Genomic DNA, 109696 nt, shown 5'->3' on the forward strand with positions numbered 1-109696 from the left:
CATTTTTCAGGTGCCAGTCTCCAAATTACAAGATTTATTAAATTCTCTTTCATAACTTGGAACTCTCAACCTCTGGATTGCTGCTCCACTTCCATAACCTGCCATACCAATAAGTGACAAGAACCTAGCTCGTGACGCTCCTGAAATCAAACAATATTGTTTAATACTAGATGGTCTCCTCTGGCTCTGCTCAGGTGTAGTCTCTGGTCTGGTATGGGATTGTGTTATGTGGTCCTTTCTTTGCTGGAGCGTGAAGACTAGCTGGAAGGGAAGATGTGGCGTATATTACACAACTTTAAACTGCAAACCATTGCAGCTCAAGAGAAGCCGGTTAAGATTTTCTTCAGATAACTATTTAAAACGGATTCAGCTAACTTGCCAAAGCAGCTTAAATAAAATTTGGTTGTTTGCAACAGCTGTGAATAAACTATCATCTTTTGAAGTTATTTCCCAAAATATTCTTAACACTTTTAGGTCCCACTGCTTGTTGAGAAGCTAAATGCTGCTTGCTAGTCCATTTTACCACAAGACCTGCCTCCAGACTATGCTAATGCATTCATGACTGGTCTCTGTTCTTCACCCTTTGTAAACTTCAGTTCATCTAAATTTCTGATGTCCATTTCCTATCCAACACTTTGTCCCACTCACCCATTATCTGACCTTGCTGACCTGTATTGGCTCCCAATGCCCAAATGCCTCAAATTAAAAATTCTTAGCCTTGTGTTTGAATCCTTTAATGGCTTATCCATCTCTACATTCATCTCCAGCATTACAATCCACCCCACTCGGCCCGTCCCAGAACTCTCTGTTTCTCTACCTCGCCTTTTGTACAACACTGCATCGCTTCACCCCACCATCAGAGGCGCTGTACCTTAAGCTATTTGAACACCACACTGTGGAATTCCCTCCCGAAACACCCCTGCCTCTCCTCCTTTTAGGTTCCTCCTTAAAACCAACCCTTTGACCAACTTCTTTGTAATCACTGTAAATATCTCCTTTTTCTCTTTCAATTTTTGTCTGATCACACTGGTGCAAAGTGCCTTGGGACATCCTTATAAGTTAAAGGCACAATGTAACCATAAGTTGGCATTTAAATGTTGAAGTAAACATTGGAAACTATGGGAGCTGCTATTTGAAGGAGTTGTTTTTTCCCTGGACTTGATTGGAAATCAGAAGGCTGTAGCTAGTTTGATCATGCAGAAAATCAGACTGTGTTTTTAAAACACCAGAATTGTTTTTTTATATGCTAATTGCAGGATTGGCCACTTGTACAGTTTGCCACATCTTCCTGCATGTAACCCCTGCTGTGTTGATCCTTTTTTTATTAATTCATGGGTTGTGGGCATTGTTCACAAGGCCGGCATTTATTGCCTACCCAGTTGCCTTTGACGCGGTGGTGGTCAGCTGTCTTCTTGAACTGCTACAGTCCCCATGTGAAGGTTTTCCTACAGTGCTGTCAGGGAGGGAGTTCCTGGCTTTTGATACAGCAATGATGAAGGAACAACTGATATGTTGCCAAGTCAATGGTATGTGATTTGGAGGTGGCTTCCCATGCGCTTTCTGTCCTGATGGACTTCATCCTAGGGTGTTAAAGGACGTGACTAGTGAGATAGTTGATGCGTTGGTTTTGAATTTCCAAAATTCAGTAGATTCAGGGAAAGTTCCATTGGATTTGAAAATAGCAAATGTAACTCCTTTATTCAAAGAGGAAGGGAGACAGAATGCAGGAAACTACAAGCCAGTTAGCTTAACATCATTATTAAAGACGTTACAGCAGGGCACTTGGAAAAATTCTAGGTAATCAAGCAGAGTCAACATTGTTTTGTGAAAGGAAAATCATGTTTAACTAATTTATTGGAGCTCCTTAAGAAGTAACATGTGCTGTGGATAAAGGGGAACCGGTGGATGTACTGTACTTAGATTTCCAGAGGTATTTGATAAGGTGCCACATCAAAGGTTAATGTGGAAAATAAAAGCTCATGGTTTGGGGGTAACATATTGGCATGGATAGAAGATTGGCTAGCTAAAAGAAAACAGAGTAGGCATAAATGGGTCGTTTACTAGTTAGCAAGATGTGGTGATCCACAGGGATCAGTGCTGGGGCCTCAACTTTTTACAATTTATATAAATGACTTGGATGAAGGAACCAAAGGTATGGTTACTAAATTTGCTGATAACACAAAGATAAGTAGGAAAGTAAGTTATGAAGAGGACATATGGAGGCTACAAAGGGATATAGATAGGTTAGGTGAGTGGGCAAAGATCTGGCAAATGGAGTATAATGTGGGGAAAAATATGAAATTGTCCATTTTGGTAGGAAGGTGGCATAGTGGTATTGTCACTGGACTAGAAACCCCGAGACCCAGGGTATTGCACTGGGGACATGGGTGTGAATCCCACCACAGCAGACGGTGGAATTTGAATTCAATTAATAAATCTGGAATTAAAAGCTAGTCTAATGATAGCCATGAAACCATTGTCGATTGTTGTAAAAACCCATCTGGTTCACTAATGTCTTTTAGGGAAGGAAGTCTGCTGTCCTTACCTGGTCAGGCCTACATGTGACTCCAGACCCACAGCAATGTGGTTGACTCTTACATGCCGAGCAAGCCACTCAGTTGTATCTAACCGTTATGAAGTCAATAAAAAGGAATGAAACCGGACGGACCACCTGACATCGACCTAGGCACCAGAAACGACAACGGCAAACTGAGCCCTGTCGACCTTGCAATGTCCTCCTTACTAACATCTGGGGGCTTGTGCCAAAGATGGGAGAGCTGTTCCACAGACTAGTCAAGCAACAGCCTGACATAGTCATACTGACGGAATCATACCTTACATACAATCTCCCAGACACTGGCAGGACAGACCCAGCAGAAGTGGCGGGTATACAGTAGGGAGGGAGTTGCCCTGGGAGTCCTCAACATTGACTCCGGACCCCATGAAGTCTCATGGCATCAGGTTAAATATGGGCAAGGAAACCTCCTGCTGATTACCACCTACCGCCCTCCCTCAGATGATGAGTCAGTACTCCTCCATGTTGAACATCACTAGGAGGAAGCACTGAGGGTGGCAAGGGCGCAGAATGTACTCTGGGTGAGGGACTTCAATGTCCATCACCAAGAGTGGCTCGGTATGACCACTACTGCGAGCTGGCAGAGTCCTCAAAGGACATAGCTGCTAGACTGGGTCTGCAGCAGGTGGTGGGGGAACCAACAAGAGGGAATAACATATATTTGAGCTCGTCCTCACCAATCTGCCTGCCGCAGATGCATCTGTCCATGACAGTATTGGTAGGAGTGACCACCGCACAGTCCTTGTGGAGATGAAGTCCCACCTTCACATTGAGGATACAGTCCATTGTGTTGTGTGGCACTATCACCATGCTAAATGGGATAGATTTCGAACAGATTTAGCAATGCAAAACTGGGCATCCATGAGGCGCTGTGGGCCATCAGCAGCAGCAGCAGAATTGTACTCGACCCCAATCTGTAATCTCATGGCCCGGCATATCCCCCACTCTACCATTACCATCAAGCTAGGAGACCAACCATGGTTCAATGAGAAAGTGCAGGAGGGCATGCCAGGAGCAGCACCAGGCATACCTAAAAATAAAAATGAGGTATCAACCTGGTGAAGCTATAACAGAGGACTACTTGAGTGCCAAACTGCGGAAGCAGCATGCAATAGACAGAGCTAAGCTATCCCATAACCAACGGATCAGATCTAAGCTGTGCAGTCCTGCCACATCCAGCCATGAATGGTGGTGGACAATTAAACAACTAACTGGAGGAGGTGGCTCCACAAATATCCCTATCCTCAATGATGGGGGAGCCCGGTACATAAGGGCGGCACAGTGGCGCAGTGGTTAGCACCGCAGCCTCACAGCTCCAGGGACCCGGGTTCGATTCCGGGCACTGCCTGTATGGAGTTTGCAAGTTCTCCCTGTGTCTGCGTGGGTTTTCTCCGGGTGCTCTGGTTTCCTCCCACAAGCCAAAAGACTTGCAGGTTGATAGGTAAATTGGCCATTATAAATTGTCACTAGTATAGGTCTTTGGGCCTCCTTATCTCGAGAGACAATGGATACGCGCCTGGAGGTGGTCAGTGGTTTGTGAAGCAGCGCCTGGAGTGGCTATAAAGGCCAATTCTGGAGTGACAGGCTCTTCCACAGGTGCTGCAGAGAAATTTGTTTGTTGGGGCTGTTGCACAGTTGGCTGTTGGTATGGAAGTATAGGTAGGTGGTAGGGAAATATAGGGACAGGTGGGGATGTTTGGTAGGATGGAAGTATAGGTAGGTGGTAGGGAAATATAGGGACAGGTGGGGATGTTTGGTAGGAATATGGGATTAGTGTAGGATTAGTATAAATGGGTGGTTGATGTTCGGCACAGACTCGGTGGGCCGAAGGGCCTGTTTCAGTGCTGTATCTCTAATCTAATCTAATCTAATAAGTGCGAAAGATAAGGCTGAAGCATTTGCAACAATCTTCAGCCAGAAGTGCTGAGTTGATGATCCATCTCGGCCTCCTCCTGAAGTCCCCAGCATCACAGATGCCAGACTTCAGCCAATTCGATTCACCCCACGTGATATCAAGAAACGACTGAAGGCACTGGATACTGCAAAGGCTATGGGCCCTGACAGTATTCCGGCAATAGTACTGAAGACCTGTGCTCCAAAACTTGCCATGCCCCTAACCAAGCTGTTCCAGTACAGCTACAATACTGGCATCTACCTGGCAATGTGGAAAATTGCCCAGGTATGTCCTGTACACAAAAAGCAAGACAAGTCCAACCCGGCCAATTACCACCCCATCAGTCTACTCTCAATCATCAGTAAAGTAATGGAAGGTGTCATCAACAGTGCCATCAAGCAACACTTGCTTAGTAATAACCTGCTCAGTGACGCTCAGTTTGTGTTCTGCCAGGGCCACTCAGCTCCTGACCTCATCACAGCCTTGGTTCAAACATGGACAAAAGAGCAGAACTCAAGAGGTGAGGTGAGAGTGACTGCCCTTGACATCAAGGCAGCATTTGACCGAGTATGGCATCAAGGAGCCCTAGCAAAACTGTAGTCTGTGGGAAACGGGGGAACACTCTCCGCTGGTTGGAGCTGTCCCTAACGCAAAGGAAGATGGTTGTGGATGTTGGAGATCAATCATCTGTCTCCAGGACATCACTGCAGGAGTTCCTCAGGCCCAACCATCTTCAGCTGCTTCATCAATAACCTTCCTTCAATCATAAGGTCAGAAATGGGGATGTTCGCTGATGGTTGCACAATGTTCTGCACCATTTGCGACCCCTCAGATACTGAAGAAGTCCGTGTAGAAATGCAGCAAGACCTGGACAATATCCAGTCTTGGGCTGATAAGTGGCAAGTAACATTTGCGCCACACAAGTGCCAGGCAATGACCATCTCCAACAAGAGAGATTCTAACCATCTCCCCTTGACATTCAATGTTATTACCATCGCTAAATCCCCCACTATCAACATCCTAGGGGCTGCCATTGACCAGAAACTGAACTGGAATAGCCATATAAATACTGTGGCTACAACAGCAGGTCAGAGGCTAGCAATCCCACGGCAATAACTCATCTCCTGACTCCCCAAAGCCTGTCCACCATCTACAAAGCACAAGTCAGGAGTGTGATGGCATACTCTCCACTTGCCTGGATGGGTGCAGCTCCAACAAAACTCAAGAAGTTCGACACCATCCAGGATAAAGCAGCCCGCTTGATTGGCACCCCATCCTCAAACATTCACTCCACCACCGACGCACACTGGCAGCAGTGTGTACCATCTTCAAGGTGCACTGCAGCAACGCACTAAGGCTCCTTAGACAGCACCTTCCAAACCTGTGACCTGTACCAACTGGGGGGACAAGGGCAGCAAATGCTTGGCAACACTACCACCTGCAAGTTCCCCTCCAAGTCACACACCATCCTGACTTGGAACTATTTCGCCGTTCTTTCATTGTCGCTGGGTCAAAATCCTGGAACTCCCTTCCTAACAGCACTGTGGGTGTACCTACCCCACATGGACTGCAGCGATTCAAGAAGGCAGCTCACCACCACCTTCTCAAGGGCAATTAGGGATGGGCAATAAATGCTGGCCTAGTCAGCGACACCCACATCCCATGAATGAATTAAAGAAAAGCATATTATCTAAACGGTGAGAGATTGCCGAGCTCTGAGACGCAGAGGGATCTGGGTGTACTAGTGAATGAATTGCAAAAGGTTCGTATGCAGGTACATCAAGTAATTAGAAAAGCTAATAGAATGTTATAATTTTTGCCAGGGGAAAGGTTATCGGAAGTAGGCTGGAATGTGGAGCTGAGGTTACAATCAGATCAGCCATGATCTTGTTGAATGGCGGGACAGGCTCAAGGGGCTGAGTGGGCCTACTCCTGCTCCTAATTTGTATGTTCGTATGTATGTCCTTGTTCTGCTAGATGGTAGAGGTTATGGATTTAGGAAGTGTTGTCGAGGAATCCTTGCCCAGTTGTTGCATTGCATCTTGTAGATGGTACACACTGCAGTCAAGGTAGGCCACTGGTAGAGGAAATGCATGTTTAAGCTCGTGGGTGGGGTGCCAATCAAGTAGGCTGCTTTGTCTTGGATGGTGTTGAGCTTCTTGAGTTCTTGTGGGAGCTGCAAGTGGAGAATATTCTATCACACTCCTGAAATAGAGGAAAGGCTTTGGGGAGTCAGGAAGGGAGTCATTCACTGCAGATCACCCAGCCTCTGACCTGCTCCTGTAGCCACAGTGTTTATGTGGTTGGTCCAATTAAGTTTCTGGTCACTGCTGAGCTCCCAGGCTGTTGATGGTGGATGATTTGGCAAATGTGGGGGTGCTGTTGAATGTCAAGGGAGGTGGTTAGACTGTCACTTGTTGGAAATGGTTATTGCTTGGCACTTGGGTGCTAAAGGTGTTATGTAAATGTAAGTTGTTGTTGTGTGGTGCGAATGTTACTTGCCACTTATCAGGCCAAGCCTGAATGATGTCCTAGTCCAGCTGAATGCAGGCATGGACTGCTTCATTATTGGAGGAATGGCGAATGGAACTGCACAATGTGCAATCAGTGAACATACCCATTTCTGACCTTGTGATGGAGGGAAGGGTATTGATGAAGTGGCTGAAAATTGCTGGGTCTAGGAGACTGCCCCAAGAAACTCCTGCAACAATATCTTGGGCTGAAACAATTGGCCTTCGACAAACACAGCTATCTTCATTTTTGTGCTAGTTATGACTCCAGCCAGTGAGGAGTCTTCCCCTGGTTCCCATTGACTTTCAGTTCTGAGGATTCTCTGATGCCACACTCAGTCAAATGATACGTTGTCGTCAAGGGCAGTCACTCTCACCTCACCTCTGAAATTCAACTCTTTTGTCCATGTATTGACCAAGGATGAAATGAGTTCTGGAGCTGAGTGGTCCTGGCAGAACTACTCTAGTAGAAGTAGCAGACATAAGCTGAATTCTGGGAGTAACACTTCATCGAAGTGAAATGATCAGAGTGGCAATGGTGTGATCTGGGAGTCTGCTACACAATGGAAGCTGTTGAATACAGAAGAATTTGAGGTCCAGTCTTCAGAGAGAGAGACAGGCCTGTATGGGGCAAATTTTGGAGCATTTCTAACAAAGCTACTGACTTTGATAGAATCACTAGCACAGAGGAGGCATTTGGCCCTGCGGTGGCTCGTTGAAAGACCTATCCAATCAGTCCCATTCCCCTGCTCTTACTCCATAGTTTTGCACGTTTTTCCTTTTGGAGTATGTATCTGTCATGCTGGGCCCCTACCTGCCAAGAATGAGGCATATTAATTTCACCATATGGACATTAAATTTCAAATTGTTGCTGGGAAGAGGAGAAGGCCTGTTACAAGGGCTGCCAGACTTGGATGAAAAACATTTGCATACTAACAGACATTGCTTGGAGGGACAAAGGGGCTATTCCCTGCTGCAATTTAACCCACAATGGACTTTGAGCTCCAGGCATTGTGTGTAGAGGAGACATTCCAAGGTCTGCTAAGACAAGAGAATCCACAAACAGACATGGTCCGAAGAAGGTTCACTGACCCGAAACGTTAACTCTGCTTCTCTTTCCACAGATGCTGCCAGACCTGCTGAGTGAATCCAGCATTTCTTGTTTTTGGTCAGACCAGTAGTCACATGACTAACCGGCTTGGCAACCTGGGTTGTTCTTAATTGGACAAAGAGTTTAAACTGAAAAAAAGAGGCTGCTCCTGGAGTGAGGAGACCTCTCCTGTCTTCTCCCATCTCTTTCTCAAAAGCCTCTGGACCCACTGTGGACACATGAACTTCAAGAGAGAAAAGGCTCCTACATCGACCAAGGTTTAAGAAGAATACTTGGCCCCAACGAAAAGCAAGACCTACCTACAATCAAGGACTTTACAGTGAGCCCAAAGAACAGTAACCAAAACCATCTTCAGATATTGCCTCAAACCTTTCCACTTTATTTCTTCTGCTCTTTTCTGTCTCTATCTTCACATGTGTATCACGTATGCATGCTAGCATGGGCGCGTCGTGTGTCCATAGGCATTAAGTGAATTAGAGTTTAAGTTTAATAAATTTCAATTTCTTTAAACCTAAGAAAACCTGTTTGGCTAGTTTCTTTGCCTTATAATTGGAAGTTAGTGAACAAGGATTCACCAAAGGGGAGCTAAAAACACGGTGTGTTTAGAATTAAACCCTGTTACGGTAAGACCAGGTGAAGGCTGAGAGGGAACCGTAGACCCTTTTCTCACCTGGTTGTAACAGAAATTTGGGGGCTACCGTCCTGGATTTTACCCACGGACAAATGAGAGAAATTGGATGTGGCAAGCCAAATTGTTCCCAATCAAAAAAAAAGCAAGATTTCAATACAGATTTTCTTGTGGTTCTGTGTGCTTGAATACTAACATGTCTGCAACTGAAGCTAGTAGATCCCCAAAATAGGGTGATGTAACTTGGGATAAGTTAACAGCACTGTCTATGGAGGAGTTGAGGAAAATGGCTGATCAGTGTGGGTTCACTGTACGTGGCAAAGCTAGGAATTCTGAACTAGTTGGCTAGTAGCCAACCATTTTTCTCTTGAATTTGAAGAAGCAGAAACAGGATTAGAAGCAGACTCTGACAGGGTATTGTTAGCAAAGACACAATTGGAACAAAGGAAACTTGAATTTGAGGAAAAGGAACGAGAGAGAGAGAGAGAGAGAGGGAGAGAATATACCGGAAGGAACCCCAGTGAAAGCCTGGCCAATATGGAGGTGCGTAATTCAGGGGTGGGTGCAAAATTGTTAAAACTATCTCAACTAATCCCAAAATTCAATGAGGAAAATGTAGAAACATTTTTCGTGTCTTTTGAGAAACTGGCAAGGCAGCTAAAATGGCCAACTGAGACTTGACCTGTTTTATTACAAAGCAAGCTAACCGGAAAAGCCCATGAGGTTTATCCCCTGTTGCTAGATGAGAGTTCATCAAATTATGAACTGACCAAAAATGCTATCCTCGGGCATTTGAATTAGTACCCGAGGCCTATCGCCAAAAGTTTAGAACCCTCAAGAAGCAAGCTAACCAAACTTATCTGGAATTTGAAAGAAGTAAGCAGCTGGCTTTTGACCAGTGGCTGAGGGCTCTTAAAAAATACAGCTCAGCTATGAGAATCTCAGAGAAGTAATTCTGTTAGAGGAATGTAAACACACTCTCCCACTCTCCATAGACACCCATGTAGAGGAGCAGTGGGACCAGAGAGCCAGGCAAGCAGCCGTTCTGGCTGATGAGTTTGCTTTAATTCATAAGTCGGTTTCCCAGGGGAAAACGGTTCCTAGAAACCCCCACAAATCCAAAGGTGAGAAGGTGATAGGAGCCTAGGCAGTCCTGGGAGAGGAAGAAAAGCAGGATACACGGGGTTCTCCTCTAGCCAAAAATAAAGGTGCTGTGAGCAGGAGTGAGACCCAGAGACAAGTGTGCTTCCACTGTAATAAGGCAGATCATCTAAAAGCTGTCTGTTAGAAACTAAAGGGAAAATCTGTAGGGTTAATCAGGGTACACCCGCTCAGTGAAGAAGTGACTCTGATGGAAAGCACCGCAAAACAAGCTGTGGCTTTAACTGCAGTAAGAGTGAAACCCAGGAGGCTTACTATTACAGGAAAAGTTAATAAGATTCCTGAAGGCTATCAGGGTTTTGTGTTTGAAGGGAAAGTAACCCCATACCCTTCAAGTGGGGCAAGCAAGCCCATAGTAATTCTCAAGGACACAGGGGCCACTAAATCCCTTTTTTTAATTCATTCATGGGATGTGGGTGTCGCTGGCTAGGCCAGCATTTATTGCCCATCCCTAATTGCCCTTGAGAAGGTGGTGGTGAGCTGCCTTATTGAACTGCTGCAGTCCATGTGAGGTAGGTACACCCACAGTGCTGTTAGGAAGGGAGTTCCAGGGTTTTGACCCAGCGACATTACTGGGAAAATGCCTGACCTTGCCCGCTGAGAGTGCAGTGAACACTAGAATGGTGGTGAATGGTATTGGAGGGCATTGTATGCCTGTACCTGTACACCGAGTGCACTTTGAGTACAACCTAGTTTTGGGACCGGTGACCGTAGGGATTGTCCCTAGTATGCCTGTGGACGGGGTTGACCTGCTCCGAGGTAATGATCTGGCGGGGGTGAAGGTGATAGCTCCCACCAACCCCCACCCCCCCCCCCTCCCCGTAGTAGTGAAAGAAAGACTGCAGGAGTTCAGAGAGACAGTGCAGTGGCAGGAGACAGTCCCCTGCAGTTTCCCTGAATGTGTAATGAATCAGGCCATGATCGAACCAGCTCCCCCAAAGGAGACTGAATTTGCACTGCAGGCAGATGTCTATCTGAGACTTCCTTTGGAAAGTTAGGAGACCCAGGGAATGAATTAAATAAATTTTCCCTAGCTGAGGCTCAGCGAGCCAACCCAGTATTGCGAGAGTTAGCACTGGCTGCCCAGTCTGAAAGTGAAGCAGAGGGAGTCCCTGATTGCTACTATTTAAAGAATGAGGTACTGATGGGAAAGTGAAGTTCTCCTCACAGACCTGAGAGCAGGGAGTGGACAGTCGTTCACCAGTTAGTGGTGCCACAGAGGTACCGGAGAGAAATATTAAGAAGGGCCCACAAGACTACAGTAGATGTCCATGCCAGTATACAAAAGATCAAAGCCCGCATAAGACAGCAGTTTGACTGGCCAAAACTCTACAAAGATGTGGTGGAGTACTGCAGGAGTTGCCACATGTACCAGGTTGAGGGCAACCTACAGTGAAATCTGCAACACTAAGTCCTGTACCGGTGTTAGGAGGACCCTCCAGCAGAGGGCTGGTGAAGTGTAAGGGACCCCTGGCGAAAACAAAAGGGGACAGGCAGGCACAACACTGGCAAAAGGTTAGAAGGGGAGGGGAAAAAGCGACCAAGAGAGCAGGTTTACGGAAGTCCGAGAGGAATCCTGGATGAAAACCCCTACTGTCCGGTCAGCCAACCCCAAAAAATTTGAAAAGTTAGACCCCACATCTTTCTGTGTAAATGGAGATACTGGAAGCACCCCACCAGAGTTGCTCACTGCATTTACAGGAACATGCAGAGACATAAAGACCCCTAGGGGGCAGAGAAACCATGAGAGTGATGCCTCGCCTAGTTGAAGTGCCACAGGGAAGTGCAGTAGAGTCTGCAGAAATACCTGCAGGCAGGAGCGTCCCAGAGGACAAAGGGTAGATTAGCAAAGAATCCTCCCGAACAGTCAGAAAAAAAGCGAACCACCCATCCCCTGAAGTCAAAAGCCTTTGCATGACTCAGCAAAGCACTGAAAGAGAGTTCAGGATAGACCCGCCCACTACTGACTCTCCTGAGAAAAAGAAATTCCAATTTAGGGCTAAATAAAACTCACCACCCCCCCCCCCCCCCGCCACCCCGACTTGCAGGCCTGAACAGGAACAAAGACCCTCGGCAGTCATGGAAATGGACAAACTGAAGCAAAACTTCCCCAAACAACAACGTTTATTGGGATACTAAAAAGGGGTTCGTTAAAATAGCACTGGCAGCAAGAAATGAAAGGCTGTAATAAGTTTGAGGATTTGTGAATGACTAAGAGAGAGAGAGAGACGCATACTTTTTCCTGTATCTTGTATTTTTCTCTCTCAACCCTTTTCAATGAAATGCACTTTTTTACAAATCGCATTTCATTCCACTGGGTGTGGAGATGTCATGCTGGGCCCCCTCCCGCCAAGAATGAGGCATATTAATTTTGCCATACGGACATTAAATTTCAAATTGTTGCTGGGGAGAAGACGTGTTACAAGGGCTGCCAGACTTGGATGAAAAACATTTGCATACTAACAGACATTGCTTGGAGGGACAAAGGGGCTAATCCCTGCTCCAATTTAACCCACAATGAACTTTGAGCACCAGGTATTGTGTGTAAGAAGAGACATGCCAGGGTCCGCTAAGACAAGAGAATCCACAAACAGACGTGGTCAGACCAGCTAGTCACAAGACTAACCTGCTTGGCAACCTGGGATTTTCTGAATTGTAGAAAGAGATTGAACTGAAAAAAAAAGACTGTTTGCTCCTGGAGTGAGAGGACCTCTCCTGTCTGCTCCCATCTCTTTCTGACAAGCCTCTGGACCCACTGTGGACACATGAATTTCAAGAGAGAAAAGTCTCCTACATCGAACAAGGTTTAAGAAGAATACTGGGCCACAACAAAAAGCAAGATTTACCCCCCTACAATCAAGGACTTTACAGCGGGCTCGAAGAACAGTAACCAAAACCATCTTCAGATATTGCCTCAAACCTTTCCACTTTATTTATTCTGTTCTTTTCTGTCTCTATCTGCACATGTGAATCACATATGCATGCTAGTGTGGGCACGTCACGTATCCATAGGTGTTAACCGAATTAGAGTTTAAGTTCAATAAAGTTCAACCTTTGTTCTTTAAACCTAAGAAAGCCTGTTTGGCTAGTTTCTTTGCCTTATAATTGGAAGTTAGATTAGAGATACAGCACTGAAACAGGCCCTTCGGCCCACCGAGTCTGTGCCGAACATCAACCACCCATTTATACTAATCCTACGCTAATCCCATATTCCTACCAAACATCCCCACCTGTCCCTATATTTCCCTACCACCTACCTACACTAGTGACAATTTATAATGGCCAATTTACCTATCAACCTGCAAGTCTTTTGGCTTGTGGGAGGAAACCGGAGCACCCGGAGAAAACCCACGCAGACACAGGGAGAACTTGCAAACTCCACACAGGCAGTACCTGGAATCGAACCCGGGTCCCTGGAGCTGTGAGGCTGCGGTGCTAACCACTGCGCCACTGTGCCACTGTTAGTGAACAAGGATTCACCAAAGGGGAGCTAAAAACACGGTGTGTTTAAAATTAAACCCTGTTACAGTAAGACCAGGTGAAGGCTGAGAGGGAACACTAGACCCCTTTCTCACCTGGTCATAATAGTATCCAAAATCCTTTCGTGAGTTCGTATTGAAACTGCTTCCACCACCCTTTCAGGCAGTGCATTCTGGATCATGGTAACTCACTGCATTTAGAAAATAGTTCTCATCTTGCCTCTGGTTCTTTTGCCAAATACCTTAAATTAGAGTTCCGAAGAAGGATCACTGACCTGAAACGTTAACTCTGCTTCTCTTTTCACAGATGCTGCCAGACCTGCTGAGTGATTCCAGCATTTCTTGTTTTTATTTCAGATTTCCAGCATCTGCAGTATTTTGCTTTTATTATATATTATATTAAATTAGTGTCCTGAGTGAGTGGATACAATTTGGAGGAACGTTGTGTGTAAGTTGAGTATTTTTTCCTGAGTTACTTAACTTTTGATTATTTAACAGTCTATATAGCTTATTTTGTAACAACTGAGTGAGCAATCAATATTGCCGAGGAATTAATTTTGAGGAATATTAACTAAACAATGTGATAGTTTCATTATGTGGTAACTGCTCATACCCAACTGATATATAAATTACTCAAATTTTTATGAGATGTTTTAATCTTGAGCAAACCCTTGCATCTGGTTGGCAGTTTTGATGTTTATATTTGATTAAGTCCAGCATGGTTAACTTAACAGATGGAAGTTTTTTAGGTGTCAGCTGTGGCTTAGTTAGTAGCACTCTCACTTCTGCGTCAGAAGGTTGTGGGTTCTAGCCCAACTCCAAAGACCTCAGCACACTGGCTGACACCCCCAGTGCAATACTGTGGGAGCAATGTACTATCAGAGGTGCCATCTTTCGAATGAGGCATTAAACTGAGACACTGTCTAACCTCTGCAGTGGACGTAAAAGATCCCACAGCATTATTTCAAAGAAGAGCAGGAGAGTTCTGCTGTCCTGACTAATATTTAGCCCTCAACCAACATCACTAAAACAGATTACCAGGTCATTATCACATTGCTGTTGGTGGGATCTTAAACACAAAATTGACTGCAGTGTTTCCTACATTACAACAGTGACTACACTTCAAAAGGACTTTGCGACATCCTGGGGCGCGATACAAATGCACAACTTTATTTAATTTGAGCCAATCAGAAAAGCATTATAGATCTTTTGTACTATAGACATATTTAAAGTATGATGTGTACTTGACGCAAGAGTTTTGTGACACTTTTATATTGGACTTAATTTACGTTGTGGTCCTTCACTACCAATATTTATAGTGCGATGTTCCGTGGCCACGGTTTTATCTGGATCTCCAAGCTTGCCACTGTTCTGCAGAAAACAGCTTCAATAACACAAATGTCAGGCGCTGGTTCATAGATAATGTACACATTGTACAGCTATTGAATTAGATTTACTATCCTAGCAGGGAGTGAGGACTTTAGTAATGGTGGCTGGTTGGGAGGCAGATCAATATATCATGGTAGCATGTTTTATCAGAAAATAAGATTTGTTTTTAAACAGGAAAGCTGCGATGTGAATATCTAAAGGCATTTGATGCCACTTCAAGAAGTTTATTGTTGGTGTTTTGTCATTTTTGAAATGATTATGATGTGAAAATCACTTAGATATGAGTGTAACTCTTAAATTCCTGGCATTGTTCCTGGGCCAACCATTTACGTTTCCAGCCCATGCACTGTGTCATTAATGCATGCTCTGGAGAAATAGATGACTTTGGACCTATGGTTCCCAAAGCACTCCACCACTGAGGGTTTTCCTCGCCTCGTATCTGGATTTGTTGTAGACTAATTGACAAGAGATTGATTGATATGATTAGTCAACAACTGCTTTATCATTATGTGACTACCAGGAAGGTAGAAGGTGATCTAAATTTCTCCTTTTCAATTATTTATCCAATTCACTTTTTGCCAGTTACTATTGAATCAGCTTCCAACACCCTTTCAGGCAGTGCATTCCAGATCGCAACAATTGACTGTGCAAACTTTCTCCTCACCTCTTCCCTGAATTTTCTGCCAATGATCTTATATTTGTATCCTTTGGTTTCTGACCCTCCTCCCAATGGAGAACAGTTTTTTTTTTAATGCTGGATTTTCCTGCTATACATGATGGCCGGTGTAACATTTGACAGACTTTTAAGTTGAGTTCTCAAAATAATGCTGGTGCCACCACTTTTAGCAAGTGTAAGGAATATCGATAGGCTGGCAGAGAATATGGCTTTGACCTGAAAGTTGCTGGTCAGTTTCAAAGTTCCTGACCACTTCTTTGTGAAACTCTCAGAAGTTAACATTTAATGAGAGGGTGGTTCAAAAAAATGGAGATGTATCTGCTGAGTACAATCAGCCTGAAAGTCTGGAGTTCTCTAAAGAAGATAATCAATTCCATTGTTACTGATTGTACATTGAAGCAGTGCCACAGGACAAATGACAATGGGCAGGAGGTACAACCCAAACAACTGCTTACACTGCTCAAAATAGCTGGGCCCCAAATACAGTTGAAGCAGCACCACTGTAATTGATTCCTACGGTGGTGGTAAATCGTCAGTGCCATTTGCCCGGGATAGTTGGCTGTCTGAGATAAACAGGGGTGGTGTAAATGGCGGGGACTATGCATAGTATTTACAGCACAAAAACAGGCTATTTGGCCCAACTGGTCTTAATGCATCATAAATGCATCATGTTTATGCTCCACACAAGCCTTTTCCCACCTTATTTCATCTTTCCCAAGAAGCTGTGGTTAGACCTCATCTGGAGTACTGCATTCAATTCTGGGCACTGCACCTCAGGAAGCGTTTATTGGCCTTGGGAGAGGATACAACGCAGATTCACCAGAGCGAAACAGGGGCTAAAAGGGTTTAATTATAAGTACAGGTTGCATAGAAGAGACTTTCATTTTATTGAGTCTAGAATATTAAGAGGTGATTTAATTGAGGTGTTAAGATGATCAAAGGATTCAGTAGGGTTCAGTGTGAGAGACTATTTCCTCTGGTGGGGGAGTCCAGAACAAAGGGGCTTAACCTTAAAATTAGAGCTAGGCTGATTAAGGGTGATGTCAGAAACAGCTCTTCACACAAGGGATAGTGGAAATCTGGAATTCTCTTCCCCAAGAAGCTGTTGAGGCTGGGGGTCAGTTGAAAAATTCAAAACTGAGATAGATTACTTAAGAAAAGATATAATTGCATCCTTACTTAAGAAAGGATATATTTGCATTAGAAGCAGTTCAGCAAAGGTCACTCGACTGATTCCTGGGATGAAGAGGTTATCTTATGAGGAAAGGTTGAGCAGCTTTGGCCTATATGCATTGGAGTTTAGAAGAATGAGAGGTGATCTTATTGAAACATAAGATCCTGAGGGGACTTGACAGGGTGGATGCTGAGAGGATGTTGTTGGGGGAGGGGGTCTAGAACTAGGGGACACTGTTTAAACATTAGGAGTCTCCCGTTTAAAACTGAGATGAGGAGAATTTTTCTCTCTGAGGGTCGTTAGTCTGTGGAATTCTCCTCCCCAGAGAGGAGTGGAGGCTGGGTCATTGAATTTATTGAAGGCTGAGTTAGATAGATTTTTAATCGACAAGTGAGTTAAGGGTTTTGGGGATTTTGGGAGCCAGGCAGGAAAGTGAAGTTGAGGCCACAATTAGATCATCCATAATCTTATCGAACAGCAGAGCAGGCGTGAGGGGCCGAATGGCCTACTCCTGTTCCTAATTCTTGTGTTCTTGTATTTTTGTTGGGCAAGGGTATTCATGGATGTGGAGCAAAGGGGGTAGATGGAGTTAAGATACAGATCAACCAGAACAGATACAGAACAGGCTAGAGGGACTGAATGACATATTTTTGTTCCAATCAACCTAACCTTCTATTCCTTTCTCCCTCATGTACCTATCCAGCTTTTCCTTCATTGTATCATGTAGTCTATGGTCGATGGAGTAAACATTCCCATAATTGCTTTTTGCAGAAATCAGAAAGCATTTGTTTGTTCACACTTCCGCCTTTTGTCATAGATGTGAGAAAAACACTGCTTGCTTTGTTATTTCTCTGTTTTTCAGGTGGTCAGAATATCAACAGTGACTCCAGCCCCCGGCAGACTATGTTGTATGAGCTCGAGCTGTCTGCTATTCAGCCTTCCATCGGCCACTGTGACCAGAACAAAGCATGAGCCCGATTCTGCCCTACCGGATTTCAGACCAGTCTTAGCCTTACTGTACAAAAAAAATTAAAACTCTGATCCATCAAATCGTTATCTCCACTCATGGATTGGGATCAAATGCACCAAAACGTAGAGGTGAACAGTACCACACGCTGCCTGTCTTTGCATCATTTTTCCTGTAATTATTCTTCCTCATGATGTCATCAAACGAAGGTTATCACGTTGGCATGGAGGGAAAGCATTTTTGCCACTTGCTGCCAAAACGTCTGTTGCAGATAGTCTATGTAAGAAATTAATACCTTTAGTTTACTGTTCTGCTGGTGAGCAGAAAGCACAGGCCAACAGTCCCAGGAACTGTCTCCGACTAACTTCCATTTATTTTCCCCTTGTGCAATGGAGGTATAATGATTACAATGCACACTTCCCAGCAGCAGCTCCAGGACCAGATTCATCCACCTGTTCTCATAGTGACACTTGATATCAGGTGTCTGAAGTAGGTTGAATTCACGAAGCATGCCAGGCTTCGATAAGGAACAGCAGTGATGCGAACCGGGACTTTTTTGTGTCGATGGACTTGATTTTCAGAAGGTTTCCAGTGATTGTGTGGTTTGACAGAGAGGGCTCTCAGGGTGAGGATAAGCAGCAGTGATGTTGAATTGATGCTGTATGTTGAATGTGCTCCCTGGAATTGACCCATTCATCCTGGGGATCTACTGGGTCCACGGGTGGCCTGTTTTACTGCCTTTGGCCCATTCTCCAATCATTTTTTGTTTGCTCTCCTTACAGTGCATCCAGAGTTTTTGGACTTGCCAGATCAGAATGATACCAGGACTTAGAGGGTTAAATTATGAGGACAGGTCACATGACCTAATTATACTGCTGTGTGAAGTGAGTAGGGTCTTTGTTTCCGGGTGAGCCAGCACTTATTTTTGACTGACATTGGACATTCGAGCTGATAGCTCCAGTACACAGAGACAGACAGAAAGAATATAAATGCTGGAAACTCTTAAAGGGTCAAGTTATGAGGACAGGTTGCACAAAAATGGCTTATATTCCCTTGAGTTTAGAAGGATAAGAGGTGATCTGATTGAGGTATTTAAAATGATATGAGGATTCAAAATGGTGGATAGAGAGAAACAATTTTCTGTGTAGAAGTATCCTGACCAAGGGAGCATAACCAAGTTAGTGCTGGGCCGTTCAGAAGTGAAATCAAGAAGCGTATTGCACTCAAAGGTCCGTTGAAATCTGGAACTCTCATCCCCCAAAAAGCTGTGGATTTTGGGTGTCAGCTGGACCTTTCAAGACTGAGATCAGTAATTTTTGTGTGGTAAGGATATTGAGGGTTATATGGAGCTACAATGGGTAAATAGAGTTGAGGTGCAGATCAGCCATGATCTGGCACAGAACCAGCTCAAAGAACTGAATGGCCTCCTGTTCCTGGGGTCATTGAAAACAGGTTCTTGTTTTTTTAAAGCTGTTGTAAGTATCGATTGGCCCCACCACTGCTCTCTGCTGTGGTTATTTCAGTAGGTTGCTGCAATGTTTCATTGAAACATTCAAACTAGGATTGCAAGGGTTACTCAGCTGATGTGGTGTTAAGAAGCTGACACTGAGGCTCCATTGATGGCTCATTTGGGAAAGGCAGTGTGAAGGTACTGGAAGCCGCAGGTTTGGTCCGCAGTCCCACTGATCTCAGTTGGGGTGACAGTAGGAGTCTATCAAATTGGCCTCATTGCTTCCTGGGTTAGGGAGGGGGAAATGAGCCAGGGGTCTCTGCTCCTAATCTCTACCCTTTGTTCCCTGTTCCTGTTCACAATCCAGGGATCCCCACTCCTGATCATTATCCATGGATTCCCTTCTGGAAAGAACACGTGTGCAGACAACAGATGAGAACAGTATCGGGCTCAGTGACCCTTGACCAAGCAGCTTACTGATACTTAATGTCTGAGTTCACTGGTGGGAAAAGTATTGGTGGTGGACTGTATGCCTTGAGAGATGGAAGCATGGGCACAATTTGGGCATAAAGAAGTTAGCAGCTTCTCTATGATATAGTGTGCACACACACACAAAGACTTGCAGGTTGATAGGTTAATTGGCCATTATAAATTGCCCCTAGTATAGGTAGGTGGTAGGGAAATATATAGGGACAGGTGGGGATGTGATAGGAATATGGGATTAGTGTAGGATTAGTATAAATGGGTGGTTGATGGTCGGCACACACTCGGTGGGCCGAACGGCCTGTTTCAGTGCTGTATCTCTAAACTAAACTAAACACGTGATTCAGTACACACCCCACCATGTGATGCAATGCATCGCCACCGTTCGATACAGCACAAACTGTATCTGATATGGCACGTAGCATAGGTACATCTGAACTTCATTTGTTCATTGGTGTCATCATCTTCCCAGAACTTGACTGGCGTGGATTTCCACCTTTCTCCTGCGCTGTCCTTACACATTCTGCATAGGTCAACTGCATCCAGTCCATTGGATGTCATCCGTTTTCTTCGCTGCTTCTCTCTCCTGTTTTCCGTCATTCCTTCCAATAATCGTCTCTACCTTCCGCTCTAATGATGTGACTGAAATATTGCATCTTTCTCTCTTTGATGTTATGCATTAATTTCCACTTTTCTCCCGCTATTTCCAGCACTTCCTCTTTAGTCTTTCTGTCTGTGTAGGATAAGTGAAACATCCTTCCATATGTCCATATCTCAAACCTGAACTTAAGCTACTTATTAAACCTGAGCAGCTTTTATTTAATTTTTTGAGTATGGAAGGAGGAGGTTTAGCAATGTAAAAAAAGAACAAAATTCGTATGCCATTGGCTCAGTGTAACTGAGAATCATGCTTATCACCTGCTGCCTGCTAACATTTAGCACTGGAGTTAACAGTAGTTATTTTTGTAGTGGATAGAAGACCTGAGCATGAAACATCTGTGCTCAGTTCATTTGATTGGATTTAGCGCCATTAAAGGTACAAAAAAGTTCCTCACCATTTATAAAAATTTCTGCACTGTTCATTATTATTTATTTATGTTTTTAATTATATATAATCTGATATTTTGATATGTTAAAAGATCAAATGCAAACCAAGGCAATTCTTCACTTTAAGTTTAAAATATTTTTTGCACTGTGTTCAGTGAATAAATATACTGCTTGGTACAGCATGGTGCAATTGGTGCAACCTTATGCATACGGGTTCAGGTTCGATACTCAGTCTGAGCTGTGTTTAACTCATCTCAGACTGGTGCCGCACTGAGCTGCACAGGTCCAGGTTCAATTTTCAGTCTGAGCGAAGTTAGCATCTCTCAGTCTGATGCAACATGGAGCTATTCAGAATATGAACATTCCTAATAAAAACAAGAAATGCTGAAATACTCAGCAGGTCTGGCAGCATCCGTGGAGAGAGAAGCAGAGTTAATGTTTCAGGTCAGTGACCCTTCATTCATTAGGAACATTCCTAACTTCAACCCCCAGTCAGTGCTGAATTATCTGATCCCAGACGCAGTGGTAGTTGGCACTCTGCAGTTGACATAAGCGATCCCATAAGCAACAAATCAGATCTAAGCTCTGCAGTCCTGCCACGTCCAGCCGTGAATGGTGGTGGACAATTAAACAACTAACTGGAGGAAGTGGCTCCACAAATATCTCCATCCTCAATGATGGGGAAGCCCAGCACATAAGTGCAAAAGATAAGGCTGAAGCATTTGTAACTATCTTCAGCCAGAAGTGCCGAGTTGCTGATCCATCTCAACCTCCTCCTGAAGTCCCCAGCATCACTGATGCCAGTCTTCAGCCAATTCGATTCACCCCGCGTGATATAAAGAAACAACTGAAGGCACAGGATACTGCAAAGGCTATGGGCCCTGACAATTTGGCCAATATTTCGGCAATAGTACTGAAGAAGACCTGTGCTCCAGAACTTGCTGTTCCCCTAGCCAAGCTGTTACAGCACATCTACAATACTGGCATCTACCCAACAATGTGGAAAATTGCCCAGGTATGTTCTGTACACAAAAAGCAGGTCAAGTCCAACCCAGCCAATTAACACCCCATCAGTCTACTTCAATCATCAGTAAAGTGATGGAAGGTGTCATCAACAGTGCCATCAAGCAGCACTTGCTTAGCAATAACCTGCTCAGGGACGCTCAGTTTGGCTTCCTACAGGGCCACTCAGCTCCTGACTTCATCACAGCCTTGGTTCAAACATGGGCAAAAGAGCTGAACTCAAGAGGTGAAGTGAGAGTGACTGCCCTTGACATTGAAGCAGCATTTGACCGAGTATGGCATCAAGGAGTCCTAGCAAAACTGGAGTCAATGGGAATCAGGGGGGAAATTCTCCGCTGGTTGGAGTCATACCTAGCACAAAGGAAGATGGTTGTGGTTGTTGGTGGTCAGTCATCTCAGCTCCAGAGCATCACTGCAGGAGTTCCTCAGGGTAGTATCCTAGGCCCAACCATCTTCAGCTGCTTCATCAATGACCTTCCTTCAATCATAAGGTCAGAAGTGGGGATGTTCGCTGATGATTGCACAATGTTCAGCACCATTCGCGATTCCTCAGATACTGAAGCAGTCCGTGTAGCAATGTAGCAAGACCTGGACAATATCCAGGCTTGGGCTGATAAGTGGCAAGTAACATTTGTGCCACACAAGTGCCAGGCAATGATCATCTCCAACAAGAGAGAATCTAACCATCTCCCATTGACATTCAATGGCATTACCATTGCTGAATCTCCCACTATTAACATTCTGGGGGTTACCATTGACCAGAAACTGAATTGGAGTAGCCATATAAATACCGTGGATACAAGAGCAGATCAGAGGCTAGGAATCCTGCCCCAAAGCCTGTCCACCATCTACAAGGCATGTCAGGAGTGTGATGGAATACTCTCCACTTTCCTGGATGGGTGCAACTCCAACAACACTCAAGAAGCTCGACACCATCCAGGACAAACCAGCCCACTTGATTGGCACACCATCCATAAACATTCACTCCCTCCACCACTGACGCACAGTGGCAGCAATGTGTACCATTTACAAGATGCATTGTAGCAACGCACCAAGGCTCCTTAGACAGCACCTTCCAAACCCACACCTCTACCACCTAGAAGGACAAGTGCAGCAAATGCTTGGGAACACCACCACCTGCAAGTTCCCCTCCAAGCCACACACTGTCCTGACTTGGAACTAGATCAGCATTCCTTCACTGTCACTGGATCAAAATCCTGAAACTCCCTTCCTAACAGCACTGTGGATGTGCCTCCCCCACATGGACTGCAGCAGTTCAAGAAGGCAGCTCACCACCACCTTCTCAAGGGCAATTAGGGATGGGCAATAAATGATGGCCTAGCTAGCGACGCCCATATCCCATGAATGAATTTTTAAAAATTCACTGGGCTGACACATGAAAAATGTTCAGGCAAGTGAGGCATGGGGGGATTGCTGGTACCAGCAGAACTGCCCCTCTCCCCACGAGTCAGCGCCATCGAAAGAGATGGGGAGAAAATTATGGGATGGGGAACACCAGCTGCTTGCATTGAGCACCTAACACAGGACAGGTATGTTCTATTATCCACAAGCCACTTGGAAAATTGAATTGTTATTTACTTTCTGGTGCAATGTGAATGAGTTTGTTATATTTATTATGGATTTAACAGAATGTAATGAGAATCTCTTGGGAGAATGACACATAGGGGCAGACAGGAAAGTGGAGTTGAAGCCATATTCAGATCAGCCATGATCTTATCAAATGGCATAGCAGGTCTGAGGGGTTGAATGGCCTACTGCTGCTCCTAATTCGTATGTTCCTATGTATCGTACCACCTTTGGTGTTCAAGAAGACACACACTTTCTGGAATTATTCATTCTGTTCTGCCCAGACATTGTCTAGGTAGCGCTGGTATTTTCTAAGAGGACTCAGGAGCTTACACTTCTTCTGTTGTGCCATGACATTCAGCCCACTGAGTCACAAAACTGAGCTTCCCCTCCCACCCTCCCCGTTCCCCATGCCAGAGAATAAATGGCTTGCAGGTGACTCATTGGCTTTTATGTGGTGAAATAGATTTTTATTTGGCTGAAACTAATGTCAAAATGTATTGTGGTTACCTTGTTGTATTGAAGGAGTTGACTAATAAATTTAAGATGTGGCTAATTATGATGAATATTTGGATATAGATGGTCCAAAATCAAGTGGGTCAAATAACCCACCTACACTTGTGAGGGAATGCAACATTGCCACCAGGACCTTATAGCATGCCACTTGGGGGAATGCTTCTTTGCTGCTCCTCCACAGACCACTAGAGATTGGACTCAATGGAAAAAAGACCTTTGATGCTGTGATTTCAATCACTGTGGTGGCTACAGCTGTTCAATGGGCCATTGGCATTGGTATGGTACTACACTGCAAGGATATGAACTGGTTCAAATTGGGGCAAATTTGAATTTTCTTAAATAAATCCAAATCAAACCAACTTGGGCTTGGCACACGTTCCTGTTGGTTCCTTTTCATTGGCTAATTTTATAATATAAATGTCCATCAGTTTTCCTAACCAGTGCCAGAATGTCTGATCATTAGCATTAGCATTCCTTCTGATTGGTATCTGTATCTTTGTCATGTGACATAAACATTTCTACAAATTAATGGTTAAGGAGCTACATAGCAACATAGGAATTGCTAGTTACTAATTTAGTTCACCTTCTGCCATCCTGATAGTCGCATGATACAATAATGGCCTTCTTGACTGATCATGGCAATCAATCTCTTATCAGTTACTCTACAACAGACCTGGACTTGAGGTGAGGAGGGCCCCCAGTGAACAAGAGGTTTGGGATCCAGAGGTCATGTCTAAAATATTATCGTTGCAGCCTCCTTTCTAAGAAAAACCAGCCATGTGTGACCAAGTCAATTCCTCTGTACTGCAAACAAAAAGCCCATTCAGCCCATCCACAGGCTCCTTTTGGGTATCGTCCAGTGAAGAAAGGTGCTGAAGATTCCCCAGAAGTTTTTAAGCTACAGCATAGACAGACTATGCATTTGTAGAAGAGAGCACTTTAATAAGAAAAATACAAACAAATCAAGGAATACATCAAGAGAGAAACACCCGAAGAGAATACCAAAAGTGGAGACTCTACAGATTATATTGGAAAGAGCAGCAACTGGGAAAATTCATGGGGACAGAATCTGTAAAGAGATATTATGAGCACAATAGGACACGTAATGAGGACAGATACTGGGTCATATGATGGCCTTGTGGGGAAAGATAGTTTCTCATGTGGTAGGAGCCATCTTACAAAGAATTTACAGCACGAAACAAGCCATTTGGCCCAAATAATCTGTGCTCCATGCAAGCCTCCTCAGGAGGAGGATGAATTCAAAACCAATAAGAGAAAAGTTGAAATTGTAGAGTAAAATAGCGATTTGGATAAAAATCAGCAGAGCGAATCAGGAAGGAACAGAGAGCTCAACAAAGGTAATGGGGCATTAACAATGGCATTAGGGTGGCATCAGGGGAAAATAGAAAAATATTAAAGTGAAAGGTACGACATTTGAATGTGCAAAGCATTCACAAGAAAACAAATGTATTAGTAATGCAGATAGAAATTCATAGATTTGATCTAATAGCCATTACAGCGACGTGGAGCTGAATTTTCCCAGCCCTGTAATAGTGGGATTGGAAGTGGGGGAGCCTCCAGGGCTGGCTCGGAATCGGATTAACTGCCCACTCCACGGAGGCGGGCAGCCTATTCTGCTGATTAAGGGCCCAATTAGAGGAGGTTTTGCGGCCTCACCAGTATTTTGCTGTTGGCAGAATGGCACCCCGCATCCATTGATGGAACCGTGAACATGAAAGACTACAATCTTGTCCGAGCTCAATCCAGCAAGTGGATTTCTCAGCCATCCCTTCTGACCAGCCGGTCCATGTCTTGTTTATTTATTTACTGCTGTGCAGGCTGGCAAGGGCGCCTCCATGTTGACATTCCCTCGCAGCTGCCGACCTGCCGCAGCAGCACCCACCTCTCCTGATGGGGTTGCCAAGGCTCCAGAGCTGCTGGCTCTCTGATTGGACCTGCAGCATCAACAGTGCCAGCAAGTGTGGGCTCACGGCCTCCATTTGTTCCTGACATTGGGGTCCCAAAGCCCATGGGAAAATTCAGCCTGTGGTTAGGTTGGGAATTAAATATTCCAGGATACCTGAACTATAGAAGAGATAGGCTAAATAGAAAAGGAGGAGGGGTTGCCCTGGTAATAAAGGATGGGATAAAGAGAGTATAGCGAAAGAATCTTAGCTCGGAAAATCAAGATGTAGAATCAGTTTATGTGGAACTACGAAACAGCAAGGGACAGAAAACAATAGTAGGAACAGTTTATAGTCCCCTTAACAGTAGTTGTAGGGTCAGGCAGATTATAAATCAGGAAATTAGAGGTGCATATAACAAGAATAATACATGTGGGACTTTAATCTTAATATAGAATTGGCAAACCAAATTTTCAGTAATAGTGTAGAAGTGGAGTTCATAGAATGCATTCAAGATAGTTTTCTAGATCAGTATGTCAAGAAATCAACCAGGGTACAGGCTATTTTAGAACTAGTTTTGTGCAATGAGGCAGAGTTAATTAATAACCTTGTAGTAAAGGAGCCTCTGGGGAAGAGTGATCTTAATATGACAGAATTTTATATTGAGTTTGAGAATGATTTAGTTAAATCTGAAACTAGGGTCTTAGATCTGAACAAATCAAACTACGTAGATATGAGGGGCGAGTTGGCTAAGGTGGATTGGGAAACTAAATTAAAAGACATGATAGTAGCTAGGTAATGGAAACATTGAAGAAACTAATTTGCAACAATTCCCTTACAAAATAAAAAAAAACCACAGGAAAAGTGGCCCAACCATGGCTAAAAGAGAAGTTATAGATAGTATTAAATTACAGGTAAAGGCTTATAATGTTGCCAAAAGGAGTAGTGCGCCCGAGGAGTGGGAGAACTTTAAAATTCAGCAAAGAATGACAAAGAAGCTGATAAAGAAAGAGAAAATAGAGGATATGAGAGTAAACTAACTAGAGACAAATAAAACTGATTGTAAAAGCTTCTATAGGTATGTAAAAAAATAAGAGGTTACTAAAAGTAAATGTAAGGCAGAAACAGGTGAAATTATAATGGAGATTAAGAAAATGGCAGAGACATTAAACAAATATTTTGTATCTGTCTTACATATTACATAGGATACACAGCACAGAAACAGGACATTTGACCTAACCAATCCATGACAGTTTTAAGCTCCACTTGAGCCTCCTCCTGTCTTCCCTGATCTAACCCTATCAGCATAACCCTCTATTTCCTCTCTCTGTCATATGCTTGTCTACTTTCCCTTAAATGCATCTAAACTATTCGCTTCAACCACTCCCTATGATAGTGACTTCCACTTTCTCACAACCTTTCTTCTGAATTCCCTGTTTGATTTCTTGGTGACTATATTATTATATGTATATTATGTATATATCTTTGTGGTAGATGACAAAATATTCAGAAATAGTGGGGAACCAAGGATCTAGTGAAAATGAGAGACTTAAATTATATTAGTATTAGTAAATTAATAGTGCTGGAGAAATTAATGGAACTAAAAGCCAACAAATCCCCAGGACCTGATGGCTTACACTGTAGGGTTTTAAAAGAAGTGGCTGCAGAGATAGTGAATGTATTGGTTTTGATCTTACGAATTCCCTAGATTCTAGAACGGTCCTCATGAATTGGAAGGTAGCAAGAAAGGATGGAGAGAGTAAACAGGGAACTATAACCAGTAAACCTGATCTTAGTTTCTAACATTTTCCCTACTACTATCATTAGGAATGTGGTAACAAGGCACTTGGAAAATCATAATATGATTGGGCAGAGTCAGTCTGGATTTATGAAAGGGAAATCTTATTTGACATTTTTTTTGAGGATATAACTAGTCGGGTGAATAAGTGGATATCAGTGCATTTGGATTTTCAAAAAGCATTCAACAAGGTGTGCACAAAAAGTTATTACACAACATCAGGTCTCATGGGGTTGGAGTTAATCTGTTAGCATGGATTGAAGATTGCTTAATGGACAGAAAGCAGAGAGTAGGAATAAATGGACCATTTTCAGGTTGGCAAGCTACAACTAGTGAGGTACCGCAAGAAACAGTGCTTGGGCCTCAGCTATTTACAATCTATATCAATCACTTGGATGAGAGGAAGGAGTGTAATATATCCAAATTTGTTGATGATACATAGTTAGGTGGGAAAATGGGCTGTGACGAGGATGCAAAGAGGCTACAAAATGATTTAAACAAGTTAAGTGAATGGGCAGGAACATGGCCGATGGAATATAATGTGGGAAAATGTGAAGTTATTCACTTTCATAGAAGAATTGGAAAAGATGGTGAGAACTGGGAATATTGGTATTCAGAGGCATCTGGATGTCCTTGTACACGGACTGAAACAGATCAAGAAAGCAGCTCACCACCACCTTCTTGGGCAATTAGGGATGGGCAATAAATGAACAAATAAAAATCACAGAAAGTTAATCCACAGTTCTTGAACTACCGACAAAGGAAAACAAAGCCTTGCATTATACGGCAATCCATAGAATCATAGAATAGTGCCAGCTCTTTCGAAGAGCAATCCAGCTAGTCCCACTTCACTGCTCTTTCCCTTTATCCCTATGCATTTTTTTCTGCTTCAAATATCTCAAAAAAAGCTCTAAACTCTTCACATATGAATGATTACAAAGCCCTTATTCCCATTACACCCAGCTGGCATGTACTTTAGATAATTAATTTCCAAGATTCTCATCCTCACTTTCCATTTTTCCATGGCCTCGTTGCAACCCTATCTCAGCCATAAAGAAAAATCTTGGATTTATATAAAGCCCTTCACAACCTCAGGATGTCGTAGAGCTTTACAGCCAATTAAGTACTTTTTGAAGGGTAGTTTCTGTTGTAATGTAGGAAACGTGGCAGCCAATTTGTGCACAGCAAGCTCCCATTAACAGTATTGAGATAAATGAACAGATAACCTGTTTTTATGATGTTGGTTAAGGGATAAATGTTGGCTAGGACGCCAAGGAGAATTGTTCTGCTCTTCTTTCGTGCAGTGGAATCTTTTACGTCCACATGAAAGGTCAGATGGGAGCCTCGGATTAACGTCTCATCTGAAAGACAGCATTTCTGACAATGCAGCACCCCCTCAGTACTGTACTGGGATTGTCAGACTGGATTATGGGACTTAAGTCTCTGGAGTGGGACTTGAACCCACAATGTGCTAACTCAGATGCAAGAGAAAGAGAGCTACCAGTAAGTCACAGCTAACACCTTTGTACATCCCTGTAATCATCTTCTCCTCCTCTGACATCAATTATGTCTTGTCCTCCCTGCTTCTTCCACTGTATCTTTGGCAATCATTATTTTCAGTCTTGTTTCCACCATCTTGTCAAAAGTCTCTACAAAACCCTTCCTCTAACCCCACACTAGCCCACTCTGTTGTCCGTTTTTACTGCTCAGTATTCCCTGTACTTGCTCAATATAAAGCACTTTCAGAGGCCTTGCCGTATGCAAGTAGCAACCCATTGATTTGCAGTGACTGTTATGTACACCAACTAAATGGAAGGGAATTAAGCCCCAGAATGTCGGTGGGAGATAGATGGTGGGGGGTGGAATCTTTAATTTCCCTGGACATTATTTGAATCATAATTTAGCTAAATTATATCAACTGTGGCTCAGTGATAATATTCTTGCCTCTGAGTCACAAGGTTGTAGGTTCAGCTCTCACTTCAGAGAAGTAAGCACATAATCCAGGTTGACACTCCAGTGCAGTACTAAGGGAGTGCTGCACTGTCGGATGTGCCGTCTTTCAGATGCGACATTAAAGCAAGGGCTAGTATGCCCTTCTCAGGTGGATGTAAAAGATCCCAAGCCTCTATTTCAAAGAAGAGCAAGGGAGTTTTCCCCAGTGTCCTGGCCAATAATTGTCCCTAGATCAACATCTAAAACAGATTACCTGATCACTATCACATTGCTATGTGTGGGAGCTTGCTGTGTGCAGATTGGCTGCTGTGTTTCCTACATGATAACAATGACTATACTTTGAGTATATTTCATTGACTGGGAAGCACTTTGGAACATCCTGAGGACATGAAAGGCACCATCCTTCTATACTGTAACCATTCTATGATTCTACGTAAATGCTAGCCTTCAAGTTGTAAACATCCAATTTAGTTCACATCTTCACCAGTTGATTGGAGCATTTTATGGCTCTGTTCTGATGGCTACGGAGGGATGTTTGAACAATTATTTTTGGTTGGTTGGTTGGTCTTTACACGTTTTCTCTTTTGTGAAATTTTCCTCTCTGCTTCGTTCATGAATTTTTCTGTTAGCCCAAAGGTGCCAACCCAGCCTGAATGTAAATCTCGGCTGTTCTGAAGATACACTGGAGGACAACCTGTTCTGGTCATTGTCAGAAACAAATGTTCATGAAGACTTTCTCTGCCTAGTGTGAACTGTTCCAAAAAGATTAGCTTGATGATTTTGCTGGAAATGGCAACCAAAACAATTTTTCTCAATCCATTTACGGTGTGTGGGTGTGGCTGGCATGGCTGCCATTTATTGCCCTGTGCCTAATTGCCCCTTGAGAAGGTGATGATGAGCCGCCACCTTGAACTGCTGCAGTCCTTGTGATGAAGGTGGTCTCACAATGCTGTTCGGTAGGGAGTTCCAGAATCTTCACAAACCCACTTACAACATCACTAAACAAGGCCATATCATGAGAACTCCTTTCCTCCAATTGTCAGAATTTGGTGTAGTGTTTAAGCATTTTGGCAAATTAAGCTTTAGTTAAATTAACTCATAGCCATTTGGCAAGTGACCTCTCTCAGGAGCTAAGTAAGCTTTTGGAGGCCTTTTATACTAGAATTCTGAAATGGCTGGTGTAGGAATTTTGTATGTCTTATACAACCACTGCTTCTCAGTTCAACAGACCTGCTCGATCTCAGTTTAACCAATCCGCTCAGTTTCAATTTAACCGACCCGCTCGGTTCCCAATTTGACCGACCCGCTTGGTCCCAATTTGACCTACCCACTCGGTTCCCAATTTGACTGACCCGCTCGGTTCCCAATTTGACCGACCCACTCAGTTCCCAATTTGAACAACCCGCTCAGTCCCAATTTAACCGACCCGCTCGGCCTCAACTTAATCGACGCATTCAGCCCCAATTTAACTGACCCCACTCAGTCCCAATATAACAGAGCCACAGTCCTCAATATTTACAGGGAGGGAGCTGGATATTCTGCTCCAGATAGCAAGACAATGAAGGATAGAATTGGAGCCTCACCTTTACACACTTCCAAGCTTTTATTTATAGAGATACAGATTACAAACATGCACCTTCTAACCCAACAACCACAGATTCAGACTGCTATTATATATAAGAGACAAAGTTAATGCCCACCATCTGAGTACAACTAAACACCCAATTAACATACAGTTAACACAGTGGGTGGGGCAGTTTAATGGTTGGGAAACCTAGAAGAACTGGATTCTGTCAGGTCCTGATTTAAGAACAGAATCTGATTACCATTTTTGGAATAAAAACAGAAATTGCTGGGAATACACAGCAGGTCTGGCAGCATTTGTGGAGAGAGAAACAGAGTTAACGTTTCAGGTCTGTGATCTTTCATCAGAACTCCATTTTTGGAATTTGTTTCTTATAAGGTCATAAGAACTAGGAGCAGGAGTAGGCAATTCAGCCCCTCGAGCCTGCTCTGCCATTTAATACGATCATGGCTGACCTCATCTCGGCCTCAACTCCACTTTCCTGCCCGTTCTTCTTAACCCTTCAACCCTTTATTAATTATAAGGTCTGTTCTTGGCCGCAGCCAGCCAGATTGAAAGGCTTGGCTGGTTGTTGAATGGGAAGCCCTGTGGCATCAGGCCAGGGAGTAGAGAAAGGGGAAGGGAGGATTGGGGTGGGGTCGGGGGGAGGGGCGCATATGGATGGGGACAGGAGGGAGAAGATCAGGCGGGGGGACAAAATCAAACCTGTGTGATTGGAGGAGGGGTAGTAGAGGACATGGGTGTGCGGAGGAAATAAGTAGGGTGATATGGCAGAGGGTGGGTTCTAATTGCTGGGGAGGTTAACAAGGTAGCTTGGTGAGCCGGGAAAGCACTCTGCTCCTCCTGGCCCACAAGCAGTGCTGGAAAGGAACTTATGCTCCTCCATGCAGCAGCCCTCACCTCCCTTCAGCTGCCAGGTTACCGAGGCTGGGAAACCCAGCTGGCCAGCTTTAAAGCTAAAAAGAAGGAATCTTAAGTACTCGTTAAAATATTTAAATAGGGTACCTGCTTCCCAAGAACTTGCCCTCCCTACCCATCCCACCTCTATTAAAACTGGAAATGGGCAGGTTTGAAATTCTTTTAATTTTAACTTCCCAGCTGATCCAAACCTACCCGATTTTGGGGGTTAAAGTTACTCCAATTTACTGCAATTTAACAAACGTAGTGAGTCAAAATGTAACAGAGCTGTTGCTTCTCTACAGATCTTGGCTACATATGTCACATAGTTTATTGTAGTGTGACCCCAGCCCCATTCACCATGTCACTCCACATCAATTAATCGATGTAAAGGCCTTCGTAACAGGTCCTTCTGTCACCTGCTGTTTCTGCAAGTATGAAAACCCTACTGTGCCTAGAGAGGTTTGGACTTATGCAGTGCGGATTAGGTACAAGAAATGGAAAATGGAAAGCAACTACTGTGTTGAATTGGACACTTGATATCCAAACTGTCCAAGAACTGGTAAATTAATATGAAATACTGTAACATATACAAACATTTTTTGGGTCTGTTTATTCTGTGGTGGAGTTGTGTAGAAAGTTGGTGACAGTTTGAACAATCAAAGCTTATACCAATGCGATAATGTAGCATAGTAGAAAAATATCAACAACATATGCTTAAACTTTTGATATATTGTATATTTCCAACACTAAGTACTGTATGTGGTGTATGTTCAGTATTATGTTTAGATAATGTCCAGTTCCAATAACAAAGGCTCAAAAGTGGATTAATTCTAAATAAATTTCCCTTTAATGGTTTTCATACAGTGTGACATTTCCTGTGTTGCTTTTCTGTTGTTTATATCAATTTTGAAATTTATCTTGAAGGCACCAACTAATAAACTGGCAAACAGCCACATCACTGCAGTCACCATCACTGCAGTCAGATCTGTTCCACAGTGACATCCTGCTGTGTTTCGGGGTCAGGAAGACATAGATTTAGATGGCTGATAGCAGCTGACTATTCCAACGCTCTCCTGGTTGACTTTCCATGCTCCATAAACTTCAGATCAGCCCGTATCCTAACTTGCACCAAGTCCCGTTCACCCATCAATCCCTGTGACAGCTGAAGTAGAGTGGGTCCTGTACGGCAACGCCTCAGTTTTAAAATGATCACCCTTGTGTTCAAATCCCTCCATGACCTTCCCCATCCCCACCCACCCCATTCTCCATAACCTCCACCAACTCTACAACCGTCCAAGATCTCTGTGCTTCTCCAATTTTGGCCTCTTACACATCCCCAATTTTCATCACTCTATCATTGGCATTTGTGCCTTCAGCTGCCAAAGCCCTAAGTTCTGGAATTCCCTCCCTAAACCTCTCAGCCTCTCCTCTGTTTGAGAACGTTTTTGGTTACCTGTCCTAATATCTCTTTGTGTGGCTTGGGGCAGGATTTTATGTTTTCAGTTGAGACTCCAACATGTGGGTCAAATGCAAGTCCTGACCCTGCATTGTGTTGGGAGCAGTCACCCAACATGGATTGGCCAATTAGCGGTCAGACGGCATGCTCCCCATCCAATTAAGGACAGCAGTTGAGCTCTCAAAGCTGAAGAGCCAATAGGAGGCCCTCCAGCAGGGAAGGAGCTGTAGCTTTCCATTACAGGTAAGGGAGAGAGAGGGCCTCCATCTTGAGGACCCCAGTCAGCAACTTTAAAAAATGTAAAATAAAAAATGGCCACAGCCACTGGACCACCAGAACCCCTCCACAGGGCAGCCTGTGACTACAACTGTGGCCAGGTAGGTGGTGGGGCGGGGGGTGGGGGGCGCTGAAAGAGGCGCTATATAAATGCAAGTTGTTGCTGTTAAATAGAAAGACCTTGGAGATTCACTGGAGACTGAAGCTAAGCAGCAACCTGCTCCCAGATCTAAACTCAGAGGCAGCAAGTCAGATCATAGCTTAAGATCTGGAGTTCTGTATGCTGCCACATTTCCAATTCTATCCTCCTGGATCAGAGCCTTATCTACTGGGGACTGCTTGCCGTTTTTAAAAAATTTTTATTTATTGAGATACAGCACTGAAACAGGCCCTTTGGCCCACCGAGTCTGTGCCGACCAACAACCACCCATTTATACTAATCCTGCATTAATCCCATATTCCCTACCACATCCCCACCATTCTCCTACCACCTACCTACACTAGGGGCAATTTGCAATGGCCAATTTACCTATCAACCTGCAAGTCTTTGGCTGTGGGAGGAAACCAGAGCACCCGGCAGAAACCCATGCGGTCACAGGGAGAACTTGCAAACTCCGCACAGGCAGTACTCAGAACTGAACGCGGGTCGCTGGAGCTGTGAGGCTGCGGTGCTAACCACTGTGCCGCCCATAGTTAGGGAATGCTTACATGCAATCTCCTCAACTTCCCATCTACTAAATAATGGATGTCCTTATTTAAATGTCCTTGGGTGTCCTGTTTGAAATTTCTAAACAAACTTGAAAATTCAGACTGTCCATTTCAACACGCAACAAGCAACCCTTTCTTTATTGGACAAATTCCTGGAAAAGTTAAGATCTGTGTGGAAGGAAGTCGGTGGGGGGGGGGGGAGGTGTGGGGGTGAACGGGGGTCACAAGGGAATACTAAGAATAAAAAAGCTTCCAATTGGGCAGGTACATTGTACCCATGCTAATACAAAAGCAAAATACTGAGATGCTGGAAATCTGAAATAAAAACAGACAATGGTTGAAATATTCAGCAGGTCAGGCAACATCTGTGGAGAGAGAGAAGCAGAGTTAATGTTTCAGGCTGATGACCTTTCATCAGATAAATAAGGATGTCCTTCTTCAGTATTTGGAAATTTGAGGAGAGCATATGTAAACACTCCCCAATGGATAAGGCTGTAATCCAGTTCTGATGAAAGATCATCAACCTGAAATGTTAACTCTGTTTCTCTCTCCACATTGCACCCATGTGTTTGTTGATGGCCCTAAATAGCCATTTTTGAGAAACCCCTGGGCCAGATTGGGCATGGTCCTGGGAACTCTAAAATGGAGAAGCGATGTGGATGGTGGAATTGTGCCCATCAACAAGGCATAAAGGAGTGCTGACAATGTTCAAACAGATGTAGCTACTTGAAGCTAAATGGACAAACATGGAGACAAAAGCAATTTCAGTCTTTCCAAAAGTTGTGCAAAGGACAAGATTAAAAAAAAAGAATGCAAAACCAATGTGAAGGAAAGAAACTGAGTCTGTGGCCAAGTAATGCGGCAACATATACATCGATTCTATGTCCCTATCTCTGTACTTCCTCCTGCCCTACAACCTTCCAAGATTCCAGCGCTCCTCCAATTCTGAACTCCTGCTCATCCCCGATTTTCATCGCTCCGTCATTGGTGGCGGTGTCGTCAACTGCCAAGCCCCTAAGCTCTGGAATTCTCACCCGAAACCTCTCAGCCTTTCTACCCCTCTCTCCTCCTTTTAAGACATACCTCAAAACCTACCTCTTTGACCAAGCTTACAGTCACTTGTTCTAAAATCTCCTTATGTTTCTCAATGCCAATTTTTGTTTCATTAGTCTCTGGTGAAGTGCTTTGGGATGTTTTACTACGTTAAAAGTGCTAGTTGTTGTAGCACCTAATCCCCTTGGTGAATTGGAGATGACCCTGCATGAGATACAGTGAGGAGGGATGTCCTGTTAGGGCATTGCCTGAGGGCAACGCATGTGACACGAATTTGCAGCCAAGGTGATCATTGCATTGATGACAAACAAGCTGGCAACAGGCACGGAAGAAGATGGCAAAATTTAAGGAGGCTCCAGAGGTAAGATAGCCTGATACATGCCCTAAGTATGCATTCACTGACTAGCTTCTTATTTCAGATTAACTTAATTTAATTTTTAATTAACTGAATTGAAATTCCCCAGCTGCTGTGATAGGAGGTGAATTCATGTCTCTGGATTATTAGCTCAGGGTCTGGGTTACTAGTCCAGTAACACAATCACTGTGTTATTGAACCCTTATGCTGTGACCTCCAGGAATGCCTCCATCTGTCTAGGAGTGTATCAACCAACAAAATTGTCCATTAAATTCTAAAGAGAACAAAATTGATTCTTGCTAGTGAAAGTATATTTGGAAAAAAAGTGTGGATTTTTGCAGCTGTTTCCTCATTATGAAATTTCACACTGCCAGTAATGGATTTTTAGCTCTGTTGCAATGAATGTAAACAAGGCTGTTAGGTCATGTGAAATGGTGTGAAACATCTGATTGAGATAATGGTGCAATAGTCAAAGTGTTGCCTTAAATTTTTAAAGGAATACTGTATGCTAAAGTAAGGTTGCCAATTCTGCTTGGATTCATTATTGGATGTTTGATCATGTGACCTCAGATCATATGACATTTGCCGACAGTTTCCAATGTTACTACATTAACCCTATAAAGGTTGGGTCTGCTGTAATTGAGTATTTTTGCTTTGGCTTTGCACCAACATCTGTTGTGTGGCAAGTTCCAAGAAACGGAGCACAGCCCATGAGCTGGCAGAGAGGGGGGGACTTGGGGCAGGGAAGCCGAAGAGCAGGGGGAAGAAGGGGAAATGGAATGGCGGAGGAAAAGATGGGAAACTGAGGGGCGGGGGACAGAGGGGAAACCGGGGGCAGGGGGAAAGAGGGGAGACTGGTGGGGGAAATCAAGGGCAGGGAAAGCCAGGTGGGGGATGTATGGTGAGGGAAAGAGGGGAGACCGAAGAGGGGAGAGAAGCAGAGGGGAGACTGGGGGAAGGGGAGGAAAGGTGAAAAGCTAGGGGCATCAAAGGGTGGAATCGGGGACGGGGGCAAGAGGGGAGACCAAGGATGTGGGGAAAGAGGGGAAATCGAGGGTAGGGGAAAGGGGGGACTCGGGTAGGGTGGAGGGGAAATCAAGGGAGGGGGTAAAGGGGAAAACTGTGGGTGGAGGAAGAGGAGAAACTGAAATTGCACTAATAAATAGTAAAGTGGTAACACACAATTCTTTTGAATTAATAGGAATACAATAACTCACATAATCTGGTAGTAATAGGTGTAAAGCCTGACATCCTATCTGTAACTATTAATAATCCTGTAACCCACTGATATTCACCCTGAAACCATAATCAGATCTCTCTGCACTGTGCAGAGTCAGGGTCAGGCTCAGGCTCCCCAGCTGATGCCACTTTTAACAGGCCAATCTCCCTCCCCGATCACCTTGGATTCTGGTCTGGACCCCAGTTCCATGTGAAAATTACGACTCCGACTGGATTTTATGCTGGAAGCGGGCTCCCAGCGCCAGGCCAAAAAGGTAGGAGAAACCCTGCCTGTGTCTTTTCGTGTCCAACCCACCGCCGGAGTGAATCTCCTGTCTTTTTAAATCAAAGTTTCAGGGGGTGGGATCCCCGTCCCTTTCAAGTCTTTAAAGACGAGGATCCCACCTATAAGAGCTGCCAGCCAATCAGAGGGCCGGCAGCTCAACAGCATCAGCAGTGCCATTGGGAGTGGTGGCCACTGTCAGACTGCAGAGGCCTCGGACCCAGGCCCAGCACTGGAACCCCGGAACAGAGGTGGGTGAGGCGGGGTTGCTGGGGCCAATCCAGAAGGCGGAGAGAGGGGCTAGGGATTGGTAGTGCAGTCCAGGGGGAGGGGTTCCCAGGGAGTAAAGTTGTTCCCAGTGGGGGTCATCCTTGGCCACAAATTACCCACGATGGGGGAACACCCCCCACCCCAAGCCCGCAGGGAGGGCACCTCATTTCCCAGATCCCAGCGGTGGTGGGAAGAGGCCCTCTATTGCCCCTGAATAGAGTTATGAAAGTACTTCCTTTTTAAAATATTTTTATGAGGACTCGTATTTTAAAATTATGGAAATGGATTCTTTTGGAGGACTGAAGTGATTCCATAGATGCTGGACTTTGTTTTTTTTTTAAAGTCTCTGGAAGTACTTTGGGCTTTTGTTTAAAAGTCACATGTCTTCAGATAAGTGAACAGCAGGTGCCTTCTGACTATGGGAGTTGTTTACAGAGAAGTGACATGTCAAGATTTATGATGGTTAAAAATTTGTTTCAGTTTGGATATTGCTTTGAGTCAGTTGGGTTTGCAGCCTGCTGAGAGAAGCACCCAGCTCACCCTTTCTCAACCATTCTGAGGAACCCTGAGGATCCCGTTTGTGATAGCTGAAACCCCTGATGCCGTATTTCTCCTGGAAATCCTGCCAGACTAATCCTTGATGTCGCCTGAAGAGAAATGCACCAAAAAGATCCCAGTGACAGCTATCGACACATATTTGGGACACTGGAGAAGGGACACCTGATATCATTCCATATCTTGTTCATTTCTTTCAAGAATTAACAAGTATTTGGCAAAAATATTTTTTGTCTTTTTTTGTAAAGCGATCTCTGCAGAGAAAACCCTTTAATTTTTTCTTTAACCAGTGTGTATGAGAGAGTGTTGGGCTAAGTTAGAAGGAACTTTTATATTTCAATCTGTGTGTTAATGTTTTGCTCTTTACTGAATATGTCTTGTTTTATAATAAATTGATAATTTTGTTGTTTATTAAAGAAACCTGGTTGGTGGATTTTATTCTGAAGTAAAAATAATGTATATAATTGGCTGTATCGGTAACTTGGTAAACATTTAAATATATGTTGTGACCTATGGAAAAGTGGAACTGGAGAAAGTACTCCTTTGCACTCCTCCCGCCTAGGTTATAACATATAATTGGGGGCTCTGTGCGGGATAACCCTAGGCCAATGACATACAATTCTAAGTGGGGTAATAATAATTGAAAAGGGGATAAGGAAATCACCAGGTTTCTTGCACATTAGAGTAAAGTTTACACTACCAGAACGGATTTGTCAGTTGCTATGACCTTTCTGGGGAGGAAGGACTTATCCCTGAGTGTTTTGAAAAACTGAACCAAAGCTAGGCTAAAAGGATTGACAGAAAAGTTGTAGTTAGAGTTAAAACCAGGGGCTAAGAAAGCAGGCATAATTGAGGTACTATCACAGCATTTGAAACTGGAAGGAGGAAAAAGCAATTCAGATGATAATTCAGTTGATTGAGCTAGAATTCAATTACAGATAAAGCAGCTTGATCAGGAAAGAGAGTTGGAAACAAAAAAACTTGAGCTTGAAAAGGAAAAAGAAATGAAAAAACTTGAACTACAATTTCAACAGGAAAGGGAAGAGAGGCAGGAGGGAGAAAGAGAGAGAGAGAGAGAAAGAGAAAAAGAAGGGAGCAAGAAAGGATATTCGAATTTAAAAAGCTGGAACTGAAAAAAAAAGGATGGCCTTGACCTCGATGAAAATTCTGGTGAGGAAAGAACTGACTCCAGACCAGGACCCAGTGGAGAGTTGTTTAAATTTGTGCAAGCCCTCCCGAAGTTTGGGGAAAGGGATGTAGAGGCATTTTTCATTTCTTTTGAAAAGATAGCTAGACAGATGAAGTGGCCGAAGGAAAGCTGGACACTGCTTATGCAAAGCAGGTTGCTGGGCAGAGCTCATGAAGTTTATGCCATGCTTTCTGAGGAGGCTTCTGCAGATTAGGAGATGGCAAAATAGGCTATTCTCGCTGCTTATGAGTTAGTCCCTGACGCTTACAGACAGAAATTTCAGAATCTCTAGAAACAGCCTGGACAAACTTATATAGAATTTGAGAGAGGAAAGCAAATTAACTTTGATCATTGGATTCAGGCACTAAAGGTAGAGGCCACGTATGAGACCCTTAGGGAAATAATTCTTCTGGAAGAATTTAAAAATTCACTCCCTCCATTAATAGGAACCCATGTAGAGAACCATAAGGTTTCAACAGCCAGACAGGCGGCTGAAATCGCTGATGATTACAAGCTTGTTTACAAGCCCAAACCCTTTTTCCATCACCCCCACAAACCCGAGAAAGATAGAGGTGGGAGGGTGAAAGGAAGCCAAGGATAAGAAGGAATAGCTGGGAAGGCCCTTGGATCTCCTCCTCAGGCCAGAAAGGAAGATGCTGAGGGTGGAAGTGAGGTCTGAAAGCCTAAATATTTCCATTACCACAAGGTAGGACACCTTGGTGCAGAATGCTGGAAGTTGCAGGGTAAAGCCAGGGGACTTATTGGGGTGCACAAGGCCAATGCAGAGAAAGGGGCCCTGACTGAGAGTACTACAGATCAAACTGTAGCTCTGACTGCAGCTGTAAAGCCAAGTATAAAAACCACTGTGAGTGCAGGGAACGTGAACAAAATACCCGAGAGTTAAAGGGAGTTCTTGTCAAAACAAAAAGTAACTCCAGATCATTCAAGCGAGGCAGGTAAACCTATAGTTATACTTAGGGATACAGGAGCCACCCAAACCCTTTTGCTGGGAAAAGGCACAACCTTTCCACCAGAGAGCGCACTGAATGCCAAGGTGTTAGTGAATGGTATCGGCAGGGAGTATATACCTGTACCTTGTATTGGGTGCACCTGGAGCATGACCTAATGTCTGGAACGGTAACCGTAGGAGTTGTTCATTGTTTGCCTGTAGACGGAGTTGACCTACTCCTGGGGAATGATTCAGCCGGAGCAAAGGTAGTAGCTTCTCCAGTAGTCACAGAAAGACTAGGTGAAGTCAAAGAGACAGAGCAGTTGCAGGAAAAGGTTCCAGGAATTTTTCCTTCATGTGTAGTGACACAAGCAATGGCTAAAAAAGTTCCATTGTTGGAGGTCAAGTTGGCACCGCAGACAGATAGCTGGATATTTCTTTGGGGATTTGGATAATCCAAACAAAATGTTCAGTAAGTCTTCTCAGATCAGGCTCAGCAAGCCGATCCAGAGTTAAGTGGCACAATCGGCTCTAACTGAAGCTGAAGCAAAGGAAGTTCCAGAAGGCTACTATATTAAAAATGGGATTCTGATGAGCAAGTGGAAACCTCCTCACAGACCTGCGGACAAAGAGTGGATGGTAGTTCACCAGATAGTGGTACCGCCCAAGTTTCATCGGGAAATATTAAGGATATTCCATGAAATTCCTATGGCGGGACGTGTGGAGATCTGGAAGACCCAATCACGTATAGGTCGACATTTTTACTGGCCAGATCTTTCCAAGGACGTGGTGCAGTTTTATACAACATGCCAGGTGTGCCAGATTGTGGGAAAACTGCAACTTGCCATAAAACCGGCACCTCGAATTCCCATACCAGTTATTGGGGAAACATTTAGTAGGGTGTTGGTAGACTGCGTGGGACCTTTACCAAAAACAAAAGCGGGATATCAATACACTATTATGGATATGGCTACTCAGTTCCCAGAGGAACTTGCTCTGTCGTATTCTCAGTTCCCTTGAGAACAATTTCTGCTAAGGTAGTGGCAGAAAAGTTAACTCAGTTCTTCACTGGATATGGATTACCGATCGAGGTCCAGTCGGATCAAGGTTCCAATTTTATGTCTAAAATCTTTCAGGAAGTTGTGAATAACCTGGATATAACAGAGTTAAAGTCCTCAGCCTACCACCCACAGACACAAGGGGCTTTAGAACGGTACCATCAGACCCTCAAAACGATGATCAGGGCATACTGTCATGAATATCCCCATGATTGGGATAAAGGGCTGGAATTTCTTTTGTTTATCACTAGGGATTCACCTAATGAGTCTACCAGTTTTAGTCCTTTTGAATTAGTTTATGGACATGAGCTAAGAGGTCCTCTAAAACTAACCAAAGTTTTTAGAACAGAGGGATGAATCTTCCATGCTAGATTATGGGCTGGATTTTATTAGTGTGCCGCGTCTGTGGCAACATGCTTTGAACTCAGTGGCCTTCCGACACAGAATTTCCGCCTGCGAGCCCCTGTGATATTACACGCGGGGCCTCATTTAAATAGAGGGGGCGGAGTGGCCGCCTCTGATCATGTAGAGGGGGCGGCCGCTGCTTCCCCGGCAACAATGTATGGTGCCACCATGCAGGCGCCAGTGCCATTTTTAAAGGGCTTCAAGCCCTTCAGTAATATTTCAATATTTAAAGGTCCCAGTCTCCAGGAAATAACAATAACATTTTATTTTCACTCTAAATCCCATCCCCCACCCCACAATGGGTAATTTATGTACAAATTGCCCTCTCCCCCCCATAATATACTTTTTTTGATATCCTGAACATCCGCCCGCCCGAAATTTGTTCCAAAGAACAAAGAACAGTACAGCACAGGAACAGGCCATTCGGCCCTCCAAGGCTGTGCCGATCTTGATGCCTGCCGAAACTAAAATCTTCTGCACTTGCGGGGACCGTATCCCTCAATTCTCATTGTTCCCTTTGACCCTCAGCCCCTTCCCACCATCCCCACAGCCAATAAAAATTGTTTTCCCTGCTGCCCCACCCCTCCCGCCCTGAAAATGTTATTCTTCCCCCCTCTCCACTCGGTTCTCGTCTCGGAACTACATATGGATTTCTGAAGGCGCGCGAGGTGCGATCGGCGGCCGTAAAATTGGCGTGAGATGGCCGCCGCCATCAGGTAGGTTAATTTAAATCTAATTTATGTTAATTTGAATATTTAGATGAAGACCCCGCCACCAAAAAGCTACATCGATACCAAAAGAGATATTTAACAGTGGAAAAAGAAACCCTGGGCCTACTACCAGCTCTTAAACATTTTGAAGTACATGTCCACTACGACTACAGAGAGACACCGGTATATACGGATCATAATCCCCTAGCCTTTGTGGAAAAATTCAAAAACCAGAATGCCAGACTATTTTGATGGAGTTCACTATTGCAACCCTATCACTTAAAGATTATCCACTTTGCGGGCAAAAATAATGTAATTGCTGATGCTTTGTCTAGAATTTAACCTTGCTTTGAGTTATCTGAGTACAAAGCAGAACTGTATTAGTTATAGGTAAAGTGTGAATGAGAATGAGTGTGTAAAGGTGTTTTAATTTTTTTCATCTGATTTTTCCACTCTTTGTGGTGAAATGCGTTTAAAAATGCAGTTTCATTCCTCCAAGGATGGTGGTGTTATGAAAGTATTTCCATTTTTAAATATTTTTTTGAGGATTCATGTTTTAAAATTGTGGAAATTGATTCCTTTGGAGGACTGAAGTGATTCCATAGATGGTGGACTTTGTTTTTTATTAAAAGGTCACTGGAAGGACTTTGTTTAAAAACACTTACTGGAAGTCACGTGTCTTCAGATAAGTGAACAGCAGGTGCCTTCTGACGATGGGAGTTGTTTACAGAAAGGTGACATGTCAAGATTTATGGTGGTTAAAAATTTGTTTCAGTTTAGATATTGTTTTGAGTCAGTTGGGTTTGCAGCCTGCTGAGATAAGCACCCAGCTCTTCCTTTCTCAACCTCTCTGAGAAACCCTGAGAATCCCGCGTGTGATAGCTGATGTCGCATTTCTCCTGGAGAGCCTACCAGACTAATCCTTGACGTTGCCTGAAGAGAACTGCTCCACAAGGAACCCAGTGACAGCCGTCTCTGCATATTTGGGAACCAGAAAAGGGACAACTGATATCATTCCATATCTTATATTTTTCCTTCAAGAATTAACAAGTATTTGGCCAAAGTATTTTTTGCCTTTTTTTGTAAAGCGATCTCTGCAGAGAAAACTTTATTTTTTCTTTGACCAGTGTGTGTGTGTGTGTGAATGTTGGACGAAGTGAAAAGGGAACTTTTATATTTCAATCAGTGTGTTAATGCTGTGCATCTTTACTGAATATGTATTGTTTTATGATAAATTGATAACTTTGTTGCTTATTAAAGGAACCTGGTTGGTGGATTTTATTCTGAAATAAAAATAGAGCATATAATTGGCTGTATCGGTAATTGGGTAAACATTTAAATATATGTTGTGACCTGTGGAGAAGTGAAACTAGAGAAAGACAGTGCACTCCTCCTGCCTTGGTCATAACAATAGGCCACTTAAGGGCCTCAATTGGCCTCTGGGTGGGAAGGCCGTCATCAGTCTATCCTCCCCCCGGGAAGATCACTGGGCGACAGAGAGGCAACGAGCCCTCCACCCCGCTGCCCCCCCCCCCTAACAACCCGTCGCAATACTCTGTGCCTCCCCTGCTCAGGGGGCCTCACAAAATCCTGGCTGAAATCTCAGTCAGTGCCAATCTGTACCTGGACTTCACAGATCAAAATTGATCAGTACAGACTGACCTGAATCAAACGCAAGAGATCACACAACTCAAAAGGGAAGGTGAGATTGACTGCCCTTGACATCAAGGCAGCATTTGACCGAGGATGGCATCAAGGAGCCCTGACAAAATTGAAGTCAATGGGAATCAAGAGGAAATTTCTCCACTGGCTGGAGTCATAGCTAGCATAAAAAAAGATGGTTGTGGATGTTGTGGGCCAATCATCTCAGTCCCAGGTCATGGCTACAGGTTTTCCTCCGGGTAGTGTCTGAAGCCCAACCATCTTCAGCTGCTTCATCAACGACCTTCCCTCCATCACTTCAGGAGTGGGGCTGTTCATTGATCATTGCACAATGTTCAGTACCGTTCGCAACTCCTCAGATTCTGAAGCAGTCTGTGCTAATAAGCAGCAAGACCTGGACAACGTTCAGGCTTGGGCTGATAAGTGGCAAGTAACATTCGTGCCACATAAGTGCCAGGCAATGACCATCTACAACAAGAGAGAATTTAACCATCTCCCCTTGACATTCAATGGCATTACCATCGCTGAATCCTCCACTATCAACATGCTGGGGGGTTACCATTGACCAGAAACTGAATTGGGCCAGCCATATAAGTAATGTGACTATAAGAGAAGGTCAGAGGCTGGGAATTCTGAGGTGAGTAACTCACCTCCTGACTCACCATCTACAAGGCACAAGTCAGGAGTGTGATGGAATACTCTCCACTTGCGTGGATGAGTGTGGCTCCAACAACACTCAAGAAGCTTGACACCATCCAGAACAAAGCAACCGGCTTGATCAGCGCCCCATCCACCAACAAAACATTCACTCCCTCAACCACTGATGCACAGTGGCAGCTGTGTGTACCATCTACAAGATGCACTGCAGCACCAATGCTCCTTCAACAGCACTTTCCAAACCCGCGACCTCTACCAACTAGAAGGACAAGGGCAGCAGATGCATGGGAACACCACCACCTGCAGGTTTCCCTCCAAGTCACACACCATCCTGACTTGGAACTATATCGCCGTTTCTTCACTGTCATGTGATCAAGATTCTGAAACGCCCTCCCTAACAGCACTGTAGGTGTACCTACCCCACAAGGACTGCAGTGGTTGAAGAAGGTGGCTCACCACCACCTTCTCAAGGGCAATTAGGGATGGGCAACATATGCTGGCCTAGCCAGCGACGCCCACATCCCATACAAGAATAAAAAAAGGGAACTGGGCTCGGTGTTTGGGGCACTTCTCACAGGCCACATTGTCCTTTACTCACTCAGCACCAACACTTCTAAGGGTCACTGACCCGAAACGTTAACTCTGCCTCTCTTTCCACAGATGCTGCCAGACCTGCTGAGTGGTTCCAGCATTTCTTGTTTTTACTTCTAAACTATTCCCTAGGCTCAGAGACAAGAAGAGCTTTCGTGGAATGATAATAATTACAGCACAGGAACAAAGCCTGGAGCTAGTACTCTCTCTTGTAACCCCATTCCCTCCACCCCTAAATCCTTTCATATTCCACCTTTTTAAACATTTATCCCTTTCCCTTTGAAATGAGGTTTTAGTCTCTACCTCATTAGTCAGATCTAGTAAAGGATCTCATGGTCAAATTGCTCTTAGTTCATGGACCCTCCTCTTTCCTATCACTTGCTCTTTGCAGTCAGAATCTTAAAATTAGAACATTACAGCGCAGTACAGGCCCTTCGGCCCTCGATGTTGCGCCGACCTGTGAAACCATCAGACCTACACTATTCCATTTTCATCCATATGTCTATCCAATGACCACTTAAATGCCCTTAAAGTTGGCGAGTCTACTACTGTTGCAGGCAGGGCGTTCCACGCCCCTACTACTAATACTTGGTTTCTGTTCCCAATCCACCCACAATGCTAACAATATTTCAATGTTTACCCACTGGACAGACCCCAATTTTACCTGAAACTGACTACCATTTGTTTTGACTTTCTCCTGCTGCTAGCATCACCATAGATAGAAACATAGGAACAGGAGTAGGCCATTTAGCCTGTTCTATCATTCAATAAGACCATGGCTGATCTGTGACCTAACCCCACATCCCTTAATACAAAAAAGAAATAAAATCTATCAATCCCAGATTTAAAATTAACCATTGATCTAGCATCAATTGCCATTTATGGAAGACAGCTCCAAACTTCTACCACCCTTTGCGTGTGTGTGATTCTTAATTTCACCCCTGAAAGGATAGGCTCTAATTTTTAGACTATACCCCACCCCACAGTGCTGAACTCCGCAACCAGCAGAAATAGTTTTGCTCTATTTTCCCTTTCAGTTCCCTGATGGGACTTAGGGGTTCATTTTTCATCCTGATTGTCCCTATTTAGAAGTAGGCATTAAAACTTGCATTTGTATAGCACCTTTCAGGACTTTACAGCTAATGAAGTACATTTTTGAAGTGTTGTAATGTGGGAAACCTGTAAATTCTATACAAGTCCCTCTTTCTTACCCCATGTCGAAGTTTCCATCAATACTAACTGATCCCCCAACAAGGGGTGAGGTGGAGTGGAGAGGTGATGACATGGTGGTAATATCACTGAACTCATAATACCATGGGGACAGGTTCAAATCCCACCATGGCAGCAAATGGAATTTAAATTCAATTAATAAATCTGGAATTAATCTCAGTAATGATGACCATAAAACCATTGTTGTGTCATAGAGTTATACAGCACAGGAACAGGCCCTCCAGCCCATCATGTCTGTGCTGGCCATCAAGCACCTATCTATTCTAATCCCATTATCCAGAACTTGGCCTGTAGACTTGTATGCTATGGCATTTCAAGTGCTCAATAGAGTAAAAAAAAAACATCTAAGGAAATCTGCTGTCTTTATCTGGTCTGGCCTAGATATGACTCCAGACCCACAGGAATGTGGTTGACTCTTAACTGCCCTCTGTCATGGCCCAGCAAGCCACTCAATTGTCAACAGCAATCAGGGATGGGCAATAAATGCTGGCCTTGACAGCAACGCCCACATCCCATGGAAGAATAAAACAAAATTACAGGGGCTAAAACCTTTTTAAGACTTTTTTTTAAACTTTGAACTCCCTCTCATGAAGTGGTGCAAGAAACTGAGTGATGAAATGAGGGGAGGGTTTAGGACCCCCTTAGGGCTGGCTTGTGTCATGCGCAGTGTGGTGTCTCCGCCCTGCTCGCTGCGGCCAGAGAGAGAGACGGGCGGCCGGGCAGCAGCAGCTACTCCAGGCTCGGGCTTGCTCGGCCCTGTCTCCACCTCCCTCAGGGGTATTCCGGGACCATGTGGCTGAACCCCGAGGAGGTGCTGCTGGCCAATGCGCTGTGGGTAACGGAGCGGGCGAATCCTTTCTTCGTGCTGCAGCGGCGGAAGGGTCACGGTCGCGGCGGCGGACTGACGGGTGAGGAATGTATCCAAACAGTAGCACTCCGCCTGATTGACAGCGCCCCCCGGCCAATCAGCGCCCGGGGATCCGCAGCCCCGGCCAATGGGCGCAGTGCGGTGGGCGGGCGTTCGCTCAATTCTGCTACACTTGAGTCTTTTTATGTTTTTTTAAAAAGAATCCCTCAAATGTTTGAGTTTCTCTTAAAAATGTTAATTTTAAAAAGAATGAAAGTTCTTGCGAATTCTGTGGCCCCTTTATCTGTTCTTGCGAGTGTGTGTGGGGTGGAGTGAGTTTGCATTTTTATTGCAGCTCCCTGTGTAAATGTTAGCATTGTTCCTTATTTTTAATCAAAAATTTTCTTTCTGTAAAAGGTTTTTTCTATTTATTTAGTCAATGTTTATTCATGGGTGACAGCAGCCTGCCACCTTCAGTGTGATCTGAACCAGTGTCACATGTATACAATTCTCCAAAACCATTTTCTGCTCACTTCCACTTTAAAAGGTACTCTGATTTGTTCTGTTCTGTGTAACACAAGCTGCAAAGCCCTGATTAATGTAAATTATTCTATCCACCCCACTAACTAAACAGAACAAGGCCCCCCCCCTGTGAGGACCCACACATCACTTCTTTGCGTAGACCAGTTTAGATAACTGTGCTGTGCTGTTTATTTGACCTGAACACACAATCCAGGCTGACGCTCCCAGTGCCAGTTCTGAGGGAGTGCTGCAGTGTCAGAGGAGCAGTATTGAAGGAGCGCTACACTGTTGGAGGTGCCGTCCTTTGGTTGAGAGATTAAACTGAGGCTCCATCTGACTTTTCGGGTAGAAGATACCATGGCCACTATTTGAAGAAGAACAGAGGAGATTTCCTAATCAATAATTTATGGAATGGTTATGACACAGGAGGCCATTTGGACTGTCATGTCTGTGCCAGCTCTCTGCGAGTGTAACTCGGCTAGTTCCACTATCCCGCCTTTTCCCCAAAGCCCTGCAATTATTTCTCTTCAGATAATTATCCAATTCCCTTTTGAAAGCCACGATAGAATCTGCCCCCACCACAGTGCATTCCAGATCCTAACCACTTGCTGCATTTAAAAAAAAATTCCTCATGTTGCCTTTTTTTTTGCCAATCGCCTTAAATCAGTGTCCTCTGATTTTTGACTCTACCACCAATCGGAACAGGTTCTTCCCATCAACACTGTCAAGACCCCTCTTGATTTGGAACACCTCTATCAAATCTCCTCCTAACCTTTTCTCTAAGGAGAACAGTCCCAGCTTCTCCAATGTATTCACATAACTGATGTCTCATCCCCAGAACCATTCTCATAAATCTTTTCTGCACTCTCTCCAATGCCTTCACATCCTTCCTAAGTATGATGCCCAGAATTGGACACAGTACTCCAGTTGAGGCTAAACCAGTGTTTTACAAAGATTCACCATAAACTTACTTACTTTAGTACTCTATGCCCCAGGATGGCATCTGCCTTATTAATTGCTTTATCAACCTGCCCTGCCAGCTTCAACAATTTGTGCAGATATAACCCTAGGTCCCTCACTCTTGCACTCCCTTTTAGAATTGTAGCTTTTTTTTATATTGCCTTTCATTCTTCCAAACAAAATGTATCACTTCACACTTCTCTGCATTAAATTTCATCTGCCACATGTCCGTCAATTCCACCAGCCTGTCTATGTACTCTTGAAGTTTATCACTATCCTCCTCACAGTTCACAATACTTTCAAGTTTTGTGTCATCTGCAAATTTTCAAATTGTACCCTGCATAACCGAGTCTAGGTCATTAATACAAGTCAAGAGAACCAGTAAGAACCGCACTGTACACCTTCCTCCAGTCTGAAAAACAACCATTCACCACTGCTCTGTTTCCTGTCACTCAGCCTACTTCGTATCCATGCAGTCACTGTCCCTTTTATTCTATGGGCTTCAACTTTGCTGACAAGCCTGTTATGTGACACTTTATCAAAAGCCTTTTGGAAGTCCATGTACACCACATCAACTGCATTACCCTTGTCAACCCTCTCTGTTACCTTATCAAAAAATTCAATCAAATTAGTTAAACACCATTTGCCCTTGACAAATCCGTGCTGGCTTTCCTTAATTAAACCATAAGTGACTATTAATTTTGACCTGGATTATTGTTTCTAAAAGCTTTCCTGGCACTGAGGTTAAACTGACTAGCATGTAATTGCTGGGTTTATCCTTATCACCCTTTTTTGAACAAGTGTACAACATTTGCAATTCTCCAGTTCTCTGGCACCACTCCTGTATCTAATTGGAAGATTATGGTCAGTGCCTCAGCAATTTCCACCATAACTTCCCTCAGTATCCTTGGATGCTGGTCCTGGCGACTTATCAACTTTAAGTACAGCCAGTCTTTCTAATACCTCCTCTTTGTCAATTTTTAGCCCATCCACTGTCTAAATCAGCATCACTAAAACAGATTATCTGGTAATTAATCTCATTGTTGCTTTGTGAGCTTGTTGTGTGCAAATTGGCTGCCAAATTTCCAACATTAAAACCATGTCCGCACTTCAAAAATACTTAATTGGCTGTAAAGTGCTTTGGGACATCCTGCGACAGTAAAAGACACTGTAGAAGTGAAAGTGCTTCCTTTTCTGGTGTTTGAGAACTGTACTGTTCTCCTGAGTAGCGAATGAATATTCTCACACTGTCATCATGCATTCCAGCCAGTGGGTTAGCAGATCGTCGGGTTGCTGGGACAGTGTTAAAGTTGACTGCCATCCTGGCAGTTCATGGTATAATTGTAAGTCTAGGCAGTGTTTCTTGTACACTAACCTGTTGAAGTGTGAAATGTTATTTGATTCCTATTTCCCCTCTGAGAATGTTGTCAGTGACTTGGTGCCTGTCACTTCAGTATCATGTGATGTAAGCTGCATATAGCATTGTCAGAGCAAGGGGCCAGTGCTGAGCTGAGTAATACTGTGGGGAAAAGCTGTCTGGTTCCAATTTGGGTTTCTGTTGAATTTAGCTGATCAGAACTGGGGTAATTATAGTTGACTTGGGGCCCTCCCCCCAGTGTGGGCGGGGAAAACGCTTGGGAGTCTCTGTTGTTTAGTGCATGCAAGTGGGTGAGAAAATGATTGGACTGGGCAGCGATGCCCCACAGAGTAGAATAGCCAGAATGCACTGTTGGCTGATGGTTAAGAACCTGGTTGTAGAGAACACGTGAAAATTAGCCCATGACTCAGACTGCAGTGAAACAACTGCCCATGAGTCAGCCCCATGGATAATGAAGTTTCTCATCAAATGCTGATTATTAACATAGCCAGTGAAAGAGAGGATTATGAGTAGGAGTGGCAGGGTGGTGCTGGGGGAGGGCTGTTGGGTTGGTGATGGGAAAACGGGGAGGATAGAGCGGGAATGAGTGGGTGGGGGAATGCGGGAATGATGAAAATGAGTTCAATAGAAATAGTTGGAAATACTGGAAGGTTGAAATTTTTATATTTAAAAAAAAAGAAATGCTGACAATTTGTTTTCTACTTTCAACAATCTGAAAAGCGAGGTGTTCTTGCTGCGAGGCCCTTTCTCAAAATCGGGTGTTATTCAGTATACTAATGCCTCTGCCTGTGGATTCTTACAGCAAGTTGTTTGCCATGTTGTTTTGTTCCAGAAGTGATGCCCCCATCGCATGAATGAATTTACAATGAAAAGTAGGGATGTTTCACATGTATTATGGAGTGGAGGGAGTGTACATGGAGTTATCATGGGCATAGGCACAGTGGCCTCAGTAACTCAGGTACAGGCTACGTACATTCCAACAAGGGTGAAAGGTAGGGGAACTAAAAACAGGGCTCCCTGGATGATGAAAGGTTCAATTGAAGCATTCAAAATGGAATTAAACTGTTATATGAAAAGGAAGAATGTGGGTGAAGGCAGGGGAATGGCACTAGATAAATTATTCTTTTGGAGAGCCTGTGCAGACACAATGGGCCGAATGGCCTCCTGCACTCTAACGATTCTGTGATTTTTTTTTTCTTCTTCTTTGTTCAATTGATGTGAGCTGTTGCTGGCAAAGCCAGCATTTATTACCCATCCCTAATTACTCTTGAGAAGGTGGTGGTGAGCTGTCTTCTTGAACCACTTCAGTCCATGTGGGGTAGGTGCACCCACAGTGCTAATAGGAAGGGAGTTCCGGGATTTTGACCCAGTGACAGTGAAGGAGTGATGATATATTTCCAAGTTAGGATGGTACATGACTTGGAGGGGAACTTGCAGGTGGTGGTGTTCCCATGCATCTGCTGTCTTTGTTCTTCTAGGTGATATAGGTCACTGGTTTGGAAGGTGCTGTCTAAGGAGCCTTGGCAAGTGACTGCAATGCTTATTGTGGATGGTACGGCAGTGGTGGAGGGAGTGAATATTTAAGGTGGTGGATGGGCTGCCAATCAAGCTTTGTCCTGGATGGTATTGAGCTTCTTGAGTGCTGTTGGAGCTGCACCCATCTAGGCAAGTGGAGAGTATTCCATCACATTTCTGACTTACGCCTTGCAGATTGTAGAAAGGCTTTGGGGAGTCAAGAGATGAGTTACTCACTGCAGAATTCCCAGCCTCTGACCTGCTCTTATAGCCACAGTATTTATATAGCTGGTCCGTTTAAGTTTCTGGTCAGTAATAACCCCCGGGCTATTGATCACTGAGTGCGTATTCTATTCTTTTAGGTCCAAAGTGAATGATTTCACATTGATATCCATTAGTTACAATTTTATCAATTCACTTAATCTATCAATATCGCTTTCTAATTTTATTCTTTCATCTACATTGATTACAGTGCTGCCTATCTTTGTGTCATTGGCAAATATAGATATATGACTTTCTATCCCATCATCTGAGGCCCCAACACACATCCTTGTGGGATACCACAAGTTGCATTCTGCCAATTTGATCACCTGACCATTATCCCCATTCTCTGTCTTCTGCCATGCAGCCAGATTCCTATCCAGATCAATAATTTGCCTTCAATTCCATGAGCTTCAACTCCAGCCAACAGTCTCCACAGAGGGACCCCATCAGATGCCTCCTGGAAGTCCATAAAAATAACCTCCATAGACACTCCCCCATCCACCAGCCTAGTCACTGCCCCAAAAAAAAATCCAATCAGATTTGTCAGCAACAATCCTAACCCTCCATAGATCCATGGCAGCTCTCCCCAATCAACTGAACATTTTCAAGGTGTTCAGTCGCTCTATCCTTAATTATAGACTCTAGTAATTTTCTGACAACAGATGTTAGGCTAACTGGTCTATAATTCCATGGTTTACCTCTCTCACCTTTCTTAAATAACGGAGTGACATGTGTCATTTTCCAGTGTAAACGAACAATTTCCAAATTGAACGAACTTTGGAAGGTTATAGGTCAGGCATCTGCAATGCTCTCATCTACTTCCTTTAAAACCCTGGGGTGAAAACCATCTGGTTCTGGGAGTTTATCATTCTTTAGCGCCATTAGTTTTTTCATTGCTGTTATTTTGCTTATGTTAATTTTGGTGAGTCCCTGTCCCTGTTTCAGTTTTCTTGGAATGTTTGGTATGTTGATCTCTTCCTCTACTGTAAATACTGGCACAAAGTAATGATTCAGCATGTCCATCATTTCCTTACTCTCATTGAGGATATCATTGTTATTAGTTTTTACAGGTCCTTGTCCCTCAACCCTGATATCCTGGTAAATCTCCTCTGCATCCTCTCCAAGGCCTCGACATCCTTCCTAAAGTCTGGTCCCCAGAATTGTAGATAATAGCTGAGGCCAACCTAGTGATTTGTAAAGGTTTTGCATGACTTTCTTGCTTTTGTACTCTATGCTTCTATTTACAAAGCCAAGTATCCCTATAAAATTTGTTAACCGTCTCATCAACTTGCCCCGTCGCCTTCAAGGGTTTGTGAATATGCACGCCGGGTCCCTCTGTCTTTGATAAAAGCAAAATACTGCGGATGCTGGAAATCTGAAATAAAAACAAGAAATGCTGGAAATACTCAGCAGGTCTGGCAGCTGTGGAGCGAGAAGCAGAGTTCTCTGTGTGTTTGAACCTCCCTTGAAAATAGCACTATTTAGGTTATACTGCTTCTCCATGTTGTTTCTTCTAAAGTAACTAGATTCCAAACTTGTCCCCTTTTTCCACTGGTCCAGGGTACTGAAGTCCCACCCTGTGCCCTCCATCATGCTATTTTGCCACATTCTCTAGCTAATCTAGCTGCCCCTAAATATATCTATGCTATTCACTTCACGTACTGATTGTGGTAGTGAGTTCCAAATCTTCCCACTCTCTGCATAAAGAAGTTTCTCCTGAATTCCCTAATGGATTTAATAGTGACTATCTTATATTTATGGCCCCTGGTTCTGGTCTCCCCTTTCAGTGGAAACATCTTCTCTATGTCTACCCTATCAAACTCTTTGATAAAGTTCTCGATCAAATTATTCCTCAGCCTTCTCTTTTCTAGAGAAAAGAGCTGCAGCCTGTTCACTCTTTCCCAACAGAATGTGGCTACCGTAGGGGACCACCCTGGATTCAAAGTCTCCCTAGTATTGGTGTACAGAGGTGATGCAGCGATTAGCCTGAGAAATGAGGAATTTTGCCTGTTTTGAACCTCTGCTCTTTTAGTTGTGTTTTCAGTGATTCTTAACAAAACAAACTAAACCAAAATGAAGACTGCACTTGCATTATGTAGTGCCATTCCTCCCCCCTGAAGGGCTTCACACAATGAATTACTTTTGCAATGTTGTTATGGAAACACACACAGAGGAATCATTCTGTGTCAACAACAGTCAGGAGATCTGTGACTCAGTTCTATATTATATTGGGTATGTTGATTGATGGAGACCTGGAATCGACAAAGAGAAAGACATGAAGGACAGGGTGCAGAAGAGATTTACTAGAATGGTTCCAGGGATGAGGTATTACATTTATGTGGAGAGACTGGAGAAGCTGGGATTGTTCTCATTAGAGCAGAGAAGGTTAAAAGGAGATTTGATCGAGGTGTTCAAAATGATGAAGGGTTTAGATAGAGTAAACAGTGAGAAACTGTTTCCAGTGGCTCAACGATTGATAACCAGGGGTCACAGATCTCAGGTGATTGGCAGAAGAACCAGAGGTGACTTGAGGAAAATCTTTTTTTACGCAACAAGTGGTTAGGATAGGATGGTGGATGCTTTGAATAACAGCCTTCAAAAAGGATATTGGATTAATATTTGAAGAAGGAAAAATTGCACGGCCATGGGGAAGGAGTGGGACTAATTGGGTTGTTCTATGAAAGAGCTGATGCAGACTCAATGGGCTGAATGGCCTCCTCCTGTGCTGCACTGTTCTGTAATTCTGTGATTTCCGTTGCACCTGTCAAGACCTCCGAACATCCCAAAGAGCTTTACAGCCACGAAGTAGTTTTGAAATGTAGTCACTGTTGTGGGGAAATGAGTCAGCTAATTTGCACACAGCAAAATGCCATAAACAGTAAAGAGCTAAATGAGAGAACTTATTTTTTAAGTGATGTTAGTTGAGAGATAAATATTGGCCCAGCAGACTGGGAGAACGTCACTGCTCTTCTTAAAAATAGTGCCGTGGGATTTTTTACATCCACCCGACTGGGGAGAAGGAGCCTTGGTTTAATGTCTCATTGGGAAGACAGTACTTTCTACGGTGCGGCGCTCCCTCAGTACTGGCCCTCCGAGGGCGCGGCGCTCCCTCGGCACTGCACTGGGGGCGTTACCTTAGATTGTGGGCTCAAAACATTCGAGGATTATGGGTGTTGCTGGCAAAGCTGGCATTTATTATTTCTGATTGGTTATGTTACACGACCACTGTGTTTGATATCCAGAACTATTGCAGATCCTGTTGGTGATATTGTTTGTTTAAAACTGTTACCTCTGCTCTTTTCTCTTGGATTATTTACCCCTGATTTTTCTCTATGGCAGGGCTGCTGGTGGGGACCCTGGATGTTGTGCTAGACTCAAGTGCACGAGTTGCTCCCTATCGGATCCTCCATCAGACGCAGGATTCCCAGGTGTACTGGAATATTGCATGTGGTAAGCACTTAGTGTGAAAGGAGATCCTCTCCAGACCAGGTGTAACGCAGTGGCTAAAATAAAGAAAAGAAGGATCCCATGACTTTATAGACTGGGCAAGTGCGTTTTCTGAAAGCTAAAGGAGATTTTATGCAGTTCCCACCAGCCACGCATTGGCACAATGTGATTTGGCCATGCTGAACTTAGCTTTTATTCCCTTGAGTATAGAAGATTAAGGAGTGATCTAATTGCAGTGTTTAAGATGATTAAAGGAGTTGATGCGGTAGATAGAAGCTATTTCCTCTGATGGGAGGAATCCAGAACAAGGGGATGTAGTCTTAAAATTAGAGCTAGGCTGTTCAACGGTGATGTTGGGAAGCACTTCTTCAAACTCACACTGGTGGAAACCTGGAACTCTCTCCCTCAAAATACTGTTGGGGGAAGACGTCAGTGGAAAATCTCAAAGCTGAGATTTTAGTTTGGGTAAAGGGTGTCGAGGAATATGGAGCAAATCCGGGTAGGTGGCGTTAAGATACACGTCAGCCATGAGTGATGGAGCAGGCTTGATGGGCTGAATGGCTTACTCCTGTTCTTAAGGAAATATCTCCCTTCTGTTTACAGCACTTGTAATGCACAGAAGAAAGATGTAGAAAAATCAGTGAAATAGATTTAGCGCAGGTGGTGTAGTCAGAAAATGAATTGCAGCTATAAAGATTGGGGATTGGTTGTCGTACCACAGCAGAGGTGAAAGTTTAAACTGTCAGATACTTTGTAGTTTAGAGTTTAACAAGGTGCTGCTCAGCTTTTTAGTATAGTCGGTGCTGAGTAACTGCACCACATTGAGGTGTTCAAAATTGTGAGATATTTTGGTGGTGTGAGAAGTGAGAAACTGTTTCCAGTCGGTTACCAAGGGGACACAGATTTAAGACAATTGGCAAAAGAACCAGAGGCGCGATGAGAAATATTTTTACACAGTGAGTTGTTGTGATCTGGAATGCGTTGCCTGAAAAGGTGGTGGAAGCAGATTCAATAATAATTTTGAAAAGGGAATTGAATAAAATTTGCAGGGCTATGGGGAAAGAGCAGAGGGGAGTGGGACTATTGGGTAGTTCTTTCAAAGAGTCGGCACAGGCATAATGGGCCGAATGGCCTACTCCTGTGCTGTATCTATGATTCTGTCTGCATCCAGTTGACCCTCGAACCGATTTGTTTTGTCTGCTTTGATGGCCCATTTCTTGCTGACTGTAAAGATTTGCGGTAAGTATAATGGTGTAGAATTTCCTCCGAGTTGATCTGGAATCTCGCACCATAATTTTGGCATCTGTGCAGAAATTCCAGTTCAGTGACACTTCAGTGATTTGGATGTTTCCTTGTGTATGTTGCCCAATGGTTTAGGTACCTCCAGGAAGGAAATCACAGGGCACTGGGAATGGCTAGAGCTTAATCTCCTACAGACGCTGTCGGTCTTTGAGAATGAAGAGGACGTGACGACCTTCGTCAAGGGGAAAGTCCAGGTTAGTGACAAAATAGTTAACGGACAGGTAATGTGAAGCTTGGTCGCTGACCAGCATTTTGGCTCCTCCCCCCCGTGGCTCACTGGGGAAATGCACTGCCCATTGTGGTTTGGGAATCCAATTACTAGCTGATGAAATGAAGCTCTTTGTACTCCAGAACTACTGCAGACACGATTTAAACGATGCAGCCAGGTGGTGTGGAATGTCCCCTGTTTACATAGAGAACTCAACAACAGCAACTTGCCTTTATATAGTTCCTTTAACGTAGTAAAAATCTCTCAAGGCACGTCACATGAGTGTTATCAAACAAAATTTGACATCTGGCCATATAAGGAGTTATTAGGACAGGCAACCAAAAGCTTAATCGAAGAGGTAGGTTTTGAGGAGCATCTTAAAGGGGGAGAGAGTGGTAGAGAAGTGGAGGAGTTTAGGGATGGTATTCTGGAGCTTAGGGCCCAGGTAACTGAAAGTAGGGCCTCCATTGCTGGAGTGATGAGAATCAGAGGCCAGAATTGGAGAAGTGAAGAGATCTCGGAGGGTTGGAGGAGGTTACAGAGATGGGGAGAGGCCAGGCCATGGAGGGATTTTATTACACGGTTGAGTTGATGGAACTGGTGCCATTGTAGGTCAATGTTCATTGTTGCGATCGGAAAAGATGGTGGAGGCAGATTCAGTCATAACTGTGGAAAGAGAATTGGATAAATACTTGAAAAGGAAAAAAAAATGCAGGACTGTGGGGTGAGAGTGGAGAGTGTGGGACAAATTGTATAGCTCTTTCATAGAGCCAGCACAAGCAGGATGAGCCGAGTGGCCTCCTGCACTGTATGATTCTATGTACGCAGATGGTACTTCCTTATAGTTGCTCTTGTTAGGTAACAGTATCCAGTGATATGGAGCAAAGACTGGTGAATGGGGATGAGGCACAGATCAGCCATGGCCTAACTGAATCCTGGAACAGGCTCGAGGGGCTGAATGGTCTCCTTCTGTTCGGATGCTCTCCGTGCCCGTGTGGGGTGGGATTGCACCTAGGCCCCTGAGAGACAGACTGCTGCACAGACCTGTACATGCTGGGTGATCTGCTCAGTCTTCACACAAACGGATTGTGAGCTTGGGTTCCTCAGTGGGAGAGTTAAACCTGGACCTGTCACACAGTTGTGGTGGTAAGCAGTGGGATGAGTGATAGCTGATAGTAGGGGCAGGAAGAGGCCATTCTGCCCCTTGAACCTCTTCCTGTCATTCAGTTAGATCATGGCTAATCTGTATCTTAATTCTGTTTATTGACTTTGGTCCATAACCCTTAACATCCTAATTCCACTAAGATATATCAATCTCCTTTTGAAATGTTAGCTGATCCTCAGCATCAACAGCTCTCTGGGGGAGAGAGTTCTAGATTTCCACTACACTTTGTGTAAGGAACTGCTTCCTGACATCACCCCTCAATGGCCTAGCTTTAATTTTAAGGTTATGCCCCCTTGTTCAGGACACTTTCTCCACCAACCCCCACCCCACCAACCCCCCCCTAACACCAACTAGAGGAAAACATTTCTCTCTATCTACCCTTGTTGTGATGATCTGCCCAAGGGCATCTCCTCTGTTAATTTCTCCAAGCCTCACGTTCCTGTGCTTTCTTCGTCAGTTGCTGCTAAGAGCCTCCCATTTTTTTTTTTACTTCCGTGAAAAAATGAGCAGTATAACTGGGGGAAAAGTACTTGAGGTGGTTTCCCTTTGCCTCCCTTATGTGTGCTTTAAAGGAAACACAAGTCCTCTTCCCAAAGGGTCCTCTGTCTGAAGCAGCTGTAGTCCCTCGAGGTTTTAGCTCTTCTGCTGTCACCACCGAAAATTCACTGGTTTGACAAAAGGGCAGGGATGACCACGCCCCTGAGGTCTCAAATGACCCTGCTACCTTCTCGAAGCCTTTCATCATGTTAAACAACTAGATTACCCGTCAATCTTCTAAACGAATTTCCTGTTTCAGGGTATCCTTGCTGAGGAAAACAAAAACAAAGAGGCGAAGGAGGATGAGGATTCCGGAAAGTTCAAGGAGGCGGAATTGAAAATGAGGAAGCTGTTTGGAATGCCGGAAGTAGAGAAGTTGGTTAATTACTACTCATGCAGTTACTGGAAGGGCCGAGTCCCTCGCCAAGGATGGGTTTATCTCAGCGTAAATCACCTCTGCTTCTACTCCTTTCTACTGGGAAAGGAAGGTGAGAAATCTGGTGAACTTCACTCACTCAGGATGACTGGGTGACACAGGTTAACAAAGTTATAAAACCAAGCACTGGGGTTAATTTCTAGAGGGATAGAATTGAAAAGTAGCGAAGTTACGTTGAACTCTTATTGGTTAGACCACACTTGGAGCTACTGTGAGCATTTCTGGTCTCCATGTTCTAAAACTGATAGAGTCACTGGAGGTGGTGCAAGAAGGATTTACTAGAATGGTACTAGAACTGAAAGGTTATACTTTTCCACTTGTGGGAGACCAAAACTGGGGGCCTTAAATAGATAGTCAGTAATAAATCAATGGGGATAGTGTGGGAAGGTGTAGCCATGATATTGAATGGCAGAGTAGGCTCGAGGGGCCTATTCCTGCTCTTATTCTTTTATGTTCTTGAATCCATTAACATGTTAAACTAATTATCGAATTTACAGATGTTTTATTTCATCGATGTGTCCTGATTTATTGCGTTTCAACGATTGCATTTATATAGCACCTTTAATGTGGTAAGTGTCCTAAGCAGCTTCACAGGATTGATAGTCTGACATAAATTGATACAGAACCAAAAAAGGAGACATTAGGACAGGTGACCAAAAGCTTGGTCAAAGAGGTCAGTTCTCAGCAACATCTTAAAGGAGGCAAGAGAGGCGGAGAGGTATAGGAAGAGAATTCCAGGGCTTAGGGCCCAGGCTTTTGAAGGCACGGTAGACAATGGTGAGCGATTCTCCTTTGTTATTTCTTGCCCCACCCCCGCTTTACTTGCTTAAAACCTTTCACATTTCTAATATCTGCTAGTTCTGATGAAGGGTCACTGACCTGAAACGTTAACTCTGCTTCTCTCTCCACAGATGCTGCCAGACCTGCTGAGTATTTCCAGCATTTCTTGTTTTTATTTCAGATTTCCAGCATCCGCAGTATTTTGCTTTTAGATTATAATTGGGGATGCTCAAGAGGCCAGAATTGGAGGCGTGCAGAGACCTGGAGGATTTAAGGCTGGAGGCATTCAGAGATAGGGAGGGGTGAGGACATGGAACAATTTGAATACAAGGATGAGAATTTTAAAATTGAAGTGTTACTGGACCGGAAACTAGTGTAGGCCAGTGAGCACAGGGGAGATGGGACTTGATGCAAGTTAGGATATGGGCAGCAGAATTTTGGATGAGCTCAAGTGTATGGAAGGTGCAAGATGAGAGTTCCAGTTAAGAGAGCATTACATTATAACAGTGACTACACTTCAAAAGTACTTAATTGGCTGCAAAGAACTTTGAAACGTCTGGTGGTCAGGAAAGGCGCTATATGAATGCAAGTCTTCTTTTTAGAATAATGGAGTCTGTGTTTAAACAAAACATTGGATGTTTCCATCCAGTATTTTGTTTTTACATTTGAGCGTCAATATTGCACATGGCAGACACTGGTCCCACCTCGTTGGTTACATCTTTGCAAGGTTGTACAGTGGCGCAGATTGCGAGTTGGGTGAGGTATCAACTGACTAATGGAGGATGAATGAGTCTTTTCCTCTTGTTCCAGTGAAGCTGGTGATTCAATGGGTTGATGTGACCCAGCTGGAAAAGAATGCCACCCTTCTCTTCCCCGAATGCATCAAGGTGAGCACCAGAGACCAGGAGCACTACCTCTCCATGTTCCTCAACATCAACGAGACCTTCAAGCTAATGGAGCAACTGGCCAACATAGCCATGCGGCAACTGCTGGACAACGAGGGCTTCTCTGAAGACAAGTGTCTGCCCAAGCTCAAGAAGTCACTCAAAAATGTCTCTGCGCTTAAACGGTTTGTTGTGGTTCCACTGTTTTTTTTTTATGTTCTTGATGTGGTTTCGCGACCACAGCCAGCCTTCAGCTGGGTGTCAATGACAGAACAGATGATGTTTCTCACCTCTCTGGCGGTAATGGAGTGGGTGTTTTAGTCTCATTCTGAGCTGAGATCAACAGCTCTGAGGTTAACAGCACATCAGCCCGGTTCCTCCTTCAACCAACAACACCAAAAAAACAGCTGAACTGATCATTCCTCTCATTGCTGTTTGTGGGATCTTGCTGTCTGTAAAATGGTTGGCACATTTGCCTAAATGACAGCAGTAACTGCCCTCTAAAATAATCCCTTGCATTTTTTTTTTAAGAGATATAGCACTGAAACAGGCCCTTCGGCCCACCGAGTCTGTGTCGACCATCAACCACCCATTTATACTAATCCTACACTAATTCCATATTCTTACCAAACATCCCCACCTGTCCCTACATTTCCCTACCACCTACCTACACTAGTGGCAATTTCTAATGGCCAATTAACCTATCAACCTGCAAGTCTTTGGCATGTGGGAGGAAACCGGAGCACCCGGAGGAAACCCACGCAAACACAGGGAGAACTTGCAAACTCCACACAGGCAGTATCCGGAATCGAACCCGGGTCGCTGGAGCTGTGAGGCTGCGGTGCTAACCACTGCTCCACTGTGCCGCCCCAAGCATTTGAAGTGCTTCTGCATGTTTCTAGTAATGTGACAGTATGATACATACGCCAAGTATTTTCACTGGCTCTTAGATCTCATCTCTATTCATTTCCAATTCTTTTAGTCACTATTTCATTCTTTCTCTATGAAAATCCCTCTGACCCTTCATGTCATAGGAACAGGAGGAGGCCATTCAGCCCCTTGAGCATATTCCGCCATTCAATCAGATTATAGCTGACCGATATCTTAACTCCCACCCACCTTGGTCCCATGTGCCTTAATACACCTGACCAGCAAAAATCTATTGGTCTCAGATTTAAAATTATTCATCGAGCTGAGCATCTACTGCTTTTTGTGGGATGGATTCCACACTTCTACCACCCTTCATGTGAAGAAATGTTTCCTAACTTCTCTGCTCTGATTTTAATGTTACGTCCCCTTGTCGTAGACTCCCCTACCAAAATAAAACGTTTTTCTCCATCTACCCTTTCACTTCCTTTCAAAATCCTAAAACCTCAATGAATTATCTATATTCCAGGGAATACAAGCCAAGTTTATGTAATCTCTCCTCAGAATCTAATCCTTGTAGCCCAGGTAACATTCTGGTAGATCGGCACTGCACTCCTTCTATGGCAGTACATAGTATTGCAGGTGTGGTCTAACCAGGGCTTATTTGTTGTTGTTGGTCATTAATTGTTCATCCTTTTCTTTGTTCTATCCTCCACTGCTTATTGGTGAAATTTGTGCTCTTCGAGTTAATGGAATGGAACATCTTAAATTCTGGGTGTTAGCATTGAGCACTACGTAAAGGAAATTTTTAAAAATTCATTCATGGGATGTGGGCGTCACTGGCTATGCCAGCATTTATTGCCCATCCCTAATTGCCCTTGAGAAGGTGGTGGTGAGCTGCCTTCTTGAACCGCTGCAGTCCATGTAGGGTAGGTACACCCACAGTGCTGTTAGGAAGGGAGTTCCAGGATTTTGACCCAGCGACAGTGAAGGAACGGCGATATAGTTCCAAGTCAGGATGGTGTGTGACTTGGAGGGGAACTTGCAGGTGGTGGTGTTCCCATGCGGTTGCTGCCCTTGTGGTAGAGGTCGCAGGTTTGGAAGGTGCTGTCTAAGGAGCCTTTATGTGTTGCTGCAGTGCATCTTGTAGATGGTACACACTGCTGCCACTGTACATCGCTGGTGGAGGGAGTGAATGTTTGTGGATGGTGTGCCAATCAAGTGGGCTGCTTTGTCCTGGATGTTTTCAAGCTTCTTGAGTGTTGTTGGAGCTGCACCCATCCAGGCAAGTGGAGAGTATTCCATCACACTCCTGACTTGTGTCTTGTAGATGGTGGACAGGCTTTGGGGTGTCAGGAGGTGAGTTACTCGCCGCAGGATTCCTAGCCTTTGACCTGTTCTTGTAACCACGGTATTTATATGACTACTCCAGTTCAGTTTCTGGTCAATGGTAGCCCCTAGGATGTTGATAGTGGGGGATTGAGTGATGGCAATGCCATTGAATGTCAAGGGGAGATGGTTAGATTCTCTCTTGTTGGAGATGGTCATTGCCTGGCACTTGTGTGGCGTGAATGTTACTTGCCACTTATCAGCCCAAGCCTGGATATTGTCCCGGTCTTGCTGCATTTCTACACGGACTGCTTCAGTATCTGAGGAGTCACTGAACATTGTGCAATCATCAGGGAACATCCCCACTTCTGACCTTAGAATTGAAGGAAGGTCATTGATGTCGCCTCTGGTTCTTTTATCAATTACCTTAAATCTGTGTCCTCTAGTTAGCCTGCCGCTAGACCCCACATAATTTTGAACGCCTCTATTAAATCACACCATAACCTTCTCTTCTAAGGAGACTAACCCCAGCTTCTCCAGTCTCTCCATGTAACTGAAATCCCTCATCTCTGGTGTGTTCCAGGAAATCTCTTCTGCACCCTGCCCAAGACCTTGACAATCTTCCTAAAATGTGGAGCCTAGGTTTGAGCACAGCATTGTCTAATCAGTGTTTTGTAAAGGTTTAGCATAACTTCCTTGCTTTTGTAATCTTCACCTCTATTTATAAAATCTAGGATCCCATATGCTTTTTTTAACAGCCTCCTCAACATGTCCTGCACCTTCAAATTGCTCCCATTCTTTTTTCAATACTTGTCCTCAGACCACATTTAAAGTCCATTCTGATTGGTTGTGAGGAGGAGGTGGTGGTGGGACTTTTCCTTCAATCGCTATAGTGCCTGAGATGAAGATGTTGCCACACCACAGCGGGGAATTCCAGAATATTAACTCAGTGATGGGGAACGGGCAGTGAGATATGTCCAAGTCAGGATGGTGTGTAACTTAAATTTGGTGATGTTCTTATGTTGCCACTGTTGTTTTTCTCAGCAGTGGAGGGTGTCAGTTGTGGGTCCGTGGCAGCACAGAGAAACTATTTCCTCTGATGGGGGAATTGAGAAGAAGGGGGCACAAGCTTAAAATTAGAGCCAGGCCGTTCAAGAATAAAATCAGGGTGGATATTCAGGCTCCCACTCCAGAGAATTGAGTATCTAATCCCAGAACAATACTGAGGGAGTGTTGCATTGTGTTGTCTTTCAAATGAGATGTTAAACTGACGTCCCTTCTGCCCTCTCGGGTGGATGTAAAAGATCCCAAAAATTCGAGCAATAGCAGGGTATTTCTCCCCCAGTGTCCTGGGCCAATATTTATCCCTCAACCAACATCACCAAAACAAAATAGATTTTTATCTGGTCATTTATCGCATTGCTGTTCGTGGGATCTTGCTGTGTGCAAGGTGGCTGCTGTGTTTCCCGATAGTACAACAGTGACTGCACTTCAAAGGGTACCTCATTGGCTGTAAAGAAAATTGGGATGTCTTGAGGGCACTACAGAAATGCAAGTTATTTCTTTCATAACAGTCACGTGGAGGAAGTCCGGGTTAAAATAGACTTGGCGTGCATTTACTTGGTTTGGTCCTGTTCGAAGAAGGACTCAAGGTGTTGGGTTTTAATTTGAATAGTGAACAACTTGTCCATTTTCTCAACCTTTCAATTTTCAATCATCTCTTTAGCATCTGGTGTCATCAAAAGTATTCCCTTCTCATTGACCCTCGTCACCAGTTTGTTTCTTTCTGTCCTTCACCTGCAGGGACCTGGATGCACGGGCCAAGAGTGAGCGATACAGATCCACGTTCCAGCTCCCAAAGGACGAGAGGTTGGACGGGCACACAGATTGCACGCTCTGGACCCCCTTCAATAAAATGCACATCATGGGACAGATGTTTGTCTCCAACAATTACATCTGCTTTGCTAGTAAAGAGGAGGACGTTTGCAACCTAATTATACCATTGCGTGAGGTGAGAAGGCCACTTGCTCTCTGGGTGACCCAGCACTGATTTTTTTTTTTGATTGGACGCTTGAGTTGATGGCTTCAGTACAGGGAGATAAAGAGAAAGCAACATAAATGCTCGATACCCTTAAAGGGTTAAATTATGAGGGCCTGTTGTCTAGTTTCAAGACGTGTCGTCTGATTCCTCTATTATTTTCTGAAATAAATGTCAGTTAATTTCAATATAGGTAAGTGTGAAGTGATACATTTTGGTCGGGAGAATAAAGAGGCCACATACTGTTTGAATAATTAGAGTCTAAATGGGGTAGAGGAACAGGGCTCAGAGAATACAGGGAGACATATCATGAAAAGTAGCAACATGGCTTAATAAGGCAATTTTAAAAAAACGCAGCACTGGGGTTTATTTCCAGAGGGATAGAATTTAAAAACAGTGAAATTATGTTGAATTTGTATTCAACTTTGGTTAGGCCACAGTTGGAATATCTGCATAGTTCTGATCTCCATATCATAAAACAGATACAGAGGCACTGGTGATGGTACAAAAACGATTTACAGTAATACTGGAACACAGGTTTACTGTCAGGAAAGTAGAATAGGCTGGGGCTGTTTTTTTAAAAAAAAGAGAAAGCTGAGGGGCGAGCTGGTAAAAGGATTTTGACGCAGTTTGATGGAGTAAAAAAATTGAGGGAGTTAAAAGGTTTACGAGAAAGAACGACTGGGTCCCAGTCTCAATCTTGTGACACGTATGAGTGTTGACTCATCATTTTCTGGTCTGGTTAGGTGACTGTTGTGGAGAAGGCAGATAGCTCCAGTGTTTTACCCAGCCCTCTGTCGATCAGTACCAAGAACAAAATGACTTTCCTTTTCGCTAACCTGAAGGACAGGGATTTCTTGGTGCAGAGAATCTCAGACTTTCTCCAACGAACATCATCCAGGAGACGTTACAGCAAGGAAGAGCTGCGAAGCCCCAAAAACACAGAGGAGGAGGTAACTCAGAGTCTTTCTTTCTTCTTTTTTTTAAATATTTGTGTTTTCATTATCTCTCCATGACCCCCTCCTTAGCTCTGTAACCTCCAGCCCAATGACGCTACAAGGTCTCTGCACTCCTCCAATTTTGTTCTCTTGCATATCTCTGATTTTGATCACTCCACTTTTGGTATCTGGGCCTTCAGCTGCTTTGGCTGTAAGCTCTGTAATTTCCTCCCTAAACCTTTCTGCCTCTCTCGTCCTTTAAGATGCTCCTTAAAACCTACCAGTTTGGGCAAGCTTTTGTCTATCTTCCCTAATATCCCTTTTCACATGGATCGGTATCAAGTTTTGTTTGATAAGCACCTGTGAAGCACCTTGGGATGTTTTACTACGTTAAAGGGGCTATATAAATGCAAGTTGTTGCTGTTTATTCCCCTCTCCCAGTTTTTTTGCACTGATCCTTAGACAGCTTCTACCAAGTATCCATCAGTGGCGTCTTTTAACCAAGACTAGCCTTTGTTGACTCAAGTTCTGTTGCTGATGAAAATTCACTGGAGGAGGTGAGGCAGAAGGAAATGGAAGAAGTCGACCTATTTTTAAAATTGACTTTTCCAGATGGTCCACTCAAAACAAGCTAAAAGAAAAATATCTCACAGCCATTATCTTGATGAAGAGCAGGGGAGTTTGTCCTGGTGTCCTCGGCCAACATTTAATCTCTCAACCAACATAGAAGTAAATTATTAATCATAACTGAATACAGAAAATGCTGGAAATACTCAGCAGGTCAGGCACCATCTGTGGAGAGGGAAACAGAGAATTAACGTTTCAGATCAATGACCTTTTGTCTCAGCTGGTTGTGGGACCTTGCAATGTTCAAATTGGTCGCTACATTTCCTCCCTCCCTCCCTCCAGTTCTGACCACCAATAGATGATCTTACCAAGCTGCACTGCTCAGTCGTTTGAGTCACATGTTAAGTGAATTACTGACACCTGGACTGTACAGTAATGCATGGAATTTATTTAACTGATACCATTCACACCCAGCTAAACTTCGAAGAGAACTTTGAGGTACCAAGACTTCTGCATTAATCACAGGTGCAGAAGTGGTGAGGAGGCTACCCAGGGTTTCTGATGAGCTTGTTGTAGTTTTTTTTTTTTTTGTTTCAGGTTCTCCTGGAACGGGGTGAAGTGTCCTCGCCCAGTCCCTCTACACCAAGCCCAGAGGTCGCCTTGGACAACACCGAAGCTGCCCCCACTGCCACCCGTGCACTGATGACCATCTTCCGCAGAGAGCCGCCAGAGGAACTCAGCCCGAAGATGGTACGACGGCTTTGGAATGTCGACCTAATGTCAATTCAGATGCAGCAGAAGGGATTGGAGGCGAAAATTAACAGCACAAATTAATAAGGCCATAAACAAGCTAACCAAACACTGGGGCTCATTTCTAGAGGGATAGGCTTGAAAAGCAGGGAGGTTATTTTCAACTTGTATCGAACCTTAGTCACATGACATTTGGAGTATTGTAAACAGTTCTGGTCTCCATGTTATAAAAAGGATATAGAGGCGTTCGAGAAGGTGCAGACATGATTCACACGGATGATACCAGAATTGAGAGTTTATACCTGTCAAGCAAGATTGAAGAGGCTGGGACTCTTCTTTACAAAAGAGAAGATTGAGGGGCAACTTAATCAAGGTTTTTTAAGATTATGAAAGGGTTTGATAGTGTAGAAGGTGAGAAAGTGTTTCCACTTATGGGAAGAACAGAACTAGTGGCCATAAATATAAGATAGTCATTCGTAAATCCAATAGGGAATTCAGGAGAAACTTCTCGAGCCAGAAAAGGGTGAGAATGTAGAACTTGCTACCACAAGGAATGGTAGAGGTGAATAGCATAGTTGCAATTAAGGGGAGGCTAAATAAACACTGACGGTAAAAGGAATAGAAGGATACGCTGATGGAGTGAGATGAAGAGGTATGGGAGGAGGCTTGTGAGGAGCATAAACACAAGCATGGACCTGTTGGGCCGAATGGCCTGTTTCTGTGATGTAACCATTAAGTAAAGTAAATTGTAATTAGATATAGTTGTTTCACCTTGTCCAGAGCAGTCGAATCAAAGTCTATGGCTTGCACTTGCAGAGGGTAGATTCAAAATGAATCTGTGGGAATAATATTTCAGTGAGCAAAGGGTCAATCTATGGTGCAGGCTCTCGAGGGAGATGGTGGAAGCAGATTGAATTGATTCATTCGCATGTAAATTAGATGGATTTCTTTCAGAAATACAGTATATGAATAATTTGAGACATAACGCGAGGTGAGTGTAACTTGGAAGGAGCAGGTTGATTTTTGGATCTATGGTTCCCAAAGCTCTCCACCACTGGGGGGCTTCCTCACCCTCAGGTCTAGATTAATAGAAATTGATTCTTGTGATTAGTCAACAACTCCCATAATTGTATTATTCGACTAGCAGGATGGTGCAAGGTGAATTAGATGGACCCTGGTCATCTAGCAATTCCTACCAGGCACGAGGGACTTCAGTTGTGTGGAGATACCGGAGAAGCTGGGTTTGTTCTCCTTGGAGCAGCGAAGGTTAATGAGAGATGTAACACAAGTGTTCAAAATCAGGAAGGGTGAAAATGTTCTTGATGAGAGCGGGGATGTTGGAATGTTGCAACTCCACATGGGCTGAAATTTTCCAAGAAATTCTGCTGTGCAGAGTGAAGGTTGAGTGATGCTCCTTATTGTTTCTTACTGAAGGCTCTCTGTTTTTGGGCAGGCTAAGGAGAAGATGAAGGAGGAATCCTGGAACATTCACTTCTTTGAATTTGGCCGCGGAGTGTGTATGTATCGCACGTCAAAGACTCGCGATCTTGTGCTGAAGGGGTTGCCAGAGTCCCTGAGAGGAGAACTCTGGTTGCTGTTTTCAGGTATTACCGCATTCGGGGAATATCCAGGGTTGCTTGAATACACGGTTGTCTTTTTTCAGTCGTAACAGAATGGGAACAGAGTGGGACGGGGATGGGATGTTGTGTTTTTTTTTTATTTCTTTGGGCTAATCATGCAGTTTTGAAGACCTTTAACTATTTGTGTCTAATCTGCATTAGACACCAAACTCAATGGAACATAGGAGTGGGACGAGGCCATTCTACCCCTTGCACCTGTTCTGTCATCAGTTAAATCACAGCCGATCTGCACAAAAGTAATTCGATCACAGTCGTGAAAGCTCCTGTTGACCCCCAGAATCCATAATTGTGTGAGTGTTTTTTTAAAATTCATTCATGGGATGTGGGCGTCGCTGGCCAGGCCAGCATTTATTGCCCCTCCCTAATTGCCCTTGAGAAGGTGGTGGTGAGCTGCCTTCTTGAACCGCTGCAGTCCATGTGAGGTAGGTACACCCACAGTGCCGTTCGGAAGGGAGTTCCAGGATTGTGACCCAGCGACAGTAAAGGAACGGCGATATACTTCCAAGTCAGGATGGTGTGTGACTTGGAGGGGAACTTGGAGGTGTTCCCATGCATCTGCTGCCCTTGTCCTTCTAGGTGGTAGAGGTCGCGGGTTTGGAAGGTGCTGTCTAAGGAGCCTTGGTGCGTTGCTGCAGTGCATCTTGTAGATAGTACACACTGCTGCCGCTGTGCGTCGGTGGTGGAGGGAGTGAATGTTTGTAGATGGTGTGCCAATCAAGCGGGCTGCTTTGTCCTGGATGGTGTCGAGATTCTTGACTGTTGTTGGAGCTGCACCCATCCAGGCAACTGGAGAGTATTCCATCACACTCCTGACTTGTGCCTTGTAGATGGTGGACAGGCTTCGGGGAGTCAGGAGGTGAGTTACTCGCCTCAGGATTCCTAGCAGCTGACCTCCTCTTGTAGCCACGGTATTTAAATGGCTACTCCAGATCAGTTTCTGGTCAATGGTAGCCCCTAGGATGTTGATAGGGGGATTCAGCAATGGTAATGCCATTGAATTTCAAGGGGAGATGGTTAGATTCTCTCTTGTTGGAGATGGTCATTGCCTGGCACTTGTGTGGCGCGAATGTTACTTGCCACCTATCAGCCCAAGCCTGGATATTGTCCAGGTCTTGCTCCATTTCTACACGGACCGCTTCAGTATCTGAGGATTCACGAATGGTGCTGAACATTGTGCAATCATCAGCGAACATCCCCACTTCTGACCTTATAATTGAAGGAAGGTCATTGATGAAGCAGCTGAAGATGGTTGGGCCTAGGACACTACCCTGAGGAACTCCTGCAGTGATGTCCTAGAGCTCAGATGATTGACCTACAACAACCACAACCATCTTCCTTTGCGCTAGATATGACTCCAACCAGCAGAGAGTTTTCCCCCTGATTCCCATTGACCTCAGTTTTGCTAGGACTCCTTGATGCCATACTCGGTCAAATGCTGCCTTGATGTCAAGGGCAGTCACTCTCACCTCACCTCTTGAGTTCAGCTGTTTTGTCCATGTTTGAACCAGGGCTGTAATGAGGTCAGGAGCTGAGTGGCCCTGGCGGAACACAAACTGAGCATCACTGAGCAGGTTATTGCTGAGCAAGTGCCGCTTGATGGCACTGTTGATGACACCTTCCATCACTTTACTGATGATTGACAGTAGACTGATGCGGCGGTAATTGGCCGGGTTGGACTTGTCCTGCTTTTTGTGTACAGGACATACCTGGGCAATTTTCCACATTGCTGGGTAGATGCCAGTGTTGTAGCTGTACTGGAACAGCTTGGCTAGGGGTGCGGCAAGTTCTGGAGCACAGGTCTTCAGTACTATTGCCGGAATATTGTCAGGGCCCATAGCCTTTGCAGTATCCAGTGCCTTCAGTTGTTTCTTGATATCACGCTGGGTGAATCGAATTGGCTGAAGTCTGGCATCTGTGATGCTGGGGACTTCAGGAGGAGGCCGAGATGGATCATCAACTCGGCACTTCTGGCTGTAGATTGTGGCAAATGCTTCTGCCTTATCTTTTGCACTGATGTGCTGGGCTCCCCCATCATTGAGGATGGGGATATTTGTGGAGCCACCTCCTCCAGTTAGTTGTTTAATTGTCCACCACCATTCACGGCTGGATGTGGCAGGACTGCAGAGCTTAGATCTAATCCGTTGGTTATGGGATCGCTTGGCTCTGTCTATCGCATGCTTCTTATGCAGTTTGGCACGCAGATAGTCCTGTGTTGTAGCTTCACCAGGTTGACACCTCATTTTGAGGTATGCCTGGTGCTGCTCCTGGCATGCCCTCTTGCACTCTTCATTGAACCAGGGTTGGTCTCCTGACTTGATGGTAATGGTAGAGTGGGGGATATGCCGGGCCATGAGGTTACAGATTGTGGTTGAGTACAATTCTGCGGCTGCTGATGGCCCACAGCGCCTCATGGATGCCCAGTTTTGCATTGCTAGATCTGTTCGAAATTTAGCATGGCGATCGTGCCACACAACACGATGGACAGTATCCTCACTGTGAAGGCGGGACTTAGTCTCCAACGACTGTGCGGTGGTCACTCCTACCAATACAGTCATGGACAGAAGCATCTGTGGCAGGCAGATTGGTGAGGACAAGGTCAAGTGTGTTTTTCCCTCGTGTTGGTTCCCTCACCACCTGCCGCAGACCCAGTCTAGCAGCTATGTCCTTTAGTGCTCGGTCAGTAGTGGTGCTACCCCATTGGTTGCTAGGCCATTTCAGAGAGCATGTAAGAGTTAACCACATTGCTGTGGGTCTGGAGTCGCATGTAGGCCAGACCAGGTAATGACAGCAGATTTCCTTCCGTAAAGGACATTCGTGAACCAGATGGGTTTTTACAACATCCGACAATGGTTTCATGGCCATCATTAGACTAGTTTTTAATTCCGGATTTATTAATTAAATTCAAATTCCACCTGCTGTGGTGGGAATCGAACCCATGTCTCCAGAGCAATACTCCAGGTTATTAGTCCAGTGATAATACCATTAGTGTGTGTGAGAGTGTGTAAGTAATTGATTCCTCAGCCAGTTTGATTATGTGTGGAGTTTATTTTCCACTCAAACATTCCTGTAACATGTCTGGGCTTCTGATCCCCGAATATGTTTCTAACTGATTTAATCTTTAAGGCAAGGGAAGCAGAAAGTGAATTCCCATCATTGTAAAAATAGATTGGTTTTGATCTGTTTCATAGAGCCAAAAGTCTCCCCCCTCATTACAATGAACAGCCTACATCCAACCTTAAAAGTGGGTAGCACACTCAGCTCTGACTCAGAAAATTGTGGGTTCAAGATCCACTCCAGAACCCGGAGCACATAATCCAGCTGACGCTCCAGTACAGTACTGAGGGAGTGCTGCACTGTCAGAAATGCCATCATTTGGATGAGACAATAAACCGAGACCCCTTCTGCCCTCTCCAGTGGGCATAGAAGATCCCATGGCTGCTATTTCAAGAGCAGAGACGTTCTCCCCAGTATCCTGACCAATATTTATCCCTCAACCAATACCACTTTTTACAAAAAAAAGTCTCATTATCTCATAGCTGTGTGGGAGTTTGCTGTGTACAAATTGGCTGCCATGCTCCCTATATTACCCCAGTGAGTATGCTTCAAAAGTAATTAATTGGTTGTAAAGCATTTTGGGACGTCCTGAGGCTGTAAAAGACGCTATATAAATGCGAGTCTGTCTTTTACTTTTAAAAGCCAGCCATCGTTTCTCCCCACCACCCCCCCCACCCCCGTCCATTCCTCCTCACCGCCTTCAAAATCAGGAAATAAATTCACGTAGTGAGTGTTACAGTGTTATTGTCGGGAGTAATTCAGTGACGTCCTTTCATTGTGTTGTTTGTTCCTTTACCCCATTAGGTGCACTGAATGAGATGGTGACGCACCCAGGGTATTACTCTGATCTGGTGCAGGAGTCTGTGGGCAAGTATAACTTGGCCACCGAGGAGATCGAGAGGGATCTGCATCGCTCGATGCCCGAGCACCCAGCCTTTCAGAACGAGATGGGCATTGCCGCCCTGCGGAGGGTGCTGACTGCTTATGCATTCCGCAACCCCAACATCGGGTACTGCCAGGTGATTACACCCCCCCCCCCCCCCCCCACCCCACTCCCCCCAATCCCAGCAGCACAGGCACCTTCTCGGCATTGGGTGGTACTTGTGCTCATGTTCAGTTCTAGCGCGGAGCAACTTCCGGCCACCTGGCACGGCATTGGTTGTTCCACCTGGTGCAGTATTGCAGAAGATAAACTGCAGGTACAGAGTCTGTGTTTTGCACTAAATACAGAGCAAATTGTAGCAGCGTTTGCTCAAAGCATTTAGCAAAGTGTAGGCTGTTCGCAAATAGTGGGTGCTGTATCCTTAAGGATCATTGTGCATGTTGCCAATGTGTTTGATGCGGGTAGATAGTTTGGCGAGGCCATTTTAAGGGGACCGCTCCTCTACTTTTTGGTTAAGGGAGAGTTGAGTGGCATGTCATAACCAGCTCTCCTCTCTCTCTTTGGTTAACTATTGGGCTGGAGAGGGCATCACAGCCCAACATGCACACGCACACATGCAAACATACACCTTCCCATCACCCTTTTCTTATTTCAGGAGTATTGACGCAAGTTGTGATGCCCCAACTAGCTGCTCAGCTGAGATCAGCTTACACGGGGATTGTATGCTGAGATTGTCCTGGGTCCCAGGACACTTGGCGCTCCCTTAACCAGCTGAGCCATTTCCTGCCATTACATCTTCACTGCTTCATTGTTTGGAGACCTTCTCTCTTTCTGTATGTTGAGTGTTCCTCTGACGGGCTAGATTCTGACCTTTGTCTCCTTGCTCTTTGCAGGCCATGAATATTGTCACCTCAGTCCTGTTACTATACTGTAATGAAGAAGAAGCTTTCTGGCTCCTGATTGCACTCTGTGAACGGATGCTGCCTGATTACTACAACACCAGGGTAGTCGGTGAGTTGAAACAGTCCTTTGCCTTCAGCCTGGGCACTGCACCTCAGGGAAGATATATTGTCCTTGGAGGGGGTGCAGCACAGATTCACCAGAAGGTTACCAGGGCTAAAAGCGTTACATTATGGGGAGATGTTGTATATGCTAGACTTAAATTCTCTCAAACATCGAAGATATTAAGGGGTGATCTGATTGAGGTGTTTAAGATTATTGAAGGAGTTGATAGGCTAGGTAGAGAGAAACTATTTCCCCTCATCTCTGTCCTAAATGGGCGACCCCTTATTTTTAAATAGTGACCCCTAGTTCTCGGTTCTTCCACAAGAGGAAACATCCTTTCCACATCTACCCTGTCAAGACTGTTCAGAATCTTGTATATTTTAATCAAGTCGCCTCTTACTCTTCTAAATTCCAGCGGATACACGCCTAGCCTGTCCAACCATTCCTCATAAGACTCTGAGCGGTATGTTTACGGTTAGGGGAGTTGTGTTGGAATCCCAAACCAGTAGAACAAGGCAATCTGTCAAGAGTTGTTGCACATTGGAGCAATAAAGAAGGATGGTGATGGGATGATTTTTTTTCTTGTGTTTTTTGGCAGGTGCGCTGGTGGATCAGGGTGTGTTTGAGGACCTGACACGGGAGCACCTTCCCCTTCTCTATGAGTGGATGCAGGAGCTGGGTGTTATCAGCACCATCTCTCTCTCCTGGTTCCTGACGCTCTTCCTCAGTGTCATGCCATTTGAAAGCGCCGTGGTGGTGGTTGACTGCTTCTTCTACGAGGGGATCAAGGTTATCTTCCAGGTGTCGCTTGCAGTGCTGGAGGCCAATATGGAGAAGCTATTAAACTGCTCTGATGAGGGGGAGGCCATGACCATCCTCGGCAGGTGACTGACTGACTGACTGGCTTGGCCTATGCTCAGCCAACCCCAACCAAACTAGGTCACGTGCTGCGCTAGGAGAATTGTAGGTATTTTCATAGAATCTTACAGTACAGAAGGAGGCCACTTGTCCCATCATTGCTTGTGCTGGATCTTTGAAAAGAGCTATCCAATTATTCCTGCTGCTCTTGCTCTTTGCCCATAGCCCTGTAAATATTTCCTTTTCAGATATTTATCCAGTTATCTTTTGAAAGTTACTATTGAATCTGCTTCCACTGCCCTTTCAAGCAATACATTCCAGATCACAGGAACAAATTCGACAGTTAGATTTTTGGGTTTCATTTTATCAGTATTAGGTTTGATGGGACAGTGTAGAGGGAGTTTTACTCTGTATTTGACCCATGCTGTACCTGTCCTGGGAGTGTCTGGGACAGTGTAGAGGGAGTTTTACTCTGTATCTAACCCTGTGTTGTACCTCCCCTGGGAGTGTTTGATGGGGACAGTGTAGAGGGAGCTTTACTTTTTTATCTTGACACTGGCACGAGCTGCCCAAACTTGGGAATTGTTCCATCCCTTAAATGTGAACCTTGAGCTTAAAATTTGTTCCAAAAACACTGTCTAAATGTTGGTTACTGTACCTGTGCAGTCATTTGTTCCTGAAAATAAATTTACTTTTTCCCTAATTCAGGTACCTGGACAATGTTTGCAACCAGCAGAGTGCTTCACCGCCCATCCCACATCTGCATGCTTTACTCACTAATGGCAATGATGTTCCACCACAAATAGACATCTTTGAACTGATTAAGTCGTCATATGAGGTGAGTAGCTCGTTATGATGAGGACCTTCCCTGGAATTAAATTGTTTGCTCCTTCTGGGCTACTCCATTTTTTTTGTGTGAAGATGTTGACGTGTTCTGCAAGAAAATTTGATGGGCTAGTTGACTGAGCAGGATGGCTCATCCCCTCCAAGCATCCCCCACCCCCCTCCTCCTCCTCCAATCCCACTTGTTAACTAATCTGCTAACACACAGGCCCCTGAAATTTGTGGGAGTTCTTGTCGGGAGGAAGTTGCAACTGCAGCTGATTCCTTCCCCCACACCATTGGACTTTAAAGGGTCTTTGCAAATGGGGTGGGGAGAATGTTGGCATAACCAAGTGTTTCTCCCCAACTCGCTGAAGTTCCTGGCCCTGGGGGGAAATCGTGCTTCAAACAAGGGATCAGTCTTCAAGGGGGATCACAGGCCCTGAAATTCCTAGGATTGGGTTGTTGGAAATGTTGCTTCCATCCAATCCAACCTAGGAATTTCAGGGCCTAGGATTCCTCTGAAAACTGGCCCCTTGTTTGAGACACCAAAGGGCCTGATGCCGGCCTTGGAAGTTTTACTGCAGCTGGTGGCAGCTTCCTCGGGAGAGGTCTGTGGTTGTTGGGTGGGGGGAATGGAATAAACGGGGTGAGATCACCTATCTCAGGAACAACTTTGTTCTGTGTTTAGAAATTCGGGTCAACCAGAGCAGATGCCATTGAGCAGATGCGATTCAAGCAGAGGTTGAAGGTCATACAGACGCTGGAGGACACAGCCAAACGGAGTGTGGTAAGCAAACGGTTATTCCACAGTCTTGAAACCAACTGGTCGATTACAACACGCCCATGTAACGAAAAGGACGGTGAACCATTGGGGCATTTTTTTTATTCATTCTTGGGATGTGGGTGTTGCTGGCAAGTCCAGATTTATTGTCCATCCCTAATTGTCCTTGAGAAGGTGATTGCGAGCTGCCTTCTTGAACTGCTGCAGTCCGTGTGGTGTAGGTACGCCCACTGTGCTGTTAGGAAGGGAGTTCCAGGTTTTTGATCCAGCGACAGTGAAGGAACAGCGATGTATTTCCATGTCAGAATGGTGTGTGGCTTGGAGGGAAATCTGCGGGTGGTGGCGTTCCCTTGCGTCTGCTGCCCATGTCCTTCTAGGTGGTAGAGGTCGCCGGTTTGGAGGGTTCTGTCGAGAAAGGCTTGGCATGTTACTGCAGTGCATCCTGTAGATGATACACACTGCTGCCACTGTGCGTCGGTGGTGGAGGAAGTGAATGTTGAAGGTGGTAGATGGGATGTCAATCAAGCGGGCTGCTTTGTCCTGGATGGCGTCGAGCTTCTCGAGTGTTGTTGGAGCTGCACCCATCCAGGCAAGCGCGGAAAGGAATTACCAGGATGTTGCCCGCATTGAGAGGTTGCAGTTGTCGGTAGAGGTGGAGCAGGCTGTGGCACTTTTCTGTCTGGAGAAGAGAAGAAGATTAAGTGGAGACCTGTTCCTCGCTATGGCCCAACAGGTCTGAGTGACAGCTGGATCCAGGATGTTGATTGGGAATCTGGTGCTCAACAACTTGATTTACTAAGCTGAAGGAATCACTCATGTAAGCACAGATTAGAATTCTTTTTCATTATTTTCATTTCTACCTATACAGACGGAGACTTGCACAGCAGGTATTTCACAATATTGAGAAAGAATTTTAGCTAATTAGCTGACCAAGTTCCCGGAGCAGAAAAGGTTAAGAGGTGACCTAGAGGTCTTTAAGATGATGAGAGGTTTTGATAGAGAAAAATAATTCCCTCTGGCGAGTGGGTCAATAACTAGTGGTTATAGATTTAAAATCATTGGCAAATGGTCTAGAGGGGAGATGAGAAGAAATGTTATTAAAAAGAGAGTTGTCGGGATCTGAACAGATTCCGTAAATAATTTTAAAAGTGACTTGGGCAGGTACTTGAGGATGAAAAACTTACAGGGTTACAGCTAAAAACCGGGAATTTGGGGCTATACATGACTGCTCTTTCAAAGAGATAGCATAGGCACAATGGGCCAAATGGCCTCCTTCTATGTTGAGGATTCTATGACGTGCCTTTTTTTTTAAAAAAAAAAGAAAATTGCGAAGTTTAGTCAGGCATTTTCCATGCTGCATTTCAAATGACACCAAAGGTTAATATTGTGGAAATGTTGATGAAATTGAAGACCAGTTCAGCTAAAATCCCTACTGTGTGGTAAAAATTAGATTCCTCTTTCTTCCCACTACACTGTTGCCACCTCCTATCTCAGCCAAGTTGACTGTCGGTGCTCTATTTGACCATGGGTTTGAATCATGCATGAGGACAATGTTTGCTTGTTTGGTTTACCTACCCCAGAGCTCCCTACAATAGTGACACTCTCAAGCTCAATACAGACCAGTGTCAAACTTGGGGAGTTTGCTAGATTTTGTGCTGGAGCATTGTAAGGTGCATTTACAATCTGAACTATTTGGGGGGGTGGGGATGCACATCCGCCAGTTTTATTACTAGTTTAAATTTAATTTCATGTCTCCAGAAAATCAGTATTGCTAGCCACAGAAAGAAAACTGGACAAACCAGTTATTAAGCCTTATTTTAACCTTGTGTTGCTAAAAGCTACCAAGGAAGGAAGGAAGAAAGAATGAACTTGCATTTATATAGCACCTGTCTTAACTTTGGGACATCCCAAAGCACTTTACAGCCAATTAGGTACTTTTGAAGCGTAGTCACTGTTTGTAATGTAGGAAACACAACAGCCAATTTACACACAGCATGCTCCCAGCAATGTGATAATAGCCAGATAATCATTTTTTTTAAGTGATGTTGGTTGAGGTTTAAATATTGGCCAGGGCATGAAGGAGAACTCCCCTGCTCCTCTTCTAAACTGCGGTCACGGAATCTTTTAACCTCCACCTGAGAGGGCAGACAGGGCCTCGGTTTAATGTCTCATCCGAAAGATGGCACCTCTGACAGTGTAGCATTCCCTCAGTACTAGAGTGTTGGCCTGGATTTTGACTCAAGTGTCTGGAGTCGACCTTGAACCCGCAACCTCTGACTCCAAGGTGGCAGTGCCACGGCTGAACCTTAGTGGTCTAACTTGAGTTTGATGCAGGCTCAACTTTCCATGCACTGTCCTCTCATGTCTTAATCACAGCCCCTGTTATATTCCAGAAAGCCAGTTAGTGAAGGATGGAACTGGAGCCACTCCTTACACTTATATAAGCATTTATTTACAGAGTTACACATTACAAGCATACACCTCCTAAGCCAACAATCACAGTTTCCGTCCGTGTCTATTTAAGGGGGCACAAGTGAATCTACAGTTAATGCCCACCACCTGCATGCAATTAAACAGAATTAATATACAATTAACATTCTGCATTCTTATTTCACACACATTCTCTTCTGAGTGAGATTGATGAGTTACAACAACCTACAAGAATGTAGTGATTTTTGTAGAAATCTGTGCACACCAAAGTGCAGCTTGTTTCTCTCCTTCACTGACAAATTCTATATTTTCTTTTGTGTTTGTCTCCAGGTGCGAGCTATCCTGACGGACACTGCTTTCAGTATCGAGGAACTGGAGGAACTCTACGTACTTTTCAAGGTCAGCAGATGTGTAATACGATAACTCAATCACTCATTTAACTGTCAGATTAGAACTTTATAAATCATTGGTTAGACCACAACTGGAACATTGTGGACAACCCCTTAGAAGGGGTACAGAGAAGTTTTACCAGGCTATTACTAGGAATAAGAAGGGGTTGGAAAAGTTAGGACTGTTCTCCTTGGAACAGAGAAGGTTAAGAGCTGACCTAATAAAGGCTTTAGGAGCATAGGACACAAGCCTGTATCAAGCCTGTGCCCTCAGTACCTTGCTCTATGGCAGCGAGGCCTGGACAACGTATGTTAGCCAAGAGTGACGTCTCAATTCATTCCATCTACGCTGCCTCCGGAGAATCCTTGGCATCAGGTGGCAGGACCGTATCTCCAACACAGAAGTCCTCGAGGTGGCCAACACCCCCAGCTTATGCACTCTACTGAGCCAGCGGCGCTTGAGATGGCTTGGCCATGTGAGCCGCATGGAAGATGGCAGGATCCCCAAGGACACTTTGTACAGCGAGCTCGCCACTGGTATCAGACCCACCGGCCATCCATGTCTCCGCTTTAAAGACATCTGCAAACGCAACATGATGTCCTGTGACATTGATCACAAGTCGTGGGAGTCAGTTGCCAGCGATTGCCAGAGCTGGCGGGCAGCCATAAAGGCGGGGCTAAAGTGTGGCGAGTCAAAGAGACTTAGCAGTTGGCAGGAAAAAGGACAGAAGCACAAGGAGAGAGCCAACTGTGTAACAGCCCTGACAACCAATTTTTTCTGTAGCACCTGTTGAAGAGTCTGTCACTCTAGTATTGGCCTTTATAGCCACTCCAGGCGCTGCTTCACAAACCACTGACCACCTCCCGAGACAAGGAGGCCAAAGAAGAAGAAGAAGAAGAAGAAGCAGCAGCAGCATAGGAACAGGAGGAGGCCATTCAGCCCCTCGAGCCTGTTCCACCATTCAATGAGATAATGGCTGATCTGTGACCTAACTCCATATACTTGCCTTTGCCCCATATCCCCTCATACCTTTTGTTAACAAAAATTTACCACCTCAGTTTTTAGGATCAATTGCTGTTTGTAGAAGTGTGTTCCAGACTTCTACCAGCTTCTGCGTGTCGAAGTGTTTCCTAGCTTCATTCCTGAAAGGTCCAGCACTAATTTGTAGACTATAGCCTTCCCCTAGTCCTAGACTCCCCAGCCAGCAGAAATGGTTTCTCTCCATCAGCCCTGTCTGTCCCCTTTAATATCTTGAAAACTTTGATCAAATCACCCTGGATCTTCTAAATTCCAGGGAATACAATCCTAGTTTATGTAAGAGCAAAGTACTGGGAATACTAGAAATCTGAAAGAAAAAGAACATGCTGGAAATACTCAACAGTTCTGGAAGCATCTGTGGAGAGAGAAACAGTATGACAATTGGTCTTGGACCTAAAATGTCAACTCTGTTTCTCTGTCCGCATGCTATCAGACCTGCTGAGTATTTCCTACATTTTCTGTTTTTGTCCTAGTTTGTGTAATCTCTCCTCGTAATTTAACCCTTGGAGTCCAGGTATCATTCTAGTAAATCTATACTGCACTCCCTCCAAGGCCAATATATCCTTTCTAAGTTATGGTGCCCAGAACTGCTCACAGTAACTCCAGGTGTGGTCTTACCAGGGCTTTGTGTAGCTGAAGGATGACTTCTACCCCCTTGTATTTTAGTTCTCTAGCAATAAAGCGTGGAAGCCTATTAGCCTTTTTGATTATTCTGTGTACCTGTTCATGATATTTTATTGATCTGTGGACCTGAACCCCCAAGTCTCTTTGGGCCTTTGCAATTTCTAGCTTTTCGCCATTTCGAAAGTACCCTGTTATATCCTTTTTAGGTCCAAATTGGATGACCTCACATTTGCCAACATTGAAATCCAATTGCCACAAGTTTGTCATTCACTTAATCTAGCACTCACCTTTTTTTTGTATCCTTCCATCTGCACTGCTTACAATGCTACCTATCTTTGTGTCATCTGCAAACTTGGATGTGTAGCTTTCTACCCTATCATCTCAGATCATTAATAAATGCAGTGAATAGTTGAGGCCCCAATACAGATCCTTGTGGGACACTGCTAGTCACATTTTGCCATTATCCCTACTCTCTGTCTCCTGCTGATTTCCTAACTAGGTTAAATGCCTTCGGGAAGCCCATATAAATAATATCTATAGGTATTCCCCAGTCCACTACTTTAGTTGCCTCTTCAAAAAATTCATTCAGGTTTGTCAGGCATGACCTACCCTTTACAAATCCATACTGGCGCTCTCCGATCAGCTGAAAATTTTCAAGGTGTTCAGTCACCCTATCCTTAATTATAGACTCGAGTAATTTCCTGACAACAGATGTTCGGCTAACTGGTCTATAATTCTCTGGCTTAGTCAGCAGAGTGACATGCACGATTTTCCAATCTAAAGGAATGGTTTCTGAATTGAGAGAACTTTGGAAGATTATAGTTTGGGCATCAAGGGCAATTAGGGATGGGCAACAAATGCTGGCATTGCCTGCGATGCCCACATCCCATGAAACAAATAAAAAATTAAGTCTGCAATGTTCTCTTCCTCTTAAACCCTGGGATGGAAACCATCTGCTCCTGGGGATTTGTCACTCTTTAATGCCATTACTTTCTTCATTAATGTTATTTTGCTTATGTTAATTTTGGTGAGTCCCTGTTCCTGATTCAGTATTTGATTTTTAAGGTGATGAGAGGTTTTGATGGAGTAGAATCAGTCATTTACAGCACAGAAGGTGGCCATGTGGCCCATCAAGTGGATAAAGCAAAACTATTCCCTCTAATGGGTTGACCAATAACCAGAGGTCTTTGGTTCAAAATCATTGGCAAAAGATCTGGAGCGGAGATAAAGGGAAATGTTTGCACTCGGAGGGTTGTCGGGATCTGGAATGCTCTACCTGAAAACGTGGCAGAAGATAAATCCATAAATAATTTTAAAAGGGAGTTGGATAGGTAGTTGAGGATGGGGAACTTGCAGGGTAAAGAACAAAAAGCAGAGATGTGGCAGTAAGTGAGACTGCTCTTTCAAAGAGCTAGCACAGGTACGATGGGCTGAATGACCAACCTCTGTGCTGTAAGTTTCTATGATCCTATAACACCAATAACTTACATTTATATAGGGCCTTTAATGTAATAAAACATTCCAGGGTACTTCACAGGAGCATTATAGAACACTGAGTCATATTAGGCCAGATGACCAAAAGCTTGATCAAAGGGGCATCTTAAAGAAGGAAGGAGAGAAAGGGAAACGGAGAGATAGAGGGAGGGAATTCCAGAGCTTAGGGCCGCCAGTGGTGGAATGATTAAAATGAGGAATCCTCGAGGGAAGGAGATTATAGAGATAGGGAGGGGTGAGGGCATGGAATGATTTGAAAACAAGGTTGAGGATTTTAAAATTGAGGAGTTGCTTGACTGGATGCCAGTGTAAATCAGCAAGCATCGGGATGATGGATGAGCGGGATGTAGTGAGTTTGGACATGGGCAGCAGAGTTTTGGATGTCCTCAAGTTTGCAGAGGGGAGAACGTGGGAGACTAAGGAAGTGGAAATAAGCAGTCTTAGTGACGGCGGGGATCTGTGGTTGTGAACAGTCTGGATCAGCCTTAAAGAGTTGCCAGGGAGAGGGATGGAGTCGGTGGTGAGGGAACAGAGTTTGTGATGGGGATGGAAGACAATGGACTGAATTTGTTCTGACGACGGGGTCCCATTGGTGGGCCGGAAGGGGTGGGGGGGAAGGCCCGCCTCTGCTCTCCATCGGACCCCCGTTGCAATTCCACAGTGGGCAGGCGATTCACTGCCTGCCATCCAGGATGCTGTCCCTTTAAGAGATGAGCTCCCGCCTCCGAGCTGCCAGCCAATTGAAAGGCCAGCAGCTCTGCAGTACAGGCACCGCGAGTAGGAGTAGTGACCACTGCAGGAGGCCCTGCAGTACCCAAGAGTCCAGAGCACCCGGGAGCGCTAAGTGGGGTTGGGGTCGCCGGGAACATTCAGGCAGGCCCTGGCGACGGGATGGGGGTGACGATTGCCATCAGGGGCCCTGGATCACCCCCCAAGGGAGAGAATCGCCCGACCCCGCTAGGAGGCCGCCAGCCACAAGGGTCTAAACTGGCAGGCGTCGGGAAGGCGATGGGCACTCAGCACCCCACCTCCCACCCCCAGAACTCCTGCCTTCTGACACCTCGCCTCCACTCCCATCCCGAGGGGTCACATAAAATTCAGACCAATGGCTTCTTTGTTCCCAATATTTAATTGGAGGAAATTTCTGCTCATCCAGTACTGGATGTCGGACAAGTAGTCGGACCATTTAGAGACAGAGGAGGGGTCAAGAGCGGCGGAGGAGAGGTAGAGCTGGGTATCGTCAGCATAGATGTGGAGACCAACGCCATGGCTTCAGACAATATCACCAAGGGGCAGCATGCGGATGAGAAAAATGAGGGTCCAAGGAGAAATGCTTCAGGAATGGCAGAAATAATTACAGAAGTGAGAAGAAAAGCCATTGCAGGTGATCCTCTGGTTACGACTGGATAGATACAAATGAAACCAGGCAAGTACAGTTCCACCCAGCCAGAGGACGATGGAGAGGCATTGGTGGTCAACTGTATCAATTAAAAAGAAATAAATAGAAAGCACCAAGGGATTAGGGGGAATGAGGAATTGAAGGAAATTAGTATTAGTAAGAACATTGTATTGGAGAAATTAATGGGGCTGAAGGTTGATAAGTCCCCAGGACATTATATTCTACATCCTAGAGTGTTGAAAGAGGTAGCTATGGAGATAGTGAATGCATTGGTGATCATCTTCCAAAATTCTATAGATTCTGGAGCGGTTCCTGCAGATTGGAAGGTTGCAAATGTCACCCCACTATCTAAGAAGGGAGGGAGAGAGAAAACGGGGAATTACAGACCTGTTAGCCTAACATCAGGCATTGGGAATATGCCAGAATCTATTCTAATGGATGTGATAACTGGACACTTGGATAATAATGATCTGATTGGACATCATCAACATGGATTTATGAATGGGAAATCACGTTTGAGGAACCTGTTGGAGTTTTTTGAGGATGTTGCTAACAGAATTGATAAAGGGGAGTCAGTGGACGTGGTATACTTGGATTTTCAGAAGGCTTTTGATAAAGTCCCCCACAGGAGGTTGGTTAGCAAAATTAAAGCACATGGGATAGGAGGTAATATACTGGCATGGATTAAGGATTGGTTAACAGTCAGAAAGCAGAGAGTAGGAGTAAACGAGTCATTCTCACGTTGGCAGGCTGTGACTAGTGGGGTACCACAAGGATCTGTGCTTGGGCCCCAGCTGTTCACAATATATATCAATGATTTGGATGTGGGGATTAAATGTAATATTTCCAAGTTTGCGGATGACACAATACTAGGTGGGAATGTGTGTTGTGAGGAAGATGCAAAGCGGCTTCAAGGGGATTTGGACAGACTTAATGTGTGGGCAAGAATGTGGCAGATGGAATATAATATGGAAAACGTTATCCACTTTGGTAGGAGGAATAGATGTGCAGAGTATTTCTTAAATGGTAAGAGATTAGCAAGTGTAGATGTACAAAGGGACCTGGGTGTCCTTGTCAATAAGTTACTGAAAGCTAACATGCAGGTGCAGCAAGCAATTGGGAATGCTAATTGTTTGTTGGCTTTATCGCAAGAGGATTTGAGTACAGGGGAGTAGTAAAGTCTTGTTTCAATTGTATAGAACCTTGGTTAGACTGCACTTGGAGTACTGTGTGCAGTTTTGGTCCCCTTGCCTTAGGAAGGATATCATTGCCTTAGAGGGAGTGCAATGAAGGTTCACCAGACTTTTTACCGGGGTGGTGGGACTGTCCTATAAAGTGAGATTGGGGAAACTGGGCCTGTATTCTCGAGAGTTTTGAAAAATGAGAGGTGATTTCATTGAAACCTACAAAATACTTAAAGGGATAGAAAGGGTAGATGCAGCAAAGATGTTTCCCCTAGTTGGGGGCTGTCGAACCCGGAGACACAATTCCAAAATAAGGGGGAAGCCACTTAGGACAGAGATGAGGAGAAATTTCTTTACTCAGAGGGTTGTGAATCTTTGGAATTCTCTACCCCAGAGGGCTGTGAAAGCTTAGTTATTGAGTATGTTTGAAGCAGAGATTGACCGATTTCTAAATACAAATGACAGAAGGGGATATGGGGATAGTGTGGGAAAAAGGGATTGAAGTGGATGATCAGCCATGATCGTGTTGAATGGCAGAGCAGGCTCGATGGGCTGAATGGCCTACTCCTGCTCCTGTGTTCCTACGCATCAGGTCAGTTGGTATCTGAAAGAGGAAGTGTTAGGCCATGAAGTTGAAAGTTCGGGTTCCCTTCCTGGAAATGTGAACCTGTCCTTTTTCGAACCTGCTGCTTATAGAGAATCATCGAATATTACAGCACAAGAGGAGGCCATTTAGCCCATTGTGCCTGTGCTGGCTCTTTGAAAGAACTGTAAAAATTTAGTCCAGCTTTTCCCCATAACCCTGACAATCAGTCTTCAAGCCCTTACGTGTCCAGTTGCCTTTTGAAAGCTCCTGTCGAATCTGATTCCACCACCCTTTCAGGAATCTCTTTCCAGGTATTAACAACCCTTTTTGTGAAAAAAATTCTCCTCATTTCCCCAGTCGTTCTTTTGCTAGTTATTTTAATTCTATAACCTCCTGTTTACTGACCCACTCGCCAGATGAAGCAGATTCTAAAGTATCAAAACCCCTCATAATTTTGAATGCCTCCATTAGGTCACCCCTTCTCCCACTCTGCTTGACGGGGAACAATTCTAGCTTTCAAATCTCTCCATATAATTGAACCCCCTCAACCCTGGTAACCATTCTCTATACCCTTTACAGCATCATGACATCCTTCCTAAACTATGGAGCCTAGAATTGTACACAGTACTCCAGGCCTAACCGGAGATTTGAAAAGGTTTAGCATGATTTCCACCTTCTCGAGGAGCAACTGGGGGATGGGCAATAACTGCCAACCTTTCCAGCAACACCCACATCCCCCGAATCATTTTTCCTTGTTCATATCAGTGTCTTACAGTTGACACACAGAGGAGAGTCTGGTATCAGGTTGGATTTGAGCTGATAGCTCTGAGGTGGGAGGAAAACCCTATAAATATCTGCTGGTTCTTGTCTTGATTTCTTTTTACATATTTATAGATGCAGAGATAGGAGTTGGCACTCTTTTGTGTCTCTCCATCAGAAGCAGCTTCACAGCCCAGTAACACCTTGATTTTAAAAGCCTCATTTTTGTTTACAAATCCCATGGCCTTGCCCTTCCCTATCTCTGTAATCTTCCCAGCCCTAAAACTCTCCGAAATATCTGCATTCCTCCAATTCTGGCCTCTATACACATTCCTGATTTTAATCGCTCCACCATTGGTGGTGCCTTCAGCTGCCTGGACCCTAAGCTCTGGGATCCCCTCCCGAAACCTCTCCGCCTCTCACTCTTTAAGGCACTCCTTAAAACCCACCTCTTTGGCCAAGCTTTCAGTCAGCTGCCCGAATATCCCTTTGTGACTCAGTGTTGATTTTATTGTTTGATAATGCTCCTGTGATGTACTTTGGACGTTTTACTATGTTAAAGCCACGATCTAAATGGAAGTCGTTACATCAATGGTGTTTTCTTTCCCCCTCAGGCCAAGCACATGATGAGCTGTTACTGGGGTGGGAGCAGCAGTGCAGCGGAGAGACGTGACCTCAGCCAACCGTACCTGGAGCAGTATCGCATCGATGCAGAGCAGTTCAGCGAGCTCTTCGTGGCTCTCTCGCCGTGGACCTGCGGATTACACTCTCAGGTCCTTGCTGGGCGCATGTTCCGCCTCTTGGACCAGAACAAAGACTCGCTCATCAGCTTCAAGGAGTTCGTCACCGGGCTGAGTACGTGCTCATTTTCCACTCCTCTCCTGAAAGTGTCCCCACTAACACACCAAGTGAATGTTCTTTGTGTGTTAGTCTAGAACTAGGACAGGAAGTGGAGTTGAGTTTAGAAGCTCAGCCATGATCTTATTAAATGGCACAGCAGACTGTCCGGCCCACTGCTGCTCCTATTTCGTATGCACCTGATGGGAGGAGAAGGGAGGTCCCGATGCGGTTAGCCTGTTAAAGGAGGGGTAAATGTGCCTGTTTTTATTTGAGTGTCAGCCATGGCTCAGGGGTAGTGCCCTCACCTCTGAGTCAGAAAGTTGTAGCTTCAAGCCCCGCTGCAGAGGTTTGTGTCCTTAATCGAGGCCGACACAGTGCCAAAATTTAGGGAGTGCTACACTCTCGAGGTGCCATCTTTCAAGTGAGATGCTAAATGGAGGCTCTGTCTACCCTGTTCATGTAAAAGATGCCACAGGTCTATGAAGAAGAGCAGGGGAGCTCTCCCTGGTGTCCTGGCCGATGTTTATCCCTCAACCAACACCACTGAAACATTATCTGAGTGTTTATCACTGTTGTTTGTGGGAGCTTGTCATTCACAAACTGGTTACCATGGTTACCACTAGTTACTGTACAACAGTGACCAGACTTCAAAAGTCCTTCATTGGCTGTAAAGCACTTTGAGACATTCTGAGGCTGTGAAAGGCGTGTAGAAAAGCAATGAATCTATCTTCTAATTCCCTCCTCAAATCAATAGGGTTCATAGACATTGAATGGCAGATGGCACAGATTTATTCGGCATACGATAATTAAACGAACACTTAATAACACTTGCAACAAAACCTTGAGTTTAGCTGGAGAATACAAACCAATTCCAAACTCGCTCTACAGACTGATCGATCTTAACCAAATTCTAAACCATCTGTTCCAACGTTCAGTTTTTATATCTTCCTTTCACCCCCTTCTATGTCAGTCCTGACAAATAGGTCACAGAGCTGAAATGTTAACTCTGTTTGTCTCTGTCTCTCTAAAGATGCTGCCAGACCACTGTTAATATTTCAGTATTTGAAATGTATTCACTGTTTTAATGTAGGAAACACACTCCTTGTATGCACAGTAGGGCCTTCCAGTATCTTAACCCAAGTGCCCTTACGTCATGGGGAGATAGTGGTGTAGTGGTAATGTCACTGAACTAGTAATCCAGAGGCCCAGGCTAATGCCCTGTGGAATTAAATTTCAATTAATAAAAATCTGGAATTGACAGCTAGTCTCCGTGATGGTGCCACAAAACTATCATGGATTGTCGTTAAAAAAAAAAAACAATCTGGTTCACTAATGTCTTTTAGGGAAGGAAATCTGTCGTTACCGGGTCTGGCCTGCATGTGACTCCAGACCCACAGCAATGTGGTTGACTCCTAACTGCCCTCTCAAATGGCCTAGAAAGACACTCAGTTCAACGACAATTAGGGATAGGCAACAAATGCTGGTCTTCCCAGAGACGCCCACACCCCATGAAAGAATTTTTAAAAAATGTCTGAATCCAGGGGTTTGATCATGGAGCTTGACTCTGTATGCATATCTTAATCAGTCCAGATGTTGCCAGAACCAATTGCAGTATATTCCTGCCCTGGCTTACCTCAGCTAATGCTTCACCGTATAGAAACATAATTTGGTTTGCACAGTTCAGCAGCAGACCACCTGTGACCCCACGAAAAAAGACTTGCATTTTTATAGCACCTTTCACAACCTCAGGACTTCCCAAGTGCGTTACAGTTGATGAAGTACTTCTGAAGTGTAGTCACTGTTATAAGCAACGTGGCAGCCAATTTGCACACAGCACGTTCCCACAAACAGGAATATGATAATGACCAGATAATCTGTTAATGTTGGTATTGACCAGGACGCCAGGGATAACTCCCCTGCTCTTCTTCAAAATAATAGTTGCAGGAAATTTTTTTTAACGCCATTTGAGGCAGTGGATGGGGCTTCGGTTTACCGTTTCATCCGAAAGGCGGCACCTCCGACACTGTAGCACTCCTTCAGTGCTGCACTGGAGTGTCAGCCTAGATTTTGTGCTCACAGCTCTGGAGTTAACTGTAACCAAATAAAGTGTGAGGTGATGGGCAATTGAAGGTCTGGCTTTGTGTAACTTGGGTTTTATTTGCTAGGTGGAATGTACCACGGTGACCTCATAGAGAAGCTGAAGACGTTATACAGATTGCACCTGCCACCAGGTAAGATGAAGATTAGTGAACCTCTTCATGCACTCATCTGCTGTATTCGCCACATTCCTTCAATCGTTGCATGGTAATATTTTTCCAGGCAGTTCCCATCTGGAATGTACTGACTCATATTTGAGTCCAGTGCCTATGGAACTGAACAGATCCTAGTACATTGCTGCATTCTTATTATGTGTATGTAACACTGGACAATGAACACTAGACAGGATATTTGACTGTGGAAGGCACCACAACTGAACCTGTTCCTGTCTGTTCCCAATGCACAATTTGCAGCAGGAATCACGAAATAGTGATCAGGAAAGGCAGCACTGGGTGAAATACTTTCTCTCCAAGTTATATCTGCTCTTAACTACATCTCGGCGAAGATGGGAAAGGACTGGTCATTTAACCTAGAGCCTTCCTGGTGTGGGTCATACTACACTGTGGAAAGAGCTCATGACAATGGTAGCCTAGTGCTTATGGCACTGGACTAACAGCCCACAGGCCGTGAATTCAAATCCCACCCTGGAAAATTGTGAAATTGAATTTGATACATTTTGGAGCTAGCACCAGATTGTTGCTTAAAAACCCCATTGGTTCACTAATGTCCATCAAGAAAAGGAGTCCAATCACACACTACATGGTTGCCCCGTGATGCCTTCAGGACAACTGGGGAAGGAACGTTCAAAGTTCTAAGTTCAGCACGGTTTTGTGAAGGGTAGGTCGTGCCTCACAAACCTTATTGAGTTTTTCGAGAAGGTGACCAAACAGATGGATGAGGGTAAAGCAGTGGGTGTGGTGTATATGGATTTCAGTAAGGCGTTTGATAAGGTTCCCCAGGGTAGGCTATTGCAGAAAATACGGAAGTATGGGGTTGAAGGTGATTCAGAGCTTTGGATCAGAAATTGGCTAGCTGAAAGAAGACAGAGGATGGTGGTTGATGGCAAATGTTCATCCTGGAGTTTAGTTACTAGTGGTGTACCGCAAGGATCTGTTTTGGGGCCACTGCTGTTTGTCATTTTTATAAATGACCTGGATGAGGGTGTAGAAGGGTGGGTTAGTAAATTTGCGGATGACACGAAGGTCGGTGGAGTTGTGGATAGTGCCGAAGGATGTTGTAGGGTACAGAGGGACATAGATAGGCTGCAGAGCTGGGCTGAGAGATGGCAAATGGAGTTTAATGCGGAAAAGTGCGAGGTGATTCACTTTGGAAGGAGTAACAGGAATGCAGAGTACTGGGCTAATGGGAAGATTCTTGGTAGTGTAGATGAACTGAGAGATCTTGGTGTTCAGGTGCATAAATCCCTGAAGGTTGTTACCCAGGTTAATAGGGCTGTTAAGAAGGCATATGGTGTGTTAGCTTTTATTAGTAGGGGGATCGAGTTTCGGAGCCACGAGGTCATGCTGCAGCTGTACAAAACTCTGGTGAGACCGCACCTGGAGTATTGCGTGCAGTTCTGGTCACCGCATTATAGGAAGGATGTGGAAGCTATGGAAAGGGTGCAGAGGAGATTTACTAGGATGTTACAAAAACAAGAAATGCTGGATTCACTCAGCAGGTCTGGCAGCATCTGTGGAAAGAGAAGCAGAGTTAACGTTTCGGGTCAGTGACCCTTCTTCGGAACTGACAAATATTAGAAAAGTCACAGATTATAAACAAGTGAGGTGGGGGTTGGGCAAGAGATAACAAAGGAGAAGGTGCAGATTGGACCAGGCCACATAGCTGACCAAAAGGTCACAGAGCAAAGGCAAACAATATGTTAATGGTGTTTTGAAAGAGAAAGCATTAGTACAGATTAGGTGTGAATATACTGAATATAGAACATCAGCAAGTGCAAACCTGAAGAAAAACAACCTGAAAAAAACAGTGGGTAAGCAAACTGAACAAACTAAGATGAAATGAAATAAATGCAAAAAATGTAAAAAGGAATGCAAAAAAAAGGAAGAAAAAATAACTAAAAATGACTAAAAATGAAAGTAAAGTGGGGGGCTGTCATGCTCTGAAATTATTGAACTCAATTTTCAGTCCGGCAGGCTGTAGTGTGCCTAATCGGTAGATGAGATGCTGTTCCTCGAGCTTGCGTTGATGTTCACTGGAACACTGCAGCAATCCCAGGACAGAGATGTGAGCATGAGAGCAGGGGGGAGTGTTGAAATGGCAAGCAACCGGAAGCTCAGGGTCCTGCTTGCGGACTGAGCGGAGATGTTCCGCAAAGCGGTCACCCAGTCTGCGCTTGGTCTCCCCAATGTAGAGGAGACCACACTGTGAGCAGCGAATACAGTATACTACATTGAAAGAAGTACAAGTAAATCGCTGCTTCACCTGAAAGGAGTGTTTGGGACCTGGGATAGTGAGGAGAGAGGAGGTAAAGAACCGTGACAGGGTTCCCCTTGTCCTCACTATTCATCCCACCAGCCTCCATATCCAAAGGATCATCCTCCGCCATTTTCGCCACCTCCAGCGTGATGCCACTACCAGTCGCATCTTCCCCTCCCTTCCCCTGTCAGCATTCCGAAGGGATCGTTCCCTCCGCGACACCCTGGTCCACTCCTCCATTACCCCCACCACCTCGTCCCCGTCCCAGGGCACCTTCCCTTGCAATCGCAGGAGGTGTAATACCTGCCCATTTACCTCCTTCAGAGCATGACAGCCCCCCACTTTACTTTCATTTTTAGTCATTTTTAGTTATTTTTTCTTCCTTTTTTTTGCATTCCTTTTTACATTTTTTGCATTTATTTCATTTCATCTTAGTTTGTTCAGTTTGCTTACCCACTGTTTTTTTCAGGTTGTTTTTCTTCAGGTTTGCACTTGCTGATGTTCTATATTCAGTATATTCACACCTAATCTGTACTAATGCTTTGTCTTTCAAAACACCATTAACATATTGTTTGCCTTTGCTCCGTGACCTTTTGGTCAGCTATGTGGCCTGGTCCAATCTGCACCTTCTCCTTTGTTATCTCTTGCCCAACCCCCACCTCACTTGTTTATAATCTGTGACTTTTCTAATATTTGTCAGTTCCGAAGAAGGGTCACTGACCCGAAACGTTAACTCTGCTTCTCTTTCCACAGATGCTGCCAGACCTGCTGAGTGAATCCAGCATTTCTTGTTTTTGTTTCAGATTTCCAGCATCCGCAGTATTTTGCTTTTATTTTACTAGGATGTTGCCTGGTATGGAGGGAAGGTCTTACGAGGAAAGGCTGAGGGACTTGAGGTTGTTTTCGTTGGAGAGAAGGAGGAGGAGAGGTGACTTAATAGAGACATATAAGATAATCAGAGGGTTAGATAGGGTGGATAGTGAGAGTCTTTTTCCTCAGATGGTGATGGCAAACACGAGGGGACATAGCTTTAAGTTGAGGGGTGATAGATATAGGACAGATGTCAGAGGTAGTTTCTTTACTCAGAGAGTAGTAGGGGCGTGGAACGCCCTGCCTGCAACAGTAGTAGACTCGCCAACTTTAAGGGCATTTATGTGGTCATTGGATAGACTTATGGATGAAAATGGAATAGTGTAGGTCAGATGGTTTCACAGGTCGGCGCAACATCGAGGGCCGAAGGGCCTGTACTGCGCTGTAATGTTCTAATTCTAATTCTTCACATTAAATGGCAAATGTGTGTATCATTTTTAAATGCCAGGAGCTTTGTGGTACAACTCTTTGCTGCATGGGATGGTTGTGTCCAGTGTAGAGTCAGGACTTCACCCCCCCCCCCCCCCCACCCCTTTTGCAATCTGGTTTCACAACCCCTGTTTTTCTTATCCAGCTCTTTGGCCAGAGGAAGAATCAGCACTGGAAGCTGCTCAATACTTCATAGACGATCCCTTGGCTGATGTATCACATGGTATGTGTGTAAAGCACTTCCTTTACATTTTTCACGACTTCTACCTTTATCCCCTAAGAGATTAACTGACAGTTTGCACAAGCAAGTGGTTAGAGTGGTAGAATCATACAGCACAGAAAGAGGCCATTTGGCCCATCGTGCCTGTGCCTGCTCTTTAAAAGAGCTATCCAAGTTAGCCCCATAGTCTTACAAATTCAGCACATGTCCAATTGCCTTATTAAAAGTTTCAGGTGGTGCGTCCATATTATAACACAACTCTGCGTGGAACAATCTTGGGCTAGCTATGTAGCATCCAAAAGTGGGCATTTCAGTAACAGTGCAAGAACGTTTGTAACGGTTTTAGTAAAATACCTTCCAGAAGGACAGACCATTGACTGCAGATTCTGCTCCGGGGTTTAATAATGCAGTGGATATGAAATTCTCAAATGTCATCCTCTTAAACTGTGGAAAGACTCCCAACAACAGGCACAGATTCCATCCTTAATTTCAGTTGTGTCTGAGCTGTTGTTACCTGTCTGGTGGTGGAATCATAGGGACAGGAGGAGGCCATTCAGTCCTTCCAGCCTGTTCTACCATTCAGTCCTTCCAGCCTGTTCTACCATTCAGTCAGACCACGGCTGAACTTCTCCTCAACTCCATTTACTCAGCGTCACATCATATCCCTTACGCAGGAAAAAAAATCCGGCAATTGCAGTCTTGAAAACTCCAACTGACCCCCAGTATCCACAGCCTTTTGAGGGAGAAAGTTCCAGATTTGCACTCCCTTGTGTGAAAATGTGCTCCCTGACTTCACTCCTGAATGGTCTAACTGTTTTTAAGATTGTGCCTCTTATTCTGGATTCCCTCACCAGAGGAAATAGTTTCTCTCAGTCTACCCTGTTGAATCCCTTTATCATTTTAATAAAATGTTCTTGATAGCAACATTAGACTGGAGGGAGACACTTCTGGGGGAGGGGGGGGGGGCGGGAATATGTTGAGTTACAAGACTGAAGAACAAATTGGACAGAGCTCCTTTCTGTTCAGTAGTTTCATCTGCTGTGGTGATGATTTTGTTGAAGGAAATATTTGAAAGTTCTGGGAGAGGGAAGAACTTAAAGAAAAATATTAAATTGAAATTAAAAAAAAAAACAAAAATAAGCTTGTATAGAAAATTCATTCTCATTTTTTATTATCCGTAAGGTGTTGTTTATGCATCTGGGGTTCAATCAAAGAATTTGAATCATAGAATTTTACAGCACAGAAATTGGCCATTCAGCCCATTGTCCCTGCACCAACTCTTTGAAAGAGTTATCCAATTAGTCCCACTCCCCAAAATTGCCATTCAGATTCTCAGAGTGAACTTTACTCCTTTTTAAAGGGGTAATGATGATGGAACGATGATGCCAGCTGTGATTCAGACAGCGGGGAGTGCTGACAGTATATTTATTGCAGTACCTCATGAGCATCAGGCTTCAGCTGCACACTTTCTTAATGGCTTGGATTTTGTGGTAGTAATAATAAAGGGGCTATTGGTTCTCACTGTTCTTGAAGTGTAAATTGGACAGCAACTTCCAGCATCTGCACAAGCCATTCGGTCCATCTCATCCTGTGGTGGCTCTTTGAAAGAGCTATCCAATGTGCCGTTAAATGTGGGAATCAGGATGTTGCCTGCTCCTCATAATAGTGTCTCGCTGAGAGACTCTGCATTGAAACATGTGAAACACTTAAATAGATACCCACAAAACCCTCCAGGAAAAGCTAGGTTTCATCCATTCCAGTGTAAATGGATCTTTAAAGTATTAATCAGTGCCAAACAATCACTCTGGCCTTGAAAATTAACTTTTACAAGTATGGAGTCTCATTCCTTCAGATTTTACTTATTGTTGGAGAGTTTGAAGATTTAAAAAAAACAGGACTGCTGGAATCCTGAACATAAAACAGCAAATACACAACAGGTCTGTCAGGGGAATGGCAGGTTGGCACTCTGAAATGGGTTCTGAGGAAGGGTCAATTCCTCGAAGAACAGCTCTTTTCAACTTCTGTTGACTGTAATTGTGAATGATGTGTGTGGTGGCTGTTTTAATAGAGCGCTGCAATCATTAGAAGATGATAAGATTCTTAATTCTGTCCCGATTTATCCCTGTCGCTTGTCTCCACTGACTCACCTCTAGTTTCTTTTCCTCTTTTTACAATATAGCAACATACCTCTTGTCAGACATGGATTTCCTCCTCAGCTATGGGGCTTCAGGTTTGTGAACAATAGAATCTTGCTTCTTTCCTGCATTAATTTTTTCAATCTCTACTTTTTTTTCTACCATCTCGTAGATCTCATATTCAATTGAGATGTTCTGCTGGTTTTGGTGAGTTGGTTACTGGGGTGTGAAAGCTTCCTGAGTTTTAATTCATTGAAAAGCCTTTGGGGTTAAAGGACTCACATTTATATAGCACCTTTCACATCCTTAGGATGTCCGAAAGTGCTGTAGAGCCAGTGAATGACTAGTCACTGTTGTAATCTAGGCAAATACGGCAGCCAATTTGCACAGGGCAAGCTCCTACAGACAACAATGAGAAAAGTGACCATAAATATCTTTAAGGTGGTGGTGTTTGAGAAATGTTGGCGATAATTAGCACCGCAGCATCACAGCTCCAGCGACCCGGGTTCAATTCTGGGTACTGCCTGTGTGGAGTTTGCAAGTTCTCCCTGTGTCTGCGTGGGTTTTCTCCGGGTGCTCCGGTTTCCTCCCACAAGCCAAAGACTTGCAGGTTGATAGGTAAATTGGCCATTATAAATTGCCCCTAGTATAGGTAGGTGGTAGGGAAATATAGGGACAGGTGGGGATGTGGTAGGAATATGGGATTAGTGTAGGATGAGTATAAATGGGTGGTTGATGGTCGGCACAGACTCGATGGGCCGAAGGGCCTGTTTCAGTGCTGCATCTCCAAACTAAACTAAACTAAAAATTGTGCAGGAGCAAAGGGATTTGGGTGTTCATGTACACTGATCACTAAGGGCTAGTGGACGGGTACAGAAGAAATCTAAAAGGCTAATGGAATATGAGTCTTTATCTCAAAGGGGCTGGAATACAAAAGTGAGGAAGTGATGCTTCAGTTGTATGAGAGCCTTGGTCAGACCCCATGTGGAGTCCAGTGTTTAGATCTGGGCACTGCACCTCAGGAATGCTATATTGGCCTCGGAAGTTTCACCAGATGATGCCAGGGCTTAAAAAGCTAAATTATATGGATAGGTTGATCATGCCTGCTCAAGTAAGAGGGCCTTAAAGGTGGAGAGTCAGAGAGGTTTAGGGAACGAATTCCAGAGTTAGGGGTCTAGATGGCTGAAGGCATGACCGCTAATAGTGAAGCAAAGAGGTGGGGGTGCACAAGAGGCCAGAATTAGAGGAATGGGGAGATCTTGGAGGGTTGTAGGATTGGAGGAGGTTAAAGAGATAGGGAGGAGGTCATGCCGTGGAGAGATTTACGCACAAGGAGAATAATTTGGGAGATAATGTAGGTCGACAAGCACACAGGTGCGATGGGTGACTGGGAATTGATACAGGGATATAGATAGAGTTAAGAGAGTGAAAATGGGGTCGAGGTTGCAAACAGAAGATACTGGACACACCAGCCCTACACTCTGCGCCTAGATTCCCTTTTCCTCCAGGGGTTGGGATAGCCAGGGACAGATTTACATTCTGACTCGGTCTACATTGAAAAGAAGGGCCCACCTTCCTTTCTGCCCCAAATTGGATGCTAATGGACACCCACCCTACATCTCAGCACTCCTTGCTGTAAGGAGCAAAATTACTGTAGTTAATGTGCAGGTATTCCAGAGCTGAGAGACTGGGCAGTGTTCTTACTGCGTAGCCATGGGTCAGGGCTCAGCTGTGATCTCCTGCCATCTGCTGATCCAAGCAGTCCCAACAGGAAAGAGTTTAGGTAACTGTCTCTATGGCTGAACCAGAGTGCTCAGCATCCTATGATCCAAAGCTGAGCTGTTGATCCCATATGCACTCCAACACCAAGAGCACCTACTTCCATCTAGAATCATAAAATGTTACAGCACAGAAGGAGGCCATTTGGCCCATTGTGCCTCGGTAGAGCTATCCAATTAATCCCACTTCCCAACTGTTTCCCCATAGCCCTGTACCTTTTTTCCCTTCAAATAAATATACACTACCTTTTTAGGCGCTGCATCCCAAATCATGCTTCCTCATGTCGCCTCTGATTCTTTTGCCAATCTGTTTTCACTTGTTACTGACTCTTCTGCCGCCAGAAACCGTTTCTCCTTATTTATCAAAACCCTTCATGATTTTGAACACGTCTGTCAAATCTTCTCTGCTGTATGGAGAAACAATCCCAGCTTCTCTAGTCTGTCCACATGACTGAAGTCCCTCATCCCTGGTACCATTCTAACAAATCTCCTCTGCAGCTTCTCTAAGACCTTGACATCCTTCCTAAAGCATAGTGCCCAGAATTAAACACACTGGAGCTTAACCAGTAATTTATACCTCCTCTATATCTCCCATCTCCACCCATGCCTTCGCCACTTGCTGCTGAAAACCTTATTCATGCCTTTGCTACCTCCAGACTCGACTATTCCAATAGTCTCCTGGCTGGCCTCTCATTTTCCACCCTCCGTAAACTTGAGCTCATCCCAAAACTCTGCTGCCCATGTCCTAACTCGTACAAAGTCCCGATCAGCCATCACCCCTGTGCTTGCTGGCCTATGTTAGCCCGCGATTAAGCAACAGCTTGATTTTGAAATTATCATCCTTGTTTTCAAATCCCTCCATGGCCTGTCTCCCTGTCTCTGTAATCTCCTCCAGCGCCACAGTCCTCTGGAATCCCCTCCCTAAACCTCTCCGCTTCTCTACCTCACTCTCCTCCTTTTAAGATGCATTTTAAAATCTAGCTGTTGGAGCAAGCTTTTGGTTGCCGATTCTAATATCTCCTCATGGCTCAGGGTCAAATTCTGTTGTGAAAGTGCCTTGGGAGGTTCTGCTACTTTAAAGGTGCTATGTAAATGAAAGTTGTTGTTACTGAAGGGTGACTGGCACCTGGTGGTTCAGACCCCACCCCCTGCCAACCCACCTTCCCATGGTGAGTCAGGGCTGTGAGTAGCGAAGAAGAGGCAAACATTCACTTGATGTGGCCGGTCTGGGGCACTGAAGCATCTCGGAGAGCTGGACGCTGACCGAGGGGTCTGTGACCTCTGTACACCAATGTCTGTCACCCGACCCTGGCCTTCACTGCACCGCTCCCGAACCAATTCCATTCCAAACAAAGTGGGGAATAAATCTGTCTTGAGCAGTGAAGCAAACCAGACAATGACTCCAGAGTGCCTGTATTGACGTACTGCCCCAGATGAATTTGAAACCCACTGTTTCCTGTGCAATATTTGTTTAATGGTACATTTGAAACCGACATGATTTGCCTGTGGTGCATTTTAGGTTTAAAAAGATTTATTACGGTATTGAAACACAGAACCATACAGCACAGAGGGAGGCCATTTGGTCCATCATTCCTGTGCTGGCTCTTTGAAAGAGCTATCCAATTAATCCCACTCCCCTGCTCTTTCCCCATAGCCCTGTAAATTTTCTCCTTTTCAAGTATTCATCCAGTCCCTTTTTGAAAGTTACTATTGAAACTGCTTCCTTTCAGGCAGTGCTTTCCAGATCATCACAATTCGCCGCATATTAAAAAAAAAAGTTCCCTCATCTCCCCCTCTGGTTCTTTTGCCAATTATCATAAAGCCGTGTCCTCTGGTTACTGACCCTCCTCCCACTGGAAACTGTTTCTCCCTATCTACTCCATCAAAACCCAACATGATTTTGAACACCTCTCTTATTTCTCCCCTTAGTCTTCTCTGCTCTAAGGAGAACAACCCCAGCTTCTCCAGTCTCTCCAACATAGCTGAAGTCTCTCATCCCTGGGACTGTTCTAGTAAACACTCTCTCTGTAACCTCTCCAAGGCCTTGACATCCTTCCTGAAGTGAGATACCCAGGATTGGCCACAATACTCCAGCTGAGGCCGAACTGGCGATTCTATTTTTTGATCCCGTTACTGATTACCTTTTCTTCTAGATCCGGCTGCGGGAGGAGAAGTGAATGGACGACAGATGCAAGACGGGGCCGGGAACGGGAGCATAAAGCGAAAGAAAGGTAACGCAAGAATGGACTTGCATTTATCTGGCACTTCAGTTGCATCCTAAGGACATTCCATGGGCACTTTACAACCAATGAATTACTTTTGAAAATAAGAAAGGACCTGTATAGTGCCTTGACGCTAAGCAACGCTGATACTAAATGAGTGAAGTATACAGTGTTCTATTCCCTGGCATTGAACCCCCCCCCCCCCCTCACCATCAGAAACACCTAATTCAGAGTAAGTTTTCATTGTATCTGGTCAATAATTTATCTTCATGTTAGGCCTCCAAAGTTAATTGAACTTGGGGGTAAAAAGATGAACAAAATTTTATTTTCAAGTCTTCTAATCTTTCAGTTTAAAAAATATAAACTGAGTGTCGTCACAGGGTCTTATCTGTAAGAGGCTGTTCTTGTTACTGGCTTCAACAGCAACAACAACTTGCATTTATATAGCACCTTTAACGTAATAGACGGTGCTTCACAGGAGCATTATCAATCAAGATGTGACACTGAGATATTGGACGGATGACCAAAAGATTGGTCAAAGAGGTAGGTTTTAAGAAGTGTCTTAAAGGAGGAAATAAAGGGGGGGGGGGAGAAGTTTAGGGAGGGAATTCCAGAGCTTCGGGCCCAAGTAGCTGAAGGCACAGCAGCCATTGGTGGAGCGATGGAAATCGGGAATGCTCAAGTTCGCAGATGACACAAAAATTGGGGTGGTGCCGTAAATAGTGAGGATGAAAACCTTAGATTACAGGACGATATAGATGGGCTGGTAAGATGGGTGGAGCTGTGGCAAATGGAATTTAATCCTGAGAAGTGTGAGATGATGCATTTTGGGAGGACTAACAAGGTAAGGGAATATACAATGGATGGTAGGACCCTAGGAAGTTCAGAGGGACCTTGGTGTTACTAGTCCATAGATCACTGAAGGCAGCAGCACAGGTAGATAATGTGGTTAGGAAGACATGTGGGATACTTGCCTTTATTAGCCGAGGCATAGAATATAAGAGCAGGGAGGTTATGTTGGAGCTGTATAAAACGTTAGTTAGGCCACAGCTGGAGTACTGTGTACAGTTTTGGTCACCACGCTATAGGAAGGATGTGATTGCACTGGAGAGGGTGCAGAGGAGATTCACCAGGATGTTGCCTGGGCTGGAGCATTTCAGCTATGAAGAGAGACTGGATAGGCTAGGGTTGTCTTCCTTCGAGCAGAGAAGGCTGAGGGGGGACCTGATTGAGGTATACAAAATTATGAGGGGCATTGATAGGTTAGATAGGAAGAAACTTTTTTCATTAACGGAGGTGTCAATAACCAGGGGGCATAGATTTAAGGTAAGGGGCAGGAGGTTTAGAGGGGATTGGAAGAAAATCTTTTTCACCCCAGAGGGTGGTTGGAATCTGGAACGCACTGCCTGAAGGGGTGGTAGAGGCAGGAACCCTCACAACACTTAAGAAGTATTTATATGAGCACTTGAAATGCCATAACATACAAGGCTACGGGCCAAGTGCTGGAAAATGGGATTAGAATAGATAGGCTTGATGGCAGGCACAGACACGATGGGCCGAAGTGCCTGTTTCTGTGCTGTCTAACTCTATGACTCTTAAGAAGCTAGAATTGGAAAAGCAAAGAGATCTCAGTGGGTTCTAGGGCTGGAGGAGGTTACAAAGCTGGGGGGGTGGGACCATGGAGGGAATTAAATACAAGGATGAGAATTTTAAAATTGAGCCATTGCTGGGAGTCTAACCTGTGTCCCACTGGCAGTAAGCTGCAGGCTGTTGAGAGACACTTTCATGTTATCGTCCCTCCTTTCTCACTGGTGGCCTCTCCCACATTGATGGTTTGGTGGTGAGCGCTCAAGTTGAACTCTGATCAATGTGTGAAGGGTTCGTACCGGAAGAGTTGGTGATAATAATCGGGAGAGAGAACTGGTTGATCAGTTGGGTTCCACGCAGTCTGATTTGAGATCTTGTCCTGATTAACATTTAGTGATGTGCAAAGCTTACCCATGTTTCTGAGCCACGTTTAAACTTGCATATTAAAAAAAAGACTTGCATTTCTATAGCGCCTTTCACAACCTCAGGATATCCCAAAACCCTTTCCAGTCAATGAAGTACTTTTGAAGTGTAATCGCTGTTGCAGTGTAGTTGCTTACTATGGTTGTAATCTATTGCTCATGTGTTGTAGACCCGTGTTCTGAGATTTGAAACTTGGGTACAATCTCCATGTAGGGTGGGGGGGAGTTCATTGCGGAGCTCAGCTCACAAGTGTAACATACCTATGGCAAAGCTCTGATTGGAGGGAATCATATCCGCTAATAAGGGAATTATGTGACTGATTCCACTGTCTTAGATTGTCATCATGTTACTGAAATGATGTTGCAACCAATCTTATGGTTTAAAAAAAATTGAGATGGAGAGAGAAAAAGACAAATTGCACATCTCGGGAAAAGCATTTCTGCAATTTGGGTAATGCAGAGAATCTGTTTTATTCTGGCGAGGGTCATTTGTGGTCCCAGGCAGCATAAGAGGTAACCAGGTGAACCTTGTTCCTGGCCTGTGGACAGATGGGTTCAACGTTCGCTCTTGGGGCTGTTGTGGTCAAAGTCTATTCTCTTACTAAGCAACCTTATCTCTACGTAGATGAGAAGACTGGTTCCCAGGATTACAGATACCACCTGAGGATGTGGGCTCGTGAGAAAGAAAACTCAAAGGAAAACATCAAAGAGTTAACCAAAATGAACCAGGTACAAGGTTTAATCATATGAGTAAAGGAGGGAGTTGTATTTCTATTGTGCCCCAAAGGGATTATTGGTGCAATCAATACAGCTAGTCAAATGTTTCTGAAGTTTAGTCATGTGCAGCCAGATTTCACACAGTAAGGTCCAACAAATAACAACAACTTGCATTTATACTGCGCCTTTAAATGTAATAAAATGCCCCCAAGGTGCTTCACAGGCTCGTACTGTAACAAAATTTGACACCGAGACACCTGAGATATTAGGACAGGCGACCAAAAGCTTGGTTAAAGAGGTCGGCTTTAAGGAGGAGAGATAGGCAGAGAGGTTGAGGGAGAGAATTCCAGACCTTAGGACCCAGGCAGCTGAAAGGAGATAAATAAGCAGGTGCTGTATTTTGGAGGTGTTGGTTGAGGGATAAATATTCACCAGGACAATGGGGAGAACTCCCCTGCTCTTCTTCAAGTGGCACCATGAAATCGTTTGCATGCATCTGAGAGGGTAGATGGGGCCTTGGTTTAAAGTCTCATCTGAAAGATGACACCTTCGGCAGTGCAGCACTCCATCAGAACTGCATTGGGAGCATCATTCTTGACCATGGATTCAAGTCTCTGGAGTGGGGTTGAACCCATGACCTTTTGACTCCTGAGCAAGTGTTACCAACAAGGGTAAGCTGACACTCTGAAAAGTGTGATTTAGAGATGGATCAGGAAGGAATCTTAACTGAAAATCAATTTTGAAAAATTCTGGAATTTTATATATTAAAGAAAGACAGACTTACATTTGTATATCATTGCATCTACAGCACAGAATCAGGCCATTCGGCCCAACTGGTCCCTGCTGGTGTTTATGCTGCACATGAGCCTCCTCCCACCCTTCTTCTAACCACATCAGCATATCCTTCTATTCCTTTCTCCCTCATGTACTTCACTAGTTTCCCCTTAAATGCATCTATGCTATTCATCTCAACCAGTTCATGGGGTAGTGAATTCCACATTGAAACCACTCTCTGGGTAAAGAAGTTTCTCCTGAATTCCCTATTGGATTTATTAGTGACTATCTTATATTTATGATCCTTTATTGCATCGTCTCCAGTTCCTGTTTCCTCATTGATGTAGCGAGCAGGAATGTGATCTAACCAAAGTTTGATACAAGTTTAGCATAACTTCATTGCTTTTCAATTCTATCCACTTAGAAATGAGCCTCAGTGCTCAGTTTGCTTTTTTTTAATGGCCTTATTAACCTGTGTCGCTACATTTTATTATTTAAGTACTGGTGTGCCCAGATTCCCTCTGCTCCTGTACCCCATGAAAACTTATTTACTAAGAGGTAGGTGGCCTCCTTATTCTAAGCACCAAAATGCACCACCATGCACATACATATTAAAATCAATTTTCTAATTACACACCCATTCTGAAAGTTTATGAATGTTAGATTTATTATTAATAGGTTGAATGACCTCCCCCTGTTCCTATGTAACATGCTGAAGGGGCCAAATGTCCACTTCCTTTGCCAATATTGTTCTCCACAGTTTGTGAGTCTTCCTCTTCACTCAGGAGGATTGATGCTGTTTTTTTTCTTCTGCCGCAGGAGCAGTTTATAGAGATGTGCAAAACCCTGTACAACATGTTCAGTGAGGACCCAGCCGAAGGGGAGCTCTACCATGCCATAGCAACCGTTGCTACACTGCTGCTCCAGATTGGTGAAGTTGGCAAACAGTTCTCCAGCCCGGCGTCTCGGAGAGCGAATGGCATTGGGGATCACAAGGGCTTGGGCGTCCAGAGTAAAGAGGGGACCTGTACCCCGGAAGAGGCAAAGACCGAAGCAGCTCAGCCCAAACCCAAAGCAGTTTGTGAGTTGGACGTTTTAAGCAACACTTTGAAGGCCCAGATGGAACGCATGAAGCTGGCCGAGTGTGTGACCAAGGAGCGGGAGACCTCGGCAGCACAGTTGTTGTCTGATGAGGAGGTGAGGGATGACACTTCAATGTCCTCGTACTCCATGGTGAGTTCTGGCTCCCTCCCGTGTGAAGACATCTCTGAGGACATGGTCCTGGTCGGCTGCGAGAAAGCAGCGGTGGCAGGAGTTCAAGGGCGACCCAGCACCATTGACATGGATTGGTCCATCTCCTTCGAGCAGATTCTGGCCTCCGTGCTGACCGAGCCAGCCTTGGTCAGATTTTTTGAGAAACGGGTGGATGTGGGGCCCAAGATCGCAAAGTGCAAGAGTCAAAGGGCGATGGAGCGGCAGGTCAGCTCGTCCAGTGACCAGGAGCTATCGCCATCCTCTGGCTGACTCGAACTGACTACACCCCTAGACCCGATGATGAGGGGAACTTAGTGTCGATCTCGCTGTCCTACCTAGGCCACGTTTTAAACCCGTGTAACCATCATGTGCTGGAAGTTTGTATTTACTCTAGAGAGAGATTTCCATGCTGCGTTCCTAATTGGCGTCCACTTGCCTGTTGGCAAGGCCTTGCCCCTCCAATTCAGTGCAAGTCCTGCTCAAGCAGGAGACGCAGCCGTTGATGTTATCTACATATCGAGCTGATCTCTCTCTTCAGTGAGGCCCCTCTACATTCGCCTAACTTGGAGCGAAAATCCTGAAACGCACCCTTAACTGACAACAGAGGCACGGGGCAGTCACTGGCATGGGTTCACAGTGTCCACCTTCGGCATGGGTTCACAGTGTCCACCTTCGCATTCTTGTTCTTAAAGACAAATATTGTATCTATCAACGACAGAAACAGAATGCAAAATCAAAGGAGAAACAATTTTGTACTACAGATTTATTATCCCCCCAAGTATAGCCACGCTGCAAACTCCAGATTGCTTGCTGCCAACAGCTTCTGGGGCAGACTTTTGTTGTAAAAGCTATTTGCACCTATATATGTTACTCTTTTAACAGTACCTTTTAAGTCAGACTGACTAATAAGTTGCCTTCCTGTAGGTCGTGGGAACCTGCACACAGGTACAAGTGTATACCAGATTTTTATGGTAGGACTGAGTTATTCAGGATGAATCCAGGGGTGGGAAAGAGAGAGGAGCCTGTATTATCTGAGCTTTAACACTGAACAAAACTGTGAAGAAATGACCAGATCAGTATTTTGGAAAGGGGTGGGGGGAGGACAACGGTATTTGAACCTTAACCTTTCAGCATTTGAACCCTAACCTAAGCATTTGTAGCTTGTGGGCCAAGATTAATTCAACAATGTCAAGTTCAAGATATCCCTGAGCTTTACATTCAAACACTCGGTCAGAGAGGGTGGAACTAAAATCAGAACCAGAAAATCACTGCAAAGCAAATATTTGCTCATTTTTACTCACTTGGATTTGTATTGCAATTAATAGTGGGTCAGTGAGAGGTTAACACAAACTGAGACACACTGGCAGTTCACAGGCGAATAATAATTTTGATTTTATCAGGTTTAATTTATTTGGGCGGTCTAGAATTGCGCTGAAAGTCACAAGGGTTGGAATCAGGTTCTGATGAATCATGAACAGTAACTGTTGAAGATTTTAAAATAAACATAATGGGTTTTTTCTGATTGACCAGGATGTCAGGACATTCTGACCTCTGGCACTCGGCCTTTCTGGTAACTTGTCCAAGTGGCTATTCTGTGTATATGTGAGCGAGACTAGGCAGGAAGTGTCAATAGGGCACTAGACTGGGATGCTGGACGCAGGAATAAATGCGGAGCAGTAGAACCATGTCTAGTCTGGTCCACAGACGCACACCCACACAAACACTTGGCACAGTTTCCATCAGGAGTAAGGACCCCCTTGGCTTTGTTAGTTTTAAGCGCCCACAGTCTGAGAACGCAAAGGTAGGTTTTACTGCTGTGCAGTGCTTTTAGCCCCTGCTTTCTCGTAATGATCGGTTTTGCGAAACATGGTTACAACAATCCAAAGGCTTCAGCCTCCTCGTTGCTTGCTACATTCACTATAATCAAAGTATCTTCCCATTTAAACTGATGGGTCTCTACTTGTAGAGTAAGACTGCACAGAAGGAGGCCACTCGGCCCATTGTGCCTGTGCTGACTCTTTTTGAAAGAGCTTATCAAGAGCTAGTGATTCATTTTAATCTATAAATAGATTCACAGATTAATGTTCAGGAGTTAATATATTTAAAATGGCTTTACTGAGCAGCGCGCTGTTCTAAATTAGCCTCTGACTAAATTAAGTTCTTTCTCTTAATACCATTTGTTTTTTCGGAAGTTAATTTGCTAATGGCCAGCGAAATGCACAGATTCTGTTTTATTCAACAATCAGTCACACTGTGATTCTGACACTTTGTTAAAGGTAGCTGAATAGGACAGATACAAAGCTGAAAGTGATCCCTCCTTCCATTTTTACTCCCTATGAAAACACAATTGTAGCAGTATCTTAACATAGAAAATGCTGGAAGCGCACAGAATTGCCCTTGTGAAGACAAGACAGGTTATGGCTTGGGCTGTAGACTCAGTTCTGATGAAGCATACATGCTTCCTGTCTTTTCTGTTTCTATTTCTGATCTCCCACTTGTGTCGTTTGTGTTAACTTTGGGGTTCAATGTTTAGGAGGTTTATTTCAGCAGTTGAACTGTCCCTGTCCACCCTCTCTGCTATTTTTGATTGTATGCTTGTGTTGACAGTACTTGTATTGGAATTTTTGTAGCCTCATCCTTCACTCACTGCGCACCTGCACTTTCTTAAAGGAGCTGGTTCACCGGCTCCTGCTCCTCTTATTAAAACTAGTTAGCAGTAGAGAGAAGCCAACTGGCTTTTCATTCTCATGCTTCTTTGCACTTTGATATAAACACTAGTGCTGTAAAAGTTGAGAATAATCCACCTGTTCTTTGAATTGTACTTTACCATTGATCCCACTGGGAGCAATAAAATGTCACATTGGTAAAAGTTTTAAATATGTGGAGAAAAAAAAAGTTCTCAGCAACATATTGTGTCCTGATTTTTACAGTTTGCGGATTCCAAAAACCGATAAAAGCATGATTTTACAAAAGACTTAAGCTTGGTATTCACTTTAATGTTTCATCTTGGTTGCAAAATGTTAGAATGGAGCAAAGGTTTTTAAAAAAATTGTGCTGTAATGTGATGTCAGGAGTTTACAAATTCCCTTTGTCAGACCTTCATTTTGTTTTTTTTAAAGAAAGCTGACTTTACATTCCTATTGGTTGGAGAGAAGCTGTGGGGGAGAGTGGGGATCATAGATAAGAATATCAGGGCTAAAGCCTATCTATAATCCCCACAGCTTAGCTCCAACCTATGCTCTTTGAGATTTGGTGGCATTTGTGTCTTAGACTAGGGGTTTGCCAATGCTGGTTGAACATCTACCTGGAGGCTTTATCTCATGACCTTCAACTGTCCTGCCCACTCCTGCCATTGGTTGTCCAACCCATCCATCCCCATGGCTAATTGGACAGCGAACAGATTCTTTGTTGCCTAAGTGGATGATTCTTGACTGTCAGTCAAACGGGCCATTTTCCCATATCAAATTTTTTAATACCTAATAAACATTACTGTTTAAAGAAAATTGTTTTAATAAAATTTTATTTAACACCACTATGAATTTTCTTCCTGGGATTTTTCTCTCAGCAGTGTCTGGAGATTATTCTTCAATTCTTGGGGGTCAGGACAGTGCTGGAGGGCTGGCAGCACAAGTGCAGACTTGTGATGACATGAATTCCCCGGTTTCGTGCCACAACCCAAACAAGAACACCTTCTAGATGGTTGCATTTGCATCAACCTTCATTTGTTTAAAAATTGCAACAGCAAGTTCAATAAATCTGTTTTCACCTAGATTTACTTAATCCTCAGCATTGCAATGGGATCTTGTTGATTTCTGTTTGCATTTATTAAATTTCCAAACCAGCTGACGAGCTTCAGTTTCCATGGAACAATTGGGATAAAATTGTATTTTCGACTCGGATTCTTTTTAAAAGAAAATTGCTGCAGTAATTGCACAAAAGGCAGTTTTGTGAAGACAACAATTTGACTCACTTCCAGATTCTTTCACTTCCCTTTCCTCTCCTGAAGGCGCTGATTCACATGGGCTCAGGAAACCACCCATTGCCTCACCCAAGTGACCATTCCAGATGCATGAGGACAAGACTGACAGTTGGCAACATAATTTAACATAGGAAAGGAGGTGGGACAGCATGTGAATCACAGACTTGCCAGCTCGTGTGTTCGAGCAGCATATGCTGCACTCAAAATGGATCATTGCATCCAAATTGCAACTTTGCGGAGAACCACCAACATTGGCACAAACCAGGTATCGAACCTGCCACCTCACTAGTTCGTATGGCTCAGAACCACATCGGTCAGTAGATCCCAGCTGACTGGTTAGCACAGCTTTGATTTTCTTTCTTTGGACACAAAACAGAAGCAGGGTCCATTTGCAATTGTATATTTTCTCTCAAAGCTGAGGCTATATGGAGCTTAGAAGTGAAATTCCACTTTCCAAAAGTGCACAGAAAACAACTCACTTGCAAATGGTGCTTTACGAAGGGGGTTAACACTAGTCCAATAACGAAAGCAGAGACCCTGGCACAATTCTGGAAAGTTCCTTTCGCTCTCAATTATCTGTAGTTGCACCCTTGGAATTCTGGGTCTGTACACCATTAATAAGTGTCCCTTAATACAATGATTCACTGATCAGTCTTAATTTGCATCCTTGACTGTCAATTAATTTATTTTGAATGGAAGGCAGATGCAATTGGAGTTTTTTTTATTGTACTTGCCTTGTTGGTGTTACTGTATTGGTGTGATTAATGAACCAGGACTGAATTAAATTCGAAATTTAGCACTTTAACTTTGTGTCTGCCTTTTGTTTATTTCAACCTGCCTCCAGTGTGTACCAGGCATTTATATCTCTGTGACAAGTGTGTGTGGGGAGGGAGGTGACATTGTGAGGATAATGATTTGTATTTCTATGATGCTTTTTATGAGTATATGAAGTCTCAAAGCACCTTACAACCAATTAAGTTATTTTGAAGTGTAGTCAGTGTTGTAATGGAACAGCAAAATTCCACAAACGGCAATGTGATAATGACCAGATTATCTGGGATGTTTTTTGATGAATGAGCGATAAATATTGACCCAGGACATTGGAGAGAAGCTGTCTGCTCTTCTTGGGGCCTTGGTTTAACTTGTCATCTGAGGAAGGGCACCATTAAATTGTATGGCATTCCTTTGGTGCTGCACTGCAGCATCGGCCTGTATTTTGTGCTCAAATCTCTGGAGTGAGATTTCAACCCGCAACTTGCTGTCTCAGAAACAAGGACCTTGGCCGATCAAAAAGTGACCGATGGATTGGAGAGTGCAGCCTGGGTGCCCCCTGGTCTGGCAGATCCTCATGACTGGTTTCCAGCTCATTGTTTTCAGCATCTGCCGTGGTGGGATTCAAACCCATGTCCCCAGAACATCAGCCTATGTCTCTGGATTACTAGTCCAGTGACATTACCACTACACCACCACCTCCCCTGATGTGAAGGCATTGGAGAGAGTACAGAAAAGATACACGCGAATGGTTCCAGGGATGAGGAATTTCAGTTATGAAGATAGATTGGAGAAGTTGGGACTGTTTTCCTTGAAGAGAAGGCTGAGAGGTGATTTGATAGAGGTGTTCAAAATCATGAAGGGTCTGGACAGAGTCAATGGGGAGAAACGGTTCCCACTCGTGAAAGGATCGAGAACGAAAGGGCACAGATTTAAAGTAATGGGTAACAGATGCAAAAGTGGCATGAGGAAAAACATTTTCACACAGCGAGTGGTTAAGTTCTGGAATGCGCTGCCTGAGAGTGTGGTGGAGGCAGGCTCAACTG

The 109696-nt window shown here is 44.4% G+C and overlaps 1 protein-coding gene across 2 annotated transcripts; it reads left to right on the forward strand.

Moving 5' to 3' along the window:
• Positions 1-47117: 47117 nt before the first annotated feature.
• On the forward strand, positions 47118-108684 carry LOC137376045 (TBC1 domain family member 9B-like). Of its 2 annotated transcripts, XM_068044021.1 has the most exons (22): positions 47118-47343; positions 55261-55371; positions 56746-56864; positions 58840-59068; positions 60607-60865; positions 64680-64887; positions 65661-65867; positions 67017-67169; positions 68623-68773; positions 72668-72882; positions 73640-73757; positions 74350-74635; positions 75318-75447; positions 76123-76221; positions 78976-79044; positions 86734-86974; positions 89125-89190; positions 92937-93014; positions 95191-95241; positions 99078-99155; positions 101781-101884; positions 103466-108684. In XM_068044021.1, the coding sequence occupies exons 1-22, from the start codon at positions 47226-47228 to the stop codon at positions 104168-104170; spliced, it is 3795 nt and encodes a 1264-aa protein (XP_067900122.1). In that variant the 5' UTR covers positions 47118-47225; the 3' UTR covers positions 104171-108684. The 2 variants fall into 2 exon arrangements, with proteins under 2 accessions (XP_067900122.1, XP_067900123.1); XM_068044022.1 differs by lacking the exon at positions 95191-95241.
• The last annotated feature ends 1012 nt before the right edge of the window (positions 108685-109696 follow it).

The sequence above is a fragment of the Heterodontus francisci genome, chromosome 12 (assembly GCF_036365525.1).
Source record: "Heterodontus francisci isolate sHetFra1 chromosome 12, sHetFra1.hap1, whole genome shotgun sequence".
NCBI lineage: Eukaryota > Metazoa > Chordata > Chondrichthyes > Heterodontiformes > Heterodontidae > Heterodontus > Heterodontus francisci.

What these genes read in the sequence shown, in the direction of transcription:
- LOC137376045 (XM_068044021.1), top strand. Translation starts at nt 47,226, where the DNA reads ATGTGGCTGAACCCCGAGGAGGTGCTGCTGGCCAATGCGCTGTGGGTA. An exon ending in TCGCGGCGGCGGACTGACGG is followed by an intron (nt 47,344 to 55,260) that starts GTGAGGAATGTA and finishes TCTCTATGGCAG; the next exon opens with GGCTGCTGGTGGGGACCCTG. An exon ending in TCGTCAAGGGGAAAGTCCAG is followed by an intron (nt 56,865 to 58,839) that starts GTTAGTGACAAA and finishes TTCCTGTTTCAG; the next exon opens with GGTATCCTTGCTGAGGAAAA.